The 135,205-nt window shown below is 41.3% G+C and overlaps 1 protein-coding gene across 2 annotated transcripts; it reads left to right on the top strand.

Annotated features, from left to right (window-relative positions):
• The first annotated feature begins 15,452 nt into the window (after positions 1–15,452).
• On the top strand, positions 15,453–106,517 carry LOC124595164. 2 transcript variants are annotated; one of them, XM_047133776.1, is made up of 3 exons: positions 15,453–15,588; positions 29,494–29,718; positions 106,441–106,517. In XM_047133776.1, the coding sequence occupies exons 1-3, from the start codon at positions 15,561–15,563 to the stop codon at positions 106,500–106,502; spliced, it is 315 nt and encodes a 104-aa protein (XP_046989732.1). In that variant the 5' UTR covers positions 15,453–15,560; the 3' UTR covers positions 106,503–106,517. The 2 variants fall into 2 exon arrangements, with proteins under 2 accessions (XP_046989732.1, XP_046989731.1); XM_047133775.1 differs by lacking the exon at positions 106,441–106,517 and adding an exon at positions 41,986–42,260.
• Positions 106,518–135,205: the final 28,688 nt, after the last annotated feature.

The raw sequence follows: 135,205 nt of genomic DNA on the forward strand, positions 1-135,205 counted from the left end.
ACGAAGGATTTCTTCGTCACCGATGTCAAAAATTTTGGGAATTTTGTGAAGCTGCTACAGAGTTGTTTTTAACAAGCGAATGTGTTAACTTCACTTGTCTGATCTGATAAATTTTCCTGTGCCATTTTTGTTGAGGGAGCTCGAAGAGACTGGATGTATGAAGGTCTTACGTACTCCTCTTCGGTGTCAACAATTGATCTATTTATTGCTCTTAATTGGGTGCAAAATCAACTACCTTTCTCTCTTCCATTGCGAGGAATATAATTTTTATTTGTATGATAACAAAAAAGAGTAAGAAAAAGATGTTCTTGATTAAGTTATTGAAATGTTAAAAGAGATTTTATGGATTTACAGTGATTGATACGTGGAGATATGCGTTACACTTGCCAGAGTCCAATAAAATACCTCATAGTCTTAACAAGCCGTCAGAGATGGCAAGAAAAGGCAGCATCTTAATATTAGCCTTAGGTAAAGAACTTCTACTGTTAAAGGACAAGTTTCTAACAACGTCAAAGTACATAACTTTTTTGTTACACTGAAAACAGTGAAAGAAATACAGTTTCGTCCTGCTCACAACGTTTGTATCGAGGATGATACCACTGACAATTAAGTCCAATAACAGCAAAATGTGTGTACATAAAAAAAAGGTCTATCCGGCAGTGTCACTGAAGCCGAAAGGGGACTAGTGTTCACTTTATCCCGTAAGGTTGGGAAAAGTGGCTACAACCTCAGGCTTCAGAAAAATATGTGTAGATCCCAGTCACAGTACACGTTTTAATAGCAAATATTCAGTGTCAAATCTAATAATAAGAATATTGACACTATGTAAGCGGCAAGCTACTATCAGTACTCATGGTATTGTGAAATCCGATTTCCTCCACTTTAAAATTGAAGGAAATGAGTACTCGGCCACAATTTTTTTGTCTTATTAACCAGGTTATATCACTTCTAAGAGTGTCTTTATCAGACATTTAAAGATGTCTGCAACATAACAACTATTTTGGGGCAAATAAAATTTTTAATTAAAAAGGTGTAAGTACTGACTAACATATGAGACAGAGACCGTACTTGCATGTCACGTATAAAATAAATAACAGGCCACTAGGGCTTTAGTCACAAAATATTTCAAAGGAATGAGTGAATGCGAGAGTCTAAGGGCTGCTGATACCTGTACGTCCACAGACTGCAACGGACTGCGGCGCTTGCGTTAACAAGTGGGCCACGCGAACGTGACATTGAAGCGTGTCATCTAGTACTGCAGGTACAACTTGGCTGCTTACCATTCAAATGTAGACAGGTCAAAATTATAATGAATATTGTTCGGTACATAATGCTAAAGAATACTAAATGGGTGATCCCTTGATGCCTCAGAACATGTCCTACCAACCGATCCCTTCTTCTGGTCAAGTTGTGCCACAAACTCCTCTTCTCCCCAATTCTGTTCAATACCTCCTCATTAGTTATGTGATCTACCCACCTAATCTTCAGCATTCTTCTGCAGCACGACATTTCGAGAGCTTCTATTCTCTACTTGTCTAAACTATTTATCATCCATGTTTCACTTCCATACATGGCTACACTCCATACAAATACTTTCAGAAACGACTTCCTAACAATTAAATCAATATTCGATGTTAACAAATTTCTCTTCTTCAGAAACGCTTTCCTTGCCATTGCCAGTCTACATTTTATATCCTCTCTACTTCGACCATCATCAGTTGTTTTGCTCCCCAAATAGCAAAACCCCTTTACTACTTTAAGTGTCTCATTTCCTAATCTAATTCCTTCGGCATCAGCCGACTTAATTCTACTACATTCCATTATCCTCGTTTTGCTTTCGTTGATGCTCATCTTATAGCCTCCTTTCAAGATACTGTCCATTCATACTGTCCATTCCGTTCAACTGCTCTTCCAGGACCTTTGCTGTCGCTGACAGAATTACACTGTCATCGGAAAACATCAAAGTTTTTATTTCTACTCCATGGATTTTAATTCATACTCCAGTTTTTTCTTTTGTTTCCTTTACTTCTTGCTCAATATGCAGATTGAACAACATTGGGGACATTCTACAACCCGATCTCACTCCCTTCCCTTTCATGTCCCTCGACTCTTATAACTGCCATCTGGTTTCTGTACAAATAGTAAATAGCCTTTCGTTCCCCGCATTTTACCCCTGGACCTTCAGAATTTGAAAGAGAGTATTCCAGTCAACATTGTCAAAAGCTTTCTCTAAGTCTACAATCGCTCCGAGTTAACGCAAATTAATTAAAATAATATTATAAATACCTTTCTTCTTTAAAAGCCACGATTTTACGCACTGTTTCACTGTTCAGACCTATGACTGTAGTAGCTCTTGTTCATCAGGTACTGACTGAAACGTACTCAACCGATACAACGCTACTCCGTATATGCCCGATTCACATCTTATTAGCATCGCAAAACAATTCAAGGTTAGCCGCTTTCCCACCAACTGATTACTTGCCAACGACCCCCAGCCACCCGCCGACCCTCGGCCGTGACGTCACGGCCGCCACATAGTGCTACTTTGTGCCTTTGGCAGCGGCGGCCGTGACGTCACGGCCGAGGGTCGGCGGGCGGCTGGGGGTCGTAGGCAAGATTTACCTTTACTTAATATGTCTTCTAAGATAAGTAGTAGGGTCAGTGTTCCAACATTTCTACGGAATCCAAACTGATCTTCCCCAAGGTCGGCTTCTACCGGTTTTTCCATTCGCCTGTAAAGCATTCGCGTTAGTATTTTGCAGCCGTGAATAATTAAACTGATATTTCCGTTCCTTTCTCATCTGTCAATACCTGCTTTTTTTGGGATTGGAATTATTATATTCTTCTTAAAGTCTGAGGGAATTTCGTCTGTCTCATACATCTTGCTCACCATATGGTAGAGTTTTGTCAGGACTGGATCTCCCAAGGCTGTCAGTAGTTCCAATGGAATGTTGCCTACTCCCGGGGCCTTGTTTCGACTCAGGTCTTTCAGTGCTCTGTCAAACTCTTCACGCAGTATCGTATCTCCCATTTCATCTTCATCTACATCCTCTTTCATTTCCATAATTTTGTCCTCAGGTATATCGCCCTTGTATAGACCCTCTATATACTCTATCCAACTTTTTGCTTTCCATTCTTTGCTTAGAACTGGGTTTCCATCTGAGCTCTATATATTCATACAAGTGCTTCTCTTTTCTCCAAAGCTCTCTTTAATATTCCTGTGGGCAGTATCTGTCTTACCCCTAGTGATATGCGCCTCTACATCCTTAAATTTTGTTCTCTAGCCATCCCTGCTTAGTCATTTTGCACTTCCTGTCGATCTCATTTTTGAGACGTTAGTATTCCTTTTTGTCTGCTTCATTTACTGCATTTTTACATTTTCACCTTTCATCGGTGAAATTAAATATGTCTTCTGCTACCCAAGGATTTCTACTAGCCCTCGTCTTTTTACCTACTTGATCCGCTGCTGCCTTCACTACTTCACCCTGCAAAGCCACCTATTCTTCTTCTACTGTAATTCTTTCCCCCATTCCTGTCAATCGTTCCCTAATGCTCTCCCTGAAACTCTCTACAATCTCTATTTATTTCAGTTTATCCAGGTCCCATCTCCTGTAATTCACCTTCTTGCAGTTTCTTCAGTTTTAATCTACAGAACCAGTAGATAGTGGTCAGAGTTTACCTGGAAATGTCTTACAATTTAAAACCTGGTTCCTAAATCTCTGTCTTACCATTATATAATCTATTTGGAACCTTCCAGCATCTCCAGACCTTTTCCATGTATACAAACTTCTTTCATGGTTCATGAACCAAGTGTTAACTATGATTAAGTTACGCTCTGTGCAAAATTCTACCAGGCGGCTTCGTCTTTCATTTCTCACGCCCACTCCATATTCACCTACTACGTTTCCTTCTCTTCCTTTCCCTACTATGGAATTACAGTCACACATGACTATTACATTTTCGCCTCCCTTCTCTATCTGAAGAAATTCTTTTATCTCATCACACATTCCATCAATCTCTTCGTCATCTGCAGAGCTAGTTTTCATATAAACTAGTACTACTGTGGTAGGCGTGGGCTTCGTAATTATCTTGGCCACAGTAATGCGTTCACTATGCCGTTTGTAGTAGCTTACCCGTACTCCTATTTTTTTATTCATTATTAAATCTACTCTTGCATTACTTCTATTTAATTTCGTATTTATATCCCAATATTCACCTGACCAGAACTCTTGTTCTTCCTGTTAGCGAACTTCCCTAATTTCGACTTCATCAGACTTTAACCTATCCATTTCCCTTTTTAAAATTACTAACCTACCTTCCCGATTAAGAGATCGGTCGTTCCACACTCCGATCTGTAGAACGGCAGTTTTCTTTCCCCTGAATACTACGTCCTCCTGAGTAGTCCCCGCCGAGAGATTCCAATGGGGAACTATTTTACCTCCGTAATGGTTCAAATGGCTCTGAGCACTATGGCACTTAACTTCTGAGGTCATCAGTCCCCTAGAACTTAGAACTACTTAAACCAAACTAACCTAAGGACATCACACACATCCATGCCCGAGGCTGGATTGGAAACTGCGACCGTATCGGTCGCGTGGCTCCCGACTGTAACACCTACAAGCGCTCGGCCACTCTGGCCGGCTTACCTCAGTAATATTTTATCCAAGAGGACGCCATCATCATTTAGCCATACAGTAAAGCTGCATGCACACGGGAAAAATTATGGCTGTAGTTTCCCCTTGCTTTCAGCCGTTCGCAGTACCAGAACAGCAAGGCCATTTTCGTTAGTGTTAGAAGGACAGATCTGTCAATCATCCCGACTGTTGCCCTAGCAACTACTGAAAAGGCTGCTGCCCCTCTTCAGGAACCACACGTTTCTCTGGCCTCTCAAGAGATACCGCTACGTTGTGGTTGCACTTCTGGTACGCCTATCTGCGTCGCTGAGGCACGCAAGCCTCCCCTCCAACGGCACGGTCCATGGTTAATGGGGGGCTATAAATTATATAAATATAAATTATATAAGAATAACTTGAAAAGGAATTCATAATTTACTGCGATACCTGCTCTTCTTACTACATAGGACAAACAGGACATACCTTTACTACCAGATGTAATGAACACCTTACTTCAAAAAATGGCATTGGCCCCAAAATTTCGTCTTTTGCTGACAATCTTCTGATTACTGGTCACACGCCTAGAGCTATTTCTGATATCAACATCTTGCACACCGTGAGGAAAGGGCGTAGATTAGATATACTTGCAGAATTGGAGATTTTTAACATATTTCTCATAATGATAGCCGCATTCTCAAAGAGCAGCTGCCGTTGCGTAACAAAAATTTCTTCAACAGTATGAAGTCGTTACTTGACATTTAATTTCGTGTCTCCTCGTGCAGTTCACTGAAATGTTTTTTTTTTCCGTAAACGTCATCTCATATGTTTTCATGTATTAGAAGGTTTATTGCTGTATGTCATGTTATATAGTTTTCTACAGGCTGTGTCATTCAGCCCATTCTGTATTTTCTATAATAACGTTTTTATGCTGCAAACTGTATATCTATGATCTGTGTAGACAAAATGTTACTTTACGTGTCACAGTTGAACAAAATATTGCCTTTTGCATTACGTACTGAACAATATTCATTATAATTTTGGCCTGTCTGCATTTGAACGTTAAGTAGCCAAGTTGTACCTGCGGCTACTAGATGGCGCTCTCGCTGCAATGTCATGTTCACCTGCCGTACTTGTTAACGCAAGCGCCGAGTCCGTTGCAGCCTGTGGCTGTACAAGTATGAGCAGCTCTTAGAGGCTCGCCTTCACACATTCCTTTTAAATATTTTGTGGCTAAAGCCCTTGTGGCCAGTTATTTATTTTTTACGAGACATGTAAGTACTGTCTCTATCATATGTTAGTCAGTACTTACACATTTTCATATAAAAATTTTATTTTCCCAAAAATTGTTATTATGTTATACACCACATTAAATGCTTAAAGTCTGATGAAGGCACTCTTAGAAGTGTTGAAACCTGGTTCGTAAGACTAAAAAATTGTGATCGACGGCTCATTTGTTTCAATTTTAATTTTAAACGGTCACTGAACCAAGCAGCCATGTTCAAAACTTTACGATTCTTGCCAGCCCAGGCATCCAAGTCTGCTTCTAAATACAAAGATCTAAAGAAGAAACTACTAAGTAAAAGTATGGCCATTCAGTTTAATAAGCAATGTGAAAAAAGCGGACTAGTGCCTAATTACGCGAATGCCTTTGTTAATTTTGCTACTTGTAAGAAAGATCCCAAGTGCTTCAGATCTATCACTATAAATCTCATTTCTAATAATGTTTAAATGCTATATACTATAAAAGATCTTCTTAATGAAGAAGCTTATTACCTGTATTTAATACTCACAAATATTTTTCGTATTAATTATAACTTCAATAGTGTCGATTTCTGGATACAGTTTAATGCACATTTGGAAATTTGTAAACAAGGCATAATGCGTAAACACGAAGAGAAACTCAGTAAGCTTTTTAGTCTGTTTCCTGGTGAAAAATGTGCACTAATCACATTTAGAAGAAAACAGTCATGTCTCGTTATAAAAGAATTCTAAATAAAACAAACAGTTCTTCTACAGAGAACTAAACTGTCTTACTGGAAAAAGGGCTGAAGTACAATGTCATGCCCAACTTGTCCGACAAAAAGGCGACTGAAAAAATGCTTGGCGATCTAAAAATTGGTCTTAATTGTAAAAAAAAGATAATGCGTGTTAAACTAGATTTGCATATGATGTAGCTAACTAACATTCTTACCAAAAACGCAGCCTTTCTTCATAATGTCACGCATAAAGATAGAAAATTGGTTAATTCCATTAATAACTTACTTAAAGTAGCAGATGCTCTTATAGCTAAGTCTGGCAAAGATTGCTTTAGTTATTGCTTAAAATTCTGATTAGATTTCGAATACCTTAGATTTTTCTAGCGATAATAATATTTCGGAACTCCATGAGGAACCTACTCCTGAATTAGAAAAATAAGTCAGGTCAGCTATCAATAACGCCAAATTTATAATCAAACCTTTTCAGAAGAAATTGCTTATTAATATGAACCCTCAGTCCCCAAAACTTCAGTCTCAATTTAAAATTCATAAACCTAACCATCTGATACGCCCGTTATCTAATAGTACGAATAGCGCATACCATGATTTGGCCAGATTTCTACATGAAACTCTGAAAAAATCATTAGTTTTCAAGATCAATTATTGCATTCCCAATAGTCATGCCTTAGTCAATAAAATGAAAGATTTAGACACAGTTCTGACACCAACCCGTTTTCATTACACATCAAAAATCTTTGTACCAATGTCCCTGTACAGAAACACTTACAATCCTAGAAAACAATTTACGCCATTTCAAAAAAGATTTGTCAGACAAACAAATCACTGATTTCATAGATCTCATCACAGTCGTCGTCAAGTACAATTATTTTGAATTTAATGAACAAATGTACCAACAATCCGACGGTCATGCTATGGGAAATCCTTTAGGTGGTATTCTTGCCTATATTTTCGCAAACCTCTGGAAGAAAAGGTTTTTAACTGTTTTTCAGCTACATCACTAGCCATTCTCTCATATCTAAGATACGACGAGGATATTTTAGTCATCTACAAGGGCGCTGCTGATGGCATTCACCATATTTATAATCTCCTCAATGTACTTCATGAGAAAATATCTTTCACCAAAGAACTAGAAAACGAGGCCCCCCGTTAAACTTCCTGGACTTGACGATTGCAATAGAAGAAAATAAAATCTCATTCAATATTTTTCGTAAACAACCATATAGTGATCAGATCTCTCCCTGCGTCTTCTTTCTATCCACAGTCTTATAAAAACGCATTCTTTCACTACTATTCGCCAAGATACTTCCATACCACTTTCGAAAGAAAAGTTATGCGACGAAATCAGTTTACTCCAAACGATAGCAGTTTATAAAGAGTATAAACCTGGCATAGTAGATGACATCCTCAGAAAGGAAACTGTTAAAAGAGTTACTACCCTCGACACCTCTATCATTAAATCCTACCCAAAAAAATATTTTCGTATTGCTTTCTTGGGCCCCATCTCCTATCAGATCCAACGTCTTCTGCGTAATAAATGCAATTGCAACGTTGCCTTTTCTATAGTTAATAACTCGAAAACAAAAAAAATTCATTCATAATTTAAAATCGATTTGTTCCCCTTTAGAAAGTTCTGGAGTCAAAGATTTTCTGCGGTACTCGCTCTCTTTACTACAATGGACAAACAGGACGTGCCTTTGCAACTAGATATAAGGAACAGGTTTTAGGAAAAAAATTGTAGTAGCTCCCAAAATTTGTCTTTTGCCGACTATCTTCTGATAACAGGTCACACGCCTAAGTCTATTTCCGATATCAACATCTTGCACACCGAGAGGAAAGTAATTAGTGATTATTTGTAATAAGATACTAAAAACAACTAAACAACATAAATCATGTCATTATAAAATACTTTTTTAGCATACTTAACTTCGTCTGTCCATCTTCCAAAGCACAGGTGAACTTGAAACGTCTTATAACAAATAAAAGAATAAGAACTGCTAAAGTCGTATTGCTTAAACAACCTCGTGAAATATAAGTCACTCTGCAACACATTAAAAGCTCTACCCTAAAAGCACTACGATGGAGGACACAAAGGGGCAAAGAACATGGGCTAAAACTTAGATCAAATGATAAAACCCACCCTCACGCATAAAACATAAAACTAAATCAGCCGATGATGCGTCGGCAGATAAAATTAGCGACAGCGAGTCCGGAAACTGAAGATCTCGTCGCAGGGCAGTCAAAGTGGGACAGTGCACCAGAATATGGGCCACTGTCAACCAGGTGCCACATCGACACTGAGGCGGGTCTTCGCGACGCAGGAGGTAGCCGTGGGTCACCGAAGCGTGGCAAATGCGGAGCCGGCAGAGAACCACAGAGTCCCTGCGAGAGGCCCGCATGGAGACCTGCCATGTATTCGTAGTCTCCTTAGTGGCATGCAGTTTGTTGTGCATACTGAGCCTATACCATTCCGTCTCCCAAAGCCGAAAAACCTGGCGGCGTAAATACGAACGTAGGTCAGTTATTTGAATTCCAGTCTCCATAGGCGGTTTCCGTGTAGCCTGTTTGGTCAGCCTGTCAGCAAGTTCATTGCCTTGGATTCCGACGAGTCCGGGGGTCCACACAAACACCATTGAACCACCGGACCTTTCCAGGGCATACATGGATTCCTGGATGGTCGCTACCGAAGGATGGCGAGTGTAGCACTGGTCGATAGCTTGTAGGCTGCTCAAGGAGTCAGTACAAAGAAGGAACGACACCCAGCGCATGAACGGATGTGCTCAAGAGCACGAGATATAGCCACCTGCTGTGAAGTGAAGACACTGCAGCCATCGGGCAAGGAATGCTGTTCAGTATGTCCTCCATAGACATACGCAAAGCCGACGTGACCATCAGCCATCGAGGCGTCGGTGTAAACCAGTTCAAGACCTCAGCACATGTCAAGAATCGAGAGGATGTGACAGCAGAGAGCCGCAGGGTGAACTGAATCCTTTGGGCCATGTGAAAGGTCCAGGCGAAGCCACGGAGTGGCTATACACCATGGAGGAGTATGCGAATGGGCCTTGAGTATAGGTGGTAAAGGCAAGGACTCCAGTTCAGATAGAAGGGATAGGACGCGAACTGCAATTGTGTGCCCTGACCTGGGCCACCACCGATGCTGGACATGAACCGCCGTTGGTGGGAAAAGTAGACGGTAATTTGGATGCGCCGGAGAACTACGAAGGTGTGCAACGTAGCTGGCGAGCAGTTGTGCACGCCTGACCTGCAGTGGAGGGACTCCAGCCGCCGACAGTACGCTGGTCACCGGACTCGTCCTTAAAACTCCCGACGCTAGTCGAACGCCACAGTGGTGCACTTCGTTTGATAAGCTGGCGAACGCGGGCACAGAGCCGTTTAAAAGCTATCAGGTGCTCCAGGGACGGGTGCCGCTTATGCCGCTGAAGAGCTCGCTGACGCTCCTTAAATTCCTCTGCGACTTCCGGCGACCAGCAAGCGACTGTCTCTCACCACGGGCACCCTAAGGAACGAGGGATCGCGTTTTCTGCCTCAGAAACGATCGTCGTAGTTATCTGTTCAACCACCACATCGATTTTACCATGTGAGGGAAATTCAACAGTGACAGCAGAGGTGAAGGCTTCCCAGTCTGCCTAGTTTAAAGTCCATCTGGGCAGGCGTCCATGGGCAAAACTCCAGGGCAGTGACAGGAAGATGGGGAAGTGGTCACTACCAAATAGGTCGTCATGTGCTCTCATGTGGATAGGTGGGAGAAGGCCAAGACTGCAAACCGAGAGATCAGTGGCCAAATACGTGCCATATTCCACACTGAAATGTGTGGGGACACCTGTGTTTAAGAGGCAGACGTCGAGCTGTCACAGTAAATTTTCGACATCTCTACCTTGCCACTCCACAAGGGGTAGTGAGCGTTAAACTCTGCCAAAAGTAGGAAAGGTTTAGGGATTTGATCGATCAGTGCAGCCAATACGTCGCAGACAGTTATTTCCTGTGTCGTCCTTATTCTGACAGCCAGAGCTTCAAGAGGGTTTGGAGGGGCACAGGTTCACTGCATACACAATTCAGGATATAGACACAAACTCCTTCTGACCCTCTATTTAGTCACAGCCGTAGAGGGCAGGGGTCTGCATTTCTGGGAACCAGATTTCCTGAAGGGCAATGCGGAAAGTAGGTTTAAAGCTTAAGAGTTGCCCTAGCTTAGCCAAGTTGTGGAAAAAAACCACCGCATTTAAACTGGAGGATGACGTTATTGTGAGACTGGGAAGGCACGAAGCACGCAAGGAGGCAGGTTATGCATCAGGGTTACCTTCTGCCACCGACTGAGTATTTGTAGCCATTTCTATGGTGGATGAGGCATCAGTGAGATCCAGGTCTGCAGGGGACACTAAGATTTCCACCACATCCTCAGATGAAGAACTGATAGGAAGTGGTGGTGTTGGACCACCAGAGGGTCCTGTTTCTTAGTAGAATTCATCTTAGTTTGCTTGCTCTCTCACTTCTCTTTAGGGGCTTGCTGGGAAGATTTCACTGAAGCAGCTTCAGGTTCAGAGGAAGACCGCGAAGCTCTTGTCCAGTAGCTTTTAGCTCCTTGAGCCACTGGCGAGAGTCCGCCGAGGCATCAGTGGAGACCTTCGGAGAGAGGGCCCCAAGGGACCCCTTCCGCACGAGAGGAGCTGAAGGAGGCTGTTTCTTCTCCAGCAGGGGGGAGGGGTGCGATGTCACCTGCATTTGAGGTAAACTTGCTCCAGAAGTAGGTGCTTTGGGGGCATTGGAGGAAAGTTTGCCCCCTACCGCTAAGGGGGCGGATGTATTCTGTTCATGGCACAGAGGGAGGAACCACTGGCACTTGGAACGGCGATGGTGATGTAGTTGCAGCATATGTCGACGTCAATCGAATGGTGTGTAATCTTTCAAATTTAAACTTAACCTCTGTGTAAGTCAAGCACTCCAGGGTCTTGTGCTCCATGCTTTTCCCCTGGTTTTGGAGCACTGGGCAGTCTGGCCAGCTGGGGGAGTGATCTCTCTCCAGTTGATGTAAGTCGAGGTGGCGCACATGGAGCAGTGGATGTCTGCAGTCTCGGCATTTGGCACTGGAAGTGCAGCAGGATGACATGTGCCCGAACTTCCAGCAATTAAAGCACCGGGACGTATGGTTTAACGTCACAATGGTAAACCATCGTCTTGACCTTTTCAGGAAATGAATCACCCTCAAAGGCCAACATGAAGGCACCAGTAGCAACCCTGTTGTCTTTGAGTCCCCTGTAAAAGCGCCGGATGAGATGAACACCTCGCCATTTTAAATTGTGCGGAGCTCGTCGTCAGACTGCAAGAGGAGATCGCGATGGAAAATGATCCCCTGGACCATGCTGAGGCTTTTATGGGGAGTGACGGAAAGAGGCTCGGGATTGGACTGGAGATGCTGTCTGAATCAAGAGTGCACCGTTTCGCGTCTTCGACAGCGCTATCACTTTTCCAAACTTATCCTCCAGGTGTTCAATGAAAAACTGAGGCTTCGTAGTGTAATGGTTATTTATTTGCGAAACTATTATCACCCGCCAACCCTGTTTTTCGATACCGTAGATTAATGAATATTTTTCTACGTAATGTTTCATATTTTTCACTCTATTCAAATTTGGTTTCATTTTTATATGTATGTACGTCGATATTTTGAGTTGTTGAACTCGATATAATATCTAGTGTGAATATCAATGCACTTATTGTTATCTTTGATGCTGGTTTGTGACTTTTGGCGCGGAAGCGTACAGAGTAGTCAAGTTTTTTTGTTGAATATGGACTGTCTGGCCTTATTGTTGGGAATGAAAAGATGAGTCTGAGTTGTGGACAATGAAAAATGTTGTGAGTTTTATTAAGAGCAGTAACAGCTGCGAAATTGTATGATGAAGAAATGTTTTGAACATGCGAAAGTATAAAAAGTTTAATAAATGTGAATTTTTGTGAAAAAGTGAGCGTCAAGAATTATTTTCAAGTGACCATTGCTTAAAAAAGTATGAAGCACATTGCAATGAAAGACATAAATCACCTAATTAATCCTGAAAGATTGTCTTCGTAAGTTCTCCAAGTCGGCGTAATTAACATCCGAGTGCCTTTCGCACCAACAGCGACAGTCATGCTACCTAGACAACATTTTTAATTACGAGCCAAAGCCAGAGCGAGATCGTCGTTGGATTGCAAATTCAAGATAAGTTATATTATTGTTAATTTTCTTCAGGGACTCTTCTTCAATTGATGTAGCAATACCTGCCACATTAAAGACCTTTCAGTTGCGCAATAAAAAGATCATACTTTGAGTGCGCGACGTGATAATTTTTCAAGTAATTAACTGGTAGTGGAGGTATTGTTACAGTATGTATAAAGAAGTCCCCATCAGTTCTGCTACAGACTAAAAATCGAGGTGAATATGGCTCTCACCGCTCTGTAACCCTACGTTCCTACCCTGGTGTAGTGTGGGAGGGAAACGATTTAGGGTCATAACTGTCAGCATTGTATTCGATCTTGCCCTTCTTACAGATTGCTGGTGCCGTACGGTCACCAACAAGAGAGGACTTAGTCCGTTTCATTGCAGGTCATCTACCCTGATGCCACCCACTCCGATTAGTGGGTCTCCCCACGCGCGCCACCCAGCCACAGCAAAGGGCAATCGGCATGATGAACGTTGCCTGGAGTCCTGATGCCCCAGGAAGACAGGCATCTACTCCTTGGCGTACATTGGGAGTTTAGAGCTCAGGCATCAGCAGTGCGATACCTGTGCTGTCAGGGGACTACCACCAAATGGGTACATGACGGCCCCACCACAACGGACTGGCTACCGTGCTGGATATTGCTCGCAGAGAAATCCAATATTGTCATGGGGGCAAAGAGGACAGGAGACTACAGAAGAAGGTGACATACCCGGGAAACTGTCCTCGCCCAAACAGTTAAAACGCAAGTGGAGATGGAAAGGTACGACAAGAGATACAGGAGATCGAATCTAAGGGCACTATAGATAACTTTTGCACCACATAAGGCGTCCTTCCCCATGCGGCCCGCACTTCTGTAGAATTTTGAAAGTGGCAGCTCAAACCATAGAATGGGACCTGAACTCATAGCGTCGAAAAGTGTGGGACTCCTATTAGTCGCCTCTTACGACAGGCACGAGTACCTCGGGCCTATTCTAACCCCCGGGTCCGCAGAGGGAGAAGAGAGGAGAGAACGGTCGAGTTATTCGTTATGATGATTTGTCGTCAGTACCAGTAAACAAAATGTTGTCTGTGCCATGGATACTTCCACATAACAGTCAGAATGTAAACAAACGTTTATATTTAGTCAATTTTTAATATGATTACTTTTGTCTTCTTTTTGAAGTCACTGAAAATAAATTAACTTACTTATGGGGAAAATATCTCCAAATGTCGTTCTCAGACAACCGATAAAAGTATACTAGTATATAAGAATTCCAAAGAAGCGGTAGGAAAGTAAATAATAGCAGGATACGTGAAACCATACAGTGATAACGGAGTTTACTACTGCTTGCAAGAACCGAACGCTGTGAAGTGATGTTGATTGTTCTTAATATTTCTTCCCTAGTTATATGGTTGGTTCGCCTTTGGGGAAGTGCAGCGCAACTGAAAATGATCATGGACTTAGCTCTGTATGGGCCACAAGATTAAAGGCCATTAAAAATTATTTTAGTTTCTTTTTCTAAAGACATAATTTACTTCCTCGTCCAAGAATTTACTTCATATATAACTGAAACGCCATTTATACTAAAAACCAAACAAAATAAAAATTGGTCGTGTTACGTGCGTATACCTCTAGCGAGCAAGCTGTTAGATGTGAAGCATCGGCACTATATCTGGAAGCCGTTCCTTGTGTGGCTTCCGCTGTATGTAATTGATAGCGGACAGGGTTGTAATTCGAAAAACAAAATTTACACAATTACTCTTCTAGCCAGCTGGATATTTTGTGTTTAAAATACTTCCCTATTTCTTATCCACTTTTTATGTGCTACAGTCTTTTTCTGAATTACAAAAATTTGCTCCGCTGGGTTAAGGTTTTCTTATTTTACCACTCACACCATGGTCTTCTGTTAAATTATTACTTATTATGGCGCACGACCGACGCAGTATTCCATACGTTATACCGGATGTCTCTCCTAAGAGTCGTTACGTGCTCTTTCTCTAGAGTTACAGAAGATATCTACAATTTCCGTTTTGCATTGTGTAGCTGGACTCAATCCTAACAAATGATGCTCGGCTGGTCTTTCATATGACGGCTAGTGGCGTGGGTTTGTTACCCTTTACAAGCAGAATTATTTTTTAACGAACGATAGAACGATCCCAAATTTAGTCCAGTGCGATATATGTCTATATTATACACGACTGAAACGTGTAGAACGCGAAACAATTATAAATGCCGCACAAAACAGAACCTTGCGTCTACAAACAATAAAAAATTCAGAATTGAGTTTTATTAGTATTAAACAGCATTATTAGCAATTTCCAAAAACTCACTTTAGTAAAAATTTCTCTTCTCACTGCGGATATGACGAGTGCTGCCCCTAACACGTGTATGAAATACCAACTCAATTGTGTTGCTGAGCCGTGGCAGTTGATTTCCGTGGACACATGCCTTTTCGTTTGCTCGTCTCTACTACAGCGATACACAAGTCAAAAGAAAGGAAAAAGAGCAAAAACGCGACCAGTATGTTCATCAGTGTTTTTGACCCCTGTTAATGTAGTGGTGATAATTTTGACAGAGCGAACGATAACAGACCCTTTCAAGTACAAGGAAAGTCAATGTGCTGCTAGTTGCTGCAACCACTGTTCATGGAACGGAAAATCAGAAGGGAACTTACGATAACAATCGATGATGCCATCGGGTGCTTAAACATATATAAATGAAAATATAACGCAGAGAGCAGTTATAGCTCTTGTCGAGTACAATGAAGGCTGCTCTGTTGCTTGTTGCTGGTAAGTATCGGCAGAATTTATAAACTTTCGTTCAACGTAAACCTCTTTTCTCTTACCTACATTTTACATAATTTAAGATGTATTAATCCACTTGAAAAAACTTCTACAGTCGACAAAGAACAGTTAATTGCCGCAATTCACGAAGTAAAGTTCAGAATGCAAAACAGCTTAGAGTGTTGAGAGTGCTCTAGGAAGATTTTTCATTTCCTTGCGCTCGCGAACGATGGTAGTTCACAGAAACGTGACGAAAGGTATTCGTATTGTCTATTTGAAAATTTCAGTGGCTGAGAGTAAGACCCAAGCAGTTACAAGTGTTAAGGTTCGCTGACTAGTTCTTATATACCCATGAGAGGCAAACTGGGAATTCTAGTGAGCAATCGAAGCGAAGATTTGTAGTGCCACTTGCAGACGAAAATAATGCGAAGCATACTACAAAGGATGGTGGATTTTACAAGTTCGCAAACGAAGAGGGTAACGTAAGTTAGGAAGGGATGAAGAATGTCAAACCAGTGGAATGACTGAGCCGTGAATATGGAATATAACTGCGACTATTAGACAATGTGAGTAGTAATCTCTTATTGTATGCTGAGGGATTAGTAGTTTGTAACAAAGAATACCTGTAGATAATATACTATTGACATAAACAATTCGCTTTCTGGAAGAACTAGCACCTTGCCTTGAAAATTGGTAAGCAGAAAGCAATTGTGGAAAACGAAACTGTCTGGAACCACGTGGCTGCTACGGCCGCAGGTTCGAATCCTGCCTCGGGCATGGATGTGTGTGATGTCTTTAGGTTAGTTGGGTTTAAGTAGTTCTAAGTCTAGGGTACTGATGACCTCAGATGTTAAATCCCATAGTGCGTAGAGCCATTTGAATCATTTTTTGAAAACGAAACGCATCATATTTTATCACAATGTTTAATCTTAGACTGTAAATGAGAAGTTCCAGTAAGCCCAGACTCTTCCTTGCATGATGTTCTAGGCTCTGCAAAACCTGATGGCCCGTTTCTAGTGATTATGTATTATTTACCTAATGGAGTATTTTTCCGTTCAGTGTTTCACATAATTTCTCCGTTGAAAGTAAGTTAGTAAGGTGTGTTAGCCCCTCCGTAGGATGTTAAAATATTCTTAGATCAGCTAGATGGTTCTTAACAGGCCTCCCAACAGGGCAACAGACGTCTTTCATAGCCGACCACTTTGGTAACAGACGCTGCTCATTTTTGCAGCCGTCGTCAGCATGTAGAGAGTCGCTGACTACGTTGCCGCTTGTTCCAAGTCAAGCACGACGTGAATTTTTTCTGCTTGGTGGGTTGCCTGTTCCGCTAGATCCGCCGTACTGAGGTACGCCCTCTCCAGTTTTACTAACGTTGAGGTGTCACTGTCGGTGAAAATGACACGTCCGCCTTTTTTTTGCCCTTGAGAACAACATCTTCATTCGCCCCAGAAACCGCTGACTATCTTCACCTCAGCTCCCACGTTGCTGACGAATTGGGTGCCTCTGTCCTATTACCAATCGACCAGCTATTAGAATTGGACTGTACTGCATTTGTAGTCTGGATCATTGAATGATGAGCCCCACTCCAGGTCAAGGCATAATTCTTGGGGGCACCGACAATGTTCCTAACAATGGAAGAAGATGATATCGGCAAAACCACCAGACAATTAAAAAATGGCTCTAACAAAGGAACCTCCCCATCGCACCTCCCCCCTCCCCCCTTCCCAGATTTAGTTATAAGTTGGCACAGTGGATGCACCTTGAAAACTGAACACAGATCAATCGAGAAAACAGGAAGAAGTTGTGTGGAACTATGAAAAAAATAGCAAAATATACCATCTGAGTTGTCCATGACCAAGATGGGCAACATCGAGGATAATGAGAGCTGAGGAGCGCCGTGGTCCTGCGGTTAGCGTGAGTAGCTGCGGAATGAGAGGTCCTTGGTTCCAGTCTTCTCTCGAGTGAAGAGTTTAATTTTTTGTTTTCAGACAATTATTACCTGTCCGTCCGTCCGTCTCCAAAATTCCAGGACATGTTCAGATTTGCTTGGACATATGCAGGATGTGACGGTCTACACACTGAAAAATTTGAAAACGTTAAAAACATATGTTTTGACAGAGCACAGGGAAAACTGTGCGACTGTGAAACTGATGCATTCATTTGTTGCAGTTTATGTGACACTCTTATGTTTTCATCACTTTTTGGAGAGTGATTATCACATCCACAAGGAAACCTAAATCGGGCAAGATAGAAGAATCTTTTTACCCATTCTCCAAGTGTACAAGTTAGGTGGGTCGACAACATATTTCTGTCATGTGACGCACATGCTGTCACCAGCGTCTTATAGATTATATCAGACGTGTTTTCCTGTGGAGGAATCGGTTGACCTATGACCTTGCGATCTAATGTTTTCGGTTCCCATTTGAGAGGCACGTCCTTTCGTCTATTAATCGCGCGGTTTTGTGGTGCGGTCGCAAAACACAGAAACTAAACTTATTACAGTCAGCAGAGACGTCAATGAACGAACGGACAGATGATAACTTTGCGAAAATAAAGAAAGTACACTTTTCACTGGAGTGAAGACTTGAACCAAGGACCTCTCATCCCGCAGCTGCTCACGCTAACCACGGGACCACGGCGCTCCTGAGCACAGATTATCCTTGATGTTGCCTATCTTGTGCATGGACTACTCAGTTTGTATATTTTGCTTACTTTTTTGATAGTTCGACACAACTTTTTCTCGATTGATCTGTGTTCAGTTTTTCAAGGCCTATCCACTGTGCCAACTGATATCTAATTCTGCAGGGGGTGCGATTGGGAGGTTCCCTTGTAAGCACTATGGGACTTAACATCTGAGGTCATCAGTCTCCTAGACTTCGAACTATGTAAACCTAACTAACCTAAGTGCCGCACACACATCCACGCCCGAGGCAGGATTCAAACCTGCGAACGTAGCAGCAGCGTGCTTCCGGACTGAAGCACCTAGAACCGCTCGACCACAGCGGGCGGCCCAAACAGTTACTCAGACAGACAGACACACACAGACACAACTTCGGAAGTGAAATTTGTAGAATTAACACAGGAGTCCGGCAAGACGATGGGTTCTCACAGATTGACTTCAGTCTGGTCTTAGACAAGGTATCAGGGAGTGGAATAAAGAACGGCAAGAGAAAAACATGGAAGGAGTCCATCTAGGACATGGCAGAGAAAGTTTTGAGATTAAATATCTCTCTTTTGCTGACGATGTTTCAAAGGACAAAACAGATGCAAAGATAATGAGGGAAACACTTCACAAAATTGAAGATTATACCTATAACTAATATCGTATCAGAAAACCGAATACATTGAATATAGACACAGCATAGAAAAATAAGTACAAACAAAACACGGAAACATCAAAGTAGCTGATATACTTCAGTATTTGTGAGAATAGACACTATCGAATGGGTCGGTAAGACAAAAGGTAAAGAAAGATTAAAGAAAATGGAGTTAGCGTACATTCACCCAAAACTGGTACAATAAAAGATCAGTATCATTCCAGGGAAAAATTAAAAGCTACGCTACATCAATTATACTGTAAGAACTTTACGAATCTGAATGCCGGATATGAACACACAGAAATCTTTTAGGAACACGCAAGAACAAGGATAACAACCGGACGAAGACGATAAGATGAATACAGAAACATAGAAACATTCACACATACAATAAGAAGAAGGAGATCAGGGCCGTAATGAACGCGCACGCTGAGCAGCGCATGCGCAATGTCACCTCAGAAGGCTTTAAATAGCGGAGCTCAGCGCGTACTCGCCAGTACTACTACAGTGGCATTCACCTGAAGATGGCCAGAAGACTCTGATATCCGGCAGTTCTCCCGTGTTTTTATGGAACAGGAGATTAAAGTCTTGCGATCATATTTAGAGAATGAATGAAAATACGATAGCGAAAAAGGCTTTTATTTCATTTACGAATTAAAAGACACCACTAGATGGTTGGAGGAGATAAGAAACGTCTCTAGAAGTTACCATACAGACTACGGAAAGTTCCAGACTCCTAATCAATACTGCAAAATATCCTGTCCAACGACGAAATTCACTACCTCAAAGGATCATGTCAAATAAACAGAGGCAGGACATCATCGAATGCACGAAGAAGTTCTGGGGACATAAAAAGACAAAGATTTTACCCTCGACTTAGGTTCTAAACGGTCTATAATTCACCAAACTTCAATAAAAAAAATATATCAGTGTTAGGCACAGCCGTAGCAATTTTGCTACTGTTGCTAAATATTGATTTGACGATAAGCAGGCTGATCTCGTCCAGCACCTTCGTGAAACTCTCGCACTCACTGAACAAAAGGAACACTCTTCATTGTATTTTCTCTATCTTCTCAGTCTGTCCTACAGATTCAAGACGGGCGAGCAGTACACAGGAACCTACAGAATATTAGCCATCTCTTTCATGGACGAATTTTATTCCTTAGGAATTTTCCAATAAATCTCAAGACTTGCAACTGCTTATCCTGCAGTCTGTTTTGTGCAGTTGTTCCACTTATCGCTTCGGACAATTACTCCTTGGTATTTCCTCGTTCCAGTGAATCTTCGCCAATAGTTTAACTTGACTGTTGTGGGTTTCCTCATGTGTTTAAGCGCAGTGCTTTAATTACGTTCAGGGTAGACTTCCAGCACCTCCACCTATCATTGATCCTCTGCAGATTTCCAATTTCCTACAGTCTTCTGACGTAGCAACCTCGCTACAGACAACAGTGTCGTCCGCGATATATCTTATGGACCTTCTGTCGTCATCACAAGATCATCTATATACAGAGTGTTAAAGAAAGTATTCCATGTTTTGAGAAACTATTATATGGTTCGAAACAAAGAAAGGAAAAGATACCGTAACTATCTAAAATGCATACCTCATTAGGAATGAACACTTGTTCATCTCCGCTATTCTGAAGCTTATCTCGTCTACTGTAAGCTGTTTGTTAAATCGCATCATTCACAGAATGCAGTAAACATTTGGGCAAACAAATGGGACCACCTTACATTGTTGTTGAGTAACAACATACAACTGACATATACTCACCTATGTGTAAAACTGCTGTTCCACAATTAACAGGAACAAGACATCTAATGCGAAGACCAATGCATACCGATAACGCATACGGATAGAATTTAGACAGTTACAGACCAATTGTTACCGGACTAATGTCTACTGTGTCCAATAACGATAGAAATGAAAAAAATGGCGAAAAGTTATAGTCTTACTATAGTTAGCAGTAATTATGTATCCCAGAATTGTTTCAATGAATGTAGAAATCAGAAGAAAAGTTTCTCCAACTCCAAAAGGAGTGAAAGTTACATTTGGTAAATAGCTAATGTCACTGAATTCACACAAATAGTCGACATGAAAGTTAATGCGGTAAATAAACAAAATACACTCCCGCGAACTTAGATGTAGAAAACACCCGTAAAGTGAACACTAAAGACGTTCATTTGGGGCGCAATTATTTTAATAGTAAGCTTAATTAGGACTTGCAACACTTCATAGAAACTATACTGTGTCATGGCAATGCTGTCTATCTGAAAATGTGGTAACCAGAAGTGATTATTATTGTTTGTCAGTTACTGTTACAATAATGCCATAGAAACTTTCCTTCAAAGCAACAAGTATTTGCGAATACTGATGTTACGAAGAGTTACGTCATTAGAGAAAACCAAATAAAATCATAAGATTACATTGGCTGCAAGATGGCCAGGCAAGCATACTTTCGTCACCGAAACATGTATTGCACTTGTATCACTTTTAGTTTGAACTGAGTGTCTGCGTTACCATAGCAGTGCTGCATTATATAGACAACTATAGTTACTACAGCTTTCTATTACAATATTACTTGATTGAAAATGAGTTGTTAATTTAACGGATTCTTTTTTCTTTTCACTATATTTTTCGCTTATGACTTTCTCGGAAGTTACGGTGACGGGATAGGACGACTTTGATGGTTAATGGGTTGGATCAATAGGGTTCGCTTTGACTAGACCAGTCTAATGTTCCAAGAAAACTACTATTACAATGGCATGCCTATCACACTACAATAAAAATACTGTCCAGATCTTACTTTGCTATGAGCTGCTTGTGGCACGATGTAATTCTTATAATGAATATCAGTATTGACGGTAGGCTCTTCTTGATTAGCGATGAGCTTGGATAAACGTGGGCCACACTACTCTCTTCATTAATTCCAAAAGCCCTCTTGCGTCCATGTACTATGCTTGTACATGTCCTCGCTCACTTATTATAACGCCATTTACACCACAATATGCATTTGGCATTTGCGCGCCAACACACGCGTCTGCAACACAGGACAGATGCTTCACAAGTGATCTCTGCCGGCTCTCTCATCCAACGATATTATTGTTACATGAAATGTATGCCTTGTTTCGTGCAAATATAATATCCCTGATATTGTCAAGTATATACTACAACGACTTGACATAATTATTTCTTATTTATTCTTCCAACATGTATTACATTTCCATACCACCTGATTTATGAGAAAATACATAAACACATATTCTTTCAGAAATGGTTTTTCAAGTCATGAAATAAAGTAGCTGCCAAATACGTGAGGCAATGTGTTGTAGTTTGTCAAGCTATTACGTACGACCTGCATTAGTGTCCCATCTATAAAGGAGGTGATCAGAACGAAGTTTGGTATTTTCCTTGTGAAATAGAAGGCTTCCATTTTCTCGCTGATGCACCTACCCTAAAATGTGTATTCGGCTTATAGTGTCAAGAAGTGGTCGAGCTGAAACTATACTTCTTAGAGCCCATGTCGTCCGGACATTTTGCTTACGTTTTCATGCAAACTATCACCTCCCAGAGTATGGAATCCTAATTTTACATCGTGTGTATTGTGAACAGATACAGGCATATCACAGCTCGCTGTGGTTCCCTTGAAGTTATCTTTCCGACTACAAATTTTCTTTTATTGAGAGAGATGTGTTGAGTTATATCGGCAGTGAATTAGCGAATAAAATCATAAATCTCGTCCGATACACAGTATTCTCGTAAATCATCCGCTAAATTCCATTTCGGAACCGTATCGAATTACGTTCGAAATAATTCATGGAACAAGGCATCGATGTGGGCTACATTGGGCACACTATGATTCAGAGCTGACGAGTATCGCAAGATTTCTGTTTGCAAAATCCATTTGGTTTTTAGTGGATGAGACGTTCCTCCTTTAAAAATGTCATCATCCGTGTGTATAAAGGGGGTTCATTTATTCTGCAAAGTCAACGAGCAGGGGTCAGTTACATCAATGTCGACCAGCTGGGTATTCTGAAACAACTGAGCGAAACATCCTACCGTGGTGAAACAGTTTCGCAAAAGCTATATCAGTAATTCGACCTTCTCTCCATGATCTGTCTTGATGGTGCCAGTACGGTGAATGAGTGACTGAATAAGTGTTATAGATTTATATACTGTACCAATAAATGTTACGATTTTTGGTAAGATCGGCTAGTGACTGTAATCTCATGGCTCCTTTTAGCTCTTGTTTTTTAACAAGGCACCGAAGTCACATAAATGTGTATCGAAGCTCTTATTGTATTGACAGAAACTTAGTGACGTATCACTCGAACCATGACGGGTCTTTGCATTTCACTGAAACCTTACTCAGCACGTACAGTTCTACGATACCGTTTCCAATGGTTGTAGAGTTGACCATTTTGTGTCTTACATCTTTGTAAACAGTGAAGCTGAATATTCGATCTTGAGAGCCGAAAAACTCTGCAGTTTATATCCTGATATTATTGCTCCAGTAACGTTATTTTGAAACCAATTGTCATTGAATTTGTAACAGCCGTATGTTCACTGATCTTCTCTTCCATGTTAACCGATTCGCGAACTTTAGGTCTGTTACCAGATCATGTAAGAATTTCCCTATGAATCGCTTCTGTTAACTAAACTGCTGGAGGTATTTCTCAGAAACGTCGTCCAGAACAGTCTCATGCAAATCCTGCCTGTAGCAACTGTTTTAATCGCGTGACTCAACCATTTAATAGCTATATGCATTTTGATAGTTAGTGACCGGCGTTGCAATTCTTTTACACTTGAGAAGTATGTGAATATTACGCTGAGTGATACACACTGGGACGCGAACGCTACACCTCTTGTAGAATTGGTAAAAAGAGTAATCCCGCTTTAATTACTATCAATAAAGTTACTACACCAATTACGTTTTGCTGACGTAGCACTACATATTTCGGAATTTTTTTCCGCCTTAGGCTGTTGTAGGAAGGAACGAAAGTTTTCAATCATCTGTCTTCGTGTGTGTTATTCTGTGACTTTTCCCATGCGGTCGTCTTTTTATGTCTACATTGCAATCAAATAATTTTCGAATGTATGGTCTGCGGTTCTAGATTAATGTTTACGGAATATCTTCTTATGCATATCATGTCACATTCAAAATCGAGAGATTGAAACGTACCTAACTCTGCATTCACAGTGTTTGTGTAACTTAAATCGTAACATAAGACTACGAGTTCTTCGTTGCCACTATGAAATGTTTTGGTGTGTTGATTGACAAATTTTTTTATGTGTTACGCTTCACATGATTTTTAAAAACTATAAGAGTCACTTAGAAACGTAATAGGTACTGCAATAATGAACCGCAATGAATAATGCATTTCAAGTCACTAAATAAAGTGCTTCCAAAAGAATTAAAGAAATGCGGAGATAACCGCAGGCAGTACCATACAAAACTATGATAAACAATAAGTAGCATAAACGAAAGGACTAAGGAGAATCATGCAACAATTACAAAGTCAAATGCAGACCACATAATAGACGCTGTGGTAGAAAGCGAGCACAATGAAAAAACTGTTATATATATTACGGAATACAACGTAATGTAATTGACAATAAGTATTGAAAGAAACAGTTGCGAAATAAAATCAAGCTGCATTTACGCGGAACACATTTCTTGATCACAGTGTATAAAGAGAAGTACATGAGCCCTAAAGCTACCATATTAAGTTCTCATCGCAAAAAACACGAGGATTCATGTCGAGTCGTATCAAGAACAAGCTACAGATCCAACCGTGAAAGGTTGCATTGCCTTTTTGGTAGACGCTATCATGCCAAAGAGGAATAAAATGTGTGGAGGGGTGGACGTGGTCGCCAAGCAACAAAACATGCTAGTGCTGATAATTATTCCTTCCAGAATGACGAAATCACCCATGAGAATACATTTCCCAGACCATAACGCTCCCTCACTCTCGTAGCAGGGTGTTGGCCTTGAGACGTCCCACGCCGTACACGCCAAGTGCCATATAACCGATGGAACATAAAACGTCATTAATCTGAAACGGCCGCTCGAAGTAGGTCAGGTTACGGTACTGGAGCGCAAATTCAAGCCTTCGTCGCCGATGCCTTAGTGAGCGCAGGAATTAGGCACCTACTGAGGACGATGATACGTAGCAACTTTCACTGGATGATCGTTGTCCGCCCCGGTAGCTGAGTGGTCAGCGTGACAGACTGTCAATCCTAAGGGCCCGGGTTCGATTCCCGGCTGGGTCGGAGATTTTCTCCGCTCAGGGACTGGGTGTTGTGTTGTCCTAATCATCATCATTTCATCCCCATCGACGCGCAGGTCGCCGAAGTGGCGTCAAAACGAAAGACCTGCACCAGGCGAACGGTCTACCCGACGGGAGGCCCTAGCCACACGACATTTCCATTTTTACTGGATGATCGTTGAGCAGACACTGTTGTTCATCTGAGCGGTCAGTTGCTCAACAGTTGCATGTCTGTTCACCCATACACATCTCCATAGCTGTCGTTCACATGCACTATCCTCCGCGTCTCCCTGGCACACTTTATAGAGCCTCCACGGCTATACTGAGCCCTACCGTCTGTGGGTGGTTATCAGACGTTGACCCGAACGGCGGCGGTCACATTAATGTGATGGAATCGCGTATGTACTAGCATCATCGACTTAACCTAGGCAGTGAAATAACTCTGTCTCCATCGTATAATATGTGGAAGATCATAACAAATAAGTGGGGCTGTCCACGCAAGGCTGTTACTACTTTGCCCCTAACTATAGTATGAAATATATCAGAAAACCAAACAAATAATAATGGTACCTATAAATCTTTTCACGCATGTGATTTTCAGAGGACGTTACAGGAACTGTGTTATAATAGGTTCCGTTCTTTACCTTGACGAGGAGGGAAAAACTGCTACAGATTGATCCAATTGGAGGTATTAGTTCTTTTCAGCCAAATACCAGTTACATGATCATAAGGAGAAGGGCTTACAGATTTTTCAATACTTTCATTCTCTACTACAAAGGAGAGAGCGGTCTGTTTGCTGTCAGAACCAAAGAAGAGCCTAACTTTTTCAGCCTAATATCTGGCTAGGTTTTAGTGGGGAAGAGACAATCGCAACTACATATTTCTAGGAGACAATTTACATCTCCGTCATTTGACTTGCTAGAAGGGAACCCCTTCAAAAACACGACTGAGGAAAGAGCAAATATTTTCCATTTAACTGTGAGATGACAACAATCCAACAGGAACTGGAGAGGCTACTGTATTTGCCCATTTATGCAGGAAGTTAATATCGAAAACTTGCCCGACATGATCAAACCGTGCTTGTCGCTGTTGATGCTCTCTTTTTTATTTTCAGGGAATTGCAGACTGTTCAAGTAGTGATCCATTTTTGTCATATACAGCATTACCAATTACCAGACGAGATGTTAGGCGGGCGGATGGAGTTCGAATTCCGAGCATTTGGGGGGTGATTTCCAGTTCCAGCATTTGAATTCAGCCAAGAAGCTTACGAAAGACTTTCTCTACTGGTGAGGAAGTGTCGTTTGTTGCTAGTTCAGGCGATGCAGGCGGTAATTCGCTTGAGATTCACACTCCCAGTCGCAGTGACAATAGTATTCTACTTTCGTCGAACGGATTTCATCTGCGAGATTCGCCTTGGCCATGGGGACTCTGTGGTGCACGCCACTATTGTATGATAGGTCAAGTTAATGAAGACTAGAGTGACGTACCGGGTGATCAAAAAGTCAGTATAAATTTGAAAACTTAATAAACCTCCGAATAATGTAGATAGAGAGGTAAAAATTGACACACGTGCTTGGAATGACATGAGGTTTAATTAGAACAAAAAAAAAAAGACACCTCATATTGCTAGAGATCTCTTGCGCGTGTCGTTTGGTGATGCTCATCTGCTCAGCCGCCACTTTCGTCATGCTTGACCTCCCAGGTCCCCAGACCTCAGTCCGTGCGATTATTGGCTCTGGGGTTACCTGAAGTTGCAAGTGTATCGTGATCGACCGACATCTCTAGGGATGCTGAAAGACAACATCCGACGCCATTGCCTCACGATAACTGCGGACATGCTTTACAGTGCTGTTCAAAACATTATTCCTCGACTACAGCTATTGCTGAGGAATGATGGTGGATATATTGAGCATTTCCTGTAAAGAACATCATCTTTGCTTTGTCTTACTTTGTTGCGGTAAATATTGCTATTCTGATCAGATGAAGCGTCATCTGTCGGACATTTTTTGAAAGTTTGTATTTTTTTGGTTCTAATAAAACCCCATGTCATTCCAAGCATGTGTGTCAATTTGAACCTCTCTATCCACATTATTCCGTGATTTATTCAGTTTTAAAATTTATACTGACTTTTTGATCACCCAGAATATGCTCCGATGTAATGGTTCTAATTCCCTGTAATTAAAATAACCCATGAGATTCGACTAGACAGTGAACAAGTTTGGAATATTGGGTCGATATTCTAGGGTCGAGCCGTACATCCTTAATTTTTTACCATTAGCTAAGATTCATAAAAAATATATTTGCGAAATTTACCTATGCATCACCGATTAACGTGAATTTAAAACAAATACAAAATGTATTAAAATAAATATTTAAACATGGTGAAAGAACGTTAGTCTCCTGAATAACTGATGTAGCATACTTAAAAACGCTTATACTACAACGAAATGATAATTTAGCCGGTCAGTTAAATAGCTACACGGGGATCCTTCAAGTAGTGCTTAACCATGAAACCAAATTACAAACATTATCCAATCCCCAAAAGTTTGCATGGTTCTGTACTTTAGAGTTCGTAAATTCCTATTTATTTATTAAAGGGCAATGGTCAGTGGAACACATAGTCTCCTGTCATCGACTAAACACAAAATACTCCTCAGTTCGTAAATAATTATAGTTCACTACAGAGGTCAACATATCAGAATTCATGTAATAATGAGTAGATGTGATAATGTTAATAATAATTACAAATTAGTTATGATGCAGTACCAGTTATATCCCACTTTTCACATCATCTACGTCATCAGTATCAGGGACCATATCATTTTAGACGCACTGCCCCACCCGTCACCCAGAAGAAAGGGATGATTAGTGAGCGCCCCTTCAGCACTTGTCACCTCAGCAATAGATGCTCAAAGAGCTTCTCACCCTCTCCTCTGAGTCATACCAAGCTACACCTCTGGGCAAGGATTATTTGACTCTTATCGGACATTTTACGATCCCATGATTACATTCCCCTACCCTGTCCATCTACAGTCAATGAAAGTCAAGAGTAGTTATCCTCCGGGTTCACTCAGATACATGAAGTCCAGTATGGCAAACACTATGGCATCATAACCTAAAATTGTAGATCCAATAAGGCGAACTCATTCACATCACAAATTCAGTGGAACTAACTGTCGAAGTCGACAATATCACAATAGGTCCAAGCGTCGTAGCTGTGATGTCACAACAAGTTCCCCTTCTGCCAGAAAGAAATCCTGCACCTAATGACTACATACATTACACAGTTGTGAGAGATGTGGTCTGGTTTACAAGACCACATATACACGATCAGTGTGCGATTCATATTACGTATGTCACCAGTTTACCGAAGGTAAGGCATGGAGAACGTCATCCTGCAGTCATGTACGGTGTAGGTGCGGAGAATATGGTGATCTGGCAGGTTTACATAAATGAAAATATGTAAAACATTGTAATTTTTCTTCAGTGTTAAAGATACATAGAGATAGTGATTTTACAGGTAATATCGCCTGCCTTCCGCATAATTTAGCTCTCAGCTCACCCGTTCCACGCATGGAAGAAAACCACCGATATCCTGTCACTCGCCGGCAGCCAAGTGGCTACCGAATGTGGCTTAGTCGCATGTACAAGTGTCGGCCTCTCAGCGAAGTCAAAGCGTTTAACTCCCAGGTTAAAATGACTTTGGGTGGCTGAGAAGCTCGCCAGCATATGCGCTATGTGACACTGCGAATGAATTAGACGAACGAATATACTAGAGATGAAGCAGGTAACAGATTTTCTTATACGTACTTTCAATTATATCCTGCTGCTTGAGAACAATTCACTGGGCAAAAGAAGTCTAACCAAGGCAGTCAATTGATTTTATTATTCACTGCTTCAGTTAGCCTGGCTCTGTAATTCTTTTCATAGCTAAGTCTGTGTTATTTGCACTAAAGCCTGCATGCTGTTCGTGTTGCGGTAGAGTACGTCTTCAGATATTCTATATAAATGGAACAAAGATCCGTTATTCTCATACTGTAACTTCCCTGATTGTAGTGGGGTGGTTTTCATGTATGTCTTAAAGACCATCATTCTCAGATTCACACTACCAGACAACATCAGTATCTTTACCACACAATGGAGATATGTTAGCAAGTGGCAGAGTTCGTGCTACGTGTCAGTAGAGTTGCACTACACCTCAGTATAGTTATTCTAGCAGCTGGTACATACATAGCATACTGTAGTGTTTCAGTGCTAAGTGGTAGAGTAGCACTAACAGCCATTTGACGAAATAGCGGCCTGTAATTATGTTCATCGATTTTTACAGCGCTGGTAGCAGTGGCGGAGGTCCACGGGCAACCAGAAGAGTCTACCACCGTCACCATTTCGAGTGACAATCTAACCACCAGCAACATCACAGCGGAGAGAACATTTTTGGCGAAGTCATCGTACACGGGAGATGACGATACCATTTGTGTAGAGTCAGACAACAAGTTCTACTTGTATGTTAATGTGTTGAAGCTCTATTCTTGCTACAACCAGCTACGGAAAGGTAAATAACTTTAAACAACACGGTGCACTCTATTCAAAATTGACAAGTTAAAATCAGATTGTTGAGTATAACATTACGCGAAGGGTTCAACAGTGAATGTGAAAATACGAGTGAAATCAAATAATCAAGAATGAGTGGCTACCCTTACATCACAGTGCGCAAAGCAAGAATCTCCACTTCACGAAATTACAACTGTTCATGAATCTTGTGTCGAGTCAGACAACAAATTCTACTTGCATGTTAATGTGTTGAAGCTCTATTCTTGCTACCACCAGCTACGAAAAGGTAAATTACTTTAAACAACACGCAGTTCTCCATTGAAAATTGATAAGTTAAAATCAGATTGTTGAGTATAACATTTCGGGAAGGGTTCCACAGTGAATGTGAAAATATGAGTGAAATCAAATCATCAAGGAAGAGTGGCTACCCTTACGTCACAGTGCGCAACGCAAGAATCTCCACTTCACGAAAGTGCAACTCCTCATGAATCTCCACCAAAACCATTCACAGCAATGTGCTGCGCGTATTTAATTCACTTTTTGGAGTAATCTGCGTTCCCCTTAAATCTGCTGCATTATTTAAATCTTATACACTTCTACACACCTTTGAATTCATTTATGAGTGTTATGTTGTGTAACGCGACGTCAAGTTTCAAAATTTAACACAACATATTTTAACAGGCGACGGAAGTTGCCACGAGTGACGTGGTACATAGCGTTTGGTTAATTTCCACAGTGAATGTGTTTGCAGCATTGTACACAAACCTATACTAAGTTAAACACTCTAAAATTGTAGGCAAGGCACCCTTTTCGTCGTACCCTGTAGAAGGCCGACAACGCAATTAGTGTATATAAACAATACCCGTCACACGCTTAGGGACAAGTAGAAACAGGCTTACAATATTAGTAAAGTTTTAAATTTAGCGATGCGTTGACGTAGAGACGAAGAATTAGATGAATTGGGGAATGGTAAGTGAACGTACTGGTTTACACCTTGTCAAAAAGATCATGTTGGCATTAAATTAGTGCACTCACTCATTCACTGTCCTAGTGACAGACATCTACAATCTACCATCAGACCGAAATGTATGCTACTTACAGACGATGATACACCGTTCTAGTAATCAACCGTATAAGCAGTGCAAAAATTATCCCAAATCTGAGGCGTTTATAAATAGCAATATGCCTCACATTTCAATTAGGAGCCCGTGAAGGTTGAATAAAGAACGTCGTAAAAGCACGTTTGTTACGCCAGACCAAAACATCGAGAAAGAAGGAGGGGGAAGTAGCGTAGTCTTCATACTAGTTCATACTTCATACTAGACTTCATACTTCACTTTTACATAAAAGATAAAAATTTTAAGTATATCCTTCTAATGGCTTTCTGATTACCTGTTGTAGTAAGTTCAGAAGAAGGCTTTAGCTCAAGCGTACGGTCCTTCAAAGTTGTGTGGTGTATTTAAACCGTGCAAAACGTGTTAATAATACAAGCAACTTGCTAAATAAGTCTAAAACATTTCTGTAAAAGCGTCGTAGACAGCACGCGAAGACAAACAAAAAAAGTGTGCAATTGTGCAGCTTTATCATCGTCTTAACGTTAATGATGTAGTTGTAGCAATAATGAATATGTAGATAGACATGTTTACAAAACAAACCGTAAAATCTACATGTATAGTAAATTTGTTAATACACAACGACGATATTATTGCGCTTTGCTTTTCGTGGCCACTGTTGGAAGCAAGCTGAGACATTGCATTTATCAGGTACAGTGGTTAAGGAAAACGCACCTGCCATCGAAGTTTTCAGGTCACCTATGCTTATACTATCAAGCTGTTCATGGTGTTCCCGCGAAGTATCACGATAAAAACTGGCGACTAGCCGACAGAAATGCCCCCACTCAGAGATACAATAATACTTGGCCGATTAACAAACACAAGGTAGCGTCGTATCTCGCACAGAGGTGAAGTCCATTAACTTCGACAGGGATCGTAAAGCGTAACACTGGCTCAATTTCAAGAGAATAATTCTTCAAACTCTAACAAAATGTGAATCTTCTAGAGTTGGGGAAAATGAAAGGAATCACCACTACAAACTTTTGGTCTCTGTCAAAACCATTGACATTTTGGTCATCTTGCTCTCTTCACCCTTGGCATTCTCAGTCATGGATAAAGGTACCGGATTCATTCGGTGTATGCACAGGGCGATTTTTTCCATCGCGTACGAACTTCAGGGATTGATCGATGAGCGGATACTGAACAAAAAAGGTCTAACGAACTTTGATCCGGCAGTGGTTTCGTTGCTAATGATCTTTTATTCATATATTGTTACTGAACTGCGGTCTAAAACGCGCTGTACCATGGCTGCATCCAAACAGTGTCAAAGGCACCATGAATACGCTGTTCCAGAGTCTCCGCGTCTGGAAGGGGCTCTGCATGCACAATACTTTTCAGATGGTCCCATAACCAGAAATCGCACTGGTTGGTATCCGGTGAACGGGCAGGCCATGCACCAGGAACACTTCGACCGATCCATCGACCAGGGAAGACACGACTGAGATGCGTCCAGAGGTTAACGGTTAAGTGAGCTGGAACGCGATCATGTGGCAGCCACATAACGCTTCTTATCATCAAAGGAAATTCTTCCAGCAAAGGGGGGTGAAGTGACCCACAAGAAAAGACGATTGCTCCGGCCTATTGGGCGCCAGTTATCCCGGCCAGCAAATCTCAGCTGCATCGATGCTGATGATTCGCTATCACTATTCCATGGGGGTTATGCATACAGCCCAACAGATGACTATTATGGAAGTTGAACATACCACTCCGTGTAAAGGTAGCCTCATCTGTGAACAGGATGCATGACACAAATACCGGAATCGTTGTTGCCTGGTGAAGGAACCAGTTACAAAACAGCCCCCCCGATGTGGAATGTCTGCTGTTAGTAAGCCCTGCACACGCTGTACGTTTTAATAGTAACAGTTGTTATGGCTTGTGCTGTACTGGGGGGCCCACTGCCTGGTACTGACACGGCGGTCACCCTCCATGGTGTTAACCACATTTTCCTCCAAGTCTGATATCCGTAAATTTCTGGAACGTCTTTCATGATTTCGTGCTTCCTGAAACGACCCTGTCTCAGACTAACGGCGAAACACTTTTGCAAACACAGAATACTGTGCTTGTTGTCGGCAGGAATAGGTCTCATGATTCTACCTTTCTGGCCGCCGGCCGTTGTTACTTGCCTTTCCGTTAGTAAATACCAAGTCGGCATGTTCTCGATTCGAGTAAGAAGCCATTGTGTCCAACGCTGTATCACGTCAACTATAAGGTGAGTCAGCAACAGAAGTAAATCGGTCACAGAATTACCAATTACTATGACAGGAGAGTGTGCTAAGACATGACGTATGAGGAACAGTACCAGCGCCGGCCGCTGTGGCCGAACGGTTCTAGGCGCTTCAGTCGGGAACCGCGCTGCTGCTACGGAATTCGAATCCTGCCTCGGGCATTGATGTGTGTGATGTCCTTAGGTTAGTTAGGTTTAAGTAGTTCTAAGATGTAGGTAACTGATGACCTCAGAAGTTAAGTCCCATAGTACTGAGGTCCATTTGAACCATGCATACTGTAAGTGTGGCTACGTGTTACAGCGAGTATTAGACCGCAGTCTCTGTAACAATATATGATTGAATTAATGGTCTTTATCATGGGAACCATGCATCACCGAAAATAAGTTAATTAGACCTTTTTGGTCCGTATACTCTCATCGATCAATCCCAAGAGTTTGCACACGGTGGAAAAAAAAATACCCTATGTAATTCTGAGGACTTGTAATGTAACTGAACAACAGGCTAACACCGACACCACAGGTTTCGATTATTACTTGTAACATAACAGCATAATACAGCTGATGTCTGTCTTAAAGAGCTCAAATGCGCTGCTAGTGCCCTTCATAAAGACATCTATGTTGTTTTTAACGAGACGACGTCTTTCTAGTGACAAAGTACTACGGACACAGAGGCGACTTTTAAAAGAGTGTCTGCCAATGTCAACAGCTAGGAGAATGTGTGAGGCCGTCTAATGGCGCAAGATCTACTGGCAAACTGCCCGACCAACCACTCAGCGATGCATTTCCTAGCTTGGACTCAGACTATTTTTTCTCGAACTCCATCAACTTCTACCATTACAAGGCGTAAATACACCTTATAGTCATTCTTTCTGCGATAAAATTAGGTTGTGTGTACCTCGCAGTACACGCCGCACGCCGTTAAGTGAATATCTCCGTCTCTTGTGTCACAAAATGTGCCACCTCTGCAGCCCAATGTTTGTGGTTGAAGCACACACAGAAAATACAGCAACTGATGACTGGCGATGATTGCTAGCACCCATCTCGTGAACCCTCGGATACCCACGCCCACACCCCGATATTATTGGTTCAAGCACCGATGGAAAGAGTCGGATTTTGACTTGCAGCACAGAAAGACATGGAGCATACACTGTGACAACCACATAGGCTCATTTTGGACACACATTATTACTTTGAATAGAATACGAGGGCCACAAACCTCACAGAATCTTTGAAATTTTCAACTGTGCCAGTTAATTGCTACTTATGTAAGTTACGAAACGATGGAAACTCTTAGCATCAAAACACACACACACACGCACACAGACACACACACACACACACACACACACACACACACACCTGTGTATTTCAGTGTCGAATATAATAACTACGCCTTAAGTACTCACGTCATTAGCAATCAATTTTTCCTGAAATTGTAACAAATTTCTCATTAAATTACCCTCTTTATTGTCTCGTCATTTAATTTTCCTCATTAAATTCATGTCACGCATGTATTTGTTCACACTCTTGTAGCTATTGACTGTCGCCTCTCACATCTTTTTGCGAAAATGTTTAACTATTCCCTGTTTCTTGTTTTTCGTCAATACTCACAGACACACCTGGGACATAATGCATCATCACCCTCTACTAAGTGCTAAGTGAGTACCATTGCCATAAGTAGCTACCATTCCCCTAGGAGGTCGCCATTCTCCCTTTGGGATGGCACTACTCCCTCAAAGTAGAAGAATCTGCCCTTCAAGATATGTGTCTTACGTCACTAATCTGGCAGTCCTGCTCCATCTTCCCTTTAACATAATGTAGCTGTGTAACTGAAGACAAAACTACTACCATTTTTAGCGATATGCAAAGCGAGTAAAACATACATGATCAAAAACGGATAGCAGTATGAGAACTCTCAACTGAGAGAAGCAGAAAGTTTTTTTTATAAGCAAGACCCTAACAGATAATGCTTTCTCTGTAAGTGGTATTAATATTCAATGCGACGCTTCTTGAAATACCAGGACACTTCAGCTTATTTGCTTATCGATCTCAGTAACCTCCGTCGTAAAGCAATCACAGCTACAGACACAGAACACTGGACAGACAGTCGCAACGTATTGAGGGCATTGAGCAGGTACCGTTCGTGATCAAATACAACTATGGAAGACGAAATCGTAAAAAAAGTACTATGGCACCGTACAAATTGTACATAAACGTTATCGTGTTTGAAAATGTGCGTGGCCGAGCGGTTCTAGGCGCTACAGTCTGGAAACGCGGGACCGCTGCGGTCGCCGGTTCGAATCCTGCCTCGGGCATGGATGTGTGTGGTGTCCTTAGGTTAGTTAGGTTTAAGTAGTTCTAAGTTCTAGAGGACTGATGACCACAGAAGTTAAGTCACATAGTGCTCAAAGCCATTTGAACCATTTTTGAAAATGTGCAATAGCGTACAAGTGTTCAGATGAGTCAAGCAGAGTGGCAATGGTTATGCGACAGTCTGGCATTCACTGAAGGCAAGCTCACCACCGAATGTAATTTACACTTACTGTGTAGGACATGTCGGTGATCCGTACTGGAGATTGTAGTCCAGGTGGAAATTTCCGCCGGCCGAAATGGTCGTGCAGTTAAAGGCGCTGCTGTCTGGAGCCGCAAGACCGCTACGGTCGCAGGTTCGAATCCTGCCTCGGGCATGGATGTTTGTGATGTCCTTAGGTTAGTTAGCTTTAACTAGTTCTAAGTTCTAGGGGACTAATGACCTCAGCAGTTGTGTCCCATAATGCTCAGAGCCATTTTTTTTGGAAATTTCCGTCACACAGCCTCTTTGCCTAAGTGGTCAACATCTTCATTGCCAGCGATCCCACAGTGTTATTTCAGCCAAGCGAGAGCTCATATATTCCAACACTTCGATAATCATTTATACATGGTGTTACAAAAAGGTTCAGCCAAACTTTCAGGAAACATTTTCTCACACACAAAGAAAGAAAATATGTTATGTGGACATGTGTCTGGAAACGCTTACTTTCCATGTTAGAGTTCATTTTATTACTTCTCTTCAAATCACAATTATCATGGAATGGAAACACACAGCACCAGAACGTACCAGCGTGACTTCAAACACTTTGTTACAGGAAATGTTCAAAATGTCCTCCGTTAGCGAGGATACATGCATCCACCCTCCGTCGCATGGAATCCCTGATGCACTGATGCAGCCCTGGAGAATGGCGTATTGTATCACAGCCGTCCACAATACGAGCACGAAGAGTCTCTACATTTGGTACCGGCGTTGCGTAGGCAAGAGCTTTCAATTGCCCCCATAAATGAAAGTCAAGAGGGTTGAGGTCAGGAGAGCGGGGAGGCCATGGAATTGGTCCGCCTCAACCAATCCATCGGTAACCGAATCTGTTGTTGAGAAGCGTACAAACACTTCGACTGGAATGTGCAGGAGCTCCATCGTGCATGAACCACATGTTGTATCGTACTTGTAAAGGCACATGTTCTAGCAGCACAGGTAGAGTATCCCGTACGAAATCATGGTAACGTGCTCCATTGATCGTAGGTGAAGAATATGGGCCCAATCAAGACATCATCAACATAGTGGAAAAATCGTGTCTACTGCCGGATGTTTGTGTCGCTCTGGCACAATATTTCGGCCACGTAACTCGTTGCCTTCTTCAGGTGCTACCTGAGACTGCCGTGTTGGAGGATCTTGTCCAGTATTTATGTCCAGAGGGCGCTGGGTGCTCTCTTTGCCGTCCGCGCCCGCCTGGCACTGCTTGTAATGTGTTGTTCCTTCGGACGTCCGCGCCCGACTTGGGCGCCATCTATGGCAGCTCTCTGAGGCCTGTCCTGTGTCGGGCGTTCCGTTCGCGGTCCGCGCCCGCCAGGAGCTGCTCCTGAGGTTTTAACCCCTCCCTGGTGCTCCCACGGACGTCCGCGCCCGGCTCGTCCACCATCTGTGATCGTGGCAGTTGTCTGGGGCCAGACCCGCATGTGGCGTTCCGTTCATTGACCACGCCCGCTTGGCGCTGCTCCCAAGGTGTTGGCACTTCCCTGGTGCGCCGACGGGCGTCCGCGCCCGCCAAGTCCACCATCTGCAGTTGTGGCAGCTGTATGAGGCCCGTCTAGCGTCGGGGGCTCTGTTCGCAGTCGCGCCCGCCTGGCGCTGCTTGTAAGGTGTTGTTTCTTCCCCGGTGCTCCCTCAGACGTCCGCGCCCGACTTGGTCTCCAACTGTGGCAGCTCTCTGAGGCCTGTCCTTTGTTGGGCGCTCCATTCGCGGTCCGCGCCCGCCTGGCGCTGATCCTGCGGTGTTGACACTTCCCTGGTGCTCCGACGGTCGTCCATGCTCCGCTCGTCCATCATCTGCGATCGTGGCGGCTGTTAGAGACCCGTCCTGCGTCGGGAGTTGCGTTCGCGGTCTGCACCCGCCTGGCGCTACTCCTGCAGTGTTACTACTTCTTGAGGAGCTTGTTGGTTCATTATGTTGAGCCCTAATAAGCTCCAGAGCCGGACTCCACGCCGAGCTAACCTGGTAACCGCTGTCTCCTTTTATTAGGTTGTCAGGGACCTTGATCTCGATGGCCTCCTTTATGACACTGCCCCAAAATCTTGGCATCTGTGTCACAATTTTGGTGTTTTTGTAGTCCATTGAGTGGCCGAGCTCCAGACAGTGCTCCGCTATGGCATATTTTGCTGCCTGTCCGAGTCTGGTGTGCCTCTGGTGTTCTTTGCACCTGACGTCGACCATCCTCGTTGTCTGGCCAATGTATGACTTTCCACACTGGCACGGGATGTTGTAAAAGCCTGGTTTACGTAGCCCCAGGTCGTCCTTCACACTCCCTAGCATGGTCCCAATTTTGGAGGGTGGACAGAAGATACTCTTTATATCATATTTTGAAAGAATTCTGCTGATCTTTGCAGAAATAGGTCCAGTATATGGCAGGTATGCCACTTTCTTCACCTCCTCTGTCCCCTCTTGTGTACCCTGTGGTTGACTGGTAGTACGAAGTGCCCTTTGGATATCTGTGGAGGAGTATCCATTTCTGCGGAACACCAGCTGTAGATGTTCTACCTCTGTGGCCAGACTTTCCGTATCTGACAGAGCTCGAGCCCTGTGAACTAATATTTTCAAGACTCCATTCTTCTGTGCCGGGTGGTGGCAGCTACTGGCTTGAAGGTATAAGTCAGTGTGGGTGGGCTTACGATACACACTGTGCCCCAAAGTGCCATCTGCCTTCCTCTTGACCAAGACATCCAAGAATGGGAGTTGTCCATTCTTCTCTAGCTCCATAGTAAATCTTATACTTGGGTGGCTTGAATTTGGATGTTCCAAAAAGTCATCTAGCTTCTCCCTACCATGGGGCCAAATGACAAAAGTGTCATCGATATACCTGAGAAAGCACTTGGGTTGGTAAGTGGCTGTTGCAAGTGCTTCCTCTTCGTACCTTTCCATGAAAAGGTTGGCTACCACTGGTGATAAAGGGCTGCCCATTGCCACTCCTTCCGCTTGCTCTTAAAATTGACCCCCATAAAGAAAATATGTTGAGGTCAGTACATGTTTGAACAGGTCGAGCAGAGCACCATCGAACTTCTCTCCAATGATATTGATTGAATTGGTGAGTGGCACTCATGTGAAGAGCGACACTACACGAAACTGAGCATGATGTCAGAGTCCACGATATGTAGCTGCCTTAGCCGTAGTAGGAATTCCTCCGAGTTCCGAATGTGGTGTGCACATTTGCCCACATATGGTGCCAATATCTTCTTCAGGTATTGTGCAGTGAGGTATGTCGCTGCAGGTCACCAAGAAGCTTCATCCCAAAGCACCTGTACCACCCAGACTCTATGGACTCCCCAAGGTCCACAAAGAGGGGGTCGCTCTTCGACCTGTTGTCAGTAACATTGGATTCCCCACAGACGACCTGCACGCCGCAGCCGAAATCCCACTCCTGAGAGAGCGTTTCAAGGATCTGGCAAGGGCCTTCTATGAAGGTTCCTCCAGATCCGGAAATGCACTCATCCACTCCCTAGGTCGGTATGACATGTCCCGCGATAGGCACAAGCGCCCTATGACGATCTTTGACGATTAAGTCGAAGAGAAAATCCCAATACCCAACCCCTAGTCCAGTTCCTTCCCATATAACACCAATCATCTCGCCTACCTCAGGCAAGTACCAGATACATTCACAACAATTCATCACATATCACAGACACCAAAAATATATAGAAAAATCACACACGCGTGTACACAGGAGAGTAAAAGCCGAAAGGCTACAAACTCCCCCTCACACTTCCCCAAAGAGGGGAAAGTAACAGATGAAAGCAGCAGGTGAAGAAGGCAACGAGTTACGTGGCCAAAATATTGTGCCAGAGTGACACAAACATCCGGCTGTAGACCCGATTTTTCCACATGTCAAGATATCGCCGGGAAAGCCTGAAGACTTACATCACCAACAATGCCTGCCCAAACGTTCACAGAAAATCTGTGTTGATGACGTGATTGCACAATTGAGTACGGATTCTCATCAGCCCACACATGTTGATTGTGAAAATTTACAATTTGGTCACATTGGAATGAAGCCTCATACGTAAAGAGAACGTTTGCACTGAAATGAGGATTGACACATTATTGGATGAACCATTCACAGAAGTGTACCAGTGGAGGCCAATCAGCTGCTGTTAGTGCCTGCACACGCTGTACATGGTACGGAAACAACTGGTTCTCCCGAAGCACTCTCCATACAGTGACGTGGTCAACGTTACCTTGTACAGCGGCAACTTCTCTGACACTGACATTAGGGTTATCGTCAACTGCACGAAGAATTGCCTCGTCCATAACAGGTGTCCTCGTCGTTCTAGGTGTTCCCCAGTCGCGAGTCATAGGCTGGAATGTTCCGTGCTCCCTAAGAGGCCGATCAAATGCTTCGAACGTCTTCCCGTCGGGACACCTTCGTTCTGGAAATCTGTCTCGATACAAACGTACCGCGCCACGGCTATTGCCCCCTGCTAATCCATACATCAAATGGGCATCTGCCAACTCCGCATTTGTAAACATTGCACGGACTGCAAAACCACGTTCGTGATGAACACTAACCTGTTGTTGCTAGGTACTGATGTTCTTGATGCTAGTACTGTAGAGCAATGAGTCGCATGTCAACACAAGCACCGAAGTCAACATTACCTTCCTTCAATTGGGCCAACTGGCGGTGAATCGAGGAAATACAGTACATACTGACGAAACTTAAATGGGCTCCAACATGGAAATTAAGCGTATCCGGACACATATCCACATAACATCTTTTCTTTATTTGTGTGAGAGGAATCTTTCCTGAAAGTTTGGCCGTACCTTTTGATAACACCCTGTATAAATGGTTTACGGGTCAACAGGTTCAAAAGTTTTAGTACTGTAAGAGGCGATAAAGAATCACTGAGCAGGAAACATAGAGAAGCTTTCACCCTGAAACAGAACGAAATGCTGGTAGTATTGTAAGAAGTTCTGTGGTCGTGTCACTTGCCACTGCTGGTAATCTGAATGTACCTGACTTCTGCTAACATGGTATGCAGTACTTGCTTCCCACAAAGTCACTGGTTTTGGAGCAGTTAGAGTGATACATTTTTAAGCAGATACTGTCTTAAAACAGCATCGAAGTTTTATTTATAATGAGAGTCTAAGGTAGCTCCAGTTATTAAGTTCACCTTTGACAGTTTCATTGGGAAAGGAACTTTATATCTGTTTAGCTTATGTGCTCTAATGATCATTCCTGTTATCTCCTGAGTATCTAAATACACATGGAATAGAGGGGGAAGCACTACAGTGATGCAGAAGCGTTCATTTCTACAGTTTATGGTGTCACTGGAGTCTATCGATCTCGGGTTGTTGTATTCATATTAAATGCTTCTAAGAAGAAATTTGGTGGATGGGTAGTCTTTACTTGCGTGTGTGTTATATTAAATACAAACCTGGGAATGTGAACTGAGATGTTAAATGTGCTATGGAGCTCAAAGCAAGATAACTTACATGAAATTAATAGTATCCTCGGTGTGAAAACCGATTTTATTCATAACCAAATGAATAAGCAAACTAAGAAATTCACGCAAAACAGTAATATCCAAATATATAATACTGGGTTCACAACTTTGCCGCCGAGACTGTTTCTTCAGTACGTGTTTTGAATGTGCGGTTGCTGGGGGCCGGCAGTGCTCACCAATCCCCAAATCACAAACTCAGAGATCGCCAGATCAGTTCCCAGCATACGAAACTGAGGGACCTGAGGTTATCGTCATTTGGCATGTTACAGGATACATGTGTTGCTTATTGAATGCTTCGCACTCCAGGAGCATTACCCTCCTAGAGGAACTTGGTTCTAGTGACATCCTCAAACTCGCGAAATGCGCCAGGCGTCATGTGTACTTCCAACTGTCTGCTATAGTGCAAGTAAAGACAAGAATCCGGTAACATAGCACGCTGATCAGCAATTACGGCGGTTGCGCCATTATTAGGGCACTCCCTATTAGCCGGCCCTTGTGACCGAGCGGTTCTAGGCGCGTCAGTCTGGAACCGCGCGACCGCTACGGTCGCAGGTTCGAACCCTGCCTCGGGCATGGATGTGTGTGATGTCCTTAGGTTAATTAGGTTTAAGTAGTTCTAAGTTCTATGGGACTGATGGCCTCAGAAGTTAAGTCCCATAGTGGTCAGAGCCATTTGAACCACTCGTAATAACATTCACCGCCTATTAAGCATGTATTTGTAAAATGTAGGACCGAGAAAAATACTGGCGGAACCCCATATTATCACTGTTATACGACCATAACATTATCTTGTCACATGCTATGTAAACAGGCGAAGACTTACCGTTGTCGCATGACTAGTAATTTTAAACGTGCTACGTTATTTTCATACATGCTACTGTTAATAATACATATCTCCATTCTTTGCAGTTTACGTGGTGAAACCAAGGAGTCAGTGTGAACCACACCTGTCAGATTGTCCCAGGCACTAGGAGTATTGCAACTCTGTGGCCTCAGCTTGAAGGGACTATTTCGTCTGCGAGAGACTGAGATCTAAATGGCTGTCCTGCTGACTGAAGACAACTTCTGTTTCCAGAGGAGCTAAGAAACTGCAAGAGCGTCAGAACTTAGCTAGTTTACTCAAACATCTTTCTCTTGTTTCTGTAATAGTTGTATACTGACGCAATAAATGTGTAGTTTCATGACGTCAACTGTTATATTCAAACTGCAGAAGATATTCCCTATCTATAGGCTTATTATTAATAACATCAAATCCATTACATCCTTTACTCACACTGACCTCCTATAATCCCAAGATTCAGTTCCAGCCTTAACACATTGACTGCCACGAGGACACCGGCGGCCACAGGTAAGACTTACGACTGACGCCCTGGCTTGTCCTTGCCTCGCCTGGTTAATACATGAAACATCCGTAATCCAGAGCAAACTGTGGCATATCTGACTATAGTGTCTGGCAAGTAATAAGGCAAAGTGGACTGTCAAATATCACGCCAAGATGCGGGTTAACATTGTCGATGTAGTATAAGTGATCCTGTACCGCCTCAGTTACTAGCCCTTCTGGATTGAAACTTAAATACAAGGGCGTGCCGAAATGTAATGTCTTCGAATTATTGTATGTGGAAACTTAAAAATCTTTTTAATTAAAATAAATTTTAAGTAACATTCTACACCCTTATTATTTATGTGTATATGTTTATTTCTCATCATAGGCACCTTGTTTATACCAACGCGATAACAGTTTCTTAATATCGTCAGTGTAGAATGTCTGACTTAGCTGAAAAGGCTGTCATCTTGCTTCTACTTTCGCCGCTTCTAGGGGAGTGATAACCTCAGATGTTAAGTCCCATAGTGTTTAGAGCCATTAGAACCATTCTCAGCTGCTTCATCACTATCAAAGGGAAATTCTCGAAAGTTTCCTTCGAGTTTGGAACTCGATGAAGGGCGGATGAGGCCAAATCGGGACTGAATGGGAGATGATCTATGACCTAGTATACAAGGTTTCGGGTAGTAACACATGTTGCACAATAATTGTTAATTCCATTTGATGACATGATTTTCCAATTAACAGACACTAACATTTAGATTTCAGTTATTAACGGCATATATTCAATGAAAATATACGTACGCATTTTACCACCCTAGTACCACTGAAGTCAATATTACCCCGTTAGCAACTGGAAACAAATATCCCTAGTTTTCAAAACTATTATTTCTAAACCATATACCGAGCGAGGTGGCGCAGTGGTTAGTACACTGGACTCGCATTCGGGAGGACGACGGTTCCATTCCGCGTCCGGCCATCCTGATATAGGTTTTCCCTGATTTCCCTAAATCGTTCCAGGCAAATGCCGCGATGGTTCCTTTGAAAGGGCACGGCCGACTCCCTTCCCATCCTTCCCTAATCCGATGAGACCGATGACCTCGCTGTTTGGTCTCTTCCCCCCAACAACCCAACCCAACCTTCTAAACCACATGACTTTCTCCCTCTAAGTAAGTTTAATCCAGGAAAGTTTTGTTCAGTTTTATATTTACAGTACATCAAAATTTATGTGTAGTTTCTGAACTGAGGACCGCTGAGGTCAATACGAGCCCAGTCTGTAATTTTCTTCGTTCCTTGAATGTAGCATTTCTGCAATTAGAACGACTACTTATGCTGGAACAGTTGAAATTAATGTTTCCACGTTAGTTGATTACAATACTGTCAGTTTATTCATTGTAAATTACATGGATTCTTGAGGACCCGACGGGCAGTCAGTGAAACAAAAAATATTAATATTAGCGGGAGTCGAGGTGATTAAGCCACAGAAAGAAACTAAAAAAAAAATGTGAATTAAAAATGACCAAATTTTCGGTTTTAAATTTTATAACAATCGGGTGGAGGCGAAGAACGACAGAGAGTTGAAATTACGCATGCATAGCACTAACGGAATTGTATACGATCGCTAACAGAGATGAACGTCATCGTTTATCGCGCTAAAACGTAACCATGTATTGACAGAAATTGTTTACCAGGTAAGTAAGGCTGTCGAAATTGTGATTCTACTCTCTACATTACAGGTAATGTCTTCCTTTCTTTCTTTTTCTTTCAGATTACCAAATTATGTTTTCTATTTCATGTCAGAGGGAATATTAATCATCTTTCACTGATACAGGAATGTGGGGATAAGATTATAGTTGAATTAGGACCTGGTTGGTGTTTTTCTTTATGCGTACATCAACACTGAGTATCGGCATAATTTACAATATTATGACATGAAACAGAATTTTTTAGCAGATAGTATTACGAGGACGGTTATATTACGGCAGGAGAGCGGTCCATCTTCCCTCTCTCCTGACAAAGGTATGCGCATTGTGGTATGTAGTGGTGAACGGCAAATTCACGAACCGTCAACGACTGTACTCTATTCATCTGGCCGACAAGCCAATATGCCCCCCTGTACGGTCGTCGGTTCCGACGAGCACCGTTTGGTTTGTTGCACGGCAGTCGAATGTTGGCTTTCAACGAGTAAAATGCTGGCCCTTTTACTGCGTACGAATCTGACGACCTACTGTTCCTGGACAAAGTATACTTTCCCACCGCCAGGACAAACGCCGTAAACTGGGTATAGGGAATGGTGACGTATTATTTGTGTCGCACCGATGACAACAACGTCATAGACTTCTGGTACGTAGTGCAAGAGCAACTTGAAATCTTGCGGCTACACGTGAAATACTCGTAGAACATGTTTTTCCCATTACTTGGGTTCGCTGTTCACGGACCTTGGGGTGTTCCAGGTATCCAGGTATGAGAAGTGAAATGAGGAGATAGCTCAACGTTCAGGAAATAACGTTCAAGCCTAATGCATTCAGGGGACAATATATAGATTTGACTTAACGAGTAGCCAATCTGCATACACGCCAACAGGGCCGTTGCAGGGTCCTGTTTCATTTGCTTCCTTTTTCTAGTGAATTCTTTAAATCTAGACGGCGTTAGGAGCGGTTTTTTCTACGTTTGGATGTGTTGAACGGCATCTTTAGCTCCTTTATATTGTGTTTAGCAGCTATGAAAGACAGTAACAATCAACGGACACATATCAAAGAAACGTTAAAAAGTAAACAAACAAAAAAGTGGTCAGCGCGACAGAATGTCAATCCTAAGGGCCATGGTTCGCTTCCCGGCTGGGTCGGAGATTTTCTCCGCTCTGGGACTGGGTGTTGTGTTGCACTAGTCAGCGTCATTTCATGCCCATCGACGCGCAAGTTGCCGAAGTGGCGTCAAATCGAAGAACTTGGACCTTGCGAACGGTCTACCCGACGGGAGGCCCTAGCCACACGACATTTATATTTTTATTTGGTGAAGTTCCAAAGGAAACCAGAGAAAATCCGTCCAATCTGAGGAGATGTTTAATCGACTACGTTGATGTTATTCACTTAGATGAAAGTTCTATGCTGTATTAGTAACCACTGTTTTACACTTCGATGGTTTTTTTAAATTTAGTATTTGGAAAATAGTTATTAACTTTCTACCATTATTATTGGAAAAACGTTATTTAATAAAATCGTTACGCCTTACTTCATCATTGAATTACAAACTTCGCAGTTTTCTTTTTTTTCAACTGTAGCTATTATGTCGTGAAAGTCAACATAGGATTCTTTTTATTAGTTACATTTTGGTATACATCGCAATTTACTGTAGTACTTTAGATGATGCTTCACTTTGCTAAAGAAATCATTTGTCAATAGAAATTACTTTGCTTTGTCACACACATAATTACAAAACTATTTTTACTATTACATACCATTACTCCACTATTTGCATTTCTTAACAGATTCGTTTACCTGTATTTCGTTGTCCGTATTTATCTGTTACTTGACCATCTCCCTTGAGATAGATTTCACGTTTTTCAAACATTTCTTACGAGCCGAGAGAGAATTATTCATCAATTTTCCACCTTTTCACCGAATTTCCCAGCCTACTGATTTCGTTGCTCTTATTTCTCTCCCTTTTCCATTATACATTTATTTCGACGCTTCTTTCCGCGTTTTATTTCCATCAGCCTACTGACTTTATTATTTGTATATATTTTGGTGTGATTCTTACAGCACTTCCACAAATCTGTTTTAATTAATAATAAAACGCTTTAGGCTGCCTCTTGTGGCTCCATTTCATTCACCTTTCCCATTTTCAGACAGCCTTACTCCCAACTGAAAATAGTTAATGTATGCAGAGTGTATTATTTCAGAAATTTTCAACTTCAATTACGTCATTTATCGCAAAATATTCCGTATGTTAGAGCTACTAATCCATTTTAGAGGATGTAATTTATGATTTATTTACTTGAGCCATCATTTTTCTGTCATAGGTGCTTAAAAGTCAGCCACTGTATTTTGACATAATTAACATTGCAAACTATCTTTCATATTCTCTCTTAAGTCATTATTTGGGTATAGTCATTTTCTGAAATGATTGTTGCTCACTAGGAAGTCATTACAAACTAATAGCATATTTACAACATGAACACGTTGATTCCTTTGTTACTATGATAGGACGGAGGAAGAGAATGAAATCTGAAATGTAAATAAATTTGCATCCAGTTAGGACCCACAGAACGCAAAAACTGTTTACCTCCCAGAGAGTGCAGTCTCCCTAGAGAAACTAGTTGCTGTCGCTTCTGAATCACTTCAAATCTACCATGTTTCGTGGAGCATGTTCTTTCTTACTTTTCGGGTGTTTAGAACGGTATGCGTTTGCATGAGGGATATCCATTATCCTCAATGGCCCTTGTAAACAATCATAAACGTCTTTGTTTCTGCTGAAGTTTTCTTTGATTTTTCTATAGCTTTGAGTTACACTAAATTGACAATTCAATAACTAGCGGTAGAAGCTTTTTGCGTCATGCCTTCTTTTTCTATCCAACGCTCTTTTACATATGTTTGTCCTAGCCGGTGCCTTCTTCCCATCCATGGAGCTCTGAGGCAGAACTCGAAAATAAACCACGCTTGAAAGCAATTTGCTGAATTCCTGAGTAAACATCAGTTCACAAGGAGCAAAGCCTTTGGCATCAATCATAAGATTGTTGATGATTTCTTCAAAGTTTTTTATATGAACGGCCCAAGTCGAATGCTTCCGGTCACAATAAGTCCTATACAGTTCTGTTTAGGTCACAAATAACCCGCTCGCTCAAATTTCTCTGTGGAAAATACGCTGAGAGCATTATCTATGGCGAATTCCGACCTTTTATACACACGCTTCAAATGTTTCTGATACACATTCAGGACTATTATGCGATAAGGCTTCGCAGTCTTTACGACACTGACCTTTTCCAGCTTGTCTACCAGCAATTAGGCATTTTCTCTCTTTGTTGGATATAGTTTGACGTACTATCTAAGACCATCACAGCAAAAGCATGAGTACACATTCCTTTTGATGTCCGGAGAGGACTAAAACGATCGGCTGCACGTAATTTCAGAGGTCCACTTGGTTTTACATTGTACATTGTACATTGTACAGTTGTATTTACTGCTTGTACCTTCTGACAAACAACACAGGCTGCTAGCCTTCTTGATACTCCACGATGCATGTTATCGAAAAAGACTTTCTCAGTTAACTTGGAAATGCATTTGTTGGCCAAATATTGGCCGTATTGTAAATGTACTTAATCTATCAGCAGATGGACAAGTTGTGAAGGAATATATGTTTTCCATTCTGGAGAATCTAAGTTTCTTCTTCGGAATAAAGTTCTTTGATGTAGGCAAAAATACTGCGCTTTTTTAGAATAATTATGGACTCTTAAATGGCTTTTCACGACCTGCAGCTGATAATCTTCATTTTGCTCTCTTTTTATGTTTTTGCATACTTCCTTCAAGGTAGTTTCTCACTTGAGCTCATGTAGGGACAACGTGCTCACTTCATTCCTATCCACTAACGCAACTTCTGATTCCTGCGTAATCTAGCATTTCTTGATAGCCGATCTGCAACCACATTGTTCTTCCTTTGTATGTATTTAATATCAAGATCGAACTCCTGAAGATACATAGTCCACTTTTTTGTCTTGGATGTCCAGTTTACAGGAATTTAAAAACGTAAGTGATGTTTGATCATTACAGGTTATCACCATGTGCCGGAAAGAATTTTGCTCAATTGTTTGTGTGCTAAAACGATGACGAGTGCCTCTAATTACGAATTTTCATAATTGCCCTCAGCAGATTGCAGTGAACAACTCGCAAACGCGGTTGTTTTATGTACCTCTTGGTCGCCTTCTCTTTCCATCTGAAACACCTCTACTGCAATACTATAACCACTTGCGTCAACTGACTTGCAAAAGGGATTCGAAGAATCTGGATGATGCAAAAGTGGACTGTTCATCAAACAGCTTCTTAATACTTCAAAAGCGGAGTGTCATTCCTTAGTCCAAAACCGAAGGCGTGCTCTTCATCAACAAGTGGGGTGAACAAGATGCCTGTAACAAGTGATCTTTAAGAAAACGGCTGTAGATTCCAAATAAACCGAACGTTGACCTGAGCTACTTTTTTCAATTTCACAGAATTTGAAAGGATGAGAAATGTTTTTCCCCTGCTAATTTCATCACCCACGAATTTTGCACAGCTTCTAGTAGCGCTCAGTCTAGTAGACTGATATGTTCTTTCCATGTAGGAGTTCCAAAGAGTACATCATATACACAAATAGTCACCTTATCTAACAACTCTTGCCCCAGTACGTGAGCCATTATTCTTAGAAAGGCACACACGGAAATATTTAATCCAAATGCGACTACTTTATGTCGGTACGACACACCTCCATACAAAAAGGCTGTACATTTTCGTGATTCTTTCACTAGAGGCAAATTTCAGTATTAATAAGTTACGTCCGTTGATTTAAGATACCTGTACGTGCCCAGGCTTTACATTCAAACGGCATTCATATCCATTACTTTACCTTACGTATTCGGAAATACATTATGATGAGTGGTTAATACTTCCCTTAATTCTGCTCTCTATTTATCAGAAATTTGATTTTTTGACTGTACCTTTGGCTTCTGTCCCTTCTAGTATATAGTTCCCTTTAGCATTAGCATCTAGCATATTTATCGGTATCCTCCTCAAATAACCCTTATTCCTAGTTACTCTAACAGGCAGATCACGTGCTTCATTATTACTGCCTATAAAAATTTCTATGAACTTACTTACTTACTTACTTACTCACTGGTCATACCGGACTCGAGAGTCCATTACTGCAGCAACGTGTTTTCGCCATCTGTCCCTGTCTTGGCTATTTCCTTCCATTCCCCTTCAATACCTAAGCTCCTCAAATCAGCCTTCACATTGTCCTCCCATGTCCGCCTCGGTCTCCCCACAGGACGTTTTCCCTCTAGGTGCCCTACCAGTACTCTGCGCGCTGCCCTGCCCTCATCCATTCGAGCTACGTGACCCACCCATCGCAGCCTACGTGATTTAATAATACTGATTATGTCAGGGCTTGAATAGAGTTCGTGAACCTCTTCGTTGTGCAGTTTTCGCCACTCTCTGCTAATGTCATCATTTTTGCTCTGAAAATTTTCCTCAAAATTTTATTTTCAAATACTCGAAACGGCTTTTCATTTTGCACAGTGAGAGACCAAGTCTCACACCCATACAGCATAACAGGTAGAATAATAGTTTTGTATATTCTAATCTTTAAATTCCTAGACAATATCCGTGATGAAAGTAATCTATTCAGTGAGAAGTAGCACGCATTTCCCGCCCGTAATCTCTTCTTCAGTTCGGAATCAATCTCATTTCTCGAAGTGATGTCCACGCCTAGATACTTAAATGTGTTCACTTTTTCAAACTACATGTCTCCAACTCTTAACATTTCCTGATCTACTGCTGTTGGCATTCTAGTAGTAACCAGGTATTTAGTTTTGTCTTCACTTATCCTTAGACCTACATCTTCACTAGCCTTGATTAACGCATTCGCATTTGCTGTTACAGATTCTTTCTTATCGCTAAAGAGTTTAGATCATCTGCATACCCCAGTATCTTAATATTTCCATTTAACTCCACACCCTCTGAATTTTCTGCTGCCATTCGTACAATATATTCTAGTACTAAATTAAAAAGTAGCAGAGACAGGGCATCTCCCTGCTGAAGTCCGTTCTTCATTACAAATTCTTCTGACTACAATTTCCCAACGCGTACTCTAACTTTTGTGTTTTTAAAACTCACTTCTATAAGTATAACATACTTCTTTGGGATTCCTAGTTTCAAAACAATTCTGTACAATTTTGATTGCAATGTTGAATCATATGCTTTTGTAAAATCTATGAAAAGATTATGAACTGGTTTATTGTACTCCCATTTCTTTTCCAAAATTTGACGCAGGGTGAATATTTGGTCTACAGTTGATCTGTTCCTCCGAAAGCCGGCTTGGTAATCCCCCACAATTTCATCTGCATATGGTGTAAGCCTGCTTAGCAGAATATTCGAGAAAATTTTGGAACATACTAGCAATAGCGATATCCCTCTATAATTTCTACAGTCCATTTTGCGGCCTTTCTTAAAAATAGGGATCAGAATCGACTCCTGCCACTCTTCAGCTATCATCTCTGAGTTCCATACTTTAGTCATCACTTTGTGAACTACTTCCACCAATTTCTGTCCCCCATTTTTATCTAATCCTGGAGTTATGCAATCTGATCCTGGTGCTTTATGGTTTTTCAATTTGTTGATTGCATCTCTTACTTCCTTTAACGTTGGCTCAGGTAATCGAAGGTTCTGCTGTATGTATTTCGTACGCCTGCTCTTTTCCTGCTTCCTGGTGTACATTTAATAGATGCTCAAAATACGCCCTCCATTTACTTAATGTAGCACTGGGGTCTGTCAGTATTCACCCAGCATGACCTCGAAGTGCACTTTTCCGAACCTTGAAGCCCTTCCTATACCCATGTATGTCTAGGTAAAGTTCCCTAATATTTTTTGTTTTACCGGTTGCTTCCATTTTTGTAATTTGATTGTTCAAATAATCCCTCATCTTTCCCCGTAGCCTACGACCAACTTGCCTTCTCACGTTCGAGAACTCCTCTCGTTTTCTGTCTCAAATTCTATCCGAATCTAATCGCCCTCTTCTCCTTTCCTCTACCAATTTCTGCCATTCCTCATCAAACCACGGTTTCCTCCTGTTCTTCTTAACTGTACCTATTGTGACCTTCGCTGCCTTTTTGATATTATTCCTCACCGTGATCCACTGTTTATTTACATCCTCGTCTTGATCTTCGTGTGTCCTGAGAGCATCAAACCTATTTGAAATTTATATCATGAAAGGTTCTTTAATTACCTGAGAATCAGTTAATGATAGTACTAAGTGGTTCTGATCAAAATCAGTCCATCCGTAATATTTTGTTAAGATACGCATATTAATACCTCAATGCTTAAACTGGGCACAGTGGATCACGATCAAATCTGACGACCTACTGTTCCTGGACAAAGTATACTTTTCCACTGCCAGGACAAACGCCGTAAATTGGATAAAGGGAATGGTGACGTATTATTTGTATCGCACCGATGACAACAACGTCATAGACTTCTGGTACGTAGTGCAAGAGCAACATGAAATCTTGCGGCTACACGTGAAATACTCGTAGAACATGTTTTTCCCATTACTTGGGTTCGTTGTTCACGGACCTTGGGGTGTTCCGGGTATCCAGGTATGAGAAGTGAAATGAGGAGATAGCTCAACGTTCAGGAAATAACGTTCATGAATAATGCATTCAGGGGATAATATATAGATTTGACTTAACGAGAAGCCGATTTGCATACACGCCAACAGGGCCGTTGCAGGGTCATGTTTCATTTGCTTCCTTTTTCTAGTGAATTCTTTAAATCTAGACGGCGTTAGGAGCGGTTTTTTAACGTTTGGATGTGTTGAACGGCATCTTTAGCTCCTTTATATCGTGTTTAGCACCTATGAAATACAGTAACAATCAACGGACACATATCAAAGAAACCTTAAAAAGTAAACAAACAAAAAAGTGGTCAGCGCGACAGAATGTCAATCCTAAGGGCCATGGTTCGCTTCCCGGCTGGGTCGGAGATTTTCTCCGCTCAGGGACTGGGTGTTGTGTTGCACTAATCAGCGTCATTTCATCCCCATCGACGCGCAAGTCGCCGAAATGGCGTCAAATCGAAGGACTTGGACCTTGCGAACGGTCTACCCGACGGGAGGCCCTAGCCACACAACATTTATATTTTTATTTGGTGAAGTTCCAAAGGAAACCAGAGAAAATCCGTCCAATCTGAGGAGATGTTTAATCGTCTACGTTGATGTTATTCACTTAGATGAAAGTTCTATGCTGTATTAGTAACCACTGTTTTACACTTCGATGGTTTTTTTAAATTTAGTATTTGGAAAATAGTTATCAACATTCTACTATTATTATTGGGAAAACGTTATTTAATAAAATCGTTACACCTTACTTCATCATTGAATTACAAACTTCGCAGTTTTCTTTTTTTTCAACTGTAGCTATTATGTCGTGAAAGTCAACATAGGATTCTTTTTATTAGTTACATTTTGGTATACATCGCAATTTACTGTAGTACTTTAGATGATGCTTTACTGTGCTAAAGAAATCATTTGTCAATAGAAATTACTTTGCTTTGTCACACACATAATTACAAAACTATTTTTACTATTACATACCATTACTCTGCTATTTGCATTTCTTAACAGATTCGTTTACCTGTATTTCGTTGTCCGTATTTATCTGTTACTTGACCATCTCCCTTGAGATAGATTTCACGTTTTTCAAACATTTCTTACGAGCCGAGAGAGAATTATTCATCAATTTTCCACCTTTTCACCGAATTTCCCAGCCTACTGATTTCGTTGCTCTTATTTCTCTCCCTTTTCCATTATACATTTATTTCGACGCTTCTTTCCGCGTTTTATTTCCATCAGCCTACTGACTTTATTATTTGTATATATTTTGGTGTGATTCTTACAGCACTTCCACAAATCTGTTTTAATTAATAATAAAACGCTTTAGGCTGCCTCTTGTGGCTCCATTTCATTCACCTTTCCCATTTTCAGACAGCCTTACTCCCAACTGAAAATAGTTAATGTATGCAGAGTGTATTATTTCAGAAATTTTCAACTTGAATTACTTCATTTATCGCAAAATATTCCGTATGTTAGAGCTACTAATCCATTTTAGAGGATGTAATTTATGATTTATTTACTTGAGCCATCATTTTTCTGTCATAGGTGCTTAAAAGTCAGCCACTGTATTTTGACATAATTAACATTGCAAACTATCTTTCATATTCTCTCTTAAGTCATTATTTGGTTATAGTCATTTTCCGAAATGATTCTTGCTCACTAGGAAGTCATTACAAACTAATAGCATATTTACAACATGAACACGTTGATTCCTTTGTTACTGTGATAGGACGGAGGAAGAGAATGAAATCTGAAATGTAAATAAATTTGCATCCAGTTAGGACCCACAGGACGCCAAACTGTTTATCTCCCAGAGAGTGCAGTCTCCCAAGAGAAACTAGTTGCTGTCGCTTATGAATCACTTCAAATCTACAGTATTTCGTAGACCATGTTGTTTCTTACTTTTCGGGTATTTAAAACGGTATGCGTTTGCATGAGTTTTATCCATTATTCTCAATGGTTTTTGGTAAACAATCATAAACGTCTTTGTTTCTGCTTAAGTTTTCTTTGATTTTTCTATAGCTTTGAGTTACAGCAGGAAGCAGGAAATGAGCAGGCATACGAAATACATACAGCAAAACCCCAGATACCTGAGCTTACGTTAAAGGAAGTAAGAGATGCAATCAACAAATTGAAAAACCATAAAGCACCAGGATCAGATCGCATAACTGCAGAATTAGATAAAAATGGGGGACAGAAATTGGTGGAAGTAGTTCACAAAGTGATGACTAAAGTATGGAACTCAGGGATGATACCTGAAGAGTGGCAGGAGTCGATTCTGATCCCAATTTTTAAGAATGGTGACAAAATGGATTGTAGTAATTATAGAGGGATATCGCTATTACCAGTATGTTCCAAAATTTTCTCGAATATTCTGCTAAGCAAGCTTACACCATATGCAGATGAAATTGTGGGGGATTACGAAGCTGGCTTTTGGTGGAACAGATCGACTATAGACCAAATATTCACCCTGCTACAAATTTTGGTAATGAAATGGGAAGACAATAAACCAGTTCATAATCTTTTCATAGATTTTACAAAAGTATATGATTCAGTATTGCAATCAAAATTGTACAGAATTCTTTTGGAACTTGGAATACCAAAGAAGTATGCTAGACTTATAGAAGTGAGTTTCATGAAAGGTTCTTTAATTATCTAAGAATAGTTAATGATAGTACTAAGTATTTCTGATCAAAATCAGTTCATCCCTGATATTTTGTTAAGATACGCCTATTAATACCTCAACGCTTAAACTGAGCACCATTAAACTAGAATGATCTATTATTATGTCACCTATACCAATTGATATCAATAATAAATGCTTACAGGTCTACAAAACTTTCCACTAGCACCACTTATTCTTAAGCCACTTACCTTCATGACAGTTAAATCTCTCTTACTAGGAGTAGAAGCAAAGAATACTAGGGACAAAGCACTTGCTTCACTATCACTATCAAGAAGACGAAGCACTGTTACTCCTGAGATGTTACTTTTTATAAAAGGGTGAATTATTCTGGACTGAACAGGTTACTCACAAACATCTTCTAATAAATCTTTTCCAATCTCTTTCCAGCTAAAGTAGTTTTGTTCAGTTGCACGTACATTCACACTTAGATTCACGGGGTCATTAGTCTCTGCATTCTCAGCTGCCTTTTCCAACCTGTTCACCGATTTTAAATAAAAGCACTTGATCATTCCCTCTCCTTTAATTTGCTGCACGTCAGACAAACTACTCTCTACCTCTGAGCAATTGCGTCCCTGCATAACACTGATATCTGTAACATTGCTGTCGGCTTTGGTGGCAAATCAGTACAGCTACTAGGTTTCTTGATCTCATTATTATTGCTAACCCGATCATCCACCAGTTCATCCTCTTCAAAACATTGTAAAAATGAATCTATTTCTACTACCGAAACTTAAGCTTTCATGTTGCTATCATTGCCGAAGATGAAATCCTTTACTTGATCTTCGTCCTTACCTAGTTCAAACACATTAATTTCTTCTTCCCTGCTATCTATAGCGACTCACGCATTTTTCTAAAGTGTCCAAATTGCTGTCAGCTACATAATGAGATTGGTTTAGCACATCGCTGGTACTGTCTGTTCCTTTTTCATTATCCCAGTTATCTGTCTGCGTGTGTTGACTGACTGGGATTTGTGGTTTTGTTAGTGGCAGTGTTACTATTTCCGCCTGGTGAGCTCCAGTTTCATCATACAAGGCACCTAGTTTCCCACACGCGGCCTGTTGTGTTCGATACAGAATCTGGCTCTCCATCTTGTCTCAACGACGCATTGTTTACATTTCTACTTTAGTCATAATAATTACTGCGAAAGCGAAGAATCTGTCTAGTCCCTCTTCCTCTGCCACGGCATCGACCACGACAAACATATATTTTACTCTGAACCTCTATACTTCCCACAGTCCCGTTCCCACTGTCATTACTTCTGTTATTTAGGTGATTGTTAGAACGCTGTTATTATTTTCCACCTGCTCCTCAGCAGCAGCTTCTCTTTGTACTTTCTCCAACCATTCAGTGAACCTGACCTCATTATCTCTACGCACACAAATGATTCTTTTCTGCCAGTACCAAGGCAGCTTGCCCTCCAGTACCATGAGAGTCATTTCCGGTGTCAGCTTTTCTGTCAGATGCGACAGTCTTGAAATCTACTTTCTAGGGAACTCTTTTACTGACTCATCACTTGGAGCAAACTTATTACCACTCCAAACCTAACTCAAGACATTGATCTCATTGTTGCGTGACCAGTACTCATCAAGAAATGCAGTTATAAATTCAGAAAGAGTTTATTTTGTTATTACGTAAGCTGACCATCGCAGAGTATCGGCCGACAAATGACTTCTTATGAAAGAGATTTTCTCTCGCTCTAACCACGAGTCAGGAAAACATCCTCAAAATCATTTCAAAACGCCAGTGGGTCTGTATCAAAACGCAACAACTCACGACATCCGATGAACTGAGGCAACATGCTATACAGCAGTATTACAAGAACTACCAGAGTTTATTCTATTTTCTATGTTAGTAATAATAATGTCTAGTTGTTGCACTTCTATTACTTCCATTCTGTCATAAAATCTGATATCAACGTCCTCATATAGTACCCCATTGTTGTTATTGTTGTCTTCAGTCCTGAGACTGGTTTGATGCAGCTCTCCATGCTACTCTATCCTGTGCAAGCTTCTTCATCTCCCAGTACTTACTGCAACCTACATCCTTATGAATCTGCTTAATGTATTCATCTCTTGGTCTCCCTCTACAATTCTTACCTTCCACGCTGCCCTCCAATGATAAATTTGTGATTCCATGATGCCTCAGAACCTGTCCTACCAACCGGTCCCTTCTTCTTGTCAAGTTGTGCCACAAACACCTCTTTTCTCCAATACCATTCAATACCTCCTCATTAGTTATGTGACCTACCCATCTAATCTTCAGCATTCTTCTGTAGCACCACATTTCGAAAGCTTCTATTCTCTTCTTGTCCAAACTATTTATCGTCCATGTTTCACATCCATACACGGCTACACTCCATACAAATAATTTCAGAAACGACTTCCTGACACTTAAAATCTATACTCGATGTTAACAAATTTCTCATGTTCAGAAACGCTTTCCTTGCCATTGCCAGTCTACATCTGATATCCTCTCTACTTCGACCATCATCAGTTATTTTGCTCCCCAATTAGCAAAACTCCTTTACTCTTTAAGTGTCTCATATCCCAATCTAATTCCCTCAGCATCACCCGACTTCATTGGACTACATTCCATTATCCTCGTTTTGGTTATGTTGATGTTCATCTTATATCCTCCTTTCAAGACACTGTTCATTCCGTTCAACTGCTCTTCCAAGTCCTTTGCTGTCTCTGACAAAAGTAGAATGTCATCGGCAGACCTCAATATTTTTATTTCTTCTCCGTGGATTTTACTTCCTACTCCAAATTTTTCTTTTGTTTGCTTTACTGCTTGCTCAATATACAGATTGAATAACATCGGGGAGAGGCTAGAAACCTGTCTCACTCCCTTTCCAACCACTGCTTCCCTTTCATGCCTCTCGATTCTTATAACTGACATCTGGTTTCTGTACAAATTGTAAATAGCCTTTCGCTCCTTGTATTTTACCTCTGCCACCTTTAGAATTTGAAAGAGAGTATTCCAGTCAACATTGTCAAAAGCTTTCTCTAAGTCCACAAATGGTAGAAATGTAGGTTTGCCTTTCCTTTACCTTTCTTCAAAGATAAGTCGTAGGGTCAGTATTGCCTCACGTGTTTCAACATTTCTGCGGAATCCAAACTGATCTTCGCCGAGGTCGGCTTCTCCCAGTTTTTCCATTTGCCTGTAAAGAATTCGCATTAGTATTTTGCAGCTGTGACTTATTAAACTGATAGTTCGGTAGTTATCACATCTGTCAACACCTGCTTTCTTTGGGATTGGAATTATTATATTCTTCTTGATGTCTGAGGGTATTTCGCCTGTCTCGTACATGTTAGTCAAGACTGGCTCTCCCAACGCCGTCAGTAGTTCCAATGGAATGTAGTCTACTCCCGGGGCCTTGTTTCGGCTCAGGTCTTTCAGTGCTCTGTCAAACTCTTCACGCAGTGTCGTATCTCCCATTTCATCTTCATCTACATCCTCTTCCATAATATTGTCCTCAAGTACATGGCCATAGTATAGACCCTCTGTATACTCCTTCCACCTTTCTGCTTTCCATTCTTTGCTTAGAACTGGGTTTCCATCTGAGACCTTGATATTCATACAAATGGCTCTCTTTTCTCCAAAGGACTTTTTAATTTTCCTGTAGACAGTATCTATCTTACCCCTAGTGATGTAAGCCTCTACATCCTTAAATTCGTCCTCCAGCCATCCCTGCTTAGCCATTTTGCACTTCCTGTCGATCTCATTTTTGAGACGTCTGTATTCCCTTTTGCCTGCTTCATTTACTGCGTTTTTATATTTTCTCCCTCCATCAGTTAAATTCAAAATTTCTGCTGTTGCCCAATTATTGCTACTAGGCCTCGTCTTTTTACCTACTTGATCCTCTGCTGCCTTCACTACTTCATCCCTCAGAGCTACCCATTCTTCTACTGTACTTCTTTTCCCCATTAATGTCAATTGTTCCCTTATGCTCTTCCTGAAACTCTGCACAGCCTCTATCACAGAAACGGATTTTACTCTCTTAATATCTTTTTGATAAGCTTTTGCTTTAGTAGTTACTTCTTCAAATCGATTAGAGCAAAGTTCGGATTCATTTCCTGGTCTTCCTGACAACCTCTTTAGTCTCCGACTTTGAAATCATGGCAAACTTCACTAATTTCACTGTTGAAAGTACTAGGCAAGTTATTTAGCAGTTGCCCTAGTTTGACTTGCAGATCATTGTGGTTAGCATCAATTTTATAATTTTTACTATTCATTTTTTAAATCATATCATCTTTCAGTTCTTTATTATTAGACTCAGTCTTACTATTTAACTGTTTACCAATGGAGTCCATCGTATTGCTCAATTCTTTATTACTGATAATTAGTTCTTTACTACTAGATTAAATCTTAATGTTCTTCTATTTATGATAGAATTCAAGTTTAGCAAACAGTAACTGCATCCAGTTCGGTATCTCTACATTGCCACTTGGCACTATCTCCCGGCTTTTAGGGAGTTTCTACCATTCGCTGACTAGAGTGAACTTCAAAAATATTGAAGTCAGTTGCATTATCTGATAACTCTATTAAATCTATTCTTTCATTTTTTACTTCCATTTCAGTTACTTCGTCATTAGGATAGGGTTCCAACTTTTCAATAATATTGAAATTCATTTCAGATTCTACTTTCGAGATATCACAGTCCTCATATTTTGGATTTATTACTTTGCCGGAACCATCCCCATTAATTTCACTTTCTGCTTCGTCGTCAAAGACTGGTTCCATCTTAAATTTCACATTATCCTTATCAGTACATTCCATATTCCGTAGCCTGCTGGAAGCAATTAGCAGTTACTTAAAATATTCTTGACGTAACTTAATTGCTTGATCTCGATTAACGATGTTGGCAGGAAGTACCAACAGACGTGATGCGAAGCGTGGCGACGTAATAGGAGAGAACAGCGGTAGCTGTAGGGGTGAGTATGGCGGGGAGTATCGCGTACTGCAGAAGGGCAGGTCCACGAAGCTCCGTGAAGACACACCGCCTTCTTTTAACCTCACTGTCAGTAATAGTCTGATAACATCTTCCTCCATCCTTCCGTCACGATCAAAGTTCTTGTGGCTAACATTCACAGATCAGTTTCCACACTTAGCACTTTCTGCGCTGGTTTCTGACTATTTCACTTCGGTGTCCTGTTAGAGCATACCGAGTTCGCTGTTTTGTACCGATCACATTCACTGTTCAATTTCCCGGAGGACGTACAGTAAGTTAGGCGGCGCGTTTAATAGCAAATATAATATAAGGCTTCACCGTCTTTTACAAGAGCCTAAAACCATTCTGTGATCAGCCAGAATGCGATGGAGAACATACTGACAATAGTTTCCAGTCTGAAAGTCCTCATTCTTCTGGTGCCAACTGAAAAAAATGTTTGTAGTCTCTATCCAGTCAGCCGTATCAGGAAATACGACTATGAATAAAAGTTTTGAGTTGTAACACATTCATATATTCAGTAAAATTTCACACTCACAAACATAATTATATTTCTCATAGTAATAATCATACTAATAATGATGTCCCTACCATAACAAGACTATGAGCAGTTCGGAAGCGACCTTTACAGTAAGTTAGAATTACATGGTCTTTCGCCATGACCTCTAAATATCAAAGTTAATCGCTCGCCACAAAAGTGGAAAATTACGTCAACACTTTCTACGAATCTTTGTTAACATTACGGGTGGCACACAAACAGTTTTTTCCGTGAAACCTAAGCGATCCAGTGCGATGGACAGCCCTCGCGAGTTTACTTAAAATTTGTACCGAAAACACGCATTTGGTTGTAGCCTGGTGGTGACGTAATCCGAGACACAGCGCACGCCGTCGGTTGACTGACGTGAACAGACTGATAACTGGGTGCGAAGTGTCTCACTGCCTCCAGGCTGTATTTATATACGGGCGCAACGGACGCCCGAACGGAACACCTACAGTCATCCGCTCTAAGACCAGGTAGAAGCAGCTAAATGGCCGCTTTTTCGGAAAGAAATTATTTAATAACACTGTTGTGCATCGATGTAAACGTAGGCTTCCGCGGCCGTTGTTACAGCCAATAAAATTCTTCTAGATTTTAGGCTGCATTGTCAACTGTAAAATTCCTACGTTTCGGCGACTATTGCAAGACGCCTTCCTCAAGGAGTATTGCTAACTGCTGAATGAGCACTAGTTTGGTTACTTATGTACTATCGAGGAGTGTTGTCAATGGATATGAGGATGAGGAGAAAGGGATTTAGGTTTTCTTTTATTAGTCTGTTGCATTGCGAGTTGTCATTGGCGGAAATAGGTGTTTTCCATTGGAGTTTCCTTTATTGCTTGCCATTGGTGGAAATCGGCGAATAGGAAACTGAGCGGCGAGTGCAGCTTAACGCTGTTTACTAAGTGCCTAGTATGGACTAGGGCGCGTCAGCACTATGTGTACCCTCCGTCGCTGTGGCCTACCGCGCGCCTGTTGCTTTGCGAGAGCTGTCCTTCCGCAAAGCTGTCACTGCTGGCAGCCAAGGCGCTGGGAGTCGGTACCCGTCTTCTCTATTCATATTGTCGGGTAGCTTTACTGTTTCTATACACTCTCTAATCTTTGTCCTCAAACAAAACGGCTGTTTCGCCAGTACTCGAGCCTCTCGATATTCGATCTCCATCCTGCATTATTCCTGGTCGTCTGCCATTCCTGGTCGTCTGCCACCGTTTATTTGTTGTATTGTTTGCGACGAATATGTCTCTCGTGTTCAGATAACCTTGTCCTTGAATGAGATTTTCACTCTGCAGCGGAGTGTGAGCAGATATGAACTTTCCTGGCAGATTAAAACTGTGTGCCGGACCGAGACTCGAGCTCGGGACCATTGCCTTTCGCGGGCAAGTGCTCTACCAAATGAGCTGCCCAAGCACGACTCACGCCCGGTCTCACAGCTTTACTTCTGCCAGTACCTCGTCTCCTACCTTCCAACGTTTACAGAAGCTCTCCTGCGAACCCCGTTTGGAAGGTAGGAGACGAGGTACTGGCAGAAGTAAAGCTGTATGAGCGGAGCGTGAGTCGTGTTTGGGTAGCTCAGTTAGTAGAGCACTTGCCCGCGAAAGGCAAAGGTCCCGAGTTCGAGTCTCGGTCCGGCACACAGTTTTAATCTGCCAGGAAGTTTCAAATCAGCGCACACTCCGCTGTACAGTGAAAATCTCATTCTGGAAACATCTCCCAGGCTGTGGCTAAGCCATGTCTCCGCAATATCCTTTCTTTCAGGAGTGCTAGTTCTGCAGGGTTCGCAGGAGAGCTGCTGTAAAGTTTGGAAGATAGGAGACGATGTACTGGCAGAAGTAAAGCTGTGAGGGCGGGGTGTGAGTCGTGCTTGGGTAGCTTAGATGGTAGAGCATTTGCCCGTGAAAGGCAAAGTTCCCGAGTTCGAGTCTCAGTCTGGCACAAAGTTTTAATCTGCCATTAAGTTTCAACCTTGTGCTTTTTTTACGTCCAGTCTTACATACATACATTAGCCTATATTCGCATCCGATTCCATAAACTCTGGCGGCATGAAACCTGTCAGTTGTATCTTTCATCGAGCCCACAACGTCTTTTATTAGGTTGTTGTTACGAAAAATCGGCTTAATACCGGCCCGACGGAGAATTTTTCCCAGACGTTCAGTAACCATTGTACGTATGGTAGCAGGACTGTGTTCGTGCTTCGTTCTGTATTTTTATGTTGCCCTCCTCCTTCAGCGTATATAAGTAACCAAACTAGTGCTCGTTCAGCAGTTAGCAGTACACCCTGAGGAAGGCGTCTTGCAATAGTAGCCGAAACTTCGATATTTTATAATTGACAATGCAGCCTCAAACCCAGAAGAATTTTATTGACTGTTTTGTATGAGTTTACAGTATTCTTACTTTTTATACGAATAGACTTAGATTGGCTTTAAATACAGAAAAAGTTTTAGCTCGACTGCATTTAAATTTTGCCTGCTAAGATTTTGAGAACCTAGCCGACAGTACAACATGACCTGTGAACTATTTCTTTACGAGTCCCTGTATTGATTGTTATTCACAGCAAGGTCATGAAACTTGTTATATCTTTATTTTGTAATGGATGTAACAAAGTGCTGTAATCAGAACTTTCTATCATTAATATAAATGATAGTTAACCTATTACAAACAAGGATGGTTTTGCTCCAAACTTAGGTTTTAGAAAAATTACTTGTTAACTATTACAGGTAGCTTAATGAAGCCACATAGTCTTTTTTAAATCAAACGGGAGCTTCACACGGATTTTCATATTTCTGAGCCTTATATTTGGCGCCTTCAGTGTTTCCGATCAAGTGTAGACTTTTAAAAGTTGATTTTGACCTACATTTGCACATTCTAAAATATTTTTGCATATCTAGCTTTCTTATTTAGCACTACTTCCTTTTTCTTTAAAACAATGTATTTTGTGACAGATATTCATTTGATCATCCTGAGATTTAACAATTTTAACGTTAATATACTGAAGTATATGCTGACAAAGTTTGGAAAAGGTATTTTTTTTTAATTTCATGCTTAGATTATGACGCAATACTTTGTAATCTACGCGCAGGCGCGTTATGATGACGTTGCGCTAGTAGCAGTGAACTGGGATAAGTCCCAGCTCACTCGTTCGAGTCTGTATCTATCAAATGATACAGCGCTTGTATCGCTATATATCCTACCAGCCTCATTAAGGGATCTAATTTTCCATGTTACAATTCGTAGAACGCCAGTATTGTTTTTGCTGACGATGACACCCTGCTGAATAGTCTCTGCCTAGATACCCGACTCGAGCACTATTGTATCATCATTTACAGCAGTAGAGGAGCAGTGGAGAAGCATGCCCTTGAAAGAAAATTTCACTTGCTTCCATCTGTTCACAGCACCAATGCAGCAACGCACTTTTGGTTGACGATACAAGGCCAGATCAGTTAACCATCGACATTGCTGCCCCTGCAACTACAGAAAAGGCTGCTGTTATAGTCAGGGCTCGAGCAATGGGACACATCATCTCCCAGGTAGCGATTAAGTGCAGATTTTCTCTTACAACCGTATCACAAGTGTACTGTGAATATCTGGAATCCGGTAAAACATCACCTCTCCAACATCGATGCGGTGGGAAAAAAATTCAGCAAGAACGGGACCAACGACGACTGAGAAAAATGGTTCGTGACAGAAGTGCTACCCTTCCGCAAATTGCTGCAGATCTCAGTGCTGTGCTATTAGAAAGTGTCACTGTTCGAACCATTCTACGAAACATAATCGATATGGGCTTTCGGAGCCGTAGCCCCACTCGTGTACCCTTGCTGAATGCACGACGCAAAGCTTTACGCCTATCCTGTGCCTGTCAAGACCGACATTGGACTGTTGATGACTGTTTACTTGTTGCCTGGATGGACGACTCTCGTTTCAAACTGTATAGACTGGATGGACGTGTATGGGTACGGAGACAAACTCATGGATCCATGGACCCTGCATGTCACCAGGAGACTGTTCAACCTGTTGTGGGGCTCTGTAATGGTGTGAGGCGTGTGCAGTTTGAGTGATATGGGACCCCTGATACGTCTAGATGCGACTCTGAGAGGTGACACATACATAAACGTCCTGTCTGGTCACCTTCACCCATTCATGTCCAATGTGAATTCCGCCGTGTTGGGCATTTTCAGCAGGACAGTGCGACACCGCACACGTCCAAAATTGTTAGAGAGTGGCTCCAGGAAGGCTCTTCTGAGTTGAAACACTTCCGCAGGGCACCCATTCCCCAGATATGAACATTATTGAGTGTATCTGGGATGCCTTGCAACGTGCTGTTCAGAAGCGATCTCCACCCCCACGCACTCTTACGTATTTATGGACATTCCTACACGTATCATGACGTCACTTCCCTCCAGACCTACTTCAGATATTAGTCGCATCTATGCCATTTCGTGGCCTTAGTCGACTCCATGCCATGTCGTCTTGGGGCTCTTTTGTGTGCTGGCGGGAGCCCTGCACAATATTAGGCAGGTGTACTAGTCTCCTTGGTTCTTCAGTGTATGCTATTAATAATCGTACGTTCTTACCCTTCGTTACATAAAATCTGAACACTCCAACTGTATATTTGCAACAAGTGCATAACTCATAACACTCTCCAAACATCCTTGACCATTAGCTACCATTGATTGCTAATGACCAGTTATGTCCATGGGTAGGTTGCTACTCAGCACTTCCACTTTCGTAAATCAAACTGACAGGCGGCTTGATGCCGTATCACATATTTCATTCTGCGGCTTTACTGACTGATTTAGTCATTATCTAATATTATATTGTGCCCTCTTGTCTTCTTATCTACTAATCATTGTGTTAAGGCCTATCCAAGTATTGTCAATTTTCGTTTGCTTTGCGGATATCTCTTCTGCTGGGTTACTCGTGATCACCAAATTGTTGCTGATGTGTTAGTTGTTATATCCGATGTATAGTGTCTCCGTCGTAACTTTTAGCTCTTTAGAAAGTAAAGAAGATCAAATATACTTAATTCACAATAATCGTCTTGGAAGAACCACATATTCTACCCTCACATGATAGTTCTTAGAACTCAACTAACAGCTTCATCCCCTACAGACAGAAGTAGTATAACTTTGCCAGTTTTTTTTCCCCTCTCTTACAGAAATTAGCTGTGAAGTCTATGTCTATTGATATCTTGACTTCGATACAGGTCTTTCTAATACATAATTCTTATCCATTAGGGACACAATGACTGATAGTCTAATGTCCTTCTTGCCCTCAAAGTTTCTAGTCACAGATATTTCAACTCTCGCTCTGTTTTGTCTGCTCTACGACGAGCACTGATTCATGAATGGTCTCAAGACCTTATACTACGTTTTATATTTCTTGAAGATTTTGGTTCCCCATGATATTACTTCGCCTCAAATTCACTAGAAACCGATGAAATTACCTGTTTTCTGCTCAGTACTTAGGAATAATGTTCCAAAATTGTCGAAATAGAATAAATGGGTACTGTTCCCTTTAACAGAGGTATTATGGATTCTGAATGCATTAAGATGTTGTGATGAATTATCACCCTCAATTTTATCTACCTTGTTATTTACATCAGTTACTTTAGGAAGCGCTATTACCTCTTGCATAATTTCTCTCGATTTACCTTAAATCGAACTTATTTTTACAAGACGATTCTTCATTTGCCACTTTGCCACTATGTTCACATGTTTCTTTAGACACTGAGTTAACACGAGAATGGCGGAACTGGGCCAAATTACCGAGGTTATACATTTTTCGTTACAGTCATAACCAGTTTGTTTGCTTCTGATTGAAATCATATGACTTTTTCTACATATTTCTTCCCTTTACAATGACGTATTAGCATTTACAAAATATTTATATTTTTTTCGAAATTTCATTCGATACTAGAACAGCGGAAGGAGTCAATTCACCAGACCGTAATTTCTCTTATGAATGAATGTAAATTATCCAACAATGAAGCAGCAACAGTCAGCTGTCACCCAGAGCAGTTGCTGCTCGTTGTTGGAACTTGGCACATAAAAATTCCAATCTGCCACAGTTTATATCGCGTAATTCAGGTAATAGTGTTTGTCTGCAAAATGCAATTTGAAAAACGTATCGTCAGCGTGTGCTTTCTGATGAAGAAGAGTCACATCTGTTACAGAATTGAGAAGTTGAGTAGAAACTGACGTTACTGGTGAAGATGACTCTTCTGTTGTATCAGCTGCGGCTGTGGCTGCCAGTGTTGATTTTAGTGAAATCTATTATGTGGATAAAAGTTTTGGTTTAGTAGGTGGTTTTGTGGTGCTGCATAATTCGTATTACGTATTTGCCACTTTTTCAATTTGAAGATTTTCCATTACGGAAGTAGGTTGTGTTTTGTCTGTATTGGTTGTGATTTGTTCTTGGATTGAAATTATTAAATTTTCGTCTTTTGTACGGATTGCCCCCTTGTGTGTAGTCGTTTTAATTACTGTAGTTTTTTGCATTGTATTGTGGTGGTGAGATTTGGAAACTGTTGAGTGCATTTTGTGGCTGCACGAAAGAAACATTTGTCTGCTCGCCTGAGTTAAGTGGGCTAGCCTGCAAGTGCGGCATAGCCGCTTCGTAAATTTTATGATTTCTGTTCCGGGACTAGCGTTGTTGGTTCTCTACGTAGAGTAAATCAATAGTCCAGTCTTTTTCAAAGTATTCTGCGTCATCGACAGGGAGTTGGACTAATTTTTCTTGAATGTGAAATGGCAGTTTGGATTTGAGTGAACGGATTATGTCATGAGGTACGACTGGTTCGTCGATGAATTGGATCATGTTGAGATCTTTCAGGAAGAATCGTCTCAAGTTTTAGTTTTTTGGGTTGAAGTGCTCAGGTTCCACTACTAGTTTCCTACTGCGTTCCTGAACGGTCTCTGGCCAGTATCTATTCAGGAATGCATTTTCGAATTTCTCGTATGTGTTACATGTATCACTCTCTTTGTATGGCCAGACGGCAGCTTCGCCCTGAATGTGATCAACGATATGGGAAATTTTCTTTCTATCACTCAAACAGCGAGGAAAGGCGCTTTTGAATGCTTTGAGAAATATCACAGGGTGTATGGCAAACTTTCCTGGAATAAAGTGTTGAAACTTCCTGTGTTTATACAGGCTTTCTTCTTCCTTATAGACATTACGTCTGCTGCAACCTGAGAATGTGTAGTGTTCTTGTAGATGTTGTCAATGTATACCTTCTGAGCAGCAGCTGTAACTGTGTTCTGGTGTCATGTGTCGGTTTGTGTTACTGTTCATGTTCGATGTTCCTGTATGCTGCGATTCATGACGATAAAATTGTTCGTTACCAAACCATGTGTTGCGTTTTCGTGTGTCAGACTGTTTTGTAGATGAAGGATTGTATGTATTTGTCTATTAGGATGTGGTATGTTGTACTGTGTGGTCGATCACTGGTTTGTTGTTTGACATATAATCGATCACTGTGACTTGCACTATGGCTGCCGGTTTCTCATTCAGACACGTAACGAAATCTTTATCTTTCTGTGGTGTCCAAGTCCGAAATTGTTCATTGAAGATGCAAAGTGTGTGTCAGTTTCTTTTTGTACAGTGTCGTGTATACGTGAGTGTCCACACTGAGATTACATCCAACAACCTTCCCCTTGGTGTTTATTTCTACGTTTGTACGAGTACTGGTCTTAATCTGACTAACCTTATTTTCACAGACTGTGGCTACGTCTTTTCTCTGATGTTTGAGTGTATTAATGTCTGATAATGTCTGATCGTGCAACAAAATAACCTCTGAGAATGTCTCCCACTACTCGTTTACTTGCTCTGTGAAACGGGTGTTAATATTGTCAAGTAATCGTGTCAGTCTTTCTTCGGTCTTTGTTAAATAGTTTGCATTGTCTTTCACAAATTGCGAAATGTGTTCGTCATTCTTTAACTATTTATCATCGAGGTTGAAAATACCTATCATGATTGTGTTCAATATTACAATGAAATTTCCGTTGTACAATGGCGCTGCCCCCACCGCATTGTTATCTGAGGCGTGCAAGTGCAATTTTGATTTGGAATTTGATCTTTCGGAAGTTGACGGCAAACAAAAAAATATCTGATGGACGATTCACATTAAGCAGTAAAACCAATCTGCAGTGTCTTAAAAATTCGTCAAATGGCAAGCACCGCAACACTCTCAGCCACCACCAATGCAAGGCAACACCAACTGATAATTAACACAAATACCCACATATCAAACACATCAATAACAAAGTTGGTTTCATTTCATACCGTAACTCTATCATGTCGCCAGTAATAAAAATTAGTGGTGACGTAATATCACTGCCACAACTGTTGGGCAGCAATTGTAATTCCTGGTTAAACATTAAAATTTCAGAATTCTTACTTGGCATAGACAGCAGAGAATCAATTCCAGCTCACAATTCCAACTCGAAATCTGTAGCATGCAAAGTGAGTCAGTGGCGCAGAAGGCAGGGTGCCCCTCTCAACACATTGCCACACTGAGCTGAGCCGTAAGCTTGAAGTGTAGATGGCGCATTGAGATTACAAACAACACTTCAGTCTGTGTGCCAGTAACATATGACATCTCAGTTCAGCGGTTCGTGGAGAGAGGAAAGGGAGGAAAAACTGACAATAACTGAGACACCACGGTGGGGACAGGAATGCTGGCATCTCCAGTTAGTGAGAACAGATGACCACATCACCTGCCATGATGACTTTAGGTCCAGCTTAAGTACCCTCCATTTCAGAAGCCACAGTCTCATTGTCTGATCGTACTGTATGAATCTCTGATACAGCATTTTTGCAACTCGTGATGTGCTGCTTGCTGCTTGAGTGAAGACTTTGCTTCCAAGACTGCTGCCAGCGGCTGTGATGGAACTAAGCCACTGTAAGCTACTGATGCAGTTTGGTCACATGTGAGACTGATAAAAGTTATATTCGAGCAGAGCCTTCGTCTCGTCGAGGGCCATATCGAGTGACTGCAAGCCAATAATTTCAACCTGTTGGGAGAGGCACATTAGTATCACCTTCCTGGCTGGACGTGGTACAGCCAACGTGGCTGTATGCTTTGTTAGGGATCTGGGACTTCAGCTTTCACGACACTCGCCATCCACGGTACACGTCTGTTACATGTCACTCCATCTTCAAGAGTGCTGGGTGTGCTGCACTCACTGATGGTGAGCCACTGTATGTCTGCGCCTGCAGACTCCCGATTTGCCTACCTGCGTCACATCGCTGTTGAGCCCCGACCTGGCCACGCCCACAGCCTCCATAGAGCTCCATTCGCATCCTTCAAAATGCACGGGCGTGCGGCTGGACGCCCCTGCAACACAATACGTCCGCAGCTCGTGGTCGTGCGGTAGCGTTCTCGCCTCCCACGCCCGGGTTCCCGGGTTCGATTCCCGGTGGGGTCAGGGATTTTCTCTGCCTCGTGATGACTGGGTGTTGTGTGCTATCCTTAGGTTGGTTAGGTTTAAGTAGTTCTAAGTTCTAGGGCACTGATGACCATAGATGTTAAGTCACATAGTGCTCAGAGCCATTTGATCCATTGCAACGCTGTAATTTGCCGCGATGTGATACAACTAATGCATATTCCATGTGTGCAACAGATGGTTCCTAAGTTAGCGCAAAGTATTGCTAAGTAAACAGCAATAGCCATTAATAGCAAGTTTTACTTATGCTCTCAGGCATAAAGACAATTATTCTTTGGTATTGTTACCCTTGATATTAAATGTACGTAAATTAACTTATCGGTTAGATCCGTTCTTCCCACAAATATTATTATTAGTTGCTCGATTATTAAATAGAACCTTTAATTTAGGTGTTGACAGTGCTCTGTGTTTAATGATATTTGCCACTAGTCAGCAGGTAGCAGTGTGTTGCCTATTCCATAAGATCCAGTTAAAACTTAGCACGGCACATATAGTGCTTAGAGAAATGTGTGCCATGCATAACATCCAACTCCCACAGATTGACCGAAGTTTCCATCAAGGATGGCATGACTAACAATCAAAGCATTAGCAGCCAGGCAAATGGCAACAACAAATTTTCTACACACAGGTGTGCAATATATTCCTTCAGAATTGTCATTAAATAAACAAAATCCAGTCACTCATCCGACGCACATAAAACAAAATCCAAATAACCTCACGTCCCTCTGGTGTACTGGAAGAGTGCCTCAACATCGAACGAATCAGTTCAGGAAGAATATGAAGAGGAATGTGGCATCAATGGAAAAACGGACAGAGGAAGGGGGCATACTAGGGTACTCTGTGCAGTTGCGCAAAGCCGTTCTGCCAGGGAGTATAGCGAGCAGGAGATGCAGGTTCGAATCCCAGAATTGGTACAAATAGACGCAAAAACTAGAAGGAACAAATTTTACAGTTGCAACTAAAGTTGTAGAAGAACAAGAGGGATATGTGCAGGGATGAGGCGTGAAAGGATAATTGGAGTGAGGAGTGAGGCATGCTGTGACAATCCATGCAGCTGTGCAGAGTCACTCTGCACATGAGGTCGTCGTACTTACCGCAACTGGCTAGTGAGCAGGAGACATGGGATCGAATCTTTGCCTTGGTACAGATTCTCAATTTTCAATTCAGTCTATAAATATGTGAAACTTAAAAGGTCCCTGGCACCATAAATTCTCACTTAATCTATGTGTAGGCTTCTTCATATGATGACTGAGCATCGTTGGGTGAAGATCAGTGTTGTCATAAACAAAACGTTGTAAACTATTAATCTGAAGTAACTGGGTTTGGAAGTAGTAACTACGTTATTACAAATGATCTACAAATTTATTATCAAAAATTCCTTCTGCTGATATATTACACTACTGGCTATTGAAATTGCTACACCACGAAGATGACGTGCTACATGCGCGAAATTTAACCAACAGGAAGAGGATGGTGTGATATGCAAATGCTTTTAAGCGCATTCATATAAGGTTGGCGCCTGTGGCAACACGCACAACGTGCTGACATGAGGAAAGTTTCCAACCGATATCTCATAATCAAACAGCAGTTGACCGGTGTTGCCTGGTGAAACGTTGTTGTGATGCCTCTTGTAAGGAGTAGAAACGCGTACCATCACGTTTCCGACTTTGATAAAGGTCGGATTGTAGCCTATCGCGATTGCGGTTTATCGTATTGCGACATTCCTGCTCGCGAGATCCAATGACTGTTAGCAGAATATGGAATCGGTGGGTTCAGGAGAGTAATTCGGAACGCCGTGCTGGATCCCAACAGCCTCGTATCACTAGCAGTCGAGATGACAGACATCTTATCCGCATGGCTGTAACCAATCGTGCAGCCACGTCTCGATCCCTGAGTCAACAGATGGGGACGTTTGCAAGACAATAACCATCTGCACCAACAGTTCGACGACGTTTGCAGCAGCATGGACTATCAGCTCGAAGACCATGGCTGCGGTTACCCTTGACGCTGCATCACAGACAGGAGCGCCTGCGATGGAGTATTCAACGAACAACCTGGGTGCACGAATGGCAATACGTCATTTTTTCGGATGAATCCAGGTTCTGTTTACAGCATCATGATGGTCGCATTCGTGTTTGGCGACATCGCGGTGAACGCACATTGGAAGCATGTATCCGTCGACGCCATACTGGCGTATCAACCGGTGTGATGGTTTGGAGTGCCATTAGTTACACGTTTCGGTCACCTCTTGTTCGCATTGACGTTACATTTCAGATTTGTTGTGACCGTGGCTCTACACTTCATTCGATCCCTGCGAAACCCTACATTTCAGCAGGATAATGCACGACCGCATGTTGAAGGTCCTGTACAGGCCTCTCTGGATACAGAGTATGTTCGACTGCTGCGCTGGCCAGATCTCTCACCAACTGAAAACTTCTGGTCAATGGTGGACGAGCAACTGGCTCGTCACAATACGCCAGCCACTACTCTTGATGAACTGTGGTATCGTGTTGAAGCTGCACAGGCAGCTGTACCTGTACATCCCATCCAAGCTCTGTTTGACTCGATGCCCAGGCGTATCAAGGCCGTTATTGCGGCCAGAGGTGGTTGTTCTGGGTACTGATTTCTCAGGATCTATGCACCCAAATTGCGTGAAAATGTAATCACATGTCAAATCTAGTATAATATATTTGTCCATTAAATACCCGTTTGTTATCTGCATTTCTCCTTGGTGTAGCAGTTTTAATGGCCAGTAGTGTATATACAATCCTTTGTTCTTTATTACATTTTTGTACAATACTTCTTGCAGTACAGACATTGTCTTTACTTACGATAACGTAATGTTTATTATTAATTTGCAATTATTTGCTATTTACAAAGTGTTTTTTTTACATAGATTTTCTGTGATAAAGTATTTTTGCTATATATGCACACACACACACACACACACACACACACACACACACACAGAGAGAGAGAGACACTCACACACACACACACACACACACACACACACACACACACACACACAGACACTCACACTCACACACACACACACACACACACTGAGACACTCACACACACACACACACACACACACACACACACACACACACACAGACACACACACACACGGACATATACTCTACATATACTGGTGGCTGAAATAGGAATACCTCAGAGTCTTTAGTAAACAACAGTCTTCAATTCTGTTTCGAAATTACAGGATTTGTTCACTTCAAGTGAATATTATCTTTTGTCAAAACTTTAATGTGTTCTACCCACTAGGTGGAATCACTTAATTAAAATATGTAGCCGGCTCGTTTCATTAAGAACTTCTTTGCCAGAAATTCACCTTGAATGCTCAGACACACTTCTTCAGCTTTGAACAGAAGAAGGAATTTGGATTAATGAACATATCTCCAAAATGTAACCTCATTGCTCTGTATCTTCATTTTTTTGAGAATGTATTAAATAACATTTATGAAGACAAAACAGGTAAAACCGAGGTTCGTATGAATCAGACATTTGTGTCAAGATAATGAAAATGATCACTTTCTCATCAAACATTGGTTATTGCAAGGTGCACGCAAGGGATGTGTCCTGTAAATACTTATTTGTTGTGAAAAAAATTTCACGTTAGTTATCACATTTCTTTGTAGGTGGAACAGTACCAATTAAGATTAACGAGACAGCTCAGTAACGCATTCTGTCTGACATCTGTTTTTTCATTAATAACGCTATTTAACGTCTCCTGGTGAACTGCTGCTACAGATATTTCAGACAGATCAAGTTTCCTTCCCTTTTTCTCTACGATCCTCTTCAGTTCATATCGGAGGGTGATCTGGCTCTTGTATCCCCTTGATAATGCTTGTTTGTTTGTAACTGCCTAGTCCAAAGACGTCTCTGGGTTCTCCACATCTCGTCACTGATTTATGCCATAGAGACCACTGTTAGGTCTATGTTTCTCTTATAGATGGGGTATTTTTTATTTTATTTTATTTCATTGATGTAAAATAGAGTCAGGAATCTAATAAATTTACTGTTGATTTACCTAGTCTTTCCATAACAAGCATCGCTTGCGAAGATTTACTTAAGCCTAGTTACTTTCGACAGTGATTCTGCGTCTCCCTGAAAGTATACGTCATTTCTCCATTCATTGATTAGATCGTAAATCTATTACTGAAAAGCACAATACGAAGCCCAATTTTCTTATAAGTCAATGGTATACAGCAATGTATTAGTACACTGAAGCACCTGTTGTCAGCTATCTGTGTATGCAGTGTTAACAACTGTGATTAATCATAATCTGACATGTTGATATTAATCATAGTGATTGAATATGTTACACCCTCTTTATTTCAGTTTATGCCACTCAGTTGTTTAATTGCTGATGTATGACTCAAATATAGGGTCATCACTGTCAGTGATAATAAAGTAATTGCCTACACACTGCAAAACTGAGGCCACTACTTCAAGTTTCACTGCTGCATGTTAGAGCCCTAGTACCTCACTAACACCCTCACTCGCCACTTCCCATTACTGGGGTCTCAGTTTAGTTGATTATAAACGACCAGATAAATGTCCAGAAATGGCCATTGGTTCTTCAACGAAGTGTTAAAGATGACTTTACATTCGAAATATTAGTTACGATGGCCTCAACGACTGAAGGAAGTAGGTTCAGAGTTTAACGTCCTATCGACGGCGAGGCCGTGGACGTAGACTTCAGTTCTGATGGAATTGTGAAAATGAGAGATGGTTTATACTCCGTAACATTTCCGGAAGCATGAAATGTAGAGTGTCTACGGAAAATGCTTGAAATAGCCTTATGATGTACAAAATACCCTAACTTCCTGTTATACTAACAGACTTCGCCTTCGGCAAACAGTACTTCGATGTTCTGTTTTATCTTCACAAATTATAAATTAAATTAGTCATGGAATTACCAGTGAAATAAAAAGCTTATTTAACATAAAAATTCTAATTTACATATATTAAATCTAAATATTTGAAATCCCAATTATTCACCACACCGAATGTTGTACCCTTTGATTATTTTCGGAAATTCGTAGAAATGTACATTTTTTCTAATTTATAGTTACTGAACTAAATAAGTCAGTAAGAGAAGTGCATGAACAGCTGTTAATTAGTTTAGGATACTTGATGGAATCAGTCGCTTTCGTAGGTGACTCTGGTGTTCAATAATGTACGCCACAAGAGTCATCAGTCCCACCCCATTAGTTTCCTTTTGGTATATCGATTCGTTTATTTATGGTCCCGTGGGGATTTGTTGCCTGAAAGAAAGAATGTTCAGACCTATAGAAGCAGAAAGGAGAAGAACTGTATGGCATAATGAGGGGTGGCGGACAAAATTTTTAAGAATTCGGGACGTGACATTTGTTCATGATTTCAAAACAATGAGTAAGGCTTCGGAAAAATTAAGCACACATTTGTTGACAGTTTCGAACTTCAAGTATTTGTGACTCTAGTTACAGTCAGTAGGCAGAAGGTTGCGATAAGGAAGGAAATCAGGGCGCACTTGGCTCATAAAATTGTGTTTTCTGAGCTGACGTTTGAATTCCTTATCCAGTTTGCCTAATAGCGCGGGCGGGGGGGGGGGGGGGAGGGGGGGGGGCAGAAATGGAATGGGGAATATGCAGTATGTTCGACACTATAGTTACATGGCTACGGTGTGTATCGATGCTGAAGTAACTCCTGCAACTGAAGTGAGGCTTTAGCTGTGCCAGCATACCTGTAGAAGCATGGGAGTGACCCGGCACAGCGACAGCAAGCAGGAATTTGTCATCTCGATGTATACACCGTCAATGCAGATAACTATTTCTACTTGGCCCTAGATAGAAGATACAGGACGGTGTTATACTGGATGTCATCATTGTGTGTGTTGGTCGCAAGTGTACTGATCTCTGATGTTCGTAAACGATTAAGTCAAGTAAAAATTGTATATCTTATCATTGTTGGAGAATCGATAATTTCAGGTATGTGTGTTGGTCATTGTGTCTTAGGTTATGACTTCTTGCCGTCAAGTAATGCAATTATCATTGAAGCAATTTCAAGATGTGGTGCCAAAATTGAGACTCTGGTGTACACATGTACTGTAAACGCATTTTTTACGTAGTTGTGCTCCAGTTATAGTCTCCTCCAAGCTGTGTGGCCAGTATGAGTAAAACTAATATAAGGTGCTTTAACTACCATTTGCGCATGTGTTGTTAACTCCATGCTAACAACTGCTGAGAACGCATTAAAACATGTACAATGTATGTACTTGATTCTGCTGATCTGCTGAATTATTTTAAGCTTTCCCAATATGCATGTATTAGTGAAATATTTGAGTTCTGTTTCTGTTACTGCATTGTCTGAGGCTTACTATGAGGTATTCTGATAGTGTATGAACGACCTGGATGCAGATCAAACGTGTATTTTTATATAACGAACGGCACCTGCAAATTCAACGAGCGTTGGAAAAGAGAAGAAGTCGTTTCGAATAAGTTTGGTTTAATATAATAATTTATAATGAATATCCAGGTGTCAGCTGAAGTATTTTTGAGAAGCGAACATCATGGGATAAGAAGAAGAGAAGTGACTCTAACAGGAGCATTGGTGAAAAATTTTGGGTTGAAATCAGTAACTCCCTGAAATTTAATTATTAACAGTCTTTGATTGTTTATTTTGTATTTAATATTTAAAACAAAGTATTCGTAATACTCATCTGATGTGTTGTTCGACTGTCCGTTCACTTCTTCACAGTCGAACTTATTTGTTAACCACTGATCATTTGTCCTAGTGTCTCACAGTAGTTTACTGAAACCTAAAGATGCACATGTTAGGCGTATTTTATATATCTCTACTTTCTGAGTTCGTGGTTTTGTAGTTCTCGCTTTCGGTACCTTTAGCCACGACTTTTATTTCTGTGTCTCCATAACAGAAGGGTTTATGTCTTTGGCACTTTTGTTGTACTGATTTTCAAGTATTACAAAAGGCTTTTCTCGCACTGAATTTAATAGTGAGAGGTAAACCGAAAGAATTCTGGTAAAATTATTAAAAATCACTCTCACACTATAAAGATAAAGTTGAATTCCTTTGGAAGGTTGCTAAAGCAATACTAATGCTCGTTTAACCTGCTATTGTTGACTCTTTCAAACTTCTATTACTCCATTGAAAAAGTCTGTAGTTAGTCACATATCGGTTTAGGTAGGAAAGTTATGTATATTAACCATATGATAACATGGCTTCCACTTTCTGTACTACATTCTGTTAAAATTTCGTTTTCATGTCTCAAACCGTTTACGAGAGATGAGAGACGTTGTGAATATTCCTTTTTGGCTATATTGCTGGTGCACACGATCGGAACTGAAAACACTACATAAAATTCGTTTTGTGGAGACTGGAGATACATGCATCCTACACCAGTCTAAATGAAAATTCAAGATACACTCCTGGAAATGGAAAAAAGAACACATTGACACCGGTGTGTCAGACCCACCATACTTGCTCCGGACACTGCGAGAGGGCTGTACAAGCAATGATCACACGCACGGCACAGCGGACACACCAGGAACCGCGGTGTTGGCCGTCGAATGGCGCTTGCTGCGCAGCATTTGTGCACCGCCGCCGTCAGTGTCAGACAGTTTGCCGTGGCATACGGAGCTCCATCGCAGTCTTTAACACCGGTAGCATGCCGCGACAGCGTGGACGTGAACCGTATGTGCAGTTGACGGACTTTGAGCGAGGGCGTATAGTGGGCATGCGATAGGCCGGGTGGACGTACCGCCGAATTGCTCAACACGTGGGGCGTGAGGTCTCCACAGTACATCGATGTTGTCGCCAGTGGTCGGCGGAAGGTGCACGTGCCCGTCGACCTGGGACCGGACTGCAGCGACGCACGGATGCACGCCAAGACCGTAGGATCCTACGCAGTGCCGTGGGGGACCGCACCGCCACTTCCCAGCAAATTAGGGACACTGTTGCTCCTGGGGTATCGGCGAGGACCATTCGCAACCGTCTCCATGAAGCTGGGCTACGGTCCCGCACACCGTTAGGCTGTCTTCCGCTCACGCCCCAACAGCGTGCAGCCCGCCTCCAGTGGTGTCGCGACAGGCGTGAATGGAGGGACGAATGGAGACGTGTCGTCTTCAGCGATGAGAGTCGCTTCTGCCTTGGTGCCAATGATGGTCGTATGCGTGTTTGGCGCCGTGCAGGTGAGCGCCACAATCAGGACTGCATACGACCGAGGCACACAGGGCCAACACCCGGCATCATGGTGTGGGGAGCGATCTCCTACACTGGCCGTACACCACTGGTGATCGTCGAGGGGACACTGAATAGTGCACGGTACATCCAATCCGTCATCGAACCCATCGTTCTACCATTCCTAGACCGGCAAGGAAACTTGCTGTTCCAACAGGACAATGTACGTCCGCATGTATCCCGTGCCACCCAACGTGCTCTAGAAGGTGTAAGTCAACTACCCTGGCCAGGAAGATCTCCGGATCTGTCCCCCATTGAGGATGTTTGGGACTGGATGAAGCGTCGTCTCACGCGGTCTGCACGTCCAGCACGAACGCTGGTCCAACTGAGGCGCCAGGTGGAAATGGCATGGCAAGCCGTTCCACAGGACTACATCCAGCATCTCTACGATCGTCTCCATGGGAGAATAGCAGCCTGCATTGCTGCGAAAGGTGGATATACACTGCACTAGTGCCGACATTGTGCATGCTCTGTTGCCTGTGTCTATGTGCCTGTGGTTCTGTCAGTGTGATCATGTGATGTATCTGACCCCAGGAATGTGTCAATAAAGTTTCCCCTTCCTGGGACAATGAATTCACGGTGTTCTTATTTCAATTTCCAGGAGTGTATAACCTAAATTTTATTCACTGTATTGAGTGATCTAATGTGTTCCAAACGAAAAATCATAACGACCTGTATATTTCGTAGCAGTTTTTACAATATTTGAGGCAATTTGTTTCATAAAAGTAAAATTAAACGCTAAATATGATTACTAACGGATTGACGTGAAAACCTTTTTATTTACCAGAAAGCGGCTGTAAACCTATGACACTCCAGAACTAATGGCACACATTCGCGACATTTTGCTTGTAGTGGCACTGTTGCAGCATGACTAGGTGGTAACCAGCATTCTCTGTGTACGCCTGTAGGCAACTATAGCTGTGCTGTATGGAGCAGCGATTTGGTACGTAGACTACAAGCTTTCTTTGTACTGCCACACTAAACCGTGCAGTGGGTATCTTAATGCTACATGCTTTCGTTATCAGTCTTTTCGTTGAAGCTAAAATTCCTGATCAGTGTCATATATCCTGACTGTAGGCATCATAGAGAGGATTTTTGCTATTTTAGAATCTGGAAAAGAAATTAATTTTTGGTGATCAGAAGTCAGGGCGAGAGACCATTTAAGTGGGGACTTGAGTAGAGATCGCCTCTGTACTGTTAATAGTGCTGTTACCCATAGAGATGTTAGTTACAACACTAAGACTAATATTTAATGATTGTAGCCTTTTACAAAATGAATCAATCATTTAAAATTCGAAACTTCTGTTGAAAGTTATATCCATCGATCCCACTGAGTAAATAGCAAGTAGGAACATTTCCTTTGATTGAGCACAAAGGTTAATGTAGACTTTCAAGTTGGAAATTTGGGCCGCTATGTTCTCCAACGCTTTTTACCTGACCGCAAAAATTGATTTCAGGCTCTTTCAAATGGTGAAAATAGTGTAAAGCATTCAGAGAAAATATAGGTGTCTTTTCATAACGACGTAACGAAGTAAAGACCATTTTTTAAAGTGTTTTGACTTCAGTACAATAGTCAAGCCAAAGTCTCAGTAAATTACTAAACGTTTTCATGAATTACTTCGGTCACCATTATCAAATGTAATAAGTCTGAGGTAAGTCTGCCATTAAGTATGAAATACAACTGAGATCTAATCAGAACACCTTTGTCATAGGAAACAATGAGTTTATCATGTTAAATTAAACCTTGTTGTGCAGTAATGACAAAGAAACACCATTACTGCTATTAAACGCCGAGTAGCTTTTATCTACACACAACATTTAAATCTTAACGTCAGATTTGTTGCATTAGGATGGCCGTTATCTAGCTAATTGCATATCGAACCTGAAAAGCGAAAGTCTTGTGTTACTAGTCTCAGCAATTCTTCTGCTATTCTGAAACATACATCCCTCAAGTATGAGGTGGACACGTTAACTTAATCAAGGTACTTTCCGATACTTCAGTGAAATGTCCCGTCTCATACTTGAGCGATATATGTTTCAGAATAACAGCGCAAATTCTAAAATTAACCAAACAAAATTTCCGCTTTTAAGGTTCATTCTGCAGGTAGTTAGAGAACGCCGACAGTAAGTGTGCTTGGTTCTTAGTTTTGATTGAATCAGAAATTTTGGAGGTGTTACAGGAGCCCATCGACCCAAATACGTCGGAAGACAGGGAACGATACGAAGAGAAGAAGTGTGAACCACTCTTATCATCTGCAGATGTGGGCAATAGAGGCGTTAAACTGGTTAACTTGAACAGTTTCAAAGGTTCGAGCTTGCAAAAGATTTAGGAATACATTCCATGTGCCAGACATTTAGGCTGGGAGAAAAAATGTAGATCTGGATGTAGCATTCAAGGTTACTCCTGTAATAAGTTCGAAACATACCAGATCAGTGATGCGTTCCTGTATTTCACTTTAAAAAGAGATTGCTTAAAAAATTTACACACGATATAAGACAGCTAAGAGGTGGAAGTAACAGTCGTAAGTTCCGTAATCGTCATATATACGTATCACATATATTATTACACAAGAATATGCAATGAACAGTGTGTTGCAAAATTTAGTCTCTGAAATGGTTCTTTATCGACATTTTTACACAATGTGCACGTCATTTGCATAAAATACCTTGAAAGAACAAATAAGTGATGTGTATAAGCTCTGATTTCTGTTAATTGATGTTTTGTAACACAAAATTCCTTAAAATTCCAATAAACAACAGTAAATAAAGATGTTTTGAATTTGAATTTTGTAGGGTCATAGTGACCTACTGCTACTTTTGCTTGGAAGAGACCTGCAGTAACACACAGAATACATGATGTGTAGGTCAGTAGGTCACGTATTTAATGACACTTTCCTTCAAATTGGCTTTTAGCGATGCTAAGAAGAGACATATTAAGAATTTTCTAATTCTTTTATTTAAATGTTTGGTTTCAAGTAGTCTGTAGAGGATAACTGTTTCTGAACAACAATGCAGGATGTTTGGCAATCGTGTGACAGCAAGTTACTTCCTGGATGACACAAAATTAACCTACAAATATGACTTGATATTTTTGTATGATTTGCATCAATTAATAGGAGTGATTTTCACATAATGTGTGAATTAATATTATCAATTTAAGTTCTTGTGCCCACAGAAATCATTTGACTTTGAAACTGCGAGCAATCTCGTCTTTTGCGTTGTGAGACCATCCTTCATAGCCGGGAGTGGAGGACTAAGACAGAGCAGAATGTTGTAAAATTTCGCTAGCTATGAGTAACGTGGTTGCCTGGGGAGGGTGTCTGCTTTGGTTCCTGATTAGAGTCTCGGTGGAGGATACATTTTTATCTGTTTTGTGGCCCCGCTAAGAGAAGTCAAGTCGAAAATCAATATGGAAACGTTATTTTTTTTAATTTATGGCATGCCACATTACCGTACCACTTCATTGTGACGTCGGACAGCAAGTAAACACAGTTTGTTTCAGTGTCCAGTATGAATAATACCTTAGTAATTGAATCTAATGCAGCCACGCTGCCTTTACAGAAACTTAATGTTTAATTAAAATCGATTTTAGATTTATGACTATTGTGGTGATATGAATTTCATTTGAATTAGTACAGTGTATATTTTCGTAGCGTTGGTCGTAACTTACTTACACACACCATTTAACATCATAGAGAAATTAAATCTAAAACAATCTGGGAAAGCTAAGTAATTTAACGATTCCACAAATGGTTCACATGGCTCTGAGCATTATGGGACTTAGCTTCTGAGGTCATCAGTCCCCTAGAATTTAGAACTACTTAAACCTAAGTAGACTAAGGACAACACACACATCCATGCCCGAGGCAGGATTGAACCCTGCGACTGTAGCGGTCGCGCTGTTCCAGACTGTAGTGCCTAGAACCGCTGGGCCACCCTGGGTGGCTAACGATTCCACACCTGTATAAATCTACTGGATGTGAGTTAAAGATGTTAAACATTAAAATATAAAGATAGGGATACTCATTTCGAAGAACAGAAAGAACCGAAATGCAACTACACGTCAGGACGGACAAGAAACAACACAGAAGATGCTACCAATTTGTTAATAATACGGTCGCCAGCCTAATTAGGCATTAACTGAGTTTCTTCCCTGTACAAGTTGATGTACGTTCAAGAAAAACAACACGTAGTAACACAGCATAATATGGTAAATTTTGGAACCAGAAATTCTATTGAACTGATAATTTCACTTTCTGTACTGATAGGGATAAACCATAAATACATAACACTACACTATAATGTTTACTACAAAACTTCGTACTGTCTATTGATCTGATTAAAATTGGCCATAGGTTACCCTAGAAATAGCACTTTCGAATCACACACACAATGTCAATTTTGATCAAGGTAAAACACTGATAAATTTTGGTATGTTATATTGACTTTAACTTTACTGATCAAATCAGTCTAGAACACTTCAGAATTCAAACGAATAAAAAAGAGGGGGGGGGGGGGGAACCTGAAACTGTTATGATCACTGTATAAAAAAAATTAGATTACTGAAATCATTATGTGCTCAGGGTTTCCAATATATCAGTTACTACTCTTTTCATTTTATTTCCTGCTCATTTAAATACCATTATATCTGTCTCGAAATGATTAAACTTCACTACTAAATCAATATCAAAATTATCTTCCAACTTTGTCATACCTTTGTTATTCGTCTATTAGTTCATCAAAAAAAGTTCTTTAAACATCATTCTAACATGGCTAAGTCTGCAGGTAATTTTTATTAACATAAACTTTAATTCTTCATTTCGGGACACTCGGGTTGCAGAACATTTGGAAAAGGATCTTGGCTAGGTTAGTTGTGAGGATAATTAAATGATAGGACAGTTCTGGTAAAATTTAAGTTGTTATTGAACAGTATGAAACAAAAGTAACACTGGTCCACACGAATACAGTACTAAAAGTTTCAACCTGTTCGGATCGAAGCGGCGGTTGGCGGGCGGCGAGATGGCGAGGCACGGAGCACACATATAACCACAGCAATGGCTCTTAATGTATCGACACTTTACTTCTTCATAGCGTCGCAATACTTTTCCATTTAGTGCCTATGGAAATTTGCTATGCTGTATAGGCGTCGGAACGGCATATCCGAGGCTCAATGAAACTACGTCTTCCAGGAGAGCCTCCTCGATCCAGAACGTGTTGCTCAGACCAATGCCCAACTCCGACTACTACTGCTGAGCCCGTTATGCCGTGCAGCGCCCGTGTGCATTTTCCCACGCTCACCTGCCATCCACCTTTTACCCCTCCCCTACAGACAGGGTATTCACCAGAGGTTTTGCATTCTACATATCCTAACACATTGCCTACGTATGGACCAGACGCACAATTACAATTTTAAACATGTTACAATAGATTCAACGTTTGTTACACTTCAATTCTATTACAATCTTGCTTGAAATTTGACATAAACATTAATATTCACATTGAAAATTGTTTACAGTTTCTTCAACATAATGGCATGAAACAAAGAAAAAGAAATGAAATCGGAACATCGATTACACTAATTTATCGAAAAATCAGAAAAAAATATTATTTGTATAATAGTACAGCGTTGTTGTTGTTACACATGTCCCTGTTTCCAGTAAATTTCACTAATTGCAAATTTGATGGGAACACTGAACTTTATATTTATACAGGGGTTCTGAATCTTTGTGTGAGTGTTCCATCAGAAAAGTTTATACCACAAACTTCCTTTCACTCACATTATCTAGGTCTATACTTTTTAACATATCAAGAACATTTAGGTTCCGTTTGCTTAAGTGCCTTTGGCACAGTCCAACCTCCTATCACAACATGATTTAAATAGCAAATTACTCATTTTTTATTAAATTTCTCAAAGAAATAAAGTCAAATTCTGGAACACTAACACTTAACAATAAAGCAGATACAAACACCTATACACACTATACAACAATTTGTAGCTGCTTGCATTGAATGGCAGTGCATTTCCTTATTTACTAATAAACACACAATAATATTTAGGAAATTACTACACATATTTGCTGCCTATTATTCAGATTTGGGCAGTCCATTTCGCACAATTTTATCACATCTCCTGTACCATTTTACAATTCTCCTTTCACTATTTATCTGCCCTCTTTGATTTATTGCAGTCCTTTATATTATGACTCATATACTGCCTGCTATGGTTTTCGGCAGTCCCATCTTGTATCTGGCTTACAGCATTTGCTTTTTCTTTTCAACCCTTTTCTCCAGACATTTTTACATTTATAGGACATTTGGTAATCTGAAACTCACATAACTACAGTAGCACACTGACATTGGCATACATATATTTACAAAGATTTGTTACATTTAGAATAAAATGGTTTCAGCATAAGATTCAGCACAGTAACTGCAAATTGCTCTCTGAGTGTACTTAGGTCACTCACTCCTAGGAACATACAGTTTCAGGTCCACAACATTTCTTACACCTAAAGGTCTTTTGGATTTTGTGTAGATCAGGTAGTAGGCATTATCGTGTGGAATGTTCTATATTACATATGGTCCATTATAAATATATTTAAATTTGGAAATTTCATGGTTCATTTCACTAGATTTTTCGTGGTTTTTTAAAAGAACATAATCTCCAATTTTAAAATTTGAAACTTTCAGATTTTTATCACGTCTTTTAGATCTAGATTCAGCTGTTTGCTTTGCCCTTTTTCTGACTAATTCTTTCTTTTGACTCAACCCCAAGCTTGTACAAGGTGGAAACTCTAGTTTTTCCTCAATTAACCTTTTACTTCTGCTGCCTAACAAAATTTCTTCCGGTGGGAACCCAGAAGTTTCATAATGTACTGTGTTCATGACATTCTCAAAGTCCAATATAAATCTGCCCTAGGCTCTACATCATGCCCCTTCCTGTTTTTTCCACAACACACCTTAGTCGACTGTAACATCGTCCCAAGATACGTTCCTGACCTGTGAACCATTTATATCTGGTGGCTTTCTAGGTTTCTGGAGTTCAAAATCTTTACTTACTTGAATTTTTTGCAAAATAAACACTGAGTCGTCTGGTGGCACCTTTTTTCTGTTTTCAGTCTCAACATCTGGGTTTTGTTTTGAAACTTCGTCATCAGTAGGTACAATATTGCAATTAGCTGTATTCTCATTATTTTCACTTGTACCGAAATACTCGTCATCTGAACTATCGTCAGAATCCGACCATTCTGGATCGCTTTCAGGTTCTAACATAAAAGCTTTTCTGAGACAGGCACTAAGTTCTCCCTCTGCATTTTCATCAGGCTTTGATTTTAACTATCTTCTTTTGGCAAAATGGCCTCATTATCGGCTTTACTCACATCCACTGTTACTTCATATTTAGTGTAATCCTCGTGGACTTCAATTACTTTTAGGTAATTATCTGCCCCTTCCCCACGGTGCCTTTCGGTAGCAGTGCGTACTGTTGGCGGATCGTTAACAGAAGTTACTTCCTCGTCAATGCTCAGGATATCATCCTCCAATTCCTTCTTATCTTTAACCTTCGTCCTATCGGCAGCACGCGTACTTTGCGCGGCGCTATTTACTCTCTCCTCTTCAAATTTGGGCCTCGTCACCTTATCGACGTCCCTACTATTTGCTTTTCAACTAATTAACCTACTTGCCTCATATTCCTTCTTTAAATCCTCCCACTCACATTGCTTGAGGCCCTTGTACAGATCGTCGGTCTGGACACGCCAATCAGTTACTTCTGCTAATTCATTCTCGCCTTTTACTTTATTGCTAACACTGCTAACTGCACCTCTCTGTGTATCCACTGTTTTATCTACTATTTCCTTTGCCACGGAATTACCACTTGTATTCACCAGCTCTTACGGCAATGTTCGTACCTAATGCTGCCGCCTTGCTAGCGGCTTCTTTCTGAACAGCTGTTCTCCTAGGCTGGGCCATTGCCCTCTGATGCTCCACTCACCTGTTAGCATGTATTGCTCTGCATGGCGAAGATGACTCACCAGCGCTCGCACCTGACACTTGTTTCGCAACAACATGTTGCGTCGTTCCACGCCTGTCTCTAAACTGTCTCATAACTTTACTGTCAGTCTGGTAACATTTCTTAAATCGGGGCCGGTATGTTTTGTCCGCTTCCGTTTGGCCTGCAACGTTCGCGGAAATCAGTTTCCCGCGTCGTTATTATTTTTCGCGGCGTACCCTCTACCATGACCTGGATACCTCCCTCTTCCTCTTCCTCTGCCTCTACCTCTTTGTATCACGTTGACGCGAAACCCATCGCCGTCATTTCTCTCGTCATTATTGCGATTATTTCTGTTACCATAATTCTGATAATTGGCACGACTTTCACGCCAATGGTCTTCGTCTTCGACCCTCTCGAGAAACGCTAGGAAGCTATGATGATTGCTTCCCACATATCCCTTTGAATCTTCTAGAGGCTTTTTAAATAGCTCCCATATGATTTCAGAATCGGATCTTCTCCCTCTTAAATGTGTCAATTTTCGGTTCCAATATTCGCAGAAATCTTTTAAAGAATTCCTTCCCCTTGTTATCATGAAGCATGGCCATGATAAACTCGCACCACAAATGATCCTGTTTTTGTTCGGACCAATATTCTTCCATAAACGTTTGCTTAAATTCTTCGAACGTCGTTTGTTCGGTATTCAAATTAATTCCCCAGCGCTTAGCGTCACCTGCTAAGGCGCTAATTACTACGTTTATCTTTTCCTGACCAGACAAGTGTTCAGGAAACATTCTCTCGCAATTTTTGATGAAATCTAATGGATGCCATCCGTTATGTTTCTTGGCGGGATCGAAGCGTTCCTCACGTTCCAACAGCTTCGTAAGTGGTGTGCCATTACAGACAATACCAGGCCTGAATGAGATTTTCACTCTGCAGCGGAGTGTGCGCTGATATGAAACTTCCTGTCAGATTAAAACTGTGTGCCCGAGCGAGACTCGAACTCGGGACCTTTGCCTTTCGCGGGCAAGTGCTCTACTAACTGAGCTACCGAAGCACGACTCACGCCCGGCACTCACAGCTTTACTTCTGCCAGTACCTCGTCTCCTACCTTCCAAACTTTACAGAAGCTCTCCTGCGAAACTTGCAGAACTAGCACTCCTGAAAGAAAGGATATGCGGAGACATGGCTTAGCCACAGCCTGGGGGATGTTTCCAGAATGAGATTTTCACTCTGCAGCGGAGAGTTTGGAAGGTAGGAGACGAGGTACTGGCAGAAGTAAAGCTGTGAGTGCCGGCCGTGAGTCGTGCTTCGGTAGCTCAGTTGGTAGAGCACTTGCCCGCGAATGGCAAAGGTCCCGAGTTCGAGTCTCGGTCGGGCACACAGTTTTAATCTGCCAGGAAGTTTAATACCAGGCATGTCTTTGATTTTACTCTCGAGATCGAAAATTTTGCCTCGAATTTTCGATGTATTTTGTTCACACTTTTGTACACATCCGGTAACTTTCTCGTCTAAATCTCTTTCAGTGACTGAAACTGCCTTTTTCAACTGAGATTCCGTGTTGACATTCGTTTACGATCTCAATTTTAAGACCGAAAACTTTTTCGTCTACTTTTGTTTCAACCAGAGGCTCTACTTTCTCTTGAATGTTGAGAATTTCAACATCAAACCTACTGTTAATGTTGTCAATTTCCCCCTGCATATAATCCATATTTTTATTAATTGTGTCAATGTGAAATTTCATAGTATTTACTACAGAGCTTAAATTACCCACTTTTTGTTCTACCTGTTCTATTTGTTTATTAATTTTAATTCCTTGTTCTTTGACCTGTACTTTAAGTTGACCAACGTGTGTTTTAAGCTGATCATTCTGTGTTTTGAGCTGATTACTTTGTGTTTTAAGCTGCTCGTCAACGTGTGTTTTAAGCTGATCATTCTGTGTTTTGAGCTGCTCACTCTGTCGGGCAATTTGTTTCGATAATTGTTCAAATAAATCGTTCATGCATAAAATTTTCACACTGTTATGTTCTTCGGAATCGGTGTGTGCCGATCCTACTTCAAAATTTTCTTTCGGTTCTTTCTTTATCTGTGGTGAATCAAACATCTCAGTGGATTCGTTCATGTACCCACTATCATCTACAAATTCACTTTCTACTTCCTGTTTTATTCCTTGCTGTGTTCTAGGCACTCTCGATATTTCAATCTGTTCGTTAACATGTTCGTGATATTGTATGTACGCCAACTCTCTTCCGCTAACGCCATCTGTTATCTGCCCGCGTAAACTCCTACTATTGCCAGCCGCATCTACTGTGTCTACGTTCCTGTCCATACTGAATGCAAATTCCACCTCTCCACTGTACTTGACGTTCAGTGCTATTTAGTTTACTAAATATTATTGGAATACGTGCCACTGAATATCCACTGTTCCTTATTCGCATTAATTTGTGACCGACAACAACTGGATGTCCTGTCACAGGGAGCCACTTGTAACGCTGCGCTTGTGCACACGATACTCATTAAAGCCTGTACTATGGTAAGTTGACGGGCTTCACCTCATGAGAAAGTATTTTTGTATAGAAATTGACCGCGTGTACCTGAATGGAGGCAAATCAGACTTACACTCACTCTGTAATAACAATGATTCGTCAAGCAAGTCCGAAATGCAACTACACGTCAGGACAGACAAGAAACAACACAAAGGATGCTACCAATTTGTTAATAATACGGTCGCCAGCCTAATTAGGCATTAACTGAGTTTGTTCCCTGTACAAATTGATGTACGTTCAAGCAAAACAACACGTAGTAACACAGCATAATATGGTAAATTTTGGAACCAGAAAATCTATTGAACTGATAATTTCACTTTCTGTACTGATAGGGATAAACCATAAATACATAACACTACACTATAATGTTTACTACAAAACTTCGTACTGTTTATTGATCTGATTAAAATCGGGCATAGGTTACCCTAGAAATAGCACTTTCGAATCACACACACAATGTCAATTTTGATAAAGGTAAAACACTGATAAATTTTTGTTTGTTATATTGACTTTAACTTTGCTGATAAAATCAGTCTAGAAAACTTCAGAATTCAAACGAATAAAAAAGAGGGGGGGGGGCCCTGAAACTGTTATGATCACTGTATAAAAAAAATTAGATTACTGAAACCATTTTGTGCTGAAGATTTCCAATATATTAGTTACTACTCTTTTCATTTTATTTCCTGCTCATTTAAATACCATTATACCTGTCTCGAAATGATTAAACTTCACTACTAAATCAATATCAAAATTATCTTCCAACTTTGTCAGACCTTTGTTATTCGTCTATTAGTTCATTAAAAAAAAGTTATTTAAACATCATTCCAACATAGCTAGGTCTGCAGGTAATTATTATTAACATAAACTTTAATTCTTCATTTCAGGACACTCGGATTGCACAACATTTGGAAAGGACCCTGGCTAGGTTAGTTGTGAGTATAATTAAATGATAGGACAGTTCTGGTAAAATTTAAGTTGTTATTGAACAGTATGGAACAAAAGTAACACTGGTCCACACGAATACAGTACTAAAAGTTTCAACCTGTTCGTATCGATGCGGCGGTTGGAGGGCGGCGAGATGGCGAGGCACGGAGCACACATACAACCACAGCAACAGCTCTTGATGTATCGACACTTTACTTCTTCATAACGTCGCAATACTTTTCCATTTAGTGCCTATCGAAATTTGCTATGCTGTATAGGCGTCGGAACGGCATATCCGAGGCTCAATGAAACTACGTCTTCCAGGAGAGCCTCCTCGATCCAGAACGTGTTGCTCAGACCAATGCCCAACTCCGACTACTGCTGCTGAGCCCGTTATGCCGTGCAGCGCCCGCGTGCATTTTCCCGCGCACACCTGTCATCCACCTTTTACCGCTCCCCTACAGACAGGGTATTCACCAGAGGTTTTGCATTCTACATATCCTAACACATTGCCTAAGTATGGACCAGACGCACAATTACAATTTTAAACATGTTACAATAGATTCAACGTTTGTTACACTTCAATTCTATTACAATATTGCTTGAAATTTGACATAAACATTAATATTCACATTGAAAATTGTTTACAGTTTCTTCAACATAATGGCATGAAACAAAGAAAAAGAAATGAAATCGGAACATCGATTACACTAATTTATCGAAAAATCAGAAAAAAATATTATTTGTATAATAGTACAGCGTTGTTGCTGTTACAAGCCTATTAGAAAACACTGATGAACGCTGTGGCGATCGTGGCTTCAATTCATTTAGCAAACTAGTGAGGCACTATAAGAGCATTAATAGTAAATCGAATTACCGATTAATAGTAAATTTTGCGGCTAGTGAGAGGCAGCAGGAGATCGTTTGAAAGAAAACAGACTGTCCCAATTGAAAGCTCTGAATGAGCATGTGGTATCACAATTTGACATAGAGAGGTCGTGTGGACCAACAGTTCACTGTTGACATTTGCAGATGTGGGCACTAGAAGCGTCTAGAATGGTTGACTTGAACAATTTCAAAGCTTGAAAGTCCTTTATCGACAGTCTTAAAGCTGAGTATCGCATTTTTCTACATTTTTCACATAGAAATACACAGAAGAAGATAATACTATACGCCAGATGGCACAACAGTTTGTAGGACAAGTAAACGTGTTTATGATAGAGCACAGTGTTGAGAAATAAAATGTTAGGAACAGTGGCCAGAGCCAGTTCCAGTACGAAATGTCTTCACCATCAACACTGTACCTCAGAGAAGAGGAGAGAAAACTACAGCTAATTTGTTGTAGTCTCTACATAGCTTTACCGACAGCTACATAATTGACGTCGCTTTATCAATGACAGATTGACCGGCAAACAAGTTGTACATCTGTTTTGAAGGGGCAAAAGACACTATTTGCGATAAACATTTCAAAGTAACATGAAACAACCTGCCCACGAAACATTCGGATGGAGGCAAGCAAAAGTAGAACAATGACCAAAGAACAACATGAAACGATTTGTAACTTTAGTCCTTGGCCGACACATAGCAAGTGAAAAGAACGTGTTGCTGCGTAATTGATGATGAGGGTATACGCGTCGTAGTTTTCTAGGTGCAAGTTATCCAAACAAAAAAGTTGCACTGCAGATATTCCACTGAAATTCACCAAACACAACCATTTCTTGGTGGTTACGTCTTGCGGCAATATAAGCTCTGCATCAGAAGGATTGCTGATTATCTAAGACTACAATGTTCCAAAACACAAACGAAGATTCACGAAAGTTTTTCATTATCAGACTTCGCTCTGTGGTTTACTGTCAACTTTCTGCAACAGAGTATGTGCATATTTTGTAATATACTTGGTGAAAGGCCTGTTATTACATTATCAGTTAAAAATATAATTAATGTCACTTATGTTATTGGACTGATTGAATACGGAAGTGATTTTGAATATAGAAATGTGGATTTAGTGAGGTGTTGACTTCGTTCTCTTCCACATTGTTTTAACCACTCCTGCAACCGCAGAAGGAGGATTAGCATAAGGACTATCAGGTGTGTAGGATAAGTGTGTTTTGAGCTATACGATTACTTTAGGCAGAGTATTTTTGCACTGTTGACTGAAAATGCATATAACACTGACATCACTGAATTACGTGTTACTATTCTTCCAATTCCCTATTTTACCTTTTACTTACATCTTGTTACCTTATTCCTCTCTATTAAATTGCTACTTGTGGTAGAATGCAACGTTTTGCATGGAAATTATACAAACCACTGGTCTTTCCATGATTGGGTGTTATTCTAAACATTGTTTTGTACTGTTCCGAAAGTTCGTTGTATAAGCTGTCCGTTTTTAGTAAATAGTAGAAAAGTAGCCCCACCACTTTGTTTACCAATCAGGTGACGATGAAGCCGTTAAAAGTGTTGTGACGTAACAAGACTGTTACGCCACACTGAAGTAGCCGAAAGAAAGGCACGCGTACACACACGCCGACTGGCGTCAAGTCTGGAACAAGATACGTTATGACTGCTATCAAGAAAATACGTAGCTTTGGAATATACTTAACTTTATTTATTCCTTGTGATACATCTCTCTTGGCTATACAAATTAGACTCGTAAGATACATGCACTGTTACAATTGGCGCCTTGCTAGGTCGTAGCCATGGACTTAGCAGAAGGCTATTCTAACTGTCTCTCGGCAAATGAGAGGAAGGCTTCGTCCGTATTGTCGCTAGCAATGTCGTCCGTACAACTGGGGCGAGTGCTCTCCCGTATCTCGAGACCTGCCTTGTGGTGGCGCTAGGTCTGCGATCACAGTGGCGACACGCGGGTCCGACATGTACTAATGGACCGCGGCCGATTTAAGCTACCACCTAGCAAGTGTGGTGTCTGGCGGTGACACCACAAAAAGCTCATCAACAACATGGATACTATACTGTTAATGGGGATGTAGTCAAAGGAAGTCTACATTCGTCACTTCATGTTCTGCAGAAGCTGCAGAAATAGAAGTGCGTGTGCACTGTAGGAAAGGGAGTGTCTGACATTTGCTGTACCAATAGTAAATATCAAGACCTCTACAAGAGTTTTCACAGAGTCCGCCTTTGTTGACACATCTATCCACTTATTTGTTACAGAGTACGAGGTAGTTCCAGAAGAGAAGTGCCAGTGCGGTGCGACAGACTGTCCAGAGAACTCGAGATCACACCGGAATTTTCAGCTACAGGAAGAGCCCGAAGTGGCTGATTCGCCGGCGACCGAGCAGAGTTCAAGCGGCTGTCAACATATTATCATTAACATACACTGTTTCGAGCTTTTTTGTTTTCCTCGTTTTTGCAACAGGCTTACTCCTAACCAAAGTCAGATTTACCATATTACTTGCTACATTTTTAGTCATGCAATAAATTGATCTATCCCTATCACCGCCACGAATCAGCTGATGATTGAAAAATATGCAGTAGCTCAAAAATCAACATTTACTTTTGTCCACGACCGTTACATTCAGTCGTGGGTGCTGTCCATTAGAGACAAGACGACAGAGGAATAAAAATCTATATCGAAGTATATTATCGTGCAGCAGCAAGCACGTCATGAGGAAACATGACGATGTCATCAGAAATGGAACACAAGCTCGGATAAGGATGTGGTGGGGAATCAGTGGTGGCCTTTCTTGAAAGGAACCATCCTGACGTGCGTGTTAAGCCTAAAACGAAATTCTAGCGAAGTTTAAAGAGGAGTAATCGAATGAGATTTGGTGTCTAGCCAGTCGAAGTGAGAAAGTCTGTACCGTTCGTTATGATGATTTGTCTTCAGTACCACTTAACAGAATGTCGTCTCTGCCATGATTACTTCCTGGTAACAGTCAAAATGTCATCAAACTGATTTGTTTACTTGATTTAATGTTATTAATTTCGTCTTCTTCGTGAAGTCACTGCAAAAATAGACTTACTAACGGAGAAAATCTCTCAAAAATTCTTTCTCAGACCACTGATAAAAAGATAGTAAGTATATAAGTATTGGAAAGAATCAGTAGGAAGGTAAATGGTAGCAGGATAAGTGAAATCATACAGTGATACCGGAGTTTTATGTTTGCAAGATCTGAAGGATGTGAAGTGATGTGAATTGTTCATCATACTTCTACGCTAGTTATAGGAAGAACGAACGGATATTCGTCTTGTCGCAACACCTCTGGGGAAGAGCAGTGCAACTCAAATCGATCATGGTCCAAGCTGTGTATGGCACACAACATTTCTGTGCACGAGGTTCAAGCGTATGTTACTTATAATCCGTCTTGACTGCAAAAATCTTTACTCACATGACCGGTTTCGATTCCTCTAGAACCTTCTTCAGATTTGCAAGTTTCAGTTACACGAGTAACCCGTCCATATACAGCAACCTTTTTATGCTGAGTCCTGTAGCCGAAATTTGCAGATCTGAAGATGGTTCTAGAGGAACCGAAATCAGCCACGTGAATAAACGTTTTTGAAATCAAGACGGATTATAAGTAACATTGTATAACCAGTGATTGCGGTATCCCAATAGACATTATGTCTGATTTTGCAAAATGCTAGGTTCAAGGCTGTAAAAAAAAATTATTTCACTTCACTTTTCGAAGGATAATGTGGCATAATTTACTTCCGCGTGAAAGAATGTACTACATACATAACTAAGATGCCATTTACACTAAAAACCGAAACAAGTAACATTTCTCATGTTAAGTACGTATGTGTACCTGTGTAGAGCTGTTAGTGAGACGTAAAGCATCAGCTCTTTCTCCGTATACGAAACAATTTACACACTTTCGCTTCTAGCTAACTGGGTATTTGATCTTTAAAATATTTCCTTATTTCTTGTCCACTTCTTATATGCTCCAACCTTTTTCTGCATTACAAAATTTACTCCGACAAATTGAAAGTTTTCCCATTTTCCAAGTCACAACATTGTCTTCTGTTAAATTATTACTTATTAAGGCGCACGACCGACGCAGTTTTCCTTAACCGTCCATACGTAATGTAGGATGTCTTTCCTAAGAGTCGTTACGTGCCCTTTCTATAGAGTTATAGCAGATATTTGCCATTTCCATTTTGAATTGTGTAGCTAGACTCAATCCTAACAAACAATGCTCGTCTAGCCTTTCATATGACGGGTAGTGTCTACAGAAGGCGTCGGTTTGTTACCCGTTGTACGCAAAATGATTTTTTTAAGGAGGGGAATATATTGCTCCCAAATTTAATCATGTGCAATATATATGTTTAAGTTGGCCTTATTGTCTGTAACTAAAGAATGAACCATATATTTGAAATAGAGTTAATGTTTTATACTGGACTTAAACGTGCAGATCTCAAAAAAATTACAAATACCGCACAAAACACAACCTTACGTCTAAGAACATAAAAAAATTTCGAAGGTTGTGGAAACTGCTTAGGTAGTCACTTGAGTACACTCCCTCATGTGATTCTAAGATTGGTAACTAGACTGTAGTATCTAGGCAGTTAAATTCCTGGGTATAAAGTCCTCTGGGCACAAGAGTCTCCTCTTAAAAATGGAAAGCTCTTTAGACTGCACGGTGAATGGTATAAAGGAGCAGTGACGTCTGTTCACCTCCTCTCATCAGGATTTGAGCCGTACTACGCTATGAAATAGGCTTTATTGACAGAAATAAAATTCCTTTCGAGCCTATGCCTAAATTGAGTTGTACTAATGATAAAACGTATTATCACTAATGTCTAGAAACTCGTCTTAGTAGAAATTTGTCTTCTCATTGCGGTTTTGACAAGAACTGCCACTAAGACGTGCGCGAAAATATCAACTGAATTGCGTTGCTGAGCCGTGGCAGTTAATTTCCGTGGACACCTGTCTTTTTCTTTCCTCGCCTCTACTACAGTGACACACAACGCAAAATAAAAAGAATGGAAAAAAGAAGCAAACTAAACGACACAGTGTGGTAACCAGTTTTATTGACTGCTGTAGTTGTAAAGTTGATAATAAGTGTGACACATTGAACGATAACAGATCCTTTCAGGTGCAAGGAAAGTCAATCTGTTTCTACTTTCTGCAACCGCAGTTCACCGAACGGAAAATGAGAAGGGAACTTAACGATAACATTCGATGACGCCATCGGGTGTCTAAACATATATAAATGAAAATATAGCGCAGAAAGCAGTAGAAGTTTTTGTCGAGTAAAATGAAGGCTGCTCTGTTGCTTGTGGCTGGTAAGTGTATTGGCAGAATTTATAAACTTTCATTAACGATAAAAATTTTTTCTTACCTCCATTTCACATAATTTCTCATGTATGAATGCGAGTGAAAAGCAATTTCTACAGTCGACGAAGTACAGTTAACTGTCGCAATTGACGACGTCAAGTTCGGAACTGAAAGCACCTTCAGGGTCAGGAGTGTTCTAGGAAGATTTTTTCCTTTTTTTTTGCTTTCGAACAATGGTAGTTCATAGATAGTTGACGAAAGGTGTTCGTGTTGCTTATATAATGGTAAGACCCAATCAATTACAAATGTGTAGTTTGGATGACTAGTTCTTACACACCCATGAGAAGCAAACTAGGAATCGTAGCGAGCATCGAGAAATCATATAAACATTTTACAAAGTTACAGATAAAACCAGGTAACTAATATAGTATGAAAAAACTGTATACACTGAAAATAAGCACAGCATGGAAAAACGAATACGAACAAAATTTCAGAAGAGTTCATAAAATGGTTCAAATGCGTCTAAGCACTATGGAACTTAACATCTGAGGTCATCAGTTCCCTAGACTTAGAACTACTTATCCCTAACTGACTTAAGGACATCACACACATCCATGCCCAAGGCAGGATTCGAACCTGCGACCATGGCAGCAGCGCGGTTCCGGACTGAAGCGCCTAGAACCGCTCGGTCACAGCGGCCGGAAAAACAGTTCTTAAGTTTAAGTATTTGTGAGAATGGAGCCAACCGAATGTTTATCACCAAAATTAAGAATAGATGAAAGAAAATGGAATTAGCATACACTCACCTAAAACTGGTATTATAATATAAGAGTACCGTTCCAGCCCGCATCTCGTGGTCGTGCGGTAGCGTTCTCGCTTCCCACGCCCGGGTTCCCGGGTTCGATTCCCGGCGGGGTCAGGGATTTTCTCTGCCTCGTGATGGCTGGGTGTTGTGTGCTGTCCTTAGGTTAGTTAGGTTTAATTAGTTCTAAGTTCTAGGGGACTTATGACCACAGAAGTTGAGTCCCATAGTGCTCAGAGCCATTTGAACCATTTAGTACCGTTCCAGGCAAAAATTAAACACTTCGCTACAGTAATTAAACCGTAAGCACTTTACGCATCTGAATGAAGGATACGAATATTCAGAAAAAGTTTAGGAACGCGAAAGCGCAAAGATAACAACTGGACAAGAGGAGAAACGAAGATCTGTACAGATACACAGAAACAATCGGACATAATAAGAAAGAGGAGATTAAGATTTTGCGGCCAGATTTACAGAATGAATGAAAATGCGATGAAGAAGAATATCTTTACAAATTAAAGCACACTATTGGATGTTTGGAGGAGGTAAGATAGGTTTCGATAAAAATTAACGTCGTAGAAGACACCATACAAGCCACGGAAAGTTTCAGACTACTGATGAATCCTACAAAATTGCCTGTCCAAAAACGGAATTGATAAACCTCTGAAGGTGATGGCAAATGAACAGAGGCACGCCATTGGCGAATGCACGAAGAAGCCCAGGTAAGATAAAAAGACAAAGATTGTATGTTTGTCTTAAGTTGTAGGCAATATATATATATATATATATATATATATATATATATATATATATATATATATATATAGACTTAGTAATCTTGTTACAGTTTAACGATAAGGAGATTGAGCTGGTTCCGCATCTTCGTAAAGCCCACGCACTCACTAAACAAAAGCATCATTCTTCGTCCTCTCTATCTTCTCAGTCCGTCCAGTCCTATCAATTCAAGATGGACGAGAAGTTCACAGGAACATACAGACGGTGTGCTCTGAGAACCATCTCTATTGTGGATGAACTTCATTTCATCAAGAAGTTTCCAATAACTCCCGTACTTGCAACTGATTTTCCTGCAGCCAGATTTATGTGGTCGTTCCACTTTAGGTCTCTTCGGGCAATTATTCCTAGGTATTTCCTGGATCCAGTGAATTTTCGCTAATAGTGTAAATGAAGTGTTGTGGATTTTTCACGTGTTTATGCGCAGTGCTTTATTCTTAATTACGTTCAGGTTCAACTACCAGCGCATCAAACGATAATCGATCCTCTGCAAATTTCCGTTTCCCTACAGTCTTTTAACGTAGCAACCTCGCTACAGACATCAGTGTCGTTCGCGAGATATCTTACGAAGTTTCCGTCGGCATCAAAGGATAATTTACGTAGAGGGTGTTAAATAGAGGTATTCCAATAATTGACAGATGGTTGTATAGCCGAAAAAAAAAAAAAAAAAAAGAATCCAATAGACCTTATTCCGAATGAGCACTTGTAAATCTTCGCTACTGAGAAGCTTATTTCGCCTACTGTAAGCTATTTGCTATATCGAATCATCAACAGAGTGCAGTAAGCAACTGAGTAAACGAGTGGGACCACGTTACAGTCTTGTTGTATCATAACATATCACTTACATATACTCTCCTGTGTATAAAACTGTTGCACAGTAAATAGAAACAAAGCATCTAATACGAAGACTGATGCTTACCTATATAGGGTGTTACAAAAAGGTACTGCTAAACTTTCAGGAAACATTCCTCACACACAAATAAAGAAAAGATATTATGTGGACATGTGTCCGGAAACGCTTAATTTTCATGTTAGAGCTCATTTTAGTTCCGTCAGTTTGTACTGTACTTCCTCGATTCACCGCCATGATTTCATACGGGATACTCTACCTGTACTGCTAGAACATGTGCCTTTACAAGTACGACACAACATGTGGTTCATGCAGGATGTAGCTCCTGCACATTTCGGTCGAAGTGTTCGTAAGCTTCTCAACAACAGATTCGGTAACCGATGGATTGGTAGAGGCGGACCAATTCCATGGCCTCCACGCTCTCCTGACACGCTATTGTCTACGCAACCCCGGTACCAAATGTAGAGACTACTCGTGCTCGTATTGCGGACGGCCGTGATACAATACACAATTCTCCAGGGCTGCATCAGCGAATCAGGGATTCCATGCGACGGAGGGTGGATGCATGTATCCTCGCTAATGGAGGACATTTTGAACATTTTCTGTAACAAAGTGTTTGAAGTCACGCTGGTACGTTCTGTTGCTGTGTGTTTCCATTCCATGATTAATGTGATTTGAAGAGAAGTAATAAAACGTGCTCTAACATGGTAAGTAAGCTTTTCCGGGCACATGTTCGCATAACATATATTCTTTCTTTGTGTGTGAGGAACGTTTCCTGAAAGTTTGGCCGTACCTTTTTGTAACACCCTTTATAAATTTTCGTTTCAACTGATTGTCAGCGACACCAAAGCAGTGCTGCACCATACGAAGAGCCATAATTACTGCAGCTGTCTTTTACAATGACTACTTGATTGGAAATGAGTTGTCAATTTAAAGGATACTTTTTCCTTTTTACTATATTTTTCACTTACGACTTTCTCGGAAGTTATGATGAGAGGATATTACTGCGCCGAAGGTTAACCCGTTAGGCCAATAAGGTTTGATCTGAATAGACCTATCTAATGTTCCAAGAAGCTACTACGATACTGGCATGCGTATAACACAACTATAAAACTACTGGATGGATCCTACTTTGAGATGAGTTGCTTGCGGTACGATGTAATACTTATCATGCAATTCAGTACAGGCAGTAGGCTCTTTTCGATCAGCCTGAATGCATTTGGGCCACACTGCTTTTTCCATTAACTCTAAAAACCTTCTTGCGACTATGTGCTAAACACATACACGTGCTCCCTCACTTATATCTTAGCTTCCCATTTATTATAACACAATTTACAGCACAATTTGTCATTTCTGCCCCAAGACACACGTCCTTACCACAAAGCAGATTATTCGCATCTGATCCCTCAGCACGTTCTTACGACAACTATATTATCGTTACATGAAATGTATGACACGTTTCATACAAATATAACATCCCTGACATTGCCAGAGTATTTAATGCAACGACTTAACATACTTATTTGTTATTTATTCTTCCAGCATATATTACAAGCTCATAAAACCTCATTTGTGATGAAACCCACAAGTACATACAGTTTCAAAAATGGTTTTGAACTTATGAAACCAAGTATCTGGAAAATACGTGCGGCACTGTGTCGTAGTTTTACAAGCTATTTCATACGACCTGCATTTGTGAGCCATCTGTAGAGGAGCTTATCAAAATGGAGTTTGGTATTTTACTTGTGAAACAGTATCCTTAAATTTTCTGGCAATGGCAGGGAAAAAACGACAAAGAAAACGTTTTTCATAAGCTGTACAAAATATACAGGGGTTCCGTTAGAATTAACGTATCTGCTGCACTTGCAATGAATTGTGAATACGGTTTCAGTATCACCAAGTAATGTAGCTGTAAAAGTACGGATCTTAGAGCTCATGTCTTCTGGACATTTTGCTTATGTTTTAATCGAAAATACCAACTCCCAGACTATGGAATACCGCTTTCACACTGTGTATATTGTGAACAGTTATAGCCATATCACAGCTCGCTGTGGTACCATTGAAATTATCTTTCGGACTATCACTTTTGTTCCATTAAGAGAGTTGTGTTGAATTATTTCTGCAGTGAATTACCGAATAAAATCATAAATCAGGTCCAATATCCGCTATTCTCTTACGTTGTCCACTAAATGACATTTCGGAACTGTATCGAATATTGTTCGGAATAATTGAAGTAACAAGTCTTCGATGTGCGCGACATTGCCCATACTGTGATTCAAAGTTGATGAGTATCAAGACTTCTGTTTGCTGAATAAATTTGGTTTCTTACGGAGGAGACTTCCGTCCTCCAAAGCTGTCATTATTCGTGTGTGTAAAAGGGGTTCATTTATTCTGAAACGACAACCAGTTAGGCATTCAATCATGTGTGCTTTTTTTGTAGTCGCTTAGAATGCTTTGTCGCTCTTTCGACCTACGATTAACTTCTGCTGGAAGGGGAGTGTACAGGACCTTAAAGACATCTTTCCAGATCCAGATACCTTTCTAATACTGAGCCGTTTTAGTTTCTATCGCTCGATCAGTTAAATCAGTGTCGACTAACTGGGTCTTTTGAAACAACCCAGCGAAACCTCGTTCTGTGGTGAAACAGTTTCGGAAAAGCGAAATCAATACTTCGACCTTCTCTCCTTGATTTCTGGCGAGGGTTCCAGTACGGTCAAAGAGTGACTTAATAAGTAAAGTAGATGTATATACTGAACCAATACTTGTTAAGACTTTTCGTCAGATCGGCTAGTTACTGTTTAATTTAAATCTCATGGCTGCATTCAGTTTTTGCTCTTAACAAGGCTCCGAAGTCTTTTAAACGTGTATTGAAGCTCTTATTGTTTTGACAGAAACTTAGTGACGTATCACTCGAAGTGTGACGGGTCTTTGCATTTCACTGGACCCTTACTCGGCAGATACAGGTCTAAGACGCCGTTTGCAAATACTCGTAGAATTGACCATTTTCTGTTTCACACCCTCGTAAATAAAGGAGTTGAATATTCGATCTTGACAGCTGAAATACACTGCAGTTGAACCCCTGATATTTCTGCTGAGAGGGAATGCTTTCCTACCTCCAGTGAAATTCTTTTGACACAGTAGCCATTGAGTTTGTAACAGCCCCATGATCAAAGAGCTTCTCATTCATTACAAATGATTCGCGAACTTTGGGTCTGTTACCATTACATGTAAGAGATTTCCCTATTAGTCTCTAGGCGCTCAGTCCGGAACCGCGCGACTACCACGGTCGCAGGTTCGAATCCTGCCTCGGGCATGGATGTGTGTGATGTCCTTAGGTTAGTTAGGTTTAATTAGTTCTAAGTTATAGGGGACTGATGACCACAAATGTTTAGTCCCATAGTGCTCAGAGCCATTTGAACCTATTAGTCGCTTCTGTAACTAAAATGCTGGAGGTACTTGTCAGTAAAATTGTCCATAACAGGCTCATTCACATCCTGCCTGTGTCACCAGTTTTAATCGAATGGCTCTACCAGTCAATAGCTATATGTATTTTGAGAATTAGTGACTGGTGTTGCAATACTTTTTCACTTGTGAAATAAAGATGCATTACGCTAAGATGTGATACATACTGGAATGCGCACGCAACACCTCTTGTAGAATGGTGAAAAGAGTACCCCAGCTTAATTTATGCAACAATAAAGTTTCTGCAGCAATTACGTTTTGCTGACTTAGGACAATAGTTTTCGCATTATTTTTCACTTTAGAGTGTTGAAGTGTTGCAATTAAAAAAACAGCAAAGGTAAATCTTGGAAGGTAGGTTCTTCTGTTCCAGGGTAATATTTTTGGAATATCTTCTTATGCATATCACGCCGGCTTCAGAGTACAGAGATTGACTCGTGCGTAGTACTGCATTCACACTGTTTGTTTGTGTACATTGAATTGTAACGTGAGCCGTCACGTTCTTCGTTGCCTCTAGGAAATGTTTTGGCGTGTAGAGTGAAAAATTTTCTCATGCGTTACAGTTCAGTAGTTCCTTTAAAAAATGTAAAACGTACTTACAAATGTAAGGCGTTCTGAAATAATGAACAGCAATGAAAAGTGCGCCACAAGTTACTAACTAAACAAACTACTATCAAATGGATTAAAGAAAGGTAAAAGGTAAGTACGGGCAGGCACATAAAGAACAATGTTAAAAATAAGTAGCATGAACAAAAAAAACTGAGGGAGAATCATCTAAGAATTAGAAAGCCGAATACATTCCACATAATAGACGCAATGGTTCAAATGGCCCTGAGCACTATGGGACTTGATATCTGAGGTCATCAGTCCCCTAGAACTTAGAACTACTTAAACCTAAGGACATCACACACATCCATGCCCGAGGCAGCATTCGAACCTGCGACCGTAGCAGTCGCGCGGTTACAGACTGAAGCACCTAGAACCGCTCGGCCACACTGGCCGGCAGACGCAATGGAAGAAAGCGAATACAATGAAGTAACATGAAGGGGTGGACATAGTCCCCGAGCATAAACGCATACTAGTTTAGATCAATTATGGCTTCCATTATGAAGAATCACCGACACGAATACATTCCTCGGAGCATTACGCTCCCTCATTCATTGCAAGTTGTTTGCCTTGAGACGTTTCACGCCGTACACACGACCCGCCTTATACCCGATCGAGCATAAAACGTCTTTCGCCTAAAACGGCCGCTCAAAGCAGGTCAAGTTCAGGTAGTGGAGTGCAAATTGAAGCCTTCGTCGCTGATGAACAGCAGTCGGCGTGATCGTAAGAATGTGGCACCTGCTGTGGACAGCGGTAAACAGGAACTTTCGCTGGATGATCGTTGAGCAGAAATTGCTGGTAGCCGCTTGGTTCATCTGGGGCGTCTTTCCCTGAACTGTTGCATTCCTGTTCATCCGTACACATCTCCGCACCTGTCTTTCACTCCTGTCATCTATGGTCGATGCTGCCCCACAAGTCATGGTGACGGTTTTGGATAGTACAGTTTTGCCATGCACAGTACGCTTTAAGCAGGGCGACACATGAAGTTTACAAACTGAGTTGTGCATCCACCCTTGGCTCGGAAGGCAATAATCATACCCTTTTGGACGGCAAATAAATAGCTTCGTTTCCGTATTATGACAACGACTGCACTGTCCCCCACGGCTATCTGGCGCGCTTTATATAGTCTTCACTGTTAATGTTGCGCCCTACCGTCGTTGAGTGGTTATCTCGCGTTGATGCCGAACAAAGGCGGTGGTCACATTCCTGTGATGGAACCGTGTATGTACTAGTATCTTGGACTTAACAAAAAGTTAAGTGAGAAATTCCATGGAAGGCTGTCGCTTCTTTGCCCCTAAATTTTGTTTGAATGTAACAGAAAAAAAACAAATTCTAATGGTACCTATTAATCTTCTCAAACACGTGATTTTCAGAAGACTTAACAAGAACAGTATTGCAATAGGTTAGGTACTTTATCTTGATGTGGAGCGAAAAACCGTTAGAGAGTCGTGCACTTGGAAATATTTGTGCTTTTCAGTGAAACACCTGCTACATGATCGTAAAGGGGAGGGATTCCAGCTCCTTCAATACTTTTCATTCCTTACGACATGGGGTAGAGCGGGCTTTTTGATGTGAGAACCAAGAAGAGCCCAACTTTTTCAGCCAAACATCTGGCTAGCTTTTAGTGGGGTAGAGCCTTACTAGAAAGGAAAACCTTCCCAAACGTAAGTGAGAAAAGTACTAATATTGTCAATTTAATTGTGAGATAATAACAATCCGACAAGAACTTGAAAGACCACTGTATTTGTATAATGGAGCACGAAATTAATTACGAGAACTTTTCCGACATGAGCATAGCGTGTATGTTGCTGTCCATTTTTTCTTCCTTATTTTCTGGGACGAGCGGTATGTTCAAGTAACCCTAAACTTTTCTGTTACATACATCATAGCCAATTGCCGTGTGGGATGTTAGGCAGAAAGATTAGATTCCAATACCGACCTTATGCACAGCGGTTTTCAGTTACAGCATTCAGCTTATAGCCAAAAGTGCATTTAGTATAATTCAATGAAAGTATGTAAGTTCAGTTGGGTACACTCAGTACAAGGGACAAATTACCCGAGGTTACCGTACCATTGCATTTACACCATTATCACTCACAGCTCTAGTAGCACGAGTATTCTACTTCCGCCGGACGGATTTCAGCTTCGAGATTCTCCTTGGCCATGTGCCTCCTGTGCTGAACGCAACTATCGTTTGATAGTTCAAGTTACTAACGACTAGAGGGACGTACATGCTGCGATGTATTGGTAATACACTTATGTAATTAAAAAATCATGAGATGAAATAAGGTACTTACCACATTTGAGATCTCTTTGGAAAATTGGGGTTGATATTGTAGGGTCGAGCCGTAGATGCCGTTCTTTTCCCGTAGCTAAACTCGTCGAAAAAGTATGTTTGCCCAAATTTTACCGAAGCATCGCCGGACAACGCGAGTGGAAGCAAACAAAAGATGGATTAAAATAAATATTTGATAGTAATAAAAAACCTTAGTCTTCTGAAGAACTGATGTAGAAAACGACCAAATGCTGAAACTAGAATGAACTGATAATTTTTTCGGTCAGTGAAATAACACACATGGTGATCCTACGATTATTGCTAAAAATGAAACGAAGTAACAAAAATTATCAAATGCAATAAAGTTTTCGTGGTTGTGTATTTTAGTGCTAGTAATTTCTTATCTGTTTGTTAAGGTGGGACAGTCGGAGGTAAACAGTCCCCTGTCATCGATTAAACACAAAATATTCCCCAGTTCGTAAATAATTATAGTTTACTATAGAGTTCAACATATCAGAATTCACGTAATCTTGAGAAGTTATGATAATTTAGTAATAATTAGTAACAATTACAGATTTATGGTGAAATTTCCGTCCTATCTGTTGTATTTGCAACCAAGTGTGCATACTCTCGTGCTGCCATACACTACATACTCATATATTCTACATAAGTGTCACAAATATCCGGTATTCTCTTACTGTAGCTTCCCTGAATGTAGTCACATGTTCTTCAAGTATGCCGAAGAGACTGTCACTCTCAGAATCACACTACCGGACAACATCAGTATCATTACCATACGGTGGAGATATGTTAGCATGTTCGTAGTAAGAGTCAGTAGGGGTTCCACTATACCTCAATATTGTCAAGCTAGCAGATGGTGCATATATAGCACACAGTAGTGTTGCAGTGCTAAGTGGGAGAGTTGCACTAACAGCAATTAGACGAAATAAAGATCTGTAATTACGATCATTGACTTTTACAGCACTGGTAGCCGTGGCGATGGTCCACGCACAACCAGAAGGGACGACCACCGTCAGCATCGGGAATGAGGAACTAAGCACCGGCAATATCACGGCTGAGAGTAGATTTCTGGGGAGGTCGTCCTACACGGAAGATGACGATGATACCATTTGTGTCGAAGCAGACAACAAGTTTTACTTGTATGCTAATTCGTTGAAACTGTATTCTTGCTACCACCAACTACCGAAAGGTAAGCTACTTTAAACAAAACTGTAATCTGTTCAAAATTGACAAGAAAAAACCAGTTTGTTAAGAATAAGAGTTCGCGAAGGGTTCCACAGTGAATGTAAAAATATGAGTGAAATCAAATAATCAAGGAACCGTGGCTACCCTTACCTCACCGAAATTACGAAGTTGCAACTCTTCATGATTCTCCACCAAATTCTGGTCTGGGGTTTAACATTCGTAAATAATAATTTCTTCAAATTAGGTAACATTCTTCTTAATCAAACTGTCAAGAGCGTAAATTTTTTTATCAGTAGCTCTCATGAATGTCAAGATGACTGACTTTTCTATTTCTTTTTGCAACAAAAGTGTGTTCATTATGGGTTCTATAATTAGGGTGTTGCAACTGGTTGGGCTAACGTTCGGACGGCGGAGTACCGTTGTTGACCTGTACACAAAGGACAGAGTAAACGCATTTCAACCAGTTACGTAGGATCATTCCAGTGTTAAGATGGTCTCGTGTGGCGCCGCTTTCCAATGAGATCTCTCACCTACGACAGATTTTTACGGTTACTGGGGACCGGCAGTGCTGACCATTCCCAAATCAAAAACTCAGGGATCTCCAGATCAGTTTCCAGCAAACGAAACCGACGTCCCTGAGGTTATCGTCAGTTGGCACGTCACAGGATACATGTGTTGCTCATCGAATGCTTCGGTCGACAGGAGGATTACCCTCCTAGAAGAACTTGATTCTAGTGACATTAAATTTTCGAAATTCGCCATAAGTCAGGTTTACTCCCGTGGTCAATCTTCCAGCGTTCTGTTATAGTACCAGTAAGGATAGGAACCCCTTAACATAGCACACTTGTCATCACTTACGACGGTTGCAACATTATTACGGCACTCGTAATAACATTCAACGCCTATTAAGCACGACTTCGTAAAATGTAGGACGGAAAAAAATACTGGCGGAACCCCACATTATCACTGATACCTTACCATATCATAATCTTGTCACTATGCTGAGAATGAGATTCATGCTATGTAAAAAATATCGAAGAGTTTCAGATGTCTTATCACTAGTAAATTTAAACTGGTATGTTATTTTTATACCTCCTACCTTTATTAAAACACATTTCTATTCGTTGCAGTTTACGTGGTGAAACCAAAGAGTCAGTGCAAACCATACCTGTCAGATTGTCCCAGGAACTAGGAGTATTGCAAGTCCGTTGGCTCAGCATGAATAGTCTGTAAGGGAGTGAAGACTAAATGGCTGGTCTGCTGACTGAAGACATCTGCTGTTTCCAGAGGACCCGAGAAACTGCAAGAGCGTCAGAACTCGGCTCTTTTACGTAAACATTGCCGGTAGAATCTACACATCCTGTTCTGTGCCAGTTTCTGATTAATTTACGACCTGCTGTATATTTCATTACTGTAAAGATTAGTATTAAAAACATTGCATTTGTATTTATTTTATCTTGCAGTTGTTTCTGTAATAGTTGTATGCTGACGCAATAAATGTGTAGTTTCATGACGTCAACTGTTATAATTATACAGCAGAAGATATTTCTCTACCTACAGGTTCACGTAAATACTGACAAACAACGGCTTATTATTAATAACATCAAATGCATTTCATCCATTATTCACACTGATCTCCTATAACCCCAGTTCCCACCGTAACACACTGAGTGCCACGAGGACACCGGAGGCAAAGACTTACGACTGACGCCACGGCTGGACCTTACCTGGCCTGGGAAATACGTGAAACATTTGTAATGCAGAGGAAATGGTGTCATTACTCACGGTTCTATATGGATTTATTGCAAGTGTTATGTACAGTAAACTGTGATATACCACGCCAAGATGTGGGTTCACGTTATCGATGTAGTAAAAGTGACCGTGTACCATCTAAATTACTACATCTTCTCGATTGAAGCGTAAGCGCAAGGGCGTGCTGAAATGTAATGTATCCGAATTTTTATATGTGAAAACTTATAAAGCTTTTTAAATAAAATAAACTATTAAACGAGAGAACAGTTTTTTGATACCATCAGTGTAGAATGTTTTACTTAATTGAAGGGGCCACAATTTGCACCGCTTCATCACTGCGAAAGTGAAATCCTCTAAAGTTTTCTTCGAGTTTTGGAACCAGATGATGGGCGGATGGGGCCAAGTCAGTGTGTGTGGAAGATGCTCTGTGACGTCGTATACAAGGCGTAGGGTTGTTACACATGTCGCAGAGCTTATGCGTGCTCTGTCGTTGTCATGATTAAAGAAAGATAGCTCCATGTGTGGAAGAACTCTTGCAATTCGTCTTTTCACTTTCTTGAAGGAAAACAACAAGCTGTTTCTCGAGCTCTGTCACAGTTACGCAACACACCGCCGTGTCACACGCTACAGCTCGATAGGCAGAGGGTTGCAAATGCGTTATGGAATCGTGAAAGTCGATCGAGTAATATGCACAACGCGTAATAGGGTAACCTGCATTGTTAACACAATGAAAAATACGGAAGTATACATCCCGTCTTATCAAGTGCAAAACCATTTTGCACAGTAACTGTTAATTCCATTGGATGACATGATTTCTCTATTAGTAGACACTGGCTTTTAAATTTTAGTTATTAACGTCATTTATTGAAAGAAAAATTACTTTCACGTTTAACCTCCCTAGTACCAAAGAAGTCAACTGTAAAAAATCTCCGTCGTTTTAGAAACTGCTAGTTCTAAGCCGTATGACTTTCTCCTTCAAAGCAAGTCTTATTCAGCCAAGTTTAGTTCAGTTTTATATTTTCAGAACATCGAAATTTATGTGTAGGTTTTGCATTGACGGACGCTAGGGTCAATATGACCGCTGTCTGAATTTCCTTTCCTTATTTGATTGTAGCATTTCTGCGATTAGAATGATGCGTTGTGCTGGAACAGTTGTAATTTATGTATTCATGTTTGTTCGTTAAAACACTGTCAGTTTATCCCTTGTAAGTTACTTGGGGCCTCGATGACCCCAGGGGTACTCAGCGCAACAAAAATTTTTCGTAATAGGTGGTTCAATTCGACAAGACAAATAAAGAAACAAAAATAATATAATGAGAATTAAAACTTATTATATTTCAGTTTTAGCATCTCATAACCAGCGAGCTGAGGCAACGAACGACAGAGAGAAGGAATTACGCATTCATAGCACTAACGGAATCGTATGCGATCGCCAACAGTGGTAAACAATATCGTGAATCGCTCTAACACGATACGATATATTAACAAAAAATTTTAACCAGATAAGTTAGGCTATCGCCATTGTAGTTGTGCTTGCTGAATTAGAGGTAATGTTTTTCTTTCACATTAGCAAATTATATTTTATGTTTTATTTGTGAGGGAATTCTGATTATCTTTCACTGAAATAGGAATTGGGGAATAAGATTATCGTTAAATTCCGAACAGGTTGGTGCTTACATCAACATTAAGTACCGGCGTAATTTACAGTAGTCTATTATAACATGAAAGTGTAAACACTGTTCCTTTCACAGAGTCGTATTCATAGGACGAATATATTACGCAACCTGTATGGTTTTTATCAGTACACAATTTGCATCATCGTCGATGTTGCTCTTGCTACTCATCTGTTTGGATTTGATATTGTGCCCTGGATTAATTTCTTTATTTGCTGCTCTATTTGGTGTAGTTCCACTGGAAACCAGACAAATTTCGTCCTGAAACTTCCTGGTAGATTAAAACTGTGTTCCCGACCGAGACTCGAACTCGGGACCTTTGCCTTTCGCGGGCAAGTGCTCTACCATCTGAGCTACCGAAGCACCACTCACGCCCGGTCCTCACAGCTTTACTTCTGCCAGTATCTCGTCTCCTACCTTCCAAACTTTACAGAGAGCTTCGGTCGGGCACACAGTTTTAATCTGCCAGGAAGTTTCATATCAGCGCACACTCCGCTGCAGAGTGAAAATCTCATTCTGGAAATTTCGTCCTATCTCACAAGACGGTTAATCGGTTACATTACTGTTATTCACACATATGAAAGATCGATGATCTGTTAGTAACCACTGTTTTACATTCCGATGTTGGTTACAGACAACTGCTTTTTTTTATTTTGGTCGATTACATTGTGGTATAGCCCGTTCAGTTATTCGTTGAGTGGAGAAACATGAATTTACTAGTATGAGAGTTTATGGTAATGCCATAAGCCCTGTGTTTAATCTCTTTTTTGAAATGCATCCAGTTTTGGTGACACGTTCAGTTATCGTCAGATCGCTATGTGCATAAATAGGACACCGACATCAGTAATACAAGGAAAACAGCATGATGCAAAATTAATGGTACAAAATAGTGTTATATCAATAAACAGAAAGATAAATCGAGACAGGTAAGAAAATCATTATTAGTTAGATTAAGGAAACGATACATTAATCATAATTTATTCTATTTAGTACTAACATTAAATGCAAATCACAAATGGCCACAAAACACATAATTTGCTTCACAGGAGTAGCCAAGAGCATACATGATGAAGAAGAAATGCCGCACGTCACGTTCGGCATTTGTTGCTCATCCCAGTTCAAGACGTAAGTGTATCTACCTAACCTTAGTCCGACTCACTGGCTAATAGAAATGCGATTCAGAAAATGAGGCCCTGGTAATGCTGTTACTGCATGCAGCGGGGCTAAGAACAAGTAGCACTAAATCTGGGCTGAGGTGGAGCTCTCCCATTAGCCCGGTGAGACGAGAAAATGCCGTGGGAATCGGAGACTCAGACTCAATGATGTTCAAGTTGAGTTTGCTCCAAACGTTCTTTTTCAGTTAAAGCATCCAACAGTATCCAGTTGACACCTTCAGTTGTGGTATGTTGTATTTTTCTTTCTGTCTTTATTTAAACATTAAGACATAACACACACTTACATATAAAACGTCTGCTTTGATTTGTCCATGATACAATTAAAAGCAGTTGAAAATAATAGTGCGCACAATAACATCATCGGTATTCAATGAGGTACAAAAAGCGCAATACGTAGGGGACACTAAACTGCACTTAATGTTACACGTTATAATTTCATTCTAGACTTCCAACGTGCAGGCTTATCTTCACAGGGCTGGTACATAGGCACAGGAAAAAATTTCACTTTCGGAAAGGTGTTCAACTACCTATCATTTGCAAAGACTTCGCAACTAGTTGGATCATACGTTGCTGGACCCCACAGTACATGTCTGCATCAACTTTTGTTAAGTTTCCCTCCCTCTTCCCCTCACACACACACACACACACACACACACACACACACACACACGCACACACACACACCTAATTAGGCTCTAGTGGATTAATGTCTGGGCATTGTGGGGGCCAGAACATTCAAAATCCAGCGAATAGCTGGTTGGTCTAAGGCGCTGCAGTCATGGACTGTGCGGCTGGTCCCGGCGGAGATTCGAGTCCTCCCTCGGGCATGGGTGTGTGTGTTTGTCCTAAGGGTAGTTTAGATTAAGTAGAGTGTAAGTAGAGAGTAAGATTTCACACACATTTCAACATTTTTTTTTGAAAATCCATGATCAATTCATTTCCCTCGAAATGATTCTATTCCAAAATATGGCATTGTACCGTCGTTCCGAAACCTAAGGTGTAACTGAACACCAAGAGAAACTTTTCAAACGCATCATGGAATGCATTACAAAGGAACTAACGATGCAAGGGCACATGCAAATTTTAAGGGATCAAAAGCTCTTCTTTCACTAGTCTAGCTTGTAGGTTTATGTTGCTTCGCCACGAACACAAGCCATGTGCAGGAGTGGTGTTTTGAGAATTCTTCTAAATTTCGTGCAGCTATGGCTGAAGGTATTAGTTCAGGAACCGAATGTCACATCGGATGGCTTTTGCGGGTTACGTTGATATTTAGCAAACGATTCTGCGACTCAGGTTTACGACGCCGCACATCGGAGGGAAGGTGGGGCACAGTGGGGGCACTGTATACAAGTGTGATGAAATCAGGGCAGCACAGGGAACTGCCCTGCTGTGAAGAACCGATACATTGCAGATAGAAGCGCACCTAATGAACTACGTGTACGGACCGAAGAGGGCTGAGGTAACCAGACGCTGTAGCTATTAAAGAGCACTCCACCTGTCTCCTCCAGAGGAAATACGTCACGGGTCTAGCCCGGAGGATCAAATGGAGAGTAGTCGTGTCGCCACTATCTCCATGTTTAGAATCCGAGTGAATAACGATTGTTTAAACTGCACGCCAACCTGGACGACATTATGGTGGTGAATTTCGTCGGCCAACTGGCGCGCTGAAACTTCTACCAATCTCCGCTGCACGGACGCGCAATAGCTGTGGCGGGGCGGGCCGCACCTTGGAGCTACACCGGCGCGGGGCGCGAGATGGCCGGTGGCCTCCGCTCTGTGGGTGACATCGTCTGGTGGACTGCTACTGCCATCCGCTGGGGCGGATCGGAGGCGCCAACTATCGACCCCCCGGGTGAAGACCAGTCTGCGGTCACTTACCAATATGCCTGGCTGCTAAGGCTTACTACAACGATGGCGGCCAGTTATTTTCCCTTCGGCGCTGTACGTGGGGTCCACCAGCCACGTCCCAGGCTACCTATGCACATACACGCAGGTTAATGTATCCCGGCGATCCCTTAGCCGTGACGTGAGTAGGAGCGCTACGTCTGAACCACTGGGTGGCCGGACGCCGATGCAGCAGGTTCCATGGATGGACGCCACGTGGCGCCATCACTGCGATCAGTGGGAGGGCTGTTGTTTAACTTCTATGAATTAAAGTCAATGAAACAGTTGCTGGTTTTTCTCTGCTTTCTTACGCGTAAGTCACCCCTCTCTACCAAACCATACCTCTCTGTAGTTCCGACTTGTTGCAACCCCTGAGCGCTACTGGGCGGTTGTGAAATGTCACGTTCACAGGTGACATGCAGGTTGTGTTCCGATCAATAATGATTGTTATGAATCGAAAATAACTCCACGAGTGAAGCTAGATCCGTCAGTCTATTCCGCGCTACTTTTATCATGTTTAATATCTTTACTTGGTGCAGAAAACATTCACATAGCTATACTCGTCCATTTCGGTCTTCTGGCCACAGGTGCTGAATTAGCTTGCTATGACACAGCAACAGATTATTGTGCATCATTTCAAAAACCAGTTTTTCACGTATCTATAACTACTTTTGGTGATGTAGTTGAATTGTTTAAAGAATTGCATTATGTGTTTGTGTAGTAGGTTATGTCGTTGGGCGGCCACTGTGCATTACTTGTATACGAAGGTTACCTGTTTCCCAGAAGGCTGTGTTTCAGGTGAAAAAAACCATTGTTATCAAGATGGCGTCGTCTACGATACTATGTAGCATATGCAGGAGAAACACTCAGCATCAGAAACAATATTTATCTTTTGTGCGTTTCGTCGGGAAGCTGCCCTACATAAACTTGACAGGAGTAGCCATGGTTGTCCACTGTGCAGTCAGTAGACACATACACCCAGGTTAATAGATCCCACTCTAGTGCCATTGGCCACTATCATTTTATAGGCCATTGTACTGTGTTGAAATGATGCCCAACTTACAAACGACGAGATAGGGAACGGGAACCAAATAATGAAAAAGAAACCTGTCGATAATTTGCGCAACGGCTGCATGGAGCTGCAGGTTTGATGTTTCATCGGACCACTCAGTGACCTGCATGGCCTGGCACGGTTATGTGGGATGACACACAGTCCTGTTTACATTCCGATGCCCTACACGATGTGACAGTGTTGACAACTCCTCGTTTTCACCCAATATGTGTTTTCTAAACGCACCTGATCTTATTTTGACATATAAATTTTTGATTCGGATCTGGTTAAAGATTCGCATGCTGGCACTTATTCGCACCTTGTATATTGATTAAAGAAGTTAGCCAACAAGAGTACGTAATAACAAATACTGAAGATACAAACGGCTACAAAACAAAATAGTTGCAAAGTGGGAGTTGTTGTTGTCTATGTTATGGTTGGACGGAGCTCTCCAAGCCTCTTTAAGTCTCACAATGTGTCGTTTTAACTGATCCCTTTATCTATTCTGGTTAAGCCACACTTTTCTTTTCCCCGAAATTCTCTTCAGTGCCTTGTCATTAGTTACGTGATGTAGCAATCTGATCTTCAGCATTATTCTGTTGCACCTCATTTTAAAGGTTTCTGTTACCTGCTTGTCTAAACGGTTTATTGTCCATGTTTCACTTCCATACATGGCTACAGTCCGAACTAATACTTTAAGGTAAGATGTCCTACACTTTAATTTATATTCGATGTTAACGTATTTCTCTCCTTCGACGACACTTGTCTTGCCATTGCCAGTCTATATTTTACACCCACTCTATCTCGGCTGCCATAGACGTCTGCGTTCACTTTCACCATTTTCATTCGCTGCAAATTTTCTATCTTCTCCACTCTTCAAATGAATGCAGTATCAGACAGTAGTGTATCCCGGCGAATACAATCTTCAAAAAACAAACAGAAATACAGGCGGGAGACATCGTTGACAACCTCTAACATTTCTGCAGAAGCACACCTTGCCACTTTCAAGACAAAACTGCAATAAGCAAGCGCAATGGAAACGAATGTAATAGTTCGGCTTTCGCTGAAAGTCAGTCAAGATAACACACACACTGTCAGTACTAGCGCCAACACTAAGATGGCCGTCGTCATGTGACCGAACCCGCCGATTCCAAGTGTGACCGATTCGTAGTATTAAATAATTCTCGTACGACATGGCGCGGTATCGTACTGTCTTTACGAAACGTAGTTGGAAGAAACAAACTGTTAACTACTTGCGTCTTTCCTTATGTCTTCCTTTCCACTAATTTTATTTAAATAATTACATTTTCTGTGCACATAATAACGTTAGTTGTTTGCTGCTGAGTGAAAGTCCCACGCCAGCCGTCCGGACGAAAGCGAACGCCCTTTGGAAGCGCGTATGGGCCACCCCTCCACTGACGCCTAGCGGACATTGGCACAAAACATTTTAACGGTGTCTCTGCGGCCGCGTTCCACTGCTTTTCTCAAGTCACAATACAGTCATTCACTCACCCCTATTAACGTATACTTTACACTGGAACATGTTACTGCAAATATTGTTAATGAAATTTCTATGTTCAAGAAAACCTGTGACAGGTGTAACCTAATGGACTTCACACTGCAACGCGATCAGTTAACGTGGGCTTGTACCCAAAACACAATGTGGATGAAGGGGCTCGATGTGCAGATTCGGCGGGGCATACAGGATTGTACAATGTCTGACCTACCTGCTACCACATCCATCCCCACCACAGTAGCACACCACAGCAGACTCGGAAACTTACCTTAGTTAGGATTACTGTAAGAAAAACTATTCCTAAAAATTTATTTTTGTTTGCCAGCTCTGATTGAGCAGTTTTGAAATCTTTCAGCGTTTTTGTTTTACTTACTTTTAGTGTTGACAGTGCCTTTCACCGGCTGTAACTTTTTTTTTACATGAATTTACTTCGAAACTACATGGAAGCAAAGTGGGACTGGCCAAGTGGCAGCCATATTTAGTTTTGAAAAACGTGTTACGTTAATCATGAATTAGTAAGCAAGGCAAATTTAAATTTGTAGCAAAATTAATGTTATTCAATGGACTGTGGTTTATTTCTTTGAATAAAGCAACCACATTTAAAGATGGTGTTATAAACCAAAGGAATTACTTAGATTGAAAGTCTCTCTCTCTCTACTATGGAGCAGTTCGTAATAATAATGAATATAATTATCGTACCTTTTACTCAATTGTTAAACAAACAAGCAATTTAACTTTCAAACCGTCATTACACAACAAACATGACCAGGAAACAGGACTGGTGATGGAATGGGGCAGAAATTTACGAAGAAAAAGTTTGCACATCTACTTTTTCGTTTCAAAGTAAGTTGACAGTAAACCCTTACATGTTTTGAGATCAAACAAACAAGTCTACAAAATTAATGCTTGCCCTGAGTTGCGTGCTGGAGGGCTCATAGTACTGTTGTTACAACAGTTTCGGTCAGCGCTTCACGTCCTCAGTGATCGACGTCCTTATTGATAGCCACGTCACAAGCAGCAGCCATCTTTACTCGTCGGAGCGTAGGCCGAAATTCATTATAAAATTATTCGGATAATCTAGCTTTTCGAATTGATATATACTGGAGACGACTTTGGGGCATAAAAGCCGCTGCCGTCCGAATATTTGGTTGCCCTTCTTTCACAACATTAGCACCATATAAGCCTCACTTTACCGGACCTATCACAGCCCGACACACACGCTGTGAAGGCTCCCACGCAACTGCCTTTCTTTCCACCATCTTTTCCTTTGGCGCTCCTCTCGCCAGTGTCTCCTTCACAACTGGTCACATAAAACCCTTTGTACTTCCCCTCATATTATTCTGTACATTTGTTTAACTTTTTAACCATAAAAATTTGCCCTGAGGTGATTACAGTCATTAGAATTTTTTCATTGAATGGCAATAACATTTTCCTTATCGTTAATTTACGTTTGGGTATGAAGTAATTCCTTTACGTCAAAGAGCTTTGCATACAAACGTAACCCTTTTACACATTAATTTGCTGACATCCCTCTGCATCACATAATACCGATCTATCAACATATCAGTACGCTAAAGCAAAGTTCAAAAATATTGAAGAATTTATTTAATTTTTAACGGTGGTTTCACATATGCCGCACATTTCGTTAAATCTTCCTGAAGCGATGAGCTTAACGAAATGTTTCTTCAGTAAATCTCTATTCCTCTATAACACCTTACCAAGTGAAAAACACAAATCTGGGTTACATCAGTATTTACATATTCCTTCAGCATGCCCTCCTCTTATTTTAGCATATTTGGTCACTCTTTGGTAAAATACACATTACTCATTACTTCCTTTTGTTCAAATTATAGGTTTTTCTGTGAAACTCATTTAACTTCTAATAAAATTGGCCCAAAACATTATCACGTACAGTAACTTTTCTTTAAGCTTTTGCTTTTAGTTTCGCTTGTAATTATGATTTAGAAATGAAGTAGGCGATATGTTGCTATATAAAGATACTTATTCCCGAATGTTGTGTGATAAACTCACCTATCCAAAAGTGTTGATGAAAGAAAGGTGGAGTTTTAGGGCACAGCCACCGAATGCATCAGCCAATCACATTGAGAGACTGCAATTTATTGCCATATTTACCGCAAAAATGCAGTATCTGTTAGTGGTACCTCACACAACTAATTATGTCATATGCGTAATGCTGCAGCCTCCATTGTTCCGAGGAAAGACTCTTGGAGGCAGGTATGATGTGGGTATGATATCACAAGATGTGGGATGTTTCTAGTCTTGGATTTTCCATTTCACCTCGGCCAGTCGAACGGAATGCTCTTGCTGCACGGTAATGCAAGCCCCCAAACTGCCAATCGGACTAAGCCTGATCTTCAACATTTCGGCTGAGAAAAACTGCAACGTGCTCCGTTCAGCCAGAATCTTTCTCTGCATGATTTTCACACCTTTTGTGACCTGAAAGAGGACATGAATGGACGTCTATCTCTGCCGGTCAAGGAAGTACAGTTGTCAATGCGCTTGTGAATCCGTCAGGGGCAGACCACATTTTACGAAACAGGAGCTGTTCATCTGCTGTCACAATAGTATAAACATCGTAACATGTGTGGTGGCTTCTTTTGATTGGAACCATTCCAAGGTCCCGTTGTTTAAACAACATGTACACAAGACTCAGTTCTTTAAGTGACATAAAAGTACAACTTCACTAAGGATTTACAGCTCATTACAGATTCTTCTAACTGTCTTACATAGTATGGCAACTGGTTAATAATGTATATGTACACACACTATTCTACGTATACATACACTTGTACAAAGTACACATATGCTCCGTACTAAATGTAAAATGTCGAGTTACATGGACTTTTATCTACAAACCGTGGAATCTAAATTCATACATCATTATGTGGACATCAACATTCAAAACCATTGTAGAAGCTGCTCATTCATTAGTGGTGTGTGTATAACTTTAGTTTTGTTTATCCATGATATACTAGCAAGTAAGCACCAACATTTTGAACGTTACCTACTTCAAATGGACCAGTATATAATGTTTGCCTGTTGTTGTCCTATCTACTCACGAGGTTCAAAATGGTTCAAATGGCTCTGAGCACTATGTGACTTAACTGCTATGGTCATCAGTCCCATAGAACTCAGAACTACTTAAACCTAACTAACCTAAGGACTTCACACACATCCATGAACGAGGCAGGATTCGAAACTGCGACCGTAGCGGTCGCGCGGTTGCAGACTATAGCGCCTAGAACCGCTCGGCCACTCATGCCGGCTACTCACGAGGGAGGATTTTGTGTGTTTACTAATAAGGTCTCTACCTCCTGCATTTAATCTTTGCATCTCGGTACTTCTTTGTACTCTCCAGTGAGAGCGGGTCTGTCAACTTAATATGTGACTTGTAATGTGTTTTATCATCGAACATCCATAGTTAAAATGGAGGACAGTGGGACGTTAGCTGGTATAAATTTATATTAAAAATGAAGAAATTCTTCGAGTTGTATTGAAGGTGTCGATTTTATTTTGGCAACAAGTTTCAACGTTGTAACAACCTCATACTCAGGCCCATACACTTGTTGACGTGAAGTACGTGCGGCTGGTACTAGTAGTTAGTGGTGAGATATGAACGTGCTCCGTGTGGAAGGTGGGTAGTAACTCTAAATAAAATAGACACCTTAAATACAGCTGGAGGAATTTCTTCATTTTTAATATTAATGTAATGTGTTTGTTGAGTGGAGGGCAGGATGTTGCTGTCAGATAGTAAGCTGAGCAGAACGTCTCTTTCATTTCAAATTTTTAACAGAAATTAAGTCAATCGGTCAATATACCCTCTTCCTGCCTTCTGGAACCACCAACAGTGCAACTGTGCAATAGTTTCCGGTGGTGTGCAGCCAGACATGGCAAAAAGTTAGCTCTCAAATAGAACTCTGAATGAATAAAGTGGCCTTCTCTAATCGACACACTTCTTATAGCAACTTTACATATTTGGCAGGTAGACATACTTTTAACACCATAGACCAAGAAAGTTCTATGTACTGCAACGATTTAAACAATTTATTCTAACTCTCCAATGTACTTTAAAAGAAAAACACATTCCTTGAAACACCCGTAACCGTCAGCCGTCAATAAAGTAATTAAAATATTTGATGGGCGATGCACTTCTGCAGTTAAATTGGTATTGTGAGGCCGAAAGTGCAGGAGGTCAGGTCCATATGTGGGAGGATAAGAGTGGAGAAACTTCAGGATAAGAAATCGGGCACAAGTACATAACAGTGATCTCAGAAAGGTACCAGTTAGTAGAATGTAGTCAATTACAGTCATTGGAAAAGGAATGGACAAGGTACAGGGACACAGTACTACAAGTGGCTAAAGAATGTCTTGGAACAGTAGTGTGTAAAGGTAGGATGAAGCAAACAGCATGGTGGAATGACACAGTCAAGGCAGCCTGTAAAAGGATAAAGAAGGCGTATCAAAAATGGCTACATACTAGAACTCAGGTAGACAGAGAAAGTTATGTTGAAGATAGAAACAACGCCAAACAGATAATTGCAGCATCCAAGAATAAATCTTGGGAAGACTATGGAAACAGGTTGGAACTTTGCGTCAAGCTGCTGGAAAACCATTCTGGAGTGTAATTAGCAGTCTTCGAAAGTGAGGTAAGAAATAAATGACATGTATTTTGGACAGGTCAAGAGAACTGCTGCTGAATCCTGTTGATGCCTTGGCCTGATGGAGTGAATATTTTGAAAAGTTGCTCAATGTAGGTGAAAATACGATCAGTAATGTTTCAGTCAAATTTCGATGTACAATAGGATAGGAATGATGATGGAAATAGGATCACATGTGAGGAAGTGGAGAAAATGTGCAATAGATTGCAGTGAATTAAAGCGGCTGGGGTGGATGAAATTAAGTCGGAACTCATCAAATACACTGAAATGTCAGGTCTTAAATGGCTACACAGGATAATTGAAATGGCGTGGGAGACGGCACAGGTTCCATCAGACTGGACGAAAGCAGTAATCACACCAATCTCTAAACATGGAATCAGAAAAGATTGTAACAACTACAGAGGTATCTCTTTAATCAGCGTTGTGGGTAAAATCTTCTCAGTTGTTGTTGAAAGGAAAGTGCGAGTATTAGCTGAGGACATATTGGATGAAAATCAGTGTGTGTTTAGGCCTCTTAGAGGTTGTCAGGACCAGATCTTTAGCTGACGGCAAATAATGGAGGAGTGTTACGAGTGGAACAGGGAATTGTATCTATGCTTTATAGATCTAGAAAAGGCATATGACCAGGTTTCTAGGAGGAAGTTATTGTCTGTTCTACGAGATTATGGAATAGGAGGCAAACTTTTTCAAGCAATTAAAGGCCTTTACATAGATAGGCACCAGTTACGGTTGATGGTAAATTGAGTTCATCGTTCAGAGTAGTTTCAGGGGTAAGACAAGGCTGCAACCTGTCTCTACTGTTGTTCATATTATTTATGAATCATATGCTGAAAACAATAGATTGGCTGGGTGAGATTAAGGTATGTTAACACAAAATATGTATGAATATCAAGATCTCAGCCGGCAACCCAGTTCTAAGCAAAGAAGGGAAGGCAGAAAGGTGGAAGGAGTATACGGAGGGTTTATACAAGGGCGATGTACTTGAGGACAATATTATGGAAATGGAAGAGGATGTAGATGAAGATGAAATGGGAGATAAGATACTGCGTGAAGAGTTTGACAGAGCACTGAAAGACCTGAATCGAAACAAGGCCCCAGGAGTAGACAACATTCCATTAGAACTACTGATGGCCTTGGGAGAGCCAGTCATGACAAAACTCTACCATCTGGTGAGCAAGATGTATGATACAGGCGAAATACCCACAGACTTCAAGAAGAATATAATAATTCCAATCCCAAAGGAAGCATGTGTTGACAGATGTGAAAATTACCGAACTATCAGTTTAATAAGTCACAGCTGCAAAATACTAACACGAATTCTTTACAGACGAATGGAAAAACTGGTAGAAGCGGACCTCGGGGAAGATTAGTTTGGATTCCGTAGAAATGTTGGAACACGTGAGGCAATACTAACCTTACGACTTATCTTAGAAGAAAGATTAAGAAAAGGCAAACCTACGTTTCTAGCATTTGTAGACTTAGAGAAAGCTTTTGGCAACGTTAACTGGAATATTCTCTTTCAAATTCTGAAGGTGGCAGGGGTAAAATACAAGGAGCGAAAGGCTATTTACAATTTGTACAGAAACCAGATGTCAGTTATAAGAGTCGAGGACCATGAAAGGGAAGCAGTGGTTGGGAAAGGAGTGAGACAGGGTTGTAGCCTCTCCCCGATGTTATTCAATCTGTATATTGAGCAATCAGTAAAGGAAACAAAAGAAAAATTCGGCGTAGGTATTAAAATTCATGGAGAAGAAGTAAAAACTTTGAGGTTCGCCGATGACATTGTAATTCTGCCAGAGACAGCAAATGACTTGGAAGAGCAGTTGAACGGAATGGACAGTGTCTTGAAAGGAGGATATAAGATGAACATCAACAAAAGCAAAACGAGGATAATGGAATGTAGTCAAATTAAATCGGGTGATGCTGAGGGGATTAGATTAGGAAATGAGACACTTAAAGTAGTAAAGGAGTTTTGCTATTTAGGGAGTAAAATAACTGATGATGGTCGAAGTAGAGAGGATATAAAATGTAGACTGGCAATGGCCAGGAAATCGTTTCTGAAGAAGAGAAATTTGTTATCATCGAGTATAGATTTAAGTGTCAGGAAGTCGTTTCTGAAAGTATTTGTATGGAGTGTAGCCATGTATGGAAGTGAAACATGGACGTTAACCAGTTTGGACAAGAAGAGAATAGAAGCTTTCGAAATATGGTGCTACAGAAGAATGCTGAAGATAAGGTGGGTAGATCACGTAACTAATGAGGAGGTATTGAATAGGATTGGGGAGAAGAGAAGTTTGTGTCACAACTTGACTAGAAGAAGGGATCGGTTGGTAGGACATGTTTTGAGGCATCAAGGGATCACAAATTTAGCATTGGAGGGCAGCGTGGAGGGTAAAAATCGTAGAGGGAGACCAAGAGATCAATACACTAAGCAGATTCAGAAGGATGTAGATTGCAGTAGGTACTGGGAGATGAAGAAGCTTGCGCAGGATAGAGTAGCATGGAGAGCTCCATCAAACCAGTCTCAGGACTGAAGACCACAACAACAACAACACAAAATAAGCAGTCTCGCATATGTGGATGACTTAGTTGTGATGGCAGATTCGATTGAAAGTTTGCAAAGTAATATTTCAGAGCTAGACCAGAAGTGTAAGAACTGTGGTATGAAGATTAGCATCTCCAAAACGAAAGTAATGTCAGTGGAAAAGAGATATAAACGGATTGAGTGACAAATAGGAGGAACAAAGTTAGAACAGGTGGACGGTTTCAAGTACTTAGGATGCATATTCTCACAGGATGGCAAAATAGTGAAAGAACTGGAAGCGAGGTGTAGCAAAGCTAATGCAGTTAGCGCTCAGCTGCGATCTACTCTCTTCTGCAAGAAGGAAGTCAGTACCAAGAATAAGTTATCTGTGCACCGTTCAATCTTTCGACCTGTTGTATAGTAGCGAAAGCTGGGTGGATTCACGTTACCTTATCAATAAGGTTGACGTTACGGATATGAAAGTAGCTAGGATGACTGCAGGTGCTAGTAGATGGGAACAATGGCAGGAGGGTGTCCACAATGAGGAAATCAAAGAAAAACTGGGCATGAACTCAACAGATGTAGCAGTCAGGGCGAACAGACTTAGATGGTGGGGTCATGTTACACGCATGGGAGAAGCAAGGTTACCCTAGAGACTCATGGGTTCACCAGTAGAGTGTAGGAGGAGTTGGGGTAGACCAAGGACAAGGTACCTGGATTCGGTTAAGAATTATTTTGAAGTAATAGGCTTAACATCAGAAGAGGCACCAATGTTAGCACTGAGTAGGGGATCATGGAGGAATTTAATAAGGGGGACTATGCTTCAGGCGGAACGCTGAAAGGCATAATCAGTCTTAAATGATGATGATGATGATGCACTTCAAGCTGTAAATATAATCTGCAGTGACTCAAAAATTCACCAACTCGTACACACTGCCGCATTCGCAAACACACACAATACAAGACAATATCAATTGATAATTAACGCAAATATCCACTGATCGAAAACGTGACTAACAAAGATATTTTGATTACACACAGTAAATCTATGATGTCACCAAAAATAAAAATTGGTGATGACGTAATATAACTGTGTCTTTTATCTACACAGAACATTTAAATCTTAACGTCAGATTTGTAGGATTAGGATCGCCGTTTTCTAACTACTTACATATCACACCTAACAAGTGATAATCCTGTCTTATTAGTCTCAGCAATTCTGCTGTTACTGTGAAACATACATCGCTCAAGTATGAGGTGGTCCCATTAACTTTATCAAGGTGCGTTCCGATACTTCAGTTAAATGCTCCATCTCATGCTTGAGTGATGTATGTTTCAGAAAAACTGCGGAAGTACAACAAATATTAAGACAATATTTCCACTTGCCTGATTCATTTTGCAGGTAGTTAGAGAACGCCGAATGTAAGTGTGGTTGGTTTTTAGGTTTGATACATTCAGAAATTCTGGAGGTGCTACAGGAACCCATTGAACCAAATATGTCAGAAGACAGAGAAAGATACGAATAGAAGCCATCCTACGAGCATGCATTCCATTTGCCAAAAATTTACGCTGGGAGAAAAAATGTAGATCTGGATGTAGCATGCAAGGTTGCTCCAGTCATAAGTTCGTAACAGACCAGATATATGATGCGTTCCTGTATTTCACTTTAAAAAGGCATTCCTTAAAACATTTCCACACAATATGAGGCAGCTTGGAGGTGGAAGTAACAGTCTTATGTTCTGTAATCGTCATATATACGTATCACAAATATTATTACACAAGAATATGCAATGGAAACTGTGCTGCAAAATTTAGTCTCTAAAATGACTCCCTTTCGACATTTTTACACAGCGTAATGTGCATGTCAGTTGAATAAAATGCATTGAAAGAACAAATAAGTGATGTATAGAAGCTCTGATTTCTGTTAATTGATTTTTCTAACACAAAATTCTCTAAAATTCCAATAAACTTCAGTAAATAAGGATGTTTTGAATCTGCGTGTTGTAGTATCATGGAGACATGATGTATCATATTTGATATACAGGCTACAGGTACTTTTACTTGATAGGGACCTGCTGTAACACATACAATACATGAAGTGTAGGTCAGTAGGCCAGTTATTCAATGACACTTTTTTTTCAAATTATATGTCTCTTAGCGGTGCTAAAATCTGAAGTTTTACGGATTTTCCATTTCTTTTAGTTAAAAGTTTTATTTCAGGTCTGTAGAGATTAACTGATTCTGGACAAGAGTGCAGGATATTGTTGGCAACCGTGTGACCAACAGGTTACTTCCTGGATGACACAGAATTAGCCTACAAATATCACTTGATATTCTGTATGATTTGCATCAAATAATATGAGTGATTTTCACATAATGTGTGAAATAATGTTATCAACTTATGGTTATGAGCCCACGGAAGTCATTTGACTTGGAAACTGCAATAAATCTCGTCTTTTACGTTGTGAGACTATTCTTCAGAGCCACGAGTGGAGGCGTAAGGCAGAGCTCAATGCTGCAAAATTTCGCTAGCCACGAGTAACTTGGTTGCCAGGGATGGGTGCCTTCTTTGGTCCTGTCTCGGTGGAGGATACACTTTTATCCATTTTGTGTCACATCTAAAAGATATTAAACTGAAAATCAATATGGAATTTTTATTTATTTCACTTATGGCATGCCACATTACCGTACCACTTCATTGTGACATGGGACAGCAAGTAAACACAGTTTGTTTCAGTATCCAGAATGAACAATACCTTAGTAATTGAATCTAATGCAGGTAAGCTGTTCTTACAGATACTTTATATATTACTAAAATCGACTTTCATTTCATAACTATCGTGATGATATGAATTTCATTTGAATTAGTGCAATATATATATATATATATATATATATATATATATATATATATATATATATATGTATGTATATATTCATGGCGTTGACCATTATTTTATTCCACACACCATTAAATATCAGCGTTAAACCTAAAATTTAACGATTCCACACCTGTATAGATCTACTCGGTGTGATTTAAAGATGTTAAACATTAAAATATGAAGATACGGATACTGATTTGGAAGAACAGGAAGAACCTAAAGCTGAAGGTGATTGTCCAATCAGTACACACGTTCATCTCCAGGGCAGCAGCAACAGTCCAGTCAAAATGAGTACGACCTATCATCATGCAAACTGTCGAAATCCAGTGTACTGGAAGATATTGATGAAAGCCTACTAGAAAATACTGACGAAGGCTGTGGCAGTCGTGGCTTCAATTCCTGTAGCAAACTAATGAGACACTATAATGGCATTAAAAGTAAATCAAATTATTCATTTACTGTAAATTGTGTGTCTAGTGAAAGGCAGCAGGACATCATTTGAAAGAAAACAGTAGAAGCTCTGAAAGAGCATGTGGTATCACAATTAGATAGAGGGAGGTCGTGTTGATTTACAGTTCACTGTTGGCATCTGCAGATGTGGGCACTAGAAGCGTCTAAAATGGTTGACTTGGATAATTTCAAAGCTTTGAATGACTTTATCGACAATCTTAAAGCTGAGTATCGCATTTCATTTAAGCATTTTACTACATTTGTCACACGGAAATACAAAGAAGACGACGGGTCAGGGATTTTCTCTGCCTCGTGATGACTGGGTGTTTCTTGATGTCCTTAGGTTAGTTAGGTTTAAGCAGTTCTAAGTTCTAGGGGACTGATGACCATATGTGTTAAGTCCCATAGTGCTCAGAGCCATTTGAACCATTTTGAACAAAGAAGGCGATAATAGTACACCTCAGGTGGCACAAAGTTTGTTGAAGAAGTGGACATGTTTATGACAGAGCAGAGTGTGCGCAGAGAAAATGTATCTAACAGTGACCAGAGCCTATTCCAGTACAAAATGTCTTCACCAACATCACTGCCCCACAGAGGAAAGAGAACTACAGCTAATGTATTGTAGTTTGTACATAGGTCTACCCCAGCTGCGCAATTGATGTCACTTTATCAATGACGGATTGACTAGCAAACAAGTTGTACATCCGTTTTCATAAGGCTACAGCCACTATTGCCCTATATATTTGAAAAAAAAAAATAGTGAAACAACCTGCCCACGTAACATTGAAGTGGAGGCAAACAAAAGTAGAACAACGACAAAAGAACAACATGAAACGATTTCTAACTTTAGTTCTTGGCGAACACGCAGCAAGTGAAAAGAAAGTGTTGCTGCGTAATTGATGGTGAGGGTATACGCATCGTATTCGTCTAGGTGCAAGTTTTCCAAGCATAGATGTTATGCTGAAGATATTCCACTAAAATGCACTAAACACTAACATCTCTTGGTGGTTACATCTTTCGGCAATATAGTCTCTACATCAGAAGGATTGCTGTTTATGTAAGACTGCACCGTTCCAAGCATAAGCGAAGATTCACATAAGTTTGTCATTATACACTTCGCTCTGTCATGTACAATCAAGTTTCTGCAACAGAGTATATGCATATTCTGCACTATACTTGGTGAAAGGCCTGTTATGACACTGATATACCCACATTATTATTTAAAAATGTAATTAATGTGCCGTTGTTAGTTGGACTGATAATATATGGCAGTGATTTTGAATATAGAAACTTGGATTTTGTTAGATGTTGACTTTGTTCTCGTCCACATTGTTTTAACCACTTCCGCATTTGCAGAATGAGGATTAGTATAAGCACTGTCAGGTGTGTAGGATAAGTGTGTTTTGAGCTATATGATTGCTTTAGGCAGAGTATTTTTGCACTGTTGACTGAAAGTGCATGTTACACTGACGTCACTGAATTACGTGTAAATATTCTTCCAGTTCCCTATTTACCTTTCACTTACATCATGTTACTTTATTTCTCTCTATTAAAATGCTATTTGCGGTAGAATGCAACGTTTTGCATGGAAATTATACAGACCACTGGTTTTTCTATGATATGGTCTTATTTTATACATGGTTTTGTGCGGTTCCGAAATTTCGTTGCCAAAGATGTCCCTTGTTAGTAAAAAGTACAAAAGAAGCCCATCACTATGTTTACGAACAAGGCGAAGATGAAGCAATTAAAAGCTCATCAACAAAATGGATACTATACTGTTAAAGGGAATGTAGTCAAAGGAAGTCTACATTCGTGACTTCCTGTTCATGTTATGCTGGGGATGCAGAAACAGATGTACGAGTGCTCTGTAGGAAAGGGAGTGTCTGACATTTGTTGTACCAACAGTAAATAACAGGACCTCAATAGGAGTGTTCGCAGAGCTCACTTTTGTTGACATATCTGTCCACTTATTTTTTCGGTAACAGGACGCAGCATGTGAAGGTTGCTGTGTATAGACGAGTTACTCCTGTAACCGAAATTTGCAGATCTGATGATGGCTCTAGAGGAACCGAAACCGGTCATGTAATTAATCATTTTTGCAATCAAGACGAATTATAAGTAACAATTTATATCCAGTTACTGCGGTATCCCACCTGACATTATGTCTGTTTTTGGAAAATGCAAGTTTCAAGGCGTTTAAAAAAATTATTTCACTTCATTTTTCTAAGGACAATCTTACATAGTTTACTTCCACGTGAAGGTGTACTACATATATAACTAATATGCCATTTACCCCAAAAACCAAAACAATTAATTATTTCTCATGTTAAGTACGCATGTTTACCTCAGCGGAGCTGGTTGTGAGATGTGAAGCATCGGCTCTTTCTCTGTAAGTCGTTCCATTTGTGACTTTTCCTCTACCAGAAGGTTAGAGGACACGGTAGTAATTCTAAACAATTTATACACTTTCTCTTTTGACCAGCTGGGTATTTGATCTTTAAAATATTTCCTTACAAAATTTACTCCCCCAGATTGAAGGTTTTCCCATTTTCCAAATCACAGCAGTGTCTACTGTTATATTACTTCTTATTAAGGCGCACGACCGAAGAAGCATTCGGTAACCGCCCATACTTTATATATGATGTCTTTCCTAAGAGTCGTTACGTGCTCTTTCTCCAGAGTTTCAGCAGATATCTGCCATTTCGGTGTTGAATTGTGTACCTAGACTCGATCCTATCAAATAATGCAGGTCTAGTCTGTCAAATGACGGCTAGTGTCTACAGAATGTGTCGGTTTGTTAACCGTTACACGGAATATGATCTTTTAAGGAGGGGAATTTTACGTGCCCGTATCATATAGCACTCCCAAATTCTATCCAGTGCAATATATATGGATAACTTGGTATAATAGTCTGTAACTAAAGAATTAACCATATATTTCAAATAGATTTAATGTATTATACAGGACTGAAACAAAAGAATTTACAATATCGTGGAAACTGCTGAGGCAGTCTCTAGAGTGCACTTCCTCGTGTGATTCTAAGATTGGTAACTAGACTGTAGTATGTAGGCTCATAAGTTCCTAGGTATAAAATGCTCAAGGCACAAGAGATTCCTCTTCAAAATGGAAAGCTCTTTAGACTGGACGGTAAATGGTATAAACGATCACTGACTTCTGTTCACCTCCTTCCATTAGGATTCGAACCGTAGTACATTAAAAGAGAAAAAAATATTACTTTCACGCCTGTGCCTAAATTGAGTTGTACTAATGTTAAAAAGTGTTACCAGTAATTTCTAAAAAGTCGCTTTAGTAGAAAATTGTCTTCTCATTGAGGATTTGGCAAGTACCACCCCTAAGACGTGTGTGAAAATATCAACTCAATTGTGTTGCTGAGCCGTGGCAGTTAATTTCCATGGGCGCCTGTCTCTTGTTTCCTCGCCTCTACTAGAGTGACACGCCGGCTGGAGTGCCGTGCGGTTCTAGGCCCTACAGTCTGGATCCAAGCGACCACTACGGTCGCAGGTTCGAATCCTGCCTCGGGCATGGATGTATGTGATGTCCTTAGATTAGTTAGGTTTAATTAGTTCTGAGTTCTAGGCGACTGATGACCTCAGAAGTTAAGTCGCATAGTGCTCAGAGCCATTTGAACCACTACAGTGACACACAACGCAAAAAAAGGAAGGGAAATAAGAAACAAACTAAATGACCCAGAATAGTGAACAGGTTTATAGAATGCTGTAGTTGTAATGTTGATTATAATTAGACACCGCGAACGATAACACATCATTTCAAGTAGAAGGAAAGTCAATCTGCTGCTATTTTCTGCAACCACAGTTCACGGAACGGGAAGTGAGAAGGGAACTTAACGATAACATTCGATGATGCCATCGGGTGTATAAACATATATAAATGAAAATACAACGCAGAGAGCAGTAGTAGTTTTTGTCGAGTACAGTGAAGGCTGCTCTGTTGCTTGTTGCTGGTAAGTGTATTGGCAGAATTTATAAACTTTAATTAACGATAAAAAAATTGTCTTACCTCCATGTCACATAATTTCTCATGTATGAATGCGAGTGAAAAGCTAGTTCTACAGTCGATGAAGTACAGTTAACTGCCGCAATTGGTGCCGTAAAGTTGGGAATGGAGAACACCTTAGGGGGTCGGGCGTGATCTAGGAAGATTTTTTCATTTCCTTTGCTCACGAACAATGACAATTCATAGATAGTTGACGAAAGGTGTTCGGGTTGCCTATATGAAAAGTTTAAATGGTTTGGGAGTAAGACCCAAGCAATTACAAATGTACAGTTTAAATGATGACTAAATGAAAACCTCAGCTGCTCACAGGTGTTGTTGATATACCTCGATGTGGACAGCAGAAAATGTTTGCCCCGACGGGGACTCGAACCCGGGATCTCCTGCTTACATGGCAGACGCTCTATCCATCTCTTTTTTTAACACTTATTTTTATAGTAATAAGAGTGTTCAGTTATGATTAGGCGTCCCTGAATCACTCCCTCAAAGTAGCTTTTTGATTTATTTTAATTTCATTTTATTATTGTTATTTTTTTTACCAGGAACAGGGTAAATGAACAAAGATCTTTATTGGTCCAAAAATAAATACAACAGAAATGCCATCCTTCCGGCGAAAATAACACAAGACATTATACGCGTACGAGGCGAGCAATTGTATTTTTTTTATGAACATGGTGTAGGAAAAAAAAGAATAATAATACTGATGTAAGCTAAGAGGTGTGAAGCAATATACAGTGGAGTCAGGGAAAAACCGCTTGGACGGATGTTTCAGTTCGCTATTGTTGCTTGATATGGAACGAAGCAGAGGGCTGTAAAAATCTTTAGGTCGAGGAGAACGCGTGGTCGGTAGGTGTGTGTGAGCATAACTAAAGTCGACGATGAAGTCAGAAATGTGCGTCACATGGTGCTTGATGTGTCCGACTGGTACTGGTGGTGTTATGGAAGTGGGCACAAGAATTTCCAGCAAGCTGCGCGTAAGCGAGGGGCCCCCGTGCCACTGCTTGTGCATGGTGGACATGTACGAGGACGCCGCTCGGAGTCGCACATTGACAAGGCCAAGGCCTCCCGCTTGCGAGGGAAGGGTGAGCGTGTCGTAGCGAACCTTAAAGAGCGTACCGGTCGTAAGGAAGTATCCGAAGGCCGCCTGGAGGCTCCGTCCAATAGTTGATGGCAGTGGTAGGACCTGTGCGATGTGGACCATTCTGGATGCCACATGTTGATTGAGGTATTGGACACGTTGTAAAGAATCGAGTCGTCGGAGAAGATTTTGACGCACCGTCGTGCGGATTGTTTGGAGTGCACGCCGAAAATTGATGGCAGCGGAGCGGCGCACGGTGGAGGTGAAAATGATACTAAGGTATCGTAGTTTTTGTACACACGGGAGAGGTGCTAAGTCGTCGTGTGAGAGGCCGCGTCCAATGGGCATCGACACGGATTTATCCACATTCATGTTACTGCCCGCTGCAGTGCCGTACGTTGATATCAAATCAAGTACCGTGTGTGACTCACTCCGTGAGCGGATCAAGAGGAGCAGGTCGTCCGCATACGCACGACATCGAAAACTATGCCGTCGCAAAGTGAGACCAGAAAGGTGGCTCATCAGACTCCCGATGAGTGGCCCCAGTCTTATGGCATAGAGTAGGGTCGAAAGTGGGCAGCCTTGCCGTACGGAACGCCGGATCGCCACTGGTCCCGCCACAGGGCCATTAACCTGAATCAGTGATTCGGCGGTGCTGTACAGGCGCCGGATGACGTCGATAAAGGCTGGTGGAAAACCCATGCGGTTCATCACTGAGAACAGAAAAAGATGCCGCACTTTGTCGAATGCGCTGTCAAAATCAATGGCAACCACTGCGGCGCGGAGTCTGCACGCCGCTGCCAGTGCAATTAAATCGCGATATTCTACTGTGGCCGTTTGTATATTAACTGAGCCGCTGGGAGTTATCTGTTCCGGGGATAGAATGCTGGGCAGGACCTTGCGGCATCGCGTTGCCAGTAGGCGCGTAAAAATTTTATAGTCTGCGTTAAGCAGAGTCAGGGGACGGTAATGTGCTGTCGGCACATCTGGTGTCGGTTCGTGGATGGGTATAATAATTGCCGTGACAAAGGACGGTGGTACGGGGTTCCCCATCGTCAGCAGTTCATGAAACATCGTTGTCCACCGTGACGCCATTAGTGTGAGGAAATCGCGATAAAATTCTATCGGCAATCCGTCGACATCAGGTGACTTATTCAGAGCACCTTTCTTGATCGCATCGTGGACTTCGTCACGCGTAATTAGCTCCATCAGCTAGTCCGCTTCGTCGCTGCTGAGGGTGCGAGTTACGTGTGGCAACACAGACTCCTCAGCGTGGTTGTTGGTAGTCTTGTTCCGCGGAATCTTGACATCGGGTTCGCACCATAGCCCCCTGCAGTCTACGGCGGGTCAACGCTACAATTTGCGCCTTAATCCGGCTGCGTTCCCTCTGGGTGTCGGGGGTGGGCGGTTGGGCGTCCACGTCGCGGAGAACGGCATTATAATAGTCGATAGTGTGCCTGCGCCACGCAGCAACTTCCTTTCCATACTGAATCGAGGTACGTCGAATGGCAGGTTTGGCACATTCCAGCCACCAGGTCAAGGTCGTGCAGTACTTAGGTAAGCGACGTTCATAGGTGGCCCATGGTTCGGTAACACGTTGAAGACGTTCGGAATCACGACGATTGGAGGTGTTTAGCATCCACGGTGCACGGGGAAGAGAATGTTGCAGATGTAGGCACAGTGGTCCGGAAAGGCCAGGGGCCAAAGTTCTGCGCCTTGGACTGCAGGTGTGAGTTCCCGACAGACGTAAATTCTATCAAGACGGCTCGCGGAGTGACTCGTCTGGTAAGTATTTCCAGGCGGGTCGCCGTGCTGAACTTCCCTAGTGTCGCGGAGCAACAGATCTCGGACGACAAGACGCAGTTCTTGCCAGGTGTTGTAGTCGGGCACTTGATCTTTAGGGTGCAAGACACAATTAAAATCACCCCCGAGCAAGTAATGGTCGCAGCGTCCAAAAAACAAAGGAGCGATTTCTTCTCAATAGGAGATTGCCCTGTCGCGTCTGCGGGTGGAGCCTGACGGAACGTAAATGTTGACGATACGTGTCCCCATGACGGTGATGGCCATGAGTCTGGAAGATGGTAGGTATGTGATATCGGCCACTTGAATGCCTTCTCTGGCGTAGATGGCTACGCCGCGTCCCAGGTGGTCACCAGGAGAAGGATAAGTGTTATATCTCGCGACGTCTAGAAGTGTGGCCAAGTGTACTTCCTGTAGTAGTGCGACGTCGACGTCCGACGCCCATATCATCTCTCGCAGCAGTTGAAGTTTCACGGGTGAGCTAATAGTGTTGATTTCGCTATTCGGTAGGTTTGCAGTCCTAACCCGCCGTGGAGGGGAACTCCACCGGCGGAGGATGAAGAGGGGCGAGGCAACGGCGAGCCGTGCCGTACGCCACCTGACGGCGTTATCAGCGGCGTAACGATGCTTCCGTCTGGGGTAACTCTGTCCCCAGTGTGTGGTCCGGGTCCTCATCGACGTCCTCACTCCGCACCATTGAAGGAGTTGTGTTGGACGTACGTTCCACTTCAGTCGTAGGGGCGCAGGACGTCTCGGCGGCAGTCGCAAAAGTGGAGCCCATTGGTTCAGGAGCACCTAGGCGAGCCAGTAATGTAGGCATCGACACAGCCACAGTCGGCGTCATGTTGTCGTCATTCGTATCGTCGTGCAGGCTCTCCGAGGCCTCGTCGGGTCGGACGGCCCCTGGAGCATCAGGGGGAGGTGATCTGTCTCGTTCCGAGACCGTACGGCGCCTCCTCTTGCGTCTCTTAGGTGAACGTTGTTTGCGGTTTCGGCCCTCCGTGTCGGGAGACAGAAGGGAGTCACGTCGCTCTGAGAGGAAGGCCGTCGCGGGAACGTCAAATGAAGGGGCGTCCATATGATCGGGCGGGTGAGGGTCGGAAGTTATCGCTGTTGGTAGTGGCGCCGGAATAGCGTTAGGCTTGGAGCGAGGCTTGTCAGCCCCGGCGGTATCCGTAGCAGCTGGAAGGGTCACCGGTACATGGTCCGATGGGCGGCGGTCGGTTGGAGGAGAAGAGAGCGCCGATGCGTAGGTGATCGGTAAAACCGTCGTCGGAGCCGGAGGTGCCACGGTAGCGGCTGGCAATTGGATGATTCGTCGCTGAAGACACTCAGATCTGAGGTGGCCTTCTTTGCAGCACCCGGAACAGGTCTTGGGTTGGCCGTCGTATATGACAACCGCGCGGTACCCGCTAATTTGCAGGTAAGATGGCACGTGGCGATGGAGATCAATGGTGATCAGTCATACACCGTTAAGAACGGGGTACGTTTGGAATTGCGCCTAGCGTTCGGCAGTGTGGCCATGTACAGTGCCATAGGGGGGGAAAGCGGCGATAACGTCTTCCGCCGGGAGCTCGAACGGGAGTTCAAAAACTCGTATGGTGCGCTTTCCTACGCCGGCATGGTCGACAGTGACCGATCCGACATTTCCGACATTGCCGTCGGCGTGGCAAAAGCGTAATCCATGGCTGGTGTCACGAAGGAGTCTTTCACATACCGCGTCACTGACGACTTTGACGCACACCGTACTGCTCAATATGGACAAATGGATGCCAAAGCTGTCTGAAGCTGGGATCTTAGCAACGTCGCGTAGGAAGCGCTCTACTTCCAAGGCCTTTGGTCGTGTGTAGCCGTTGCAGAAGTTGAATCGTAGTGTTGATGTCCTAAAACGGTTGGCCATGGTTCTAGTACATGGAAGCCACACCTAAGTGACGGCCGCTGAAATGTAAACAGCAGCGAGCGCGCGAGCTCCGCAGGCGGAAACAACAACACGTTTGCACTGCACGGCGGCGAAAGCCGGCCTGACCTCTAAGGGTTGCTCATACCTGTACAGCCAAAGTTTGCAACGGACTGAGGCGGCCGCATTAACAAGTGCGGCTGGTGAACATGACATTGCAGAGAAAACGCCATCTAGTAGCCGCAGGTACTACTTAGCTACATAACATTCAAATGTAGACAGGAGAAAATTGTAATGAATATTATTCAGTACATGATGGAAAAGGTAATGTTTTGTTTAACAGTCACAGATAAAGTAACATTTAGTCTACATCAGGTCTTAGAAGTACAGTTTGAAGCATAAAAACGTCATTACAGAAAATACAGAAAGGGCTAAATGACGCATTCTGTAAAAAAACGATATAACATGAAATACAACCAATAAACCTTTTAATAAATGAAAAATTAGGAAACGACAGATGGAAAAAAACATTTCGGTGAACTGCACGAGGAGACCCGAAATTAAATGTCAAGCAACGGCTTTATACCGTTGAAGACATTTTTGTTACGCAACTGCAGCAGATCATTGAGAATGAGGCTATCATTTGGAGAAACATGTTTAAAAATCCCTAATTTTTCAAGAATATTTAATCTACGCCGTTTCTTCTCGGTGTGCAAGAAGTTGATATCAGGAATGGCTTTAGACACGTGATATGTAATCAGAAGATGGTCTCACAAGACGAATTTTTGGGGCTAGTACAACTTTTATCTTAACAGGTGTTCATTACATCTTGTTGTAAAAGCGCGTCCTGTTTGTCGTATGTAGTGAGAAGAGCAGGTATCGCAGAAAATCTTATAGACGCCACAACTTTCTAAGGGAGAACGTATCTATTATAAATTATATAATAATAACTTGTATAAATAAAAATTACATAAATGTAAATATAAATAAATATAAAATTTAATATAAATTGTGTTTTGTTGTTGTTATGGTCTTCAGTCCAGAGAGTGGTTTGATACAGCTCTCCATACTACTCTATCCTGTGCAAGCTTCTTCTTCAATCAGTACCTACTGCAACCTTAATCCCTCTGAATCGGCTTAGTGTATTCATTTCTTCGTCTCCCTCCACGATTATTACCATCCACGTTGCCCTCCAATGCTAAATCGGTGATCCCTTGATGCCTCAGGAAATGTCCTACCAACCGATCCCTTATTCTAGTGAAGTTACACCACAAATTTCTGGTCTTCGCTCTGCATGGGCCACAAAATCTCTGTGCACAAGATTAAAGGCCTTTAAAAATTATTTTACTTTCTTTTTCTAAAGACATAATTTACTTCATCGTGAAAGAATTTATTACATATATAACTAAAACGCCATTTATGCTAAATACCAAACCAAATAAAAATTTGTCGTGTTATGTGCGTATGTGTACCTCTAGCGAGCAAGCTGTTAGATGTGAAGC

Source organism: Schistocerca americana, chromosome 2, assembly GCF_021461395.2.
Source record: "Schistocerca americana isolate TAMUIC-IGC-003095 chromosome 2, iqSchAmer2.1, whole genome shotgun sequence".
NCBI classification, from domain to species: domain Eukaryota; kingdom Metazoa; phylum Arthropoda; class Insecta; order Orthoptera; family Acrididae; genus Schistocerca; species Schistocerca americana.

Coding starts and splice junctions, on each gene's coding strand:
- LOC124595164 (XM_047133776.1), top strand. CDS start 15,561: ATGAAGGCTGCTCTGTTGCTTGTTGCTG. Junction 15,589..29,493: donor TGCTCTGTTGCTTGTTGCTG/GTAAGTATCGGC, acceptor CGATTTTTACAG/CGCTGGTAGCAGTGGCGGAG. Junction 29,719..106,440: donor CTACAACCAGCTACGGAAAG/GTAAATAACTTT, acceptor TATTCGTTGCAG/TTTACGTGGTGAAACCAAAG.